Source organism: Vicugna pacos, chromosome 22, assembly GCF_048564905.1.
Source record: "Vicugna pacos chromosome 22, VicPac4, whole genome shotgun sequence".
Lineage (NCBI taxonomy): Eukaryota > Metazoa > Chordata > Mammalia > Artiodactyla > Camelidae > Vicugna > Vicugna pacos.
In genome coordinates this window covers 23,229,292-23,368,385 of record NC_133008.1, presented here as the reverse complement: position 1 = coordinate 23,368,385, position 139,094 = coordinate 23,229,292, and the positions used below count along the sequence as shown (strand labels likewise).

At 49.3% G+C, this 139,094-nt stretch overlaps 6 protein-coding genes across 24 annotated transcripts in view; 3 read left to right on the top strand and 3 right to left on the bottom strand.

Moving 5' to 3' along the window:
* The window catches only part of WIZ (WIZ zinc finger), a 25,947-nt gene extending 7,945 nt beyond the window's left edge, over positions 1–18,002 (bottom strand). For 2 of the 9 annotated variants that reach the window (XM_072947479.1, XM_072947481.1), the window contains exons 1-6: positions 17,844–17,997; positions 16,165–16,428; positions 11,056–11,128; positions 7,289–9,429; positions 5,833–6,156; positions 169–672 (exon numbers count right to left, since the gene is read on the bottom strand). In XM_072947479.1, coding sequence (XP_072803580.1) covers positions 169–672; positions 5,833–6,156; positions 7,289–9,429; positions 11,056–11,128; positions 16,165–16,369 — 3,247 coding nt within the window. In that variant the 5' untranslated portion in view covers positions 16,370–16,428; positions 17,844–17,997. Of the gene's footprint in view, positions 1–168; positions 673–1,572; positions 1,744–3,083; positions 3,385–5,832; positions 6,157–7,288; positions 9,430–11,055; positions 11,129–16,164; positions 16,429–17,417; positions 17,677–17,843 lie in introns of those variants that run through there. The other 7 variants (XM_072947484.1, XM_072947487.1, XM_072947478.1 and 4 more) reach the window with 6 other exon arrangements.
* A 1,481-nt stretch (positions 18,003–19,483) lies between these two features.
* On the bottom strand, positions 19,484–30,082 carry RASAL3 (RAS protein activator like 3). 2 transcript variants are annotated; one of them, XM_072947476.1, is made up of 18 exons: positions 30,027–30,082; positions 29,563–29,897; positions 27,677–27,807; positions 27,438–27,516; positions 27,265–27,326; positions 26,823–26,893; positions 26,084–26,210; positions 25,899–25,997; positions 24,945–25,487; positions 24,467–24,611; positions 24,074–24,218; positions 22,971–23,207; positions 22,678–22,879; positions 22,452–22,570; positions 21,141–21,531; positions 20,707–20,864; positions 20,136–20,199; positions 19,484–20,029 (listed from the first exon to the last, which is right to left on the bottom strand). In XM_072947476.1, the coding sequence occupies exons 2-18, from the start codon at positions 29,882–29,884 to the stop codon at positions 19,886–19,888; spliced, it is 3,039 nt and encodes a 1,012-aa protein (XP_072803577.1). In that variant the 5' UTR covers positions 29,885–29,897; positions 30,027–30,082; the 3' UTR covers positions 19,484–19,885. The 2 variants fall into 2 exon arrangements, with proteins under 2 accessions (XP_072803577.1, XP_072803578.1); XM_072947477.1 differs by lacking the exons at positions 19,484–20,029; positions 20,136–20,199; positions 20,707–20,864; positions 21,141–21,531; positions 22,452–22,570 and having other exon boundaries at positions 22,765–22,879; positions 23,000–23,207.
* Positions 30,083–32,411: 2,329 nt separating this feature from the next.
* PGLYRP2 (peptidoglycan recognition protein 2) lies at positions 32,412–37,842 on the bottom strand. 2 transcript variants are annotated; one of them, XM_031689487.2, is made up of 6 exons: positions 37,615–37,842; positions 36,819–36,942; positions 34,854–35,948; positions 34,325–34,535; positions 33,374–33,671; positions 32,412–32,620 (listed from the first exon to the last, which is right to left on the bottom strand). In XM_031689487.2, exons 2-6 carry the CDS (start codon positions 36,907–36,909, stop codon positions 32,549–32,551), a joined length of 1,767 nt encoding a protein of 588 aa, XP_031545347.2. In that variant the 5' UTR covers positions 36,910–36,942; positions 37,615–37,842; the 3' UTR covers positions 32,412–32,548. The 2 variants fall into 2 exon arrangements, with proteins under 2 accessions (XP_031545347.2, XP_006218399.3); XM_006218337.4 differs by lacking the exon at positions 37,615–37,842 and having other exon boundaries at positions 36,819–37,104.
* On the top strand, positions 37,416–87,276 carry CYP4F22 (cytochrome P450 family 4 subfamily F member 22). Of its 8 annotated transcripts, none has more exons than XM_072947474.1 (14): positions 37,416–37,540; positions 67,603–67,717; positions 68,727–68,949; positions 71,804–71,948; positions 77,054–77,107; positions 77,228–77,355; positions 77,551–77,672; positions 80,767–81,034; positions 82,200–82,266; positions 82,361–82,490; positions 83,972–84,105; positions 85,001–85,065; positions 85,925–86,007; positions 86,388–87,276. In XM_072947474.1, exons 3-14 carry the CDS (start codon positions 68,728–68,730, stop codon positions 86,563–86,565), a joined length of 1,596 nt encoding a protein of 531 aa, XP_072803575.1. In that variant the 5' UTR covers positions 37,416–37,540; positions 67,603–67,717; position 68,727; the 3' UTR covers positions 86,566–87,276. The 8 variants fall into 8 exon arrangements, with proteins under 8 accessions (XP_072803575.1, XP_072803573.1, XP_072803574.1 ...); XM_072947472.1 differs by having other exon boundaries at positions 37,417–37,540; positions 67,603–67,727; XM_072947473.1 differs by lacking the exon at positions 37,416–37,540 and adding an exon at positions 58,348–58,482.
* An 8,541-nt stretch (positions 87,277–95,817) lies between these two features.
* LOC102526777 (cytochrome P450 4F2-like) lies at positions 95,818–112,490 on the top strand. Of its 2 annotated transcripts, XM_072947469.1 has the most exons (14): positions 95,818–95,860; positions 96,277–96,478; positions 97,049–97,207; positions 101,478–101,622; positions 102,761–102,814; positions 102,906–103,033; positions 104,434–104,555; positions 105,260–105,530; positions 105,873–105,939; positions 106,126–106,255; positions 111,545–111,678; positions 111,759–111,823; positions 111,947–112,029; positions 112,232–112,490. In XM_072947469.1, exons 2-14 carry the CDS (start codon positions 96,278–96,280, stop codon positions 112,407–112,409), a joined length of 1,737 nt encoding a protein of 578 aa, XP_072803570.1. In that variant the 5' UTR covers positions 95,818–95,860; position 96,277; the 3' UTR covers positions 112,410–112,490. The 2 variants fall into 2 exon arrangements, with proteins under 2 accessions (XP_072803570.1, XP_006218380.2); XM_006218318.4 differs by lacking the exon at positions 97,049–97,207.
* An 18,119-nt stretch (positions 112,491–130,609) lies between these two features.
* Positions 130,610–139,094, top strand: part of LOC107034958 (cytochrome P450 4F3) — a 15,125-nt gene continuing 6,640 nt past the window's right edge. The window contains exons 1-7 of the mRNA XM_072947501.1: positions 130,610–130,668; positions 131,007–131,205; positions 134,900–135,044; positions 136,108–136,161; positions 136,255–136,382; positions 138,000–138,121; positions 138,870–139,094. The exon at positions 138,870–139,094 is cut by the window's right edge and continues 46 nt beyond it. Coding sequence (XP_072803602.1) covers positions 131,008–131,205; positions 134,900–135,044; positions 136,108–136,161; positions 136,255–136,382; positions 138,000–138,121; positions 138,870–139,094 — 872 coding nt within the window. The 5' untranslated portion in view covers positions 130,610–130,668; position 131,007. The remainder of the gene's footprint in view (positions 130,669–131,006; positions 131,206–134,899; positions 135,045–136,107; positions 136,162–136,254; positions 136,383–137,999; positions 138,122–138,869) is intronic.

Below are 139,094 nucleotides of genomic sequence, written 5' to 3'. Positions count from 1 at the left end.
TGGCCGGCCCAACGGAGATGCAGCACCTTGATCGACACTCTAACCCAGCTGACCCAGGACGCAGGCACTGCGGTCCCCACTGCCCCCACCCTGAGCCCCATAGCCCAAGCTGAATTCAAGCCCCTCCTGGCGCCAGGACCTCCCTCGGCTCCCAGGACCCACACTCACTGAGGTTCAGGGGCCCCTCGTCCTCAGACTGGGGCCACTGTGCCTTTGGGGAGGCCGGCCGGGGGCTCAGGGATAGCTGGGGGCTCTTGTCCTCAGGATTCTTGGGGGTAGGGGAGCCCGCCAGGGCCAGTGATGCCTTCTTGAGGAGTGGGGAGCTGGGCGGGTGGGCAAGGCCCTTGGTTGAGAAGCCAGGAGGAGACTTGATGGCCTTGTTGACAGCAGGGGCATCAAGGGGCTTGGCCAGGGCAAGCAGGCCAGGTCTCGGGGCCCCAGCGACCACTTCCTTCGGTGAGCTGGACTTCTTAGTCAGGCCTGGGGGCAGCCCAAGGGGTGTGTCGGGCAGGCCCTTCTGCTTCACAAGCTCGTAGAGGAGGTCGATGGGAGCGCCGCTGCTCTCCGACTCAGCCACCCCCAGCTGCCGCAGGTGGGAGCGCGCGTGGCTGGACAGGCCCTTGCGTGTCTCGAAGCAGGCACCGCAGACCTCACAGGTGGTCAGGCTCTGGGCTAGAGGGCGAGATGGAGGCCAGGAGAGCCAGCTGTGAGGCCAAGCAGGCTCTGCTCTCCCACTTCTCCTCCCCTGGGGCCCCACCCACTCAGGCTTTCTGCAAGTGTTTTGCTTCCATCAACCCCCTCCTACCCTTAAAATGACCCTAATGAAGGTCATTTTGCAAATAATGTCCAGTTTGCAAATAAGGAAACTGAGCCACAGAATGGGGAAGAGTTGTGCCAAGGGCACACAGCAGGAGGCAGAGCCCTTCTGTGGTCCAGCCAATAGAATGCCTTTCGGAACTCTAGTGTACAAGGGTGTCCTGGCAACAGGTTCACACAGATGCTGATCTGCCAGACACACACTTCAAAGAGCAAGGGCCTAGCCACCCTCTGCAGCTTAACTCATGCCCCAAATGCTAGGTTAGAGGTTCCAGCCAAGGTCTCTATGGAGCCCTGCCTGTGTGCTTCTCTGCCTCCCCACTCCCCAACTTCAATGACCCCAAGGACGTGGGCCAAGTCTGTTTCACATCTCTCACATCCCTAGGGTCCAGCACAGTGCCTGTCACCACTCAGTAATGACCTAAGAATCAATGCACAGACAAGGCAGTTGCATGCAAAAGATCACACAGCTATGGACAGTCAATGTCATCAAATGAACTGGGTCTGGGTGTGAGCTCTTGATGACCATGCCCACTGATTCTCTGGATGCCCCTCCCTTGACCAAGGCTCAAGGCAATGGCATGCCTGGGGCAGCAAAAGCTCAAGAGAGAAGACAGCTGGATGTCTCCTTGGTGCCTTGGGATGCCAAAGTGAAAGCTGTGGCCAATCTAGAGCCCCGTCATTAACCCCCCGGCCCAAGAGCTCCCTGAGTGTGTGGCCAGCCTGACCAGCATCCCTGCCACCTGCACCACTCACCCTTGAGGTCCGGCAGCTCCTGCTTACTGCTATGAGGAACCTCTGTAACCACTTTGCTGCTCAGCCGATTGGCCACCTGCTCCAGGGGCCCAGGGACAGGCAGGCTCTTCTTGGGGAGCGGGGGGGAGCCCAAGTCCATGGCCACCATTGCGTTTTCCTCAGAACCCAGGCCTGTGAGGTTGGGAAGACAGGCTCAGCCCAGGTAAGGTGTGGGCTGTCTACCTCTGCAAGGACTGAGGGCAGGGGCACAGTGGTGGTGGTGGGTGCCTTCTTCCTCATCCTTGGTGCCTGCTCTCACTTTGGGATGCAGCTCACCCCATGAAAGCTGAGGCTCCATCCATAACCCCGAGCACCAATGTGACGCAGGGATGTCGAGGCTGCCAACTGACAGCGGACACTAGGAACAGCTTCCACCTACCAGAACACAGACAGGTCAGGGGACGCAGTGCTAGTCTGAGCCAAGACTCCAATTTTAGCAGATCTCAGAGACAATATCTCTCTGGGCAGAATTTGTGGAAGAGAGCAACTGTCAGTCTTGAGGGGTGAGTAGGTGGCAGTCAGAAGGGGAATTCAGTAAGACAAGGCCAGGGTCAAAGGCCAGAGAGGCAATGCAGAGGCAGGGAGCCCAGGACAGGAAGGAGGCTCCATGGGACTTGTGGGGAATCTCTACCAGACAAGACAGCTGGCGCTGGGGCTGCAGGGATAAGTGGGGACCCCAGGGTGGTCTTATCACAAGCTGAGTCCCACGTTGGGTAATGTAAGAACTAGGAGCCTGGACCAGCAGGGACCTAACTGGAGACAGAAAGAATGGGAATCACAGAACTTTATAGGAAGTTTCTGACGCATCCATCAGATCAGGAAGCTTCTCTGGGTGAAGTGTATATGAAAACAGGGAATCAAAAGTGGGTTTTCATGGTCTAAGTCTTTAGAGAAAGGGGCCTGAGAGGCCTGTTGAGCCCGAGGTTTAGCGTTCGGAGCATGGAGAGAGCTCTGAGGATGAAGGAACTGTGTGTCAGAGGAGCTCAGTGTTATGAGTAGGGGGCCAGGCAGGTCCTTGGCTCAGTTTGAGTCCTACAGAGGCAAGAAGAAGGCAAGCTGAGGTGGGAAGGCACTGGGGCCTGGGACACCGAGGACTTTGGCAAACTATCCGGGTGGAGGGGGCGCGTCTGACAGATGGGGTAGGGACCGTGTCAGAGCTGAAGTGACTTGGAGTGGGTTTCCGCGCGGGAGGGACCGGGACTGTGGCAAGAGACAATCCAGGAGCTCCAAGAGGTTTAGGGGGCATCTGTCAGATGGGGTAAGGGTCTCGTGAGGCGGCGGCGGAGAGTGTTTCTGTTTCCCGGGACCCTGCAAGCCGCGACAGGAGGCCCAGGGTCCCCGCTACTGGAGGGCCTTGGGGGGAGGGGAAGTCCCGGAGACTGGACGGCGGGAGTCGGGGACGGCGGCGGCGGCAGGGGCAGGCGGGATGCCGACTTTGCCCTCCCCGAACCCTCCCCGGCGCGGGCTCTTACCCGGCGCGGGCGCGGGCCCGGGCCCCGGCTCCGGCTCGGCCTTGGGCCCGTCCCGCGGCGGCGGCGGCGGCGGCGGGGGTGGGGGCGGCGGCGGCGGCGCGGGGAGAGCCGCGGGGCCCGGGCTCGGGGGGCTGGGCTGGGGCGCCCCCGCGGGCGCGCGCTCCCGGGCGCCCCCCGCGCGCGGCCCCGCCGCCGCCTTGCTCTCCGCTTTTGTCACTCGGCACTGGGCGGTGGAGGCGGCCATCTTGGCTCCGGCGCACGCGGGGCGGCCGCCCCAGGCGGGAGCAGCCGAACGCCGAGCGCTACCGCCGCCGAGCCCGCTCAGCTCCGCCCCGCCCCTCGGGGCGCGCTCAGGGCGGCCGGCGGAGCGCCGAGCACCGCGAACGAAACCCTTGTCACGGCCCGGCGGGCGGGGAACTCGCGGACGCACACACGCATGCACTGCTCCAAGAAGTCGCCAACTACCGCCCCAGCCTGGGCCTCGGCAGGCAGGGACGCTCTCCCCTCCACCCCTGATATCCCTAAGACGATGATGGGAATCCTCCGGCCACACTCCTCCGCCTTAATAGCTCCTGGAGCCCGATGGGCGGAGCTAGGACCTGCCCCGGGACCCTGTTCAACTCCCTTCCTTGGAAGTCTCCCCTCCGCGTCGGGAATCCTGGAACACATTTGATCCCGAACCACGAGGATCCCCCAACATCATCCCGGTATTCAGCTGTTCCCCGACAGCGCTGTCCCGCAATACTACGGAATTCCCTACAAGGCCAGTACCACATTTCAAGCACAACATGCTTCTCCCTCCCCAACACTAAACCGACTGCCCTCAGCTGTTCCCTGACAGCTGGGTGGGGCCAACATCTGACCGTTGCAGCGCCTCTAACCTGGCACCCGTTCCCTACCGCCCACTTAGGGAGGTGTGGGAGAGGCTTCTAAGGATAGCCATTCAGGGTCGGTGCTGAGACAGCCCTGATCTTCGGCATCCTTCCTCAAGGCAAGGCTTCCAGGATTTTTTTAACCACTCCTTAACGCCCTTGTTCCAGAAGTGTTCACTGAAAAACTGATCATAGCTTCCCCACCAAGGGCAGGGCAAGTGCAGTACCAGGCTGACTCCTTATGCCCCAATGATTTGGCCAGCTCCCTCAGCACTAACTGGGAGCTGGCACACGGGTCTTCTAGTGGCAACAGCTAAGCCAGAGCTGAACCTGGCTGCTGGGTGCATGCTGCCATCCCTGGGTTGCCTGGCCCAGGTGCCAAGTAAAGGGTCTAAGCCTGACATTCAGGCCTCTGCTGGAGTGACACAGAAAGCAGGGGGCAGGGTTGGAGCTACAAACTGCTACCTGTGCCCCCAGCCATCTTCAGAGCAAGCGCCATCTCCTAGACACCAGTGGGGTACCACAAACCTAGCCAAGCGTGTGAGGTGAATGCCCAGGGGACAGCCTTCAGCAGAGGCAAGAAGCCTAAGGTCATGTCCCCCCTCTGCGTCTCCCCAAAGTGTGACTTCAACCAACCACTATCCTCCCTCTGTGCTTCAGTCTCCTCCTCTTCCCTTTGCATACCCTCAAGTGCCCTTCACCGGTAAGGAGGCTTGTGGATAGGTCCAGCAAAGCCCAGAGTACAGATCTAAGTAGGACGGTGCAAACTCTGGGTAGGAGAAACAGAGAAGGAAGCCTCAGCCCCAAGCATCCCTTGGACAATTCCCCCTGTTCAGGCAACTTCTCCATTCCTCAGAGTCCACCGTCTCCTCACTGCTTTGAGTTTTCTACTTTGAGGTTCTGTAAAGTCTCCCACAAAGTCAGGCTTTATAAGGCTGGGTCCTTCACCTTTCCCTCCACAGTGTCCAGCTCCTTCACCAAAATTTTATTTCTTGATTTCCCAAGCCATCCTCCCCTGTAGAGACCACCAAACATGGTGTTCAGAAGTCTAGCTCTGTTGCTCTGTGGCTGTGGCAAAGCAGATGACCCACAGTTTCCTTATCCGTAAAACAGGAACACAACAATCCTTAGCACCATGGAATTGTTTTGAGGTGTAAGTGAGATGAAACCTGAGTACACAGCAAGCACTAACTTATGGGCAGGGTTATCAATGTTGCTGGACAAATTGAAAATCTAGAATGTAGACTCTGGATCTGCACTATCCAATGGGATCACCACTAACCTTGTACTAGCTGTATTTCAAGTGCTCAACAGCCATACGTGGCCAGCGGTGACCCTGCAGGACTGTACTGTTATCTAAAGAACATTTCCATCATCTCAGAAAGTCCCCCCAGAAAGTGCTGCTCTAGATAAAACACATCATTAAGAGCAAGGATTCTGGAGCCTAACTTTCCTGAGCTTTCAAATCCCAACTCGACATGCTTCCGGCTGTATGACCTCAGACATGTTAAACTCTCTGTGCCTCAGTTTCCTAATCTGTAAAATGGGGATAATAACATTATTGTGAGGATGTAAATGAGTCTGTTGTTTGTAAAGTGCTCAGAACAGTATCTGGCTCCTAATAAAAGTTCAATAAGCCTATGTTAAAATCACCATCAGGCAGGGTGAGGAGGAACTAGATCTGAAAGGCACCTTGGCCCAGCCCCGAGTAAAACAGAAATGACCCCTAAGTGGCAGGACAGTTGTCAGCCTACTTTGTAAAGTGACTTGAAACACTTGCAGGAAAGCAGAGTGGTTGCCCGCCCCCCACTCCTCCATCCCTCTGGGCCCCTGGAAAGAGTCAGGGCTCCAGCCTGGCCTGCCCCTTCTCCCCTTACCATCTCCGTAGGCTGGCCCAGGGTCCTCAGCCCAGGTGGGTGGGAAGGGCACTGGAAGAGGTAAGCGGGGCCGGCGGGAGGTCAGGAAGCCACTGGGCGGCATCCCGGGCTCACGGCACAGGGGGCTGGGGGGCCGCTCAGTGGCTGAGGTGGCCAGCAGCTCTTGCAGGATGTTGATGGGTGAGACAGTGAGCTCCCAGTTGGTGATACCAAAATCCCGCAGGTGGGCCCGGGCATGGCTGGAGAGGCCGGCCCGAGTGTCAAAGCCAGCCCCGCAGAAGTCACAGCGCATCAGGCTGAAGGTGCCCGGGTCGAAGTTAGCCACTGTGGAGAGAGAGGACATGGACTGCCTGGGTGAGGGGTGACTCTCCAGCCCCAGCTCTCCCTGTTCCTGGGGCTGCTCACCCTCAGCACATCACACAGCCAGTGCTGTTCCTTACCTGGATGCCTCCCTTGCCCTTGGCCTGCGTCAGCTCACTCCAAGAAGCCTTCTCTGTCTGACCTTCCAGTTTTCTCCCCTCACACAGTTCAAAGCGTCAGGGACCCCATCCTCAGAAATACCTCTCCAGTGTGGATTTGCAATTATCTGGGTGACTGTTTGGTGAATACGTTTCTTTTGTCTAGAGCTCATGTCTATTTTTGCTCACGATCACCCCAGTGTTATAAATTAAATCTTTGCTGAATGAAGAAAAGGACAAACAGATGAGATGCCTTCCTCTGGGAGTCTGCTGAGACCACCCCCTCTTCCCCAGGCAGAGTCAGGGACCTTCTCTCGGCTTCCCCAGATCCCTGGTTCCCCGAGCTTTCCCCATCACAGCCCTGGTTACTTAACATTGTAATTCCCTCATTTTGTGGCTGTCTGCCCCTCTGCCCATTCCCCACAGTGTACACATACACACGCTCTCAACACCATACCAGCACTTCCCCAAGTGGGCTCCATGTCTGCTAGCCTCAGAACCACCCAGGGCACTTGTGTTGGAAACAGACCTCTGGAATCAGAACCTTGGTGCTGGGAATCTACATACCTCACAGGGGTTCTGAAGCTGGCCAGGGCCCCACCACCTCTGCTCCTGGGCTGTGTACCCCAGGAGAGTAGGAACGGCTGTTCTGCTCTCTGTTGTCTTCCCAAGTGCTCAGAACAGAGGGGACCTCGCTCAGTAAATATTTGTTGAAGGAAGGAATCAATGAAATTCCCTGCTTGGGGCTGACTCCTCTGCCCACACTCCTTCCTCCAGCTGTTGGAAGGGCCAGGGCATTGGGGTGTCCCCACACCTCCTCCGATGCAGTGGCTTTTGCCGCAGCTCCCAGACTTTCTGGGAGGAGAGGCCCTAATTTCACCCTGCTTGGCACTACAGGAAGATTCAGAGTGGGGGCTGGCTGGTTCAGAACTCAGCTGCCCAGCTGTGCATCTCCCGGGCCTCAGAGGGAGATGGGTGCCAGAGCGAAGCTGCCCTACCTTTTTTCTTCTTCTTCTGGAAGGAGAACCTGCGCTCGATGGCTTTCACCTCCTCGGCGGAGATGAAGTGCCGCACATTGTAGCTGACGCCCACGCGGTTCAGGTGGCCTCGCACATGGTTGGCCAAGCCGATGCCATTGTGGAAGCGATCGGGGCAGTAGGGGCATTTCCGCTCCTCATGCTTCAGTGCTACGGCTGGGTCCCCATCCAGGAATGGGTCCAGCCCCAGAGGGCCACCCAGCGGTGTGTCCAGGAGCAGGAAGTCCAGGGGGTGGGCACCCCCCAGCCCCAGCTCCTCGGGCTGCAGCCTTGGGGGGGCCCTGGCTGCCGCAGCCATGACCTGCGGGCTGAGCTTCGCCACCAGCACGACAGGCACCATCCCACAGAGCTGCTGCTGCTGCGCCCATGAGGCCTCAGCTGTCTGCAGGGCTTCTCGGAATGTCTGCTTCAACTCCAGGGCTGACTGTGGGATGAGGCCGGGGGTGGCTGGCAGTGGAAAGACCCGACTTTCGGGGGAAAAGTCCACTTCTGAGGCTAGAGGTATGTCCTCCTCCTCATCCTCTTCGCTCCAAGGGTGCCTCTGGTCCCCTGGTTGTGCTGGGAGCCCCTGCAGGTAGATGGCACTCTTGCTTCTCCTGGGCTGTAAGGAGTAGGGGGCAGATGCTAGTGGCGAGGGAAAGGCTGACCTCCCCAGGGGCCTCTGGCCTGAGCTGTGTGGGAGTGGCTTTGACAGTGGGAAATCCCTCATGCCCAGCTGCTGGCAGCCTGGGCCAAAGGCCAGGCTGGGGTCGTATCCAGCAGGATTCCCCCGCCACGTGGGGGCCAAGAGCGGCTCAGCTTTGCCAAAGTAGTCCTCGGTGGCATCAGGGAAGCGGGTGAAAGCATCCTGGCTGGTGCCCGGCCTGCTGGCAGGGTCCTCCTCGAAATCCTCACCATCCTCCTCCCAGTGGGGATGGGCATGCACGAGCCGCATGTGCTCCCTGAGCAGGCTCTCACTGGGTGCGGGGAAGCCACAGAAAACGCAGGCACTGAGGCCCGAGGAGTCTCTGTAGGGCTGATAGGTGAGGGAGGCAGCATTGGGGCCTGGGCTGCCAGCCCTGCTGCTGCCCCCAAAGGGCTCCTTGGCAGCCTGGCGCTGAGGCTCGCGCACGTGCAGCTTGGCATGCTGCACGAAGGCCTTGGAGGAACTGGTGCCAAAGATGCACTTGGGGCACTGCAGCCGTGCCTCCCGGCCCTCGTCGCCTGGGACCTGCTTCAGCTTCTGGATCTCCTCGATAATCTTCTCCCGGGAGGCCTGGTGTAGCTGCCGGTGCTGCTCAAGGGCACCAGGGTCAGCGAAGGCCCAGCCACACTCGCCACAGGCCAGCGGGGCCAAATCAGCTGGGGGCTCCTGGCCCGGGGCTCGGCGGTGCTGGCTCATATGCTCCAGAAGGTGCTCCTTCTGCTTGAAGTAGATGCTGCATTCAATGCATGGGAACACGGCTGGCTCCTCGTCCTCATCCTCGTCTGGGCTGGCCATCCCCTCAGCCACCTCCTCCAGCAGCTCACACAGATAGGGCCTTGTCCGGACAGGGGGCAGCAGTGGCTGCAGCCGCTCCACAGACGCCTCTGAGTTCACTGTCCAGGTCTGCGTGGCCACCTCTGAGGCCGACCTGGGCAGGCTCCACTCGGTAGGCTGGGCCAGCCCCTCCAGGTCTACCAGGTGCTCTCTGGTGCCCACCACTGGCACATCCAATGTCTTCGTGGTATCTTCCACTGGCATGAGCACCGTCCTGAAGGAGGTGAGGGGTGGCGGCTGGGGTGGCAGGTCCAGGTGCAGCCCTGCGTCCTGGAGTGGGGCCTGCTCGTCTGCGTCTTGGAGCCAGTCGAACCTGGGGCGGCCCCGGGGGACCTTCTCCAAGAGCTTCGATTCACCCTGGTGGTACAAGAACCTTCTAGAGCCCTCGAGCTCAGTGTGGGGCTTCACAGTTCTTATAATAACCGAGTCCTCGAACCTCTGCTCAGATGGGATGCCCTCCCTGGCCTCTTGAACCAGAGGGTGCTCCCAGGGCCCCCGGCCATCGGGGGGGCCAGGGAAGTGGCCCAGGAGATGGGGTGGTGAGGAGCCCGGCTGGAAGTCCAGGCTGCCTCCATCCCAGCAGCTGCAAGGAAGTGCCAATGGGGACAGGTTAGCCATGGCCTCAGTTTCCTTTCCTCGGGCAGGGGAGGGGGTCCCAGGCAGTCTGAGCCAGGCTCCAGAGACCCAGCCCAAGGGCACCACATTAGATGGACTGAGAGTGTGGGGATGTGGGTGGGAGGTCGGGGGAGTCCATGTGGGCCCTTCCAGAGTAATTGGGTCAAAAACTAGATTCAGCTCCCAGGATGCACCTGTGTGTGTAGTCTAGCCTTGCTGCATTGTGGGAGAGTGTGTAGAGACCACAGCAGGGGTCACAAGTAGCGTTCCCAAGTCTGGTGGCACAGTCAACTCTCATCTGTCCCCTGGGAGGGTCCAAGGCTCTGACCTGTGCTCCAGGCTGCTTTCCTGTCTTGGACCTCCCCAAATTGAGGTGATTTAGTTCACTTAGTTTCATCTTCCCAGCAAATCTGCTGAAACTGCCGCATAAACAACTCAAGGGAATGTACCTTTCTCCCAGCATCTCCCCACTAGGAAGGGCAGAGTCAGGAGAGGTGCAAAGTCCCTGTTCAGCCTGTGGCCCCAGTGACCCTGACCTGCTTTAGGGGTGAGGGGAGGCGAGGCAACCTCACTGAGCCTCAGTTTTTCAATCCTAAAAATGGGGATGAGTCCCAAGAACCAGGAGTTTTCGTGCCCTCCTGCGATGACTAAGGAGCTTCCTCATACCCATAATCAAAGACAAGTTAATACACTGCAGGTGCTTATTTAAATGATCGCAACCTCGACCCTTCAAACGGGGGCCTTGATCCAGTGAAGGGTAGGGTAAATATGACACAATTCAGTGCTGGGAAATGCTTCACTTGGCCTGATGCCTGGCTCCCAGTAAGCCCGTGACCAGTGTGGGTTCTTATTATGACTGTTCTTGATCAATCTCCCTCATTTTCAAGTTCTTGCCTCCATGAGGGGCGATGGATCATGCCCATGGAACAGATGTGGAAAGGGGTTCCACTGAGAGGCCAAGTGGAAATCACGGGGTTACCTCTCTTAGCTCCATCAGTGATGTGCAATACTAACAGACCATTCCCCCAGGGCTATGGCAAAGATTCAGTGGGGTAAACTTGTGCTGAGATTCTTGTTAATAGCAAGTGTTAAATAACTGAGAGCTGTTAATAATCCCAATATGGATGTTATTACATATTATCACCTGCCAAGCCATTTAATAAAAGGTTGCTGCCACCAGCACTGTTGTTGATTCCTGCTCCAGCTCAGCATCCCTTGAGTTCCTCAGGACAAGATTGTGAGATGCATCTTAGGAACTCCATTTTACAGATGAGGAAACTGAGACTCAGAGAGGCTGAACAGTATTCTAAGGGTCACCTGGCAGAGACAGGACTCCAAGGGTCCAACCTCTGGGTTCCTGGCCCCTGGCCCCGCTCCTGGCAGGGATAATGAGAGTTGACTGTCTGTGTTCATCCCAGTCCTCCCTCCACCCCCTGCAAACGCCCAGGGGCTTGCCTGCAGGGAGCCACCTCCTCCTGCCTGGCCTCCTGATTCCCACCTGTCCCCTTCTCACTCCTGGGGGCTTCTCTTGGGCCTAGGCATGTCCTGCTTGCCCCCCTGCCCTCCCTGAGGTCAGGGCCAGCGTGGCACTCACCAGCTGCTGATCCGATGGGTGGCGGAGGTGGCACGGGGGAGGGCTTCGCTGAGGCCGGGATGGGGTTGCCCATCTGCAACAGAGAGGGGAGACCCTGAGGGGCTGGGGCCCTTCACAGCACCCCAACTCTGGGAGCCCTACCGGGCTCCTTGGAAGGGCCCGGCTGGCTCCCCCCACCTCTCCCCTGAGAGGCCTTTGGCCTCTGTGCTCCTGAGCCCTGAAAGGGGTTTCTTTGGAGGAATCCCCTTTAGCTTTCTTAGGGGACTACCAGGGCTTTCTGCCTTCAACCCTCCTCTCTTTGCTCCCACCTGGCAGCCAGGATGATTTTTTAAAAAGTCACATCCTGGTAAAAACTCACCTGGCTTCTTATCATACCTACAATAAAAACCAGATTCCCAACCACCACCTACCAGGCCCTGCAAGGTCAAACCTCTGCAGGTCTTTCCAGCCTCACTTCCCTCTCCTCCTTGCCTCTCACTCACTCTGCCCAGACTCCTTGTGAAGTCTCAAGCCCACCTAACTCTTTCTGGCCTCAGGGCCTTTGCACTGGCTATTCCCACTGCCTGAGAACCCTTCCCTGGCTACCTGCTAAATTGAGCCCCTAGGATTTGGATTTTCTGTCTCATTACCCACTCCCTTCTTTCCTTCCTTCTTTCCTCTCTTTCTTTCTCTTTCTTCTTTTTCTTTCTTTCTTTCTTCTTTTTCTTTCTTTCCTTCCTTTCTTTTTTCCTTAACACTCTGAAATTGCCCATGTTCCCTGCCAGCACATAAGCCCTCTGGGGCCTCATTCACTGAAGCATCTCCTCGTCTGGCACATGGCAGGTGTTCAACCAATGCCTGCCAGATGAAGGGTGAGGGGCCCTTTAGCCTGAGCTGTGGAGGGCCCATCCCTGTCTTCCAGACCCCCTTCCAGGCCTCCAATCTAGAATAACATCCCCTCCTAGGAATCCTCACACAGATAGAGCCAACTCTCCATTATCCGCCTGTGGAGCCAACGCCTGGAGCGACCACAGGAATCCTGGCCTGCACCTCCTCTGCCTGCTGCACCCGCCTGACTCAGGCGAGCATGCCAATCGGGGCACAGGCCAATTGCCTGGGCCAAGGTTAACATACTGGGGGAACTTGTGCCCCATCCAGAGCCCAACAGATGCAATTGCTGGATTAGCTTCAATTTGAGGATGGTCCAGAAAGAGGGCTAGTGCTGGGGTGAGGTCTTTTTCAAATCCCTTAATGTCCAGTTGGCTCAGGAAATTAAGAGCTGACTGTCAGGGACCAAAGAACTCAGAGCTGGTGAGAATGGGGGGTGAGGGGGGTCCATAAAAATGTGATCACTGCCAAGGGTCTTTCTTCTGAGCCTGAGAGAAGGGTTGTGACTGTCGTGTGGCCTCTCGAATTGAGTGTGGTGATAGTGGGGGGACAGAAGTTTGCATCATTTAGAACAGTTTTTCAACCTTGGTGCTACTCACATTTGGGGCTGAATCATTCTCTACAGTGGGGGGCATCCAGTGCCTTGTAGGATGTTCAACAGCATCCCGGGCCTCCACCCACCAGATGCCAGTAGCTAACACCCTGCCCCACCCCGTCCGCTGTCCCTGCAATCATGACAACCAAAAATGTCTCCAGACATTGCCAAAGTGTCCATTGGGGCAGAATCATCTCCATTTGAGAAGTCTTAGGGTATACTGATGGGGAGGAATGCCAGGTCAGGTGTGTGCTTGGATGCAAGGGCCGGTGTCAGGGTGGGAGGATGGAGTGGACTGAGTATTGGACAGGGTGTGAGGGTTGGGAAAGCAAGGCCTGGACCAGGTAAGGGAGCGAGACTCCAAGAAATGGGTCTCTGGAGAACACAAGAATCACAGACGTGAGCTTCTTGGGAGAGGGCAGCCAGTTCACTGGCAACAAGCCCCAGCACAGCCTAGAGGCGCGAGTCTGAGGGTCTGGGTGTCCTGATTCTGAGATTCTGGGACCCCAAGCTCCTGAGATTCCGAGTGTCCCAGATTCGATGATTCTGCGATTGCTGTTGTCTAAGAATTCCGCGAGCCAGGGGGCCGTATTGGCCTCTTTGTTTGAGCGGCTCCAGCGAGGCTCCTATTTTTAGTGGCAGCGACTTTGGAGGAAGCAGGCCAAGCAGGGCCCTGCATCCGAGACACTTGGGGGCTGGGGGCTCTTCCAGGGGCCTCCTCAGCCTGTAGGGTCCAGAAGTTCCTATGCGTCAGACAAGGTGCCTTGGATGGAGCCCTTGGCAGTGGCTGTGCCAGGTGGCCCTCATTGACTCCTGCCATTTGGGGTCCACAGAAGGTTTGAAAATGAGAGACGGAAAATGAGAAGGGTGTCCATGAGCAGCTTGAACCCCAAGCCAGGTGGCTTGGCAGAGTAGCCAAGAACCTAGACACAGGAGCCAGAGAGATCCGAGTTCAAGGCCAAGCAGGAATCCAAAGGGCATGCCTTCCCCGCTCTAAGCCTGTCTCTTCCTCCGTATAATGGGAACAGCCACTGCCCCACGTTCGTGGGGCCAGCAACAGGTGCCAAGGAAGATCACACAGTAAATGCTCAATCCAGAGAGTCGGCGGTGGGGGGAAAGAAGGGAGGTGGGAGTGCCACCAGGGGTAGGGGGTGGGTAGGGGTTCAGGGCTGGCTCAGAGATGTCCCAGGCTGGAAGCTGGAGGCTTGACAGAGAACCTCAGGCCCACTCACTCCATGCTCTGATTTCCTTCTCAGCTTGGGGCCCCATGAGGGCAGAAATGATGCATTGTTCATCCCCTAGCCCTCTGGTCCCAATGCGAGGCATGCATCAGACTTTTCATCAATGCACGGGGACCGTCTCAGCCCCCAAGCTTTGAGTGCATACAGGAGGCCAACCAGAGAGGACAAACCCTTGGGCAGGGGGCTGCAGGGAGGCTGTGGGGACTCCAGGCCAACCGCTATGATGGAGGACAGAGGAGTCAGTGGATGCATCCAAGTCTAGATGGAGGAATTCGGAGGTAGCCCCTCCAGGGGTGCCCTTGGGGGGCCCCAAGGGCTAGGTGGGGATGAGAGAGGGCCCAGGCTTCGGGCGGAACAGCAGCCCCAGAGGCTGTGCCTATTTATAGGCATCACAAGACTCCTAGGGCAGGTGCCTGCTTCGGGGAAGGCGGGTGGAACAGGCCAAGAGGGCAGCGGGGGAGACACTGTGTCCAAAGCCCAGGCCCTCCTTCAACTTCCAGGCTGTGACCCTATGCCAAGTCAAGCCACTCTCACTCCATGCCCCCATTGCTCAGGGATGTCATTAAGGGTGGGTCTGGCCCCTCTTGGCAGCCATTCCCTTCCTCCCCAGACACATGTACTGGACCCTGGCTGATTCCCCAGGGGGAGTGAGGATATACCTACCCACCTACCTACCTTCTCCCTCTCTCCAGACCTGGGGCTTCTGCCAGGTAGAGTAGAGTGGCCAATGCCTCAGGACCAGATCCAGAGAGGGCCCCAGGACCCAGAGCCTGTTCCCCAGGGCTCCCACAAAGTCAAGGTCCTGGGCCTGTCCTGGCCAGCCACATGGCCTGGAACATGGTCCTGCCAATCTCTGGGCCTTGGTTACTAACAGTTTGGAGAAGAGGATTGCTAAGATTCTCTGAGCGCTGATATTCTGCCCTCAAGGGTCTCACCCTGCCATCCCCAAGCATGACACTTTCAGGTGCCACCAGTCACCTCCACATCATTGCATGTGCGGAGCCCCTGCCTAGATGCCCCCTGCCCTTTTTGCTTGACTCACTGTTCCTCATCCGGAACTCCTGTATGTCTCCTGGCCTGGGCTTCCCCCATGGAAGTTCCAGCAACCACCTAATGGGTGGTCTGTCTTTCTGACCCCAGATGGTGGGGTCCAGTGAGTGCGGGGATGGTATGCTTGGTCACTGGCAGCACACCAGTGCCCTGCCTGGAGGATGTGCTCTGTAAATATCTGAGCATCACCAGCATTGCTAAGGGTGAGCTGGGGCAGGTGAAGGATACTTTGACACAGGGTGGTGGTTAAGGACAATGGCTATCAAGCCAGGTTACTGCCTAGCTGTGGGCCCTTGGACAACTTACTTAACCCTTTTGGGTCTGAGTTTCCCCATCTCTAACCCAGGATAATAATAATCGGTTCTTTTGAGAATGACAAAGATGATCACATAAAAGGCTTGGTGTGTAGGAAACCCCTGACAAGGTGCTTGGAAGTTCCTGGAAACCAAGGCCTTTAGAGCAGTTTGGGTAGATAAAGGGAGCCATGTAGTACATCATCCTGTACTGCACCCACCACTCTCCAGGTAAGCCAGGTTCCTCCTCACCACAGGGCCTTTGCACCTGCTATTCCCGCCAGCGGGCTTGCCCTTCCCACCATTCATTCCACACTCCACTCAAATTCCACCCCCTCAGGGAGGATTTCCCGGGTCCCCCAGGCACAATCCTGGCACTCTGTTTAATACCTTCACAGCATTTGTCACTTCCTGCCCATAGGTTATTAATGTAGTTGCTTATTGTCTGTCTCCCCTACTAGAATGTCAGGTCCCTGAGGGCAAGGACTTTCACTGTTTTTGTTTACAGCTGAATCCCCAGCGCCTAGAATAGAGCGTGGCACACGGTAGTTACTGAGTAGTTTATAACAAATGTTAAGGTGGGGACAATGTGAAGGGCTGGCTGTCATCCCTGACTACCCAGCCACTAGAGGGCACAAGTGGTTCTGGCCCATGTCTCAGGAGCAGGACTCACCAAGACAGTGCAGCAAGAGGGAGCTGGGATAGTAGACTGATGGGAATGGGGCATGCCTGGGGAACAAGTGGGCTCAGGGAAGGGAGCTCGGGGTGCTAAGCTGGGCACCTGGACCCAATTAGGATGCTCAGAGAAGGAAGTCAGGTAGACCTGAGTCAAGTCCCAGTTCTTTGCCACCCACTGGGGGGCCTTGGTCAGCTCAATGTCCCCCTGAACCTGTCTTCACCACTGTAAAATGAGAAAGTAAGAGGAATGCAAAGACAAAACTCTGGGCCCAGACCAGAATCAGAATTCCAACTCAGCCCCTGCTGGGCTGGGTGGCTTGGCCCTCCCAGAGCCTCAGGGACCTAGCTGGATGCTCCCCCAGGGTCACAGGGCCCGCCTTCTTACCGGAAATGCCACCTCTGCCATCCAGAATGTCTTGAGGGCCCTCCTTGGTGACAGGCAGGTAATGGGTAGAACGGAAGATGCAACCTTCCCCCTCAGCAACCTCAGCCCCACCTTCAATGTCCTCCCTTGGTGCTGGACCAGGCAGTCTCTCGGGGCCTCGAGGACGATCTGGGGCGGCCAGGCCGCCGGCCAGGGGCCCATCCATAGATGCTCTCTGCTTGGCTCCACTCAGTTGCTGGCCTGGCTCAGCGAGGCATTATAAGTCTAGGGGCAGAGAGACAGGTGCTTAGGGGAGGTAGGAAAGGGGCTCTGCCTCAGTTTCTCCTTCGTTGAAGCCCCAGTCCTCACCCTTGTGGTTCAGTGCCTCAGTTTACCTCCCAGCCCAAGTGAGTAAGTATATGGTGCTAAGGCCCTATCCTCACACATTGTATCCCAACGGCCCCTAACTTCAGCATGCCTCAGTCTCCTCATCAGTAAATCCTCTCTTTACACAGATCCTGTGCTGCCTCAGTTTACCACATTTTACAAGCACACGCAGCCACCTTGTTTTCTTGCAGCATTGATTCTATCACTTCTCCTAGATGCCTCCATTCATCCATACACTGCTGCACTTTCCCCAGTTGTGCCCTCACTTCCATGCACATGCATATCCGGTGCGCATGCCTCAGCACGAATCCCGGCCACTACTACACTCTGATCCTATACTCGGTCTCAAGTCCCCCCATCATTACCCCTGCACTTTTCTCTCTTCAGTTGCCAATATCAGTTACCCCTGCACTTTTCTCACACTCCAACCCTCTCCCCACACACAACCTTAGGGTTCTCCAGCACTAATCCCTTCCCCCTCATACACAGCCTCAACTGACCCCAGCACATTAACCCCTCCGCTTCACCCCAACATTACCCCTCATGCATACTCAACCCATCCCACCCTCCCAAGATCTCTCTACTCTGCGGGCAAAAGGGAAGGATGGGGCTCCTGGTCCAGAAATGAGGACCCTGGGGAGGCTGTGGGGGTGGGGGCTGTCTTCTCCACCTATAAATACCTTCAAGGTAACGCAGAAAGTGAAGGGCAGGAATGAGGCGCCCTCCCCAGGGAGACGGTGGGGAGGCCGAGCCCAGGCAACCGGGGCGGGGCCGGGGCTCCAGGCCTGGCTGCAGGCGCTGCCCTCGGGGGCCTGGGGGCTCCCAGGGGGCCCTTCTGTGGACTGGCCGTTGTGGTGGGGGTCTCTGCCTAGGCCCCGAGGAAGCACCTGCATGTGTCCACCGGGTGGGCACTGCCCGCGGTGAACGGGCGGGACCGCAACTTCGGAGCACTTTGGCAGCGTGGGGAGGGGGGCTCCCTCCTAGACGCCCCCCGGGGGTCGCAGGGGTGGTAGCGGCGCCGCGCCAGGGCACCTCTTGGGGCGCCAGGGTCCAGAAGATGCGCCCTCAGCCCGTGCACCTCGGGGCGGGAGACCCCGCGGGACGCGCCGAGGCAGGGGGGACACCTGCCCCAAGACCCCCGCTCCTCCCCCACAACCTGTGCGGCCCCGCCCCCGACCAGGCCCCGCCCCTGCAGGCCCCGCCCCCGCCCCCCGCCCCGGGGGGTCCCGCCTGGCCCGGCCCGGCCCGGGCCTCCCCCTCCCCGCGCCGGCTCCGCCCCGCCCGCGAGCTCCCCAGGCCGGGCCGGGCCTCACCGGGGAGGCGGCGCCGCCGGCTGGGCGCCGGGGCTCGGAGCTCCTCTCTTTGGTGCGGCCGTCGCTACCGCTACTGCCCTTGCCGCTCCCGGTGCCGGTGCCGCGGCCTCCGCAGCCGCCGCCGCCTCCACCGCTCGGGGGACATTGTCCCTTTAAATCGCTCCCCCCGCCGCCCCGCCCCCCCGGCGCGCCGCCGTGACCTCAGCGCGACAGCCCCGCCGCGCCGCCATGATGGGGAGGTCCGGGGAGCCACCCCCCCCACCCCCCACCCCCCAGCGCCGCCCCAGTGGGGGGGCAGCAAGTAGGCGCGCCGCCATGTTGGAAGTGGCCTGGCAGGTCACCCTTAAAGGGCCCGCGCTGCCTGAGAGTCCCGGGAGAGGCTCTGTTACCATGACAACACTCTTGTCCTCCTGCCCCCAGTGACTCTTCATCACCTTACTGGTGTTTCCCATGCTAAACCCGCTGGTAGCACCAGAAAAGTGGGGAAGGGACAGAGAAGTTCCTCCAGGGTCATTTACAGGTCATTGTGAGGACTCCAGTCGGCCAGTCCTTAGCCTTCAGTCCCCTGCCCCGAGTCAGCTACTTTCCAACCACAAGCTCATTCCCTCCTTCCCTATCATCCACATTGGACTTTAGTACCTCTCTGCCCCTAGAGCTGCCCTAGGTCCCCAGTGCTAAGCCCCTCATCTCCACCCAAACCCCAGTATCAGTCTTCAGGACTACCCAATAATGCACACATTAATAGGCCTGCCACTTCTCCCACCCACCACCCATCCACATATCTAACCACCCATCCATCTCCCCACCCACTCCCCACCCATTCATTCCCTACACTCACTGGCTCCATCACTTATCTACCCATCCAGTCAACTAACCACCTATCCATCCATCCATCCATCCATCCATCCATCCAAATATCCACTCAAACCAACAGTCCACCTCCCATCTACCTACTTATCCATCCACTATCCAAGTAAATACCTACTTATCCATACAACCAAGCAAGCATCCACCCATCTCTACATATATCCTTTCACCCAGTCATGCAGACACCCATCTACCAATTGCATGTTTGTTTGTCTCCTCCGCTAGAGTGTAAGTTACATGAGGACAAGAGTCTCTGTCTGTCTAGTTCATTATTGTTTCCCCACTGCTCAGCTCAACAGACTCAGGAGACCTGAGTACAAATGTGCATACAGTTTGTATAACCGCTTACTCAATTAATTCAAACATTTATTTTCTATTACGATCCAGGCCTTTTCTAGGCAGACATGCCCATCCCAGCTAGCTACCTACTCAACTACTCACCTACCAGGACAAACATCTTGCAAATGCTAGCCTATTCACCTGCCTATTGTCCTATCCACCCAACCCCTCACTCATCAACCCACCCATGATTCAGATGTCCACTCATTTTCCCAATGAACACCCACAGAGCTCAACCATCTCCATACCTACCCACTCCTTCTTCATCTGCCTCCCAGACCTATGCCCTGGCTGCCATGAGGGAACTGATGTGGGATTTGGGGCCCTAGGAAGATGCTCTCATCTGGGATCTCGGAGTTAGTGGAGGTGGGATCCAGGCTTCATTGAGAAGCAGGTGCTGCCCCTAACAATGACAAATACCTTTTATCGAACACTTTAAATTATGGGTCTTCTATTGTGTAAGGAACTTTAGATTCATTTTACAAATAAGGAAATTGAAGTTCTGAGAGAGCGAGGGTTTAAGGTCACTTAACTGGTGAGGATCTCCTTACATCACTTCCCTCCATGAGACCTCCAATTAGAGGAGAGTTTGGGAGAGCTGAGTTGGAGAGGGGGGTTGCTTTCTGACTGGCAACACTTAGGGGTAAAAAAAAATCGTTTTTTTTTTTTTTTTTTACTGAAATCAAGATTTTACTGGGCAACCTCATGGTGCCAGACTGGTTGGAACGTACAGCTCCACTCCTTACTGCAGGCCACGTAGGGCTGAGGCAGGGGTTGGACAGGCCCCAAGACAGCTTTCTCTCTGCTCCCAGAGCACGTAGGGCGGAGTGGGTGTTTCAAGTGGTGTCTCCGTTGATGCAGGGTGCTTTGAGGGGCAGGGACTGGCTCCGGGAACCCGATGTCCTGGGAAGAAGCTGTCGGCTCTGGACAGTATCCCTCAGCTGGGCCTGAGTACTCTCTATCTCAGCCAGGCGGCACTCCTGGAGAGGCAGCAGCAGTGGGCTCGGAGTCAGGGGAGGGTTCCACCCCAACTCTTGTTTCCTCACCCAGCCCAGATCTGCCACTAGGCTCGGGCAGGGGTCTCACCAGACTTTTCAGCCTGTGGTCCTCAGTGCTTGAAGGGTCCCGCTCTGGATCCAACTTCAATGTCCTGTGGGGATCAGGAACAAGGGGGAAGAGTCAGAGGCTGAGAAACTCCACTCCAGCTCGGGGTGGGAGAGTCAGACACTTGGGGGCGGGGTTTGGGGTGGAGGAAGAGTTTTCCAGTTTGGGGGGCCCGGGCCTAGATACGCATGAAGAAGAAAGAGGCTACTGAATTAGAGCTTGGAATGGCTGGAATGAAAGGACCAACCAACCCTTGGAGGCGGGGCTTGGCCAGTCCTGGGTGGGGTCGCGCCCAGACTGAGAAATAGGCGGTTTGGCCCAACCTGTTTGGGAGGAGCTGATTAAGGGCCTGAAAGAGAGGACCTCCCAGGGACCTGGGGAGGGTGGAGCTTGGGGCAGGCCTTAGACAGGTGTGTTGGGGCGGGCCTTGCAGAGGGGATGTGATTGTGCCAGGCGTGGTTTCGGTAGGACTAACTAGGAGGCGGGGCCCTGAGCCAATCCCTTTATAGCGAGCTCATCTGAGGGCGGAGCTAATGGAAAGGGCGGGGTTCACCCTTCACGGAGCCTGGAATCCAGGTCCTGAAGCTGACTCCGAAGCTGCTCCTGCTGCTCACTCAAGGCCCGAATGTGGGTGCCAAGTGACTCCACGAGGCTGGACAGCGCCTTCTGATCCTCGCGCAGCGCGGCCACCTCGCACTGCAGCTCTGCCAGCTGTGTGGAGGGAGCAACTGTAACCTGTCCCGTCCTTTCTCCCCAAAGACCCTGACCTCCCTGTCCCTTGCGCTCTGCCTCCTAACTGCCCTGACTGTTGGCGAACAACGCTCTCGTTGTACGCAGGAGGAAACGGAGGCCCAGAGACGGTTGGACTAGGCCTGGGGGGTAACACAGCCCAGCGAGCTCGGTATTTGAACCAAGAGCTGCCCATCTTTCAGTCTTTTTCCTGTTCCTGTCTCCCCATTCTGTGCGCGGACCTGGGCTGTAGCTCACCTTGCCCACGGGTCGGTGGGTGCCTAGCGACTGGTCTCTGTCCCTCGGCTGATCCAGATGGCGCTGCCAGGGCACTGATGACTTCCGAGGCAGCGAGGCCGAGGTCCCAGTCCAGGGCCGGCCGCGGGGCGCGGGTACCGTGCGTAGGGAGCCTTTGGGTCGCGGCCGAGGCCCAGCAGACGGGCGGCGGCGAGCGGGGCGGCCAGCCGGAACGCTCTGCGTGCGCTGCACCGGCCGGGGCAGCCGCTGGGGCCGCTCCTCGTCTGGCCGCTGCCGGACCCAACTACCTGCGCCGTGAACGCTGCGCAGGGACTGGCTCTTGGAGATAAGAGGAGTATGCTTCGGGAGGTCCCGGGGGGCCAGGAAGCCAGGCTTCTCCCCTGCAGAGAAGCTGGGGGTGGAACGGTGGAGCTCAGACCTTCCACTGGCTCCTGAGCTGACCCCATCTCTACCTAATTCCAGAAATAACCTCACCTCTGATCTGTTACTTCTGTGACCCTGTCGCTGATAGGATCACATTTTGACCTCTGATCCTGGGCTTCTGACAATACTGTCCTCTGCTGATAGGATCACATTTTGACCTCTGATCCTGGGCTTCTGACAATACTGTCCTCTCTATGACCTTTGACATAACAGCAATCTAAGCTTTGCTTCCTCTCTAGTTTTGTCCTTGAAATCTGACACAGTGTGCCCCTTGACTTGGTCCTCTCTGTAACCTCTGCTTCCAATCTGCTTGAGCTTGACCTCTGCTCACAGTGGTACCCTCTTCCTTCCCAATCTGACTCCCTCTTGTCCCCAGTCTCTGACCTTAAACTGAGCCTGTCTCGGCCTCCTGAAAGATCATAGTCCCTGACTTCTGACCCCAAATATGACTCTGCCCATAACCCTGGACTCCATCTGACCCTGGGCTCAATCTTCTTACAGTATGAACCTGTCCCTGACCCTTGACGATGCATCTTAATAACTGATCCTGACCTGACCTCTGATTTGATCCTATCCACAACCTCTCACTGAAATCTGCCCCTCATCACTGACCAATGTCACTTTCTCTCTCTGGCCCCAGATGTGACCTTTTCCTGACTTCTGTCATGCATAATCCTCGCCTTGGATTCCAATATGACCTTGTACCTGCCCTCTGGCCACACTCCATTCAACACTTGTTTCTGACACTGACACCAACATGATGTTGTCTCTGACCTCTGATGTGATCCTGCCTTCACCTCTGACCCCAGTCTGACCCTGTGCCTTTGGCCCTTCCCCTGCTCCCTCCCAACCATCAGAATTGGACCAGACTTGAGGCAAGCAGGTTACCTGGAGTGGACCTGGGCTGGGGGTGGTGGGAGACGCATTGGCACAGACACAGGTACAGGTCGGCCCTCCTCAATGGCACGCAGGATGGTGGGCAGTGGTTCCAGGCTGTCACGGGTTGCCTGGTGAAGCATGCAGGAAAGATGCTGAGCAAGTACTCTAGGGCAAAGAGGCTCCCTGCTCTCTTGCCTCCCTGCCTCATGTTCTGGGCTCTAGGCTCAGGCCACACCTGGTCAAGTTCAGCAAAAACGGTACAGAGCTGGGCATGCAGGACTGCCAGCTGGAGGGCCAGGTCACTGCTGCCCTGGTAACCACTGGGTGCTGTGTCCACATCCACCATGGCCACTTGGTCCAGGAAACGTTGCATGGCAAGTCCATGATCCTCCAGGAAGCTATTCATGAAGCTCATGTAGGCCTCCTTCTCACCGAACCTGGGTTAGAGCCCAACTGGGTGGGTCAGGTCAGGCATTTGTCACCCCCATGGCCCCAGCATTCCCACCTCCCCAGCCTCCCAGCACCTACGGAGCACAGTTTGCAAGGTTCTGGATGACCTTGGCGATCAATGTGAGGGTGCGGGCCGGGCCAGGTGCCGGGTGTTCTGGTGCCAGGCCAAAGAGGCTGGGTGACAGAATGGCGGGACACAGGAGCCGCAGGAAGAGAGAGGCACACACTAGTCGGGGTCCCAGTGCCTCAGAGCCACGTGCCTTGCATGCTTCTCGCCAGCCTGAAAACACAGTGCCCAGCTCTGCTGGGAACCAGCTAGGGCAGAAGAAGCAATGGTCAGAGAGGGAGAATATGGGCATAAAGTTCGTGGATAATCAAAGTCCTAGGGTCATGGGTCAGGAGACACCTGTGTTCTGGGTTCCAGGATTGAAGACATTGGGGTTATAGGTCCAATTGGGGTCAACGTTTGTTTATGGAGTAGTTATTGTGGTGACTTCTGGAGTCAGTAATCTTAGATTTGGGGGTACAGGTTTGCATGAGGGCAGAGGTCGTGAGCTTGGGACATAGCTCTAACTGGATATAAAATCGAGGTGCTAGATAGAGCACATGATATGAAGTAGAATAGGACTGGGGTTACAGGGTCACCTAGGTTCAGAAACCATGGATTGATATCCTAGGTAGTATGGGATTAGGCATACAGGTTAACCTAGGGTCAGAGGTCAAGGAACTGGAATCACAGGCATTCCAGTTACATAGGATTGGGGGTACAGGGTCACTTAAGGTCAGCAGTTATGGGAATGAGCGTATGGCATTACTGGAGTCTGAGGTCTTAAGATTGAGGTTCTATGTTAATTGGGGTCAGGTGGCATGGAATTAGGATATGGGGTCATCTGTAATTTAGAAGACAAGGAATTGGGTCCCAGGTTACTTGGGGTTGGGTAGCATGACATTGGGAAAGGGTTACCAGATTTAGTAAATAAAACTTTAAGATAAACAGTTAAACTTAAATTTTAGATTCAAAAAAAGAATGCCTTTTTTTTAAAGTATAAGTATGTCCCAAATATGGTATCACACTTAACTGGGCATCCTGTGTTTTATATGCAAACCTTAATTTGGAGTCAGAGTTAGCACAGTGGCTGAGAGGCAGGGGCAGGCTCAGGTGCTGGGGCCCTGATTCTTACTCGTAGGAGTGGATGATGTTCTCAAAGACCTCCTTGCAGCTGTCTCGCAGTCTGGCCTGGTGCTGGGGCAGCTCTGAAGCCGGGCACTTGCTGGGGTCCACCTCACAGTCCTCAGTGGAGGCACAGAGACGCCGCACGACCTGCCCTGCAGCCCAACACAGCCAGAGACGGACCCAGCTATAACACTAGAACCCACAACACTCAGCCTTCAATTCTATCTCCAGCTTAGTCTGGAGGCACCTAATATCTTGGGGAACCCTCAATTCCCTCCAAGATCTCAGCACGCCCGTGGTACCACCCACTACCAGAATCCAGGTTACCCTGGTACTCTCAGATATCCTCTGTGGTGCCCTAGCCAGCCCAGCTGAGGCTCTGACTCCCGACCCTGCTCACCTAGCGTCTCTTGGAGGTAATCCTGTGCTACAAGCTTCATGTATTCATCGATGGCCTTGGTGGCCAATGTGTTTTCCCGGAACAGCAGCGCCTCACGGCCTCCGCTGCGTGCCAGCTCCGCGGTGCCCAGGTCTGTCACCAGTGCCTGCGCAGAGTGGGGTCACATTGCGTTGGGCGAAGACTGGGCCTGGGGAATCCCTGCTTGGGGGATCCCTCACACCTGGGACACAGGCCCCATCCTCATTGCTGCTGCCCAGACCCAGCCCTTGCTGCAGGAGCTCATAGCAGGCGGGAACCTCCATCCCTCAAAGCAGAAAGTTTGGCCTCTTAGCGCTGAGGCTCAGTTCAGGCTCCGCCCCTCGCAGCTGACGCTCAGGCCCAGCCCCCTCAAGCTGCCCCGCCCCTCGAAGATGCAGCTCGGGTGCTGTCCCCGCTAACTCCCCTGGTCACCCGGGTTCGTGCCGTCGCGGCGCCGCACCTGAGCCCGGCCGGTGGCCCGCAGCACGCGCACCATGGCAGCCGCCAGCTCCTCCTTGGCCTGCGCGGACAGCGTGAGCTCGAGCGCCCCGCAGAGGCGCGCGTAGTGGAAAGTGAGGAACTCCGCCAGCTCCTTGTAGCGCTCGGACGGCAGCACGCGCAGGCGCCGCGCCCGGATCCGTGCCCGCAGCGCCGCGCCCGCTGGCGCCCCGAGCAGTGGGAACCAGCGCTCCAGGCCCGCGGCGGGCTCGCGGGGGACGCCCACCTCTTCCAGCGCCAAGGCCACGCGGCCCAGCACCGCGTCTCCTGGGCCCGCACCGCGTAGCCGCAACGACAGGCGACGCGCGGGCGGCAGCGCCTCAAAGTGGAAGCGTTCGGCCCAGAAGAGCTGGCCAGGGCCAGTCCGCGGCGCTGTGCGCGCAAGCAGCGCGCCGTCCAGCCACAGCTCGGCGCGCACTCCCGGAGCCCCTGCTGCAGTCCGGGGAAGCCCCTTCACTTCGTGCACCCACACGCTCAGCCACGTCTCTTCCCGCTCCACGTTGTCCTGCGGACCGGAGCAGGGACCGGAGCGTGGCGTCGGTGCTCCACATTGGGCACCAGAGGTGAAGCGCGGAGCCCGTGCTCCCAGAGGGAAGACAGTGAGGCCACGGGGGTCCAAAAATGGCTATGCGGAAACCCTCTAGCTTTTCTGGGCTCTCCCGGAGAGATCGGAGCCCCAGGGTGTGGAGGGGTAGCCGCGGGGTGGGGACTTGGCGACTGCCTGCTAGGCGGAGCTTTGGGTGCAAATAGGGCTCGGATTGAGAAGAAAGGAGAGGGGCTGATGATAGATGGAAGCAGGGTCTCGGAGTGGTTGCGAAGGGCAGGGTTTCGGCGCTGGTGGTATTTATGTTGGGTGGAAGGGGCGGGGCGCAGGCTGTGGGAGGGGCCTCCGTATCCGACCTTCCGCGCTTCTGACCTGATTAGGCTGGAAGTGGCGACGAAGGTCCTCGATCCACCGGTCTCTCTCAGCAGCCGAGCGGCAGGAGAAGCAGCGGCTCCCGCCCACCCACGTTACCTGTTGAGGAGAGGGATCCAAGGGTGCGGTTGAGGCCAAGGGTAGAGACAAAGGGTCGGGTGAGGTGGCCCGTTGCCTGCACTTACCTGGAAGCAGTGAGGCTCCTCCAGGAGGCTGGAGTGCAGTGGCCAGACCTGCACGTCCCGCTCGGCGCCCAGGTCCAGCTCGGAGAGTGTGGCCAGCGATTCCCGAGAACCCAGAGCACTGGGGGGTCTGGGGAGGGCGCAGGTGAACAAGCTGTCATTCCTGCCCCTCCCCCGGCCCCCTACAGTCTGAAGGGTGGAAGGAGGCCAGGATGGAGTTGAATTTAAATTGGACTTGAATCCATCGCTTTAGGATGGACCCAGCTTCTCATGGTGGCCTGCATGAACTTGCATAGTACAGCCCTTTTCACCTTTTGATCTCATTTCCCTCCACTTAATTCATCACTTAATTCCAGTCACATTGGCCTTGTTTTTGTCATTTCCTCCGTCCTCTTAACTTTTGCACTTGCTGTTCCCACTGCCTGAAATGCTTTTCCTGCCCCTTTGGCCTAATTAACTTCCATCTATCCTTCAGATCCTAGCTCAAGGGTCCCTTCCCTGACACTTCCAGACTGGGATGTTGACTTGGCTGCTGTTTTAGAGTTATTGTGTCAGACTCTGCCCCCACCCTTCAACAGAGGTAGGGCTGGCCCCATGTTAAGGGTCTTTCAGTGGCCCCAGCACGGCCCAACATGGGGCAGGACACAGAAGGCCATATGGGGCTATTTGGTGAAGGTCAGAATTATAGGCAGGAGGAGGGGAAGGGAACACTGTTGAATCCCAGCATCTCAGAGACCCTTACCCATCCCGGGAAGCGCTGGCTCCCAGCTCCGACCTGGCCTTTTTCTTCTCTTTCAGCCGCTTGAGCAACCCCTGTGGGGAGGGAGATGTCAGCTCAGCAGACCCCCACACTCTCTCCTCAGCTCCTTTCCCCCCAGGGTGTCCTGGAAGATCTGCTCGTCTTGAGGGATCACAAACTCAGGCTATGTTAGCAGGAATATTAAAGGTAATCAACAGCTCCCATTTCTAACACGCCAGTTATATGCTTTCCTACATTCTCTGTGGACTTCTCATAAACAGCCCCCAAAAGAGCTTCTCTCGTTGGCTCCATTTGACAAATAGGGACACTGTGGCCCAGAGAGGGTCAGTGACCTGCCCAAGATCACCCAGGAAGAGTCCCCCTTCCTCTCTTAAGGTCTGGAAGTCTTTGCTCTCCTCTCCACCACCCCCACTGGATGCCTCACCCGAATGTTGTGGACCTGGTTGGGGCCAGCAGCTTCTGACTCAGTTTTTCCAGAGATCCGATCTGTGGGTGATCAGGGGTGTAAAGTTGAGGGGGAGGGTGGGATCATCTTGGATTCTGCCTCACCTTGACAGGTTCCCAAATGCCCCCGCCCTCCCCACCTCTCAAGCTTACCTGGATCCCTGAGGTTCCCCAAGGCCACCTGGATGCTGCCCTCAGAGCTAGCGCTCCCCATCCGGGGCCGGCGAGCACCCTGTTCCCCACAGGAGTGGGTGGTCAGAAAGGGGAGGCAGGCAGGCAGACCCAGGGAGAGGCAGACACCTTTCTGGTATCCTCCCTCTCATCCCCCTTCCCACTGTCTTTCCCTCTCCCTTCCTCTCCTTCCCTCCTCTTACCCGTGTGCCCCCTCTTACCTCCTCCTCACCCCCAAGCAGCACCAGCCTCCCATCAAGTAGGGCAAAGGCCCCAATGTTCCAGACAGGCACGTCGGGTGTGGGGGCCTCTGGGATCTGTGGGGCAGGGGGCTCCGGCTCTGGCTCCGGCTCTGGGTAGAGGAGGAGGTGCTGGGACCTGGTAATCCTTTCCTCTTCCTCAGAACAACCTCTCCACTCACCAAGGCTCACCTCCTCCCCTACCCCCGACCCCTCAGCAGCCATGTCAGGCTATTGTTTGGGTGAGCCTGCACCCCTCTCTGGGCCTTGTCCTCACCAGCAGTGGGTAGAGGACACAGCCCCACCAACCATGTGCCCTGTACTTTGTTTACCACTCCATATGCCTTCTCTCATTTAATCCTCCAAAAGTCATTCAAAGGGTTATTATAACCCCCATTTCCCAAGAAGAAAACTGAAAACCCACAGAGGTTGAGTGACTTGCCCAAGGTCACACAGCTTGTGAGTAGTTGAGCCGGGCTTCAGACACAAGCATTCTTCTCTTAGCCAAGACAGTGGGTAAGTCCAAAAGGTTAAAAAAAAGGACAGCAGCCTTGGTTCCTTACATAACAAACTAGTCTAAAGGGAAGAGTATTCAAAGTTTGAGTAAGGAACAGAAAAAGGGCAGGGTTAGGAGAGGTGTTGGTGCAGTGGGTCAGGGAAGGTTTTCCAGAGAGAGCAAGTGTACACTGGGTCTTGGACAGCAGATTGGATTTTGACAAACAGAGGTGGAGCATATGGAGGCAAGAGTAACTTGAGCAAAGTCTGGGAGATGGCACATGGCATGGCCCAGGGAAATAAAGGGAAATGTGGAAAGGGCTTGGAGGGCTTGGAGGCTGGAGGGAAGATATTAGTGCAGGGCCTTGGGTGTCAGAGGAGCTGGAGTTTTATCCTGGAGGTACTGGGTAGTCATGGGAGGTGTTTGAGCAGGGGAGGAGAAGGTCTGCTTATTAGAGAGCTCTCACCAGATCCTAAGGAGTGAGCAATACCTGATACCCTGGAGGTTGGCTGAAGGGATGCTTTTGCAAAATGAGAATACAAATGATGAGAATTAAATAAGCTTCCAGGAATAGAAGGGCTGAATCAACCCTCTCAAATTACCTGTCTGTTCTATCATTTCACCACCAGAGGAATCAATGAGAGATAATTCCCACTTGTTAACAGATCACATAAAATGTGCTGGGTCCTGAGGCCAGCGCTATCTTCATGATCTCCAATCATCATGATGTTTTTTTACTCTTCTAGATATCTCTATGTGTCTTTTTCTTGTTTACTTGTTTACTGTCACACCCACTACATTATGAGCACCATAGGGCAGGCAGTTTAATCTGTTTTATTCACTGCTGTGTCCCTCAGTGCCTAAATCAGGGCAGGTCTGGAACAGTAAATGCTCACAGATCTCTGACTGAATGAATGAGTGAATGAAATAAAATACCCTTCAAGGTGGGAATCACGATTCCCATTTAACTTATGGGGAAACTGAGGCTCAAAGAAGTGAAGAAACTAAGATGTGGCGGCTGGAGGGCAGGAGGCAGCAGAGATGGATATCCAGGCAGGAGATGATAAGCCTGGGCCATTGAATGTGAGGAGAGACCTATGGGGGCCAGGGGCCATTTGGCATCCAGACAGTGCTATCATCCGTCTATTCCCTGTTCCTTCCCCAGGCTGGACCACCAGCCCACAGGTCCCTGGCCACTCCCACCATACCCAGGCCCTGGGTGAGGGGGAAAGAGGGAAGAGGGCAGCCAGTTGGGCCCCAGTCACTTCCTGTTAGGTTTCTGAGCTCCCCACAATTTCCTGTGTCTGTAAGGCTGATGCTCCTGAGGCAGACAAAACCTGGGCCTCCCAACCTGGGTCGGGGGGCCACGTACCTGGGGCCTCTGGCTCTGGCTCTGATTCCAGCGGTGGGCTCTTATGCCTCCCCCAGAGGGTCTTGGATATTCGGAGGCGGCTTGTGCGGGACTCTTTTGGGGGCGCAGAGAGGACACGACGAAACAGCGAGCGAGGGGCCGGCTGGCTGCTGACTGAGGGCTCCTGGTGGCTCAGCGCCCTCCCCCAGCCTGCAAGGCGGCCCCAGCGGAACCCTCCAGCCCCCTTCTCACCACCACCCGCTGAGTGCCAGCGGTAGGAGGTTAGCGGGGTTGAGGCTGCAGGCTGGGTTTGGGAGGCCTGGCTCGGTGAGGGTGAGTCCATGGTGGGGATTCTCCTGGAGGATGAGAAGGTGAAAATTCTGCCTGGTGTCTGCCCACATGCTGTCTGCATTTTGGCCCCCTCCTCACTCTCAGCTCTACCACTAGGGAACCCCCTTGGGGGCCAAATTCCCTCCCTCTCTTACCTTGATTTCCTGACCAGCCCCAGAATCAGCAGCCGTCTGCACCCTGCCTGGCTTCCTCTGGCTAAATGCAACTCCACGTGACCCTGTCTGTCCCACCCCCGCCCCTCCACAGCCAGGCTGGGAGGACACAGTTGGGGCAGGATGCGAGAGGAGAGGAGGTGACAGAGCAGGACCCAGAATCTCTCGCTGCCCAGGAGGCAGCACATGCCCCTCTCTGAGCCTCAGGTGCCTTCTCTGTGAAATGTGTTCACACTGACCAAATGCTGGAACTCTCATCTGCTGCTGGTCAGAGTGTAGACCAATTCATCCAAGCTGGAAAACTGGCGTGATATATGACCATTGACTGTTCACCTCTCCTCTGACCCAGCAGTGCCACTGCTGGGTATGTACCCAATAGACATGCCCACCAGTGCTACTCACAGTAGCCCCCAAACTGGAAATAACCCAAGTGTACATCTGCTGTAGAATGGATAAATTGTGGTTTCTTCACACAGTAGAATATCATGCAGCAGTGAAAATGATTGAACTCAGATGAATCACAAACAATGCTGAGAAAAAAACCCACACAAACAATGAAGAGTAAAACAGTGCAGTTCCATTTATATGAAGTTCCAAAGCAGGCAAAACTGTGTATAACAAGTCCGGGTACTGGTTTTCTTTGGAGGGGCTAGGGCTTGGGGACAGAGTGGGAGAGCCTGAGGGAGGCTTCTGAGAGCTGATCATGGTGTTTTCAATTGAGGGGAAATTCACACAATATAAATTTTAACATCTTTTTTTTTCTTAAGCTGGGTGCTGGTTACATGGGTGTGTTCTGCTGTGAAAATTCATTGAGCTGTACATTTTGGTGCCCTTTCCTGTCTCTCTGTTATGCTTCAGAAAGTACTTACTTGAAAAAAGAGGTGGCCCAATGCTGTTTTGAGGAATAAGTGAGTTAACACGAGAGTCAGTAGAATGAACTCTGGCCCACTGGTCCAAGGGTGGGTTTGAGTGCCAGCTGCTGCTCCCTCACTAGGTGACCTCAGGCAACTCACTTCCTCTCTTTGAGCCTCGGTTTCCTTATTTGTACAAGATGATAATATCGGTTTCAGAATGTTCATAATGGGAGCCTTTGTTCAAAATGTTTCCTGAATGCCTACTGTGTGCTAGGTGCTAGAGAAGCCACGGGGAACTAAACAAACTTGGTTCCTGCCCTCCTGGAGTTCACAGTCCAGCGAAGGAGACAAATCCTGAATATGAGTGCAGGATATTTTTAGCTGGTGAGGAGTACTTGGAAGAGAAGAGACAGGTTGGAATAGAGGCTGCATTTTGAGCTGAAAAAATCCAGGAGAGCCTCCCTGAGGAGGTGGAATTTGTGACCTAAAGCATGAGAAGGAGCTGGTCATGGGACAAGTGTGCCAGGTAGAAGGAATAGTTGATGCAAAGGCAAGGGTGACCAGAAGCCATGGGGTGGGGTGGGTAGGACTGCCTTCATGGGCATGTGACCTTTGTGGTCACGCAGGACCCCATGCTCAGAAGGGCTCTGCACTGCACTTGATTTAATGCTCTGCTGTTGCTGTCTTGAATTTCTTGTTTTTTGGACAAGGGGCCCTGAATTTTCGTTTTGCACTGGGCCTCGAACATTCTATAACCTGTCCTGATGAAGCGAGCCTTCAGTAAGGGAGAAAAACCCTTCTCCTGGAGCTGGCTGTGTTCACACAGGTGCACACACCTTGGATATGCCCAGTCATTCATACCACACTCAGTCCACTCAGTGCACACACAGGTAGTCTCCCTGTGTGCTGCCATATCTTGGAGCCTTTACCACCTCACTGCATACTGGCCCCACTCCCAACTCCCTGCATTTTTTGCTGAAGGACTTGCTGAAATAGATGGGGTCCGCACTGCCCCTGCAACAAACAGCCCCAAAGTGCCAGCAAAATAACACCTCCCCGAAAGCAGCCCTCAGCCAATGAGTATGGAAGTTGGAGGATCAATATTCCAGCTCCCTTGCCCTTCGGGTGGGATGACTCTGAGGTGCATGCCTGATTCTATCCCCAAGAAGTCCTCAGTGGGATTGAGCGCCACGTGCCTCCCATAGCAACATGCCTGATAAAGCACCCTTTCTCAGCTGCCTTCTGTTCCCTGTGTCGTTTCCTTGTTCCCCAGCTGAGACGTTCTGGGATCACCACCCAAACTACTTGCACTGGGATTCTTGCCCCATGGGCTGCTTCTGGGCCAAGCTAAGATAGAAAGTGTGAATGCAGAAGATGCATGGACACAGATGTTCTTCCCATGGTCTCTCTTACTCTCTTTTACAATTAAAGTATAGTCAGTTACAATGTGTCAATTTCTGGTGTACAGAATAATGTTTCAGTCGTACATATACATATATATTCCTTTTCATATTCTTTTTTATTATAGGTTACTACAAGATATTGAATATAGTTCCCTCATTATACAGAAGAAATTTGTTTTTTATTTATTTTACATATAGTAGTTAATATTTCCAAATCTCCCATGGTCTCTTCATTGGAAGTCTGTGACTAGAGGGTCATTGGAGGTGGCTTCCTCTTGGATCTCCTGGAGGCCGTCCGGGTAGTTCTTGGTTTCACATTCTAAAAAAAGACAAGGGAGTGTGAGGTTTGGTGGGAGGTAGTGGGGCTGGGTCTGCCTTCTTCGTTATGGGACCCTGGGTGGATAAGAGGACAGGGGCCCAAAGTGAGGGAGTGGGTACATCTCCAACTGCAGGTCAGCTTAATGAAACAGAGAGGCAGTGGGAAGGTAGCACCACCAGATTGTACAGGGGTGCTTATAGAGGTGTTTTGATGATCAAGGTCAGGGGTTGGGTGGGGTCGTCAGGCTGAGATTGTGTTGACTGGGCCTAGATTGCTCCAGCATAAGAGTTGTCATCAGGAGTCAGGGAGGCTGGGACTGAGCAAACATCCTCAGGGCTGAGATGGTCTGGGCAGAGGACTATAACACAGGGTTAGTGGCTGGACAGAGGTTGAGCAGGCAAAGGGGTTTTCTGTAGAGGGTCACAGGCTGGGTCGTGTTGTGTGTACAGGGAGCCTTTGGGTAGCAGACAGGGGTGAGGGCAGGGTTGGGTGTCTGGGATGAGGTTGTGCAGGCAGAAGGGCAGAGTGGGTAGGCTATGTTTCGAGCAGAATGACTGAAGTCTGGGACTCGACTGCCTGAGTAGACGGGCTGCAAAGGAGTTCAGGGGCCTGGCCGAGGCTGTGGGCACAGGGTTACAGGAATGCATCAGGGTCTTGCCAAGGTTAGGCGGGCAGTCAGGGGTCAGGGGCCGCCCTGAGGCTTGTGTGGACAGATGAGCCGCAGGTCGAGGTAGTACAGGCATGGAGGCTCACCGTGTTGAAGTGTGGCCATGTACGCAGCAGGTTGAAAAGCGCTTCTCCAGGGCAGTCTGTGTGCACGAGCTGGCGGTGGCCGAGCATCATGTAGTCTGGCCGCAGGAGGCCAGCGCGCACAGCGCAGCGCGGGAGCTCGTCACGCACCACGCGCAGCGCGGAATCGGCCGGCAGCTCCGCGGTGTAGTTGCCTATTAAGGCCACGCCGAAGCCGCGGGAGTTGTAGCCGCGGGTGTGTGCACCCACCCAGTACCAGCCGCGGCCCTCATACACGTAGCCGTCTGAGCCCACCACGAAACTGCGGAGGCGAGAGGGAAGCTGGCGTCACTCCTGAGGGAGTGAGTGACGCGCTTGGCTCGCTCCGTGAGGGAGGCCCGGCTCCTCATTCGGCCTTCTACTCCAGTTTCCACACCTGTGCCAAGGGCGCCACCCCAAGTTCCGCGAGGTCGCACTGACTACCCCGTCCAGCCTTGTTCCACTCACTCTGCCACCAAATGCCACCCCAGAAACCGTCCCATTTCTCTGGATCTGCCCCTCAACATTGGCTATGTCCCTTTCTGTCCAGTCCTCTTCTCATTGTCTCAAGTTCAGCTCCTAACCAATTCAGAGCCCTTTTCCGTTTTAGTCATATTCCATCACTGCTCCGTCCCAGACCCAGCCCCTACCAAACTCCTGCTCCTCTCACAAGCCAGACTCCTTCCCAAGTTCCCACCCCGGGCTCAAGAGTCCCACTGTTCAGCTATTTCTGATCCCTTTGAAGGCCCCAGTTGTAGTCGAGGACACGCCCCCTCACCACCTTGGCTCCACCCAGCCCAAACCTCTCCCCCTTTTTGCCAGCTTTGCTCCTGCCCAAACCCGGCCCTCTGCGTCAGGCTCCGCCCACCAGGGCTCTACCCGCGCACCAACACATCTTCCCCGCTGCGAGCGCCCTGGAGGCGGGTTCCCACCTACCTGTAGCCGATATCGTCCCAGCCGCGCGTATCCTGGTGGAAGAGCTGCATAGAGCGCATGTTGGCGGCACAGCGCAGGAAGTCCGTGCAAGGTGGCGCGGGCACGTATGTGTGATGTACATACAAGAACGCGAGCGGCAGATGCAGCGGCGTCGGGCGGCCCCGATATGGCGCCGCGCCCCAGCGGCAACGCGGGAGGATGGCCGGGCACCCTGCGGGGAAGGAAGTCCAGGGCGTGGGTCAGCAAGCGTTTCTCTGCCTGCCTCCTGCTTCCGCAGTAGAGCGCACATAAGGACCATCCCTCCAGCTTCCTCCCAGATTTGGGGACAGTTCAATCTCAGGACGACACTGGCCCCCACTGGGATCTAACTTAACTGTATCCAACAGCATCCTAGTCCTGATGGCCTCCTAGCCAAAGCCCTTACTGCCGGCTCTGGAATCCACCAGTCCTAGATCCCCCTGACCTATCTGCACTAAGAACGTCGGTATCCGTGAGAAGGAGCATCACAGCGGGTGGGGACCCTTCTCACCTAGGAAGGCCTCAGTGAACTCCTTGGTAGCATGGGTGGCCACCTGCGCCAGCTGTTCTTGGTTCATTCCCTGCAGCTGAGGGTGTACTGGCTCCAGCCTCTGTAGCAGGATGAGGGCCCCCCATACCTGCTGGATCAGAGCAGGGGCCAAAGTCAGAGCAGCTCCGTTCTGCCGTCGGAAGTTGCTGCGAAGTCCTGGGTCTCCAGCTACCCCGGCTCCATAGTACTGGCTCAGCAGGTGACTGAGGGGTGGCCGGGGCTCTGGGGCCTGGCTCAAGTAGTCTCCGAGGAGGGCCCCATCCAGGGCACCATTGAGGAAGGCGGTGGTGAGGGGTGATGCCTCAGGGTCCAGGAGCGTGAAGGTCCGGGGAACAGAGAGCTGGTCCCAGCAGCCCTCAGTTCCCAATTCTGAATGGCTCTGAGTGTGGGGGCCCTGGAGGAAGTTCAGGCCCAAGTCTCTGGCCAGGGTGACCACAAGGAGGCTGTCTACGGTGGTCGGGGGGTTGGCTTTAGTATCTGGCGAGGAGGCTTGGTCAGGTCTAATATCGGGTGAGATATCTCCTACATCTAGATCTGCGGCTCTATCATTTGGAGACATGGCTCCAACATCTGCAAAAGTGGCATCGGGAGAGACACCCCTGAGTCCTGGGGAGGTGGCTCTTACATCAGGAACCATGGCTCCAATGTCTGGAAAGGTGGTTTCAGCATCTGGAGGGGTGGCTGTGCTGTCCAAGGGCAGGTTTACAACCCTGGGCCCCTGTAGCCCTGCCTCCAGCCCTGCCAGAAGGGGCTCCACAGCCACCGTTGAGCCATCGGGTGCCAGCACCACCCCGTATTCCTTCCCATTTTGCACACTGTGTCTGGCCACCTCCTCAATCAGGCCCTGAAGCTCTGGGCTCAGTGAAGGCAGATCCAGCTTGATGGTCTTGAGGGTCTGCCCCTCCAGCAGGAAGCGACGGAGGGGATTGTGGGAGCCTGAGTCCTGGGCTGACAACAGCCATGAAGAGGCAGTGTAGCTGGCCTCTGTGGCTGGTGCCTTCTGCTCGAGCTCAGCCAGGGCCTGGATGACGGAGTCCATGAGCAGGGGCATGGTTGCTGCAGGAGGAGGGATGGCGTTAGCCCAGCAGCCCAGCACCACCTGTTTCTGAGCACCCCCCCCCCCGCTGCTCCTACATCTGCTCAATGCCACCAGCCTCCACTGGACAACCTTGTGATGTTCTACCCCGTCCCCGTATAGGTGAGGAAACTGAGGCACAGACAATGGGTTAAGGAGTGTAGACTATCAGTGAGCACTGGGGAACCATGGCAGGTTCATGAGCAGGGGAGAGAGAAAGAGACATGGCCACGTTGGCATTGTAAGATTGCCTTGTGGAGAACATAGAACCTAGGATTGCTGGGCTTAGAGCTGGGTGTGTTGTTGAATAATAATTGACATTTATTAAACATTTACTATGTGCCAGGCACTATTCTAGGTGCCTTATATAACTGAATCTATTTAATCTTCACAAGGACCCTATGAGCATGAAGAGGTAAAATTACTCACCTAAGATCACACAGCTAGGAAGTGACAGAGGCACGATTTGAACACAGAAAGACTTAATCCTCACACTCTGCTGTCTTCTAGAATCCAGGTTCCTCTCCAGACAGCTCACACAGTAATCCCGCTGTAACTATTTTCTTCTCTTTGCCTAAAATGTCCCTTCCTGCTTCACCATCAAGTAAAATTCTTCTTCCTCCTGTCCTATGTCCCCTCTGGTTTTCATTCTTCTGTCCCCAGTTTCTTCCCCCCAACTCGTGCCCTCATCCTATGGGGCTGGGAGCATCCGTGTCCCCAGACTGAAGATTCATTGAGACTGAGTCCCCCTGGATCCAGTCTCACCCTGTACAGGGCTGGACGAAAAGGGACAGCAGTATACTTTTGCTGAAATGAGAGTCCTGGCCCCAGGCCTCTGCCTTCTAACCCACCTGTCCCTGGCTCCGGCTGCAGCAGCACTCCGTACAGGATCCAGAGGATACCCTGGACCACCATTGTGGACTTCCAGTGTCCAGGGGACATATCCAGTTGACCTCAGCGGAGACCTCGGCAGAGCTTGAAGGAGACAGGCATGGAGAACTGAGTAGTGCCTTTGGCTACTGTCAAAGTCCAGCAGTGAGTGACACGGCTGCCCCTTGGCCGGCTTGTGGACAGGAAGCAGTGGGGGTGTGGGTACAGAGTGCCCTGGCTCAATGTCATCTGGGTCTCAGGGGCTCCCCCATCCTATCCCGTCCCTCCCAGGCTGAGGTCAAGGGTCAGTAAGCCAAGCCCATTCTAAGGGTGGCCTGAAAACCAGGTAGTTCAGACTCTAGCAAACTCTGTCTACTCCCCAAGAGAAGTAGACTGAGGCCAATCCGGCAAGTCCTACCCCTTCCCTACAGTGATAGTTGTGCAGCTGCTGCTGGCCACCAGGGGGGACTCTCAGTTGCCTGCCCAACTGGTAAGACTAGCTGTGTTGGGAGTGGAAAGAGGAGAGGCCTGAAGTCGGCTCTGCCTCCTGCCTTCTTTGCTGCCAGCACGTCAGCCTCAGGGAGGGGAAAGTTGCAGAGACCAAGACCAAGAGTTGTTTTTGCTGAAGTCTGCTCTGAGCATAGGGGGACCTGGAAGTGTCACCTCTCATCCCGTTCCAGCTCCGGATCCCCAGCCACCAGAGGTAGCTGAGAGCAGGGATTGGGCCGGGGCATTCGGGACGTGGGCTTTGCCCCCAGCACTGACTTCTAGGCTCACCTGGCTTGGCAGTGGCGGGGGGGGGGTCCTCCCTCTTCCTCTGGTGTCCGTGGCCAAGTCTTGCTGAAGAGAGCCCTCCTCCCCTTTATCCAGTGTCAGGTGGGATGGGCTCAACGTGGCTGGTGTTGCCGTGTAAATGGCTTCGCTGTGGGCCTCCCATCTCGAAACTCGCCCGGGGAGTTTCCAGGAGACCCACCAGATGGGGCATTCAACACAGGGCGGGCCCTGGGAGGGCCTGGGAATGCCCAGGCTGAGCCAGGCCTGGGATTCCCCAGGGACCCTGCTCAGTTATTGATTGTTTTCTTTCTGGGCACCCAGCATAGCCCAGCAAAGATCTGGGCACACCTGGGGGCTCAGGGGGTCGGGTGCTGAGGGAGGGAGCGAATAGAGGCTACTCCCCAGGAGATTCCGAGGAAATCTCCAGTTTCTGAGGATATGGGGACGGGAGCTCTGCCTGGAAGAACCACGTGGAGGATGTGGGCTGTGCGTTCTGCTCACCCGGGGAAGGAATGAAGTGAGGAAAGTGAGGGCATAAAATTTAAGGCAGTGCTGAAAATCTCAGTCATCAAGATAAATCATATTTTAATGCAATGTTTTAAAGACTAAAACACATACAAAAAATATGTGCTTGTTAAAAAGTGCTAACCCTCAAAAAATAGAAAAAAATTCAGGTTGAACAAAATTTTAGCATTTTAGTAAAGATAGGATCAGCGACAGTGCTTGCTGAGACACTTTGGAGCCAGAGGTAGAAGGAAAAATCAGGAATTCTGATCCTATCTTTGTGCCTCACTTGCTTGATCTTTGTCCAGGCCTGGCATCCACCAGAGGGGAGCCCCCAGGATAGGGTGGGGTGACTGTCACGTGAGATCCCCCGTCTAATGTCCACTTGATCTGGGAATGACCTTGATATAGCATCATGGACCCTGGATTTTTCCCTCAGATTCTCCCACTGATTGTGGATGTGGGGGACCCTTGCAGTTTTATTTAATAACCCATTTATGCCCATTCTATGCTGCAGGAGGGTGAGCTCAGAGAGGTTAAGTAACTTGCTTAAGATCATATAGCTAGAATCTGGAGAGGGCTGCCAGCCCAGTGCATGTTTTCACCCTCCTGTCACTAGGTCAGTGTCAGAGTAATTATGACCCTTCACATTGGGGAAAAGTTTGTGGACCGACTACAAAGCAGCTACACACCCAGTAATTCTTGGGCCAGCCAGATGCCTTGATAGCCTTTTAAAGCTTGAATTTGGTGGTAGGAGGTGGGTTGTGTTGGAGCCAAAGACATGTTAGGGCCAGTCAGCATTTCCCGTAAAGTCTATCTGGGATTTGGGGTCTTCTGGGGTAGGACCTTTCCTCCAGGAAGCCTCCCTGATTACCCCCATGGCTCCCCACTTTCCCTATCCTGGCTCCCTAGCTCGGGATTCCTCCCTTTGACCCAGATCTATCTATATAAGGCCTCCATTTTCTCTGGTTCCATCTCCCCCAGAGTAAGAGATACTGAATTCCCTTGGGGTGCCCAGAAATGCCCCCCATAGTCCAGGGACTAGGTGGGTAGCAGGGAGGGACTGCTGAGTGCACAAAAGATCTGATTAAGAATGTGGGGTCAGCTTGAGGTCAGGCTCTGAAACACACACATGCAGGTACCCACACATCAAGGCACCTGGTCTGGGCTGGGCCTGGGAGAGGCAGCACAGAGGCTAGGATTGCCATGATGAGTCATCCACCACTCCTGCTTCCTTCCCACCTCATGAGGCCCACCTGCCAGGGTTGGTCAAGGTCTCTCCAGGCTGCAGACAGATCAGGGGTCTTATGAGAGTACCCAGGGCCTGGGAACATCTCTAATGGAGGTAGTATGGACACAGACAGTCAAAGCCCTAGGCTCTGGATCAGAAGTGAGGCTGGGATCAAAGCCAGAGGCCAGAGGAAAAGGAACTTGGGGCAGGCCTGGACTGGGGGCCCAGATCAGAGTTAATAACATTCACTTTGGTAACAGTAATGATAATAATGAGGACCCTGATAATAATAATAAAAACTTTTGTGGGCGGGGTTCTGAGATAAGATTATATATGTTCATATTTTTTTTTTATTCAGCTCTGGGTTTACTTAAGAGATATTCTAAAGCAGGAGTTGGGGGGGGGGATATAGCTCAGCAGTAGAGCACAAGCTTAGCGTGCACAAGGTCCTAGGTTCAATCCCCAGTATCTCGGTTAAAAAAATAAAAGTTAATAAATAAATAAAGCTAATTACCTCCCTCCCCCACAAACTAAACCACAGTGCCCCTGTTTCTGTAAACAATGTTTAAAAAATTTTTTTCCAAGGTGAAATTCATCTAATATAAAATGACCCATTTAAAAGTGCATGATTCTGTGGCATTTAGTATATTTACGATGTCGTACAACTGTCACCTATATCTAATCTAGTTCCAAAATTTTCATCACCCCAATATAAAACCCTGTACCCATTTAGCAGTCACTTCCCATCATCTAATAGCCCTTGACAGTCGCCAATCTGTCTTTGTGGATTTACCTATTCTGGATATTTCATATAAATGGAATCATACAATATGTGACTTTTTGTGTTCAGCTTTTGTTTCTCATTGAGCATAGTGTTTTTAAGGTTCACCCACGTTGTAACATGAGTCAGGTACTTTTAAAAAAATTTTTAAAAATTGTTTTTGTAGGAGGAGGTAATTAGATTTATTTGTTTTCATTTGATTTATTTATTTAATGGAGGTACTGGGGATTGAACCTAGGACCTCGTACATGCTAAGCACGCACTCTGCCACTGAGCTCTACCCACTCCTTGCCGGGTCAGTTGCTTTTTATTATGAACCATTCCTTTTTATGGCTAAATACTATTCCATTGGATGGTTGTAGCACAATTTGTCTATGTAAAATGAAGGTTTATTGGAATACATCTTCTCTCACTTGTTACATATTGTCTGAGTGTTTTCATTCTATAATGGCAGAGTTGAGTCATTGTGGTGGAGACCATCTGTGCTGCAATGTTGAAAATATTTACTGTGTGGTCCTCCACCCCCAGGTTTATGGAGATATAATTGACTTACCACATTGTGTAAGTTTAAAGTGTGTCATGTGATGATTTGATACATGTATATGTTGCAAAATGATTACCACAGTAAGGTTAGTTAACACATCCATCACTTCACCTCACATAGTTACCTTTTCTTGTGAGTGATAAGAACTCTTAAGATCTCTCAGCAACTTTCAAGTATACAGAACTGCTGACTACAGTCACCATGCTGCACAGCAGATTCTTAGAACTTACTTATCTTATAACTAGAAGTCTGTACCCTTTGACAAGTATCTACCCATTTCCCCCACCTCTAGCCTTTGGCAACTACCATTCTACTCTCTGTTTCTATGAATTCATTTTTTTCTTTTTAGATGCCACATATCAGCGAGACATTACAGTATTTGTCTTTCTCTCTCTGACCTACTTTACTTAGCATAATGCCCTCAACTTCCATTCATGTTGTTGCAAATGGCAAGACTTCCTTATTTTTTATGACCGAATTGTGTATATATATTTATATATGTTTATTGTGCATATGTACACATATTTGATATATATATTATATACACATATATAATATATGCACATATATTGTATATACATGTATTATATATGTATTGTATAATATATATAGTATGTGTATTGTATATGTATATATATTTCACATGTTCTTTATCCATTGAGCGGTACTTAGGTTGTTTCCCTGTCTTGGCTAGTGTAATTAATGCTGCAATAAACATGGGGTGTGGATAAATTTTGGGGTATTGATTTCCTTTCATTTGGATTCATGTGGCCTTTTAATAGAGTTTGCTGACCCCTGCTGAACCAGCCCACCTGGATTCATATTCTTACTCTGTTGCTTACTAACTAGATAAAGTGGCTTAATCTCTAGCCCTCATTTTGCACATCTCTAAAATGGGAGAATAGTAACAACCTCATTATTATGAGTTAAACAAGGAGATACGTACAGAGTGCTTAGGACCAGGCCAGCATGTGGAGAGCATTCAGTGAGCAGAGAGATTTCTGCTGATCTGCACACCTTACCCAGCTTTGCCAGCAGAGGTTCAGCCCACAGGATAATCCATAATGGACAGACTGCCACATCCTGGATGAGTCCAGACTCACAGTCATGTATTATTTTTGTATCTGGGGCACTCCTCCAAGCTAAGGCTTCCCTATTGGCCCCGGCCCCTCAGCAATCAGGGGGGCCTTAGGGCTGGGCTTCAAGACAGTCTGAAATCACAGCCAAATCATTAAATCTGGAATAGGCCAGCCCCCAAAATTGGTTGGACCTCTTTCGCCAAAGGGAAAGTCAACTCCTGGTGTGAGCAATCGACCTCACAGCCTCCAGCTGGTGCTATTTCTACCCTCCTCAGCAGGCAGAAGTTGACTTCAGTTGCAACTTGCTGAGAGAAGAGAGGTGAGATTTAATTTCGCAACACCTGGAACTGGAGAGGAGGGAGTTTTGTAACTGAGGACACTGGATATTGTAGTGAAATTGCGAGCTCAGCCCTCGGTGGTATGCTAGAGGCCAAGAATGAGTGGGAGGTAAATGAGACCAGATGTTGGCACTTCCTGGGAAATATTTACAGAGCGCTGTGGGCTCCTAGCTCTCAGTACCCTGCTTTGAGAGAATGACACAGGGAAAAGGGCTCTTAACATTCTTTTTTTCTAAATAGAAAATTTCAAACAGTAAAAGTAGAGGGCATTGTATAATGAACCCCCATGAATATCTATCATCCAGTTGACACATGTCAACTCATGAGCCATCTTAATTCTTTTATAACTTCCACCCACATGTTATCTGCCTTTGATGATCATTGCCTAGATCCATTAATTCATTAGCAGCTACAACAGAGTGATATTGATATGATTCCTTCTTCATTTATTAGCCAGGATACTGTTGGAAAGAAAAACATCCTCTTATCTACCATTTGGTTATCCAGTGGTACCATCCACATGAAAAAGGCAAAATAAATGCTGGATTCTTTGCCTTTCTTAGTTTTCAAAATAATTACTAGGCTCCTCCCATCCTCCAAAGGTAAATAATGAGATTTTCCCTGTATATTTATGAACCTACGGATTTAAATTATTGAAATGTGTCAAATATGGTTGCATATACTGTAGTTTTTATTATTAATGATAATCAAATTATTATTCCTTCTTTGGCCAGTGGGAGCCTCTTTGACTCCTGAGATTTTTTTTAAACTTTATTACATTTTTTGGGGGAAGGTAACTAGGTTTCCTTATTTACTTATTTAAACAATTTTAGAACATTTATTTTATTTTTTGGGAGGGTAATTAGTTTTGTTTATTTGTTGTTTGTTTGTTTAATGGAGGTACTGGGGATTGAACCCAGGATCTCGTGCATGCTAAGCAGTCGCTGTATCGCTCCCTAACCCCTGAGTTTTTTTTTTTTTTTTTTTGACTGGGCTCTTAGGTAGCTTTCTTGCTTTACTGTGTAACAAGATAGTCCCAGGGACATCTTGTGCATTTCCTTGCGCAAGCCTGGGGCCATTTCTCCAAGTGGCCCTTGTTCCTTTTGATCGAAAAGTGGTCCTTAACAGACCACAATCAAGGGTGATCATGGCTAGTGGGTTAATTGTTATCTCTAGGTCTTTTCATTGGATAGAAATAGGAAATCCCCACTATTTTGTTTTAAAGTAAAATACATCATGGATTTATACTGATACTTCCAATTCATATTTGGGATTACATGACTTTTACTTAGCCTGATAAATCTTATACCTATAAATCTTTTCCCCAGCAAGGAAAATTCAAATTCTCAGTGACACTGACATTTCCTTTGTTCCACAATACGCACACGTCAGTCTCAGAAAAAACATAAAACAGTATTTTAAACAATATGATTACTGAAAAAAGTTTAAGTTTTTTTGGTTTTTTTTTTCTTTTGTCCTTTGGGTATATCCCATTGGGAATGTGTCATCAAATTACTGTCCCAAAATGTCGCTTGAGATAATTTCACTTTGTACAGTTATATCCCTAACCTGGAGCATTTGATTTTTAGGGAATTTTGGGGGGGGTGATGGAAAGTTGATTTTCTTTTTAAAAGCAACAACACCTTGTGGTAAGATTATTCATTTTAATCGTGCAATGAGAAACAATATGTGATTAGAAAACATCTCAAATAACTGGGTTTATATTTTTGTAATTATTATTATTAACCTGTTACTATTATTGCCATTATTATTGCAAAATTGGCCTCATTTTTCCACCCCCCCACTTAAAAATATCTCTGAAATCTTGTATTATGATAAATGCAACTTAAGCTAACTGGGTCATTCCAATGAGTACCATTGTCCAGTTCAGTGGCGTTAAGCACATCCGCATTCCGGTACAACCATCACCACCATCCATCTCTAGAACTTTTTCATCTTCCTCAACTGAAATTCTGTCCTGAATAAACACTAACTCTCCACCCACCACCCCCAGCCCCCGACAACCACCATTGCATTTCCTTTCTCTATGAATTTGACTACTGTAGGGACCTCATGTAAGTGGGATCATATAAGATTTGTCTTTTGTAACCAGCTTATTTCACTTAGCACATGTCTGAGGTTTATCCCTCTTGTAACATAAACCACAGTTTCCTTCTTTTTCAGGGCTGAATGACAATCCATTGTATGACTATATCACATTCTGCTTATCCACTCATCTGCTGATGGACATTTGGGATGTTTTCACTCACGACGATTATGAATTGTTCTGCTATGAACATGTGTGTACAAACATCTATTTAAGTTCCTGCTTTTACTTCTTTTGGGAATATATCCAGAAATAGAATTACAGAATCATGTGGTAATCGTGGGTGTATTTTTCTGAGGAGCCTCCATACTGTTTTCTACAGTGGCTGCACCATTTTACATTCCCACCAACAGTGCACAGGGCTCCAAGTTCTCCACATCCTCATTAACACTTAGTATTTTCTTTTTTAATGATAGCTATCCTAATGCCTGTGAAGTGAGGGAATTATTTTTTCAATTTAATATCACTTTAGAATTACGTAAGATACTTAAATGGTTCCAAAATCAAATCTATAAAATAAGGTATAAATAGAGACATCTAGCTTCTATTCCTGTACCTCCATCATGCTTTTTTTCCTTCCACCTCAAATAAGAACGTACATTTTTATGGTGTATTTTACATGAATATAAATATAAATATAAATATATATATATATATATATATATATATATATATTCCATTTAACACTGCTTCCTGGAGATCTTTCCATCCTGGTACACAGAATTCTTTCCCATTCCTTTTTACAGCTACATAGTACTCCATCATGTAGTGGTGCCACGGTTTGTTCAACCATTCCCTACTGATGGACAAATGGGTTATGTCCAATCTCTTGACATTTTAAATGGTGCTGCTATGAAAAGCCTTGTTCATTCATCTTTTCTTATTTTTGCAAAAAAACCATTGGGATATATCCCCTCTAAGTGGATAAATGCATATATTTTGCCAGGTATTACTAATTTCTCCTCCTCAGGGCTCCTATCACTTTGCATTCCCACCACTAAAGTATATGAGCATGTAAAATACAAGCTTTTTCATTTAACCCGATGGACTCCTATACATACGTCAAAACCCATCCTCCAAATCCAGGAAGATTTCATTTCTACTCAAGCTTTCTCCTCTTGCCTTTCTCAGCTCCAACCTGACACCGAGAGGTTGGAAGTGTCTGTGTCAAACTCCATACTCTTCCGATTGGGAGCTTCTGGGAGTGCTGGCTCCAGGGCTGAGTCTTCTTGGGGCATTCAGTACAGGATTGGGCACAGAGAGGTGACAATAACAGAAGGTTTTCTGCCTGAACAAAGGAAAGCCCCTTAGCTCTGAGCCTCCCTGGCTGGGTTCTCTTTGGCCAGAGGAAAAGAACCAGGTCAAGCTGGCCACTCTCCTGGGTTCTTGTCTGCCCTCCTGTTGAGCCACCTGTGCTCCAAAGGTGGTGACGTCACTGTGGGTGTCCATCACCTGCATGGCTCCCAGGCAGAGGCTTGAAATCTGCTTGAGGTCAGAGAACCCCAGGTCCAATTCAAGCTTTCCCCTCCCTGGGTAGAACATCTCTTCTCTCTGTGCTTTGATTAAAAAATTCTTTTTAATTGACATATAGTTGGTTTATAATGTTGTTTAATTTCTGGTGCACAGCATAGTGATTCAGTTATATATATATATATATATATATATATATATATATATATATATATATATATATATATTCCTTTTCACATTCTTTTTCATTATAGGCTATTACAAGGTATTGAAAAAAAATAGTCCCCTGTGCTGTATAGTGGGACTTTGCTGTGTATCTAGTTTATATATAGTAATTAGTATCTGCAAATCCCAAACTCCCAAATTATCCCTCCACCCCCACTTCCCCCCCTGGTAACCACAAGTTTGTCTTCTATATCTGTGAGTCTGTTTCTGTTTTTTAAATAAGTTCATTTGTCTCATTTTTTTAGATTCCACATGTAAATGATATCATATGGTAATTTTCTTCCTCTTTATGGTTTACTTCACTTAGTATGACAATCTCCAGGTCCATCCATGTTGCTGCAAATGCTGTGCCTTGATTTTTCCATCTCTAAAATGGGAATAATCATGTTATCTATCTCATGACTGTGTCAAAGGAATGGGTGATATGAAATCACATCAACTTGCTTCCCACCACTTATTTATTTGTTATGTATTTATGATTGAGGTAAAAATCATGTACCGTAAAATCATTTTAAAGCAAACAATTTGGTAGCATTTAGTACATTCATGGTATTGTGCAACCGTCACCTCTATCTAGTTCCAAAACATTTTCATCACCCAAGATGGAAACCTCATATCAATTAAGTAATCACTCTGTGTTTTCTCTGCCCCTACCAGCTTCTGGCAACCACCAATCTGCTTCCTGTCTCTAAGAATTACCTATTATGGACATTTCATATAAATTGAATCATACATCATGTGACCTTCTGTGTCTGGCTCCTTTCACTCAGCATATTGTTTTTGCGGTTCATCCACGCTGTAGCGTGTGTCAGGGCTTCATTCCTTTTAATGGGTGAATAATATTCCATTCTGTAGATATTTGACATTCTGTTTATCCAATCATCATTTGATGGGCATTTGGGTTACTGTGAATAGTGCTGTCATGAACACACATGTACATGTATTGGCTTGAGTACAATTTTCAATTCTTTTGGGTCTATGTCTAGGAGTGGAATTGCTGGGTCACGAGGTTAACTCTATGTTTAACTTTTTGAGGAACTGCCAAACCCTACAATTTATTTTCACACACTGTATGTCTCTGATGCCTCCCAAAGCCAGTGAAGAGAGAATTCTAAGTCCCCATTTTGCAGCCAAGGAAACTGAGATTGGGAGAGCTGGTGCCACACCATCCTGAGGCTAATGACCATTAGAATAACTCCTATCTGCTTAGTGACCACTGAGTGCCAGACATTTGCTAAGGAGGGTCTTAGGATGGGGCACCCATAGCCTCAGCACCCCTGGAATCTGACAGATCTAGGTTTAAATCCCATTGGGCAAGTTATACTTGGAAGCTCCATCTCTCTATAATCTGAGTCCCTGCTTTAATGTGGAGAATGAATGTGGTAATGTAGGCAGAGGACAGAGCCTGTATTAAGACTTTGATTTACAGATGCATCAAACCAAAAAGTAGTCCATCCAGGTGCAAAGGGATGAAGTAACTTACCAAAAGTCACATAGCAATGGGTGGCTAGATCCACGCTATAAGCATTTTTGTTTCCTGAAGCTTAACCCCTCTGGAAGCTAGGAAGGTGAGATCCCTAAGGCAGGTGCTCTGGTGGTGGTGGGGGGAGGGGTTTGCTGCTGTATGGCTTTGTTCTTTGGGGAACTGACCTTTGACAACACAGAATCTTGCTGAATCAGCCTGAGGTGGCCTGTGGCATGGACAACAACTAGTTCCCTGGCGGAGGTCACCTTTGCCCCAAACTGCTCACTCCCTCTTTCTGTTCTACAGTTAATATCAGCACAGCAGGAGGCAGGGTGACTTCCGGTGCCCCAAACAGGGGTGGGCCAGGCACTTCCTTGCCTCTCAGCATTGGCCCCTGCTGGTCCCTCTGCCCTGAGGCACCCATCCACCTTCCCTCTCATTTCTGCCTTGCACACACTAGAATCTTAACAATTGGCTTCTTCCCCCAACTCTGATCTCCTCTCCTACTGGGTTCCCCACTCCAGCCCACTGGCCTCTTGCTCCTTGAGGATGCCACCCTCATTCAGCCCCAGAGCCTTTGCACTTGCTGTTCACTTTGCCTGGAATGTTTTTTTTCTCGTCTTCCTATCATACAGGGATCACTCAAACATCACTTCCTCCCAGAGGCCTAGATCTGACCACCTTCCCTAAATTAGGTTCCCAGCCCTTCCCTGTGAGCTCATCCTATTTACTAAGGTCCTTACCAGACATTGTCTTATTCGTTTGTTTATTTACTGCTGCCTCTTTGACTGGATGGAAACTCCAGGAGGGCAGGGACTTGTCCTTCTCAGTGCTGCATCCCCAGGACTGAGACCAGTGCTTGGCACGCAGCATTCAAATGTTCAATGAATATTTGTCAACTGAATGGCTACTGGGCTTCTTATTATAAATATGAATTTTCTTTCCTCCTAGATTGGATCATGAAGATGAAGGCTTTTTTCATGCCTGGCATCCAAGTCCCAGAAATCCTCTCAGATGGGCCATAGAAATTAAAATTCTGGCTCTGTTTCCACCACCAGGCTGTGTGATCTTGGGCAAGTCACTGGCCCTCTGTGGGCTTCCAATTTGTTAAACAAAGTCCTTCACCTCCTTCCCCCACCTCCTTTTCCCCCCCAAAATCTGGTGGAATCTGTAGCTCCCATTCTCCCTTGAAAAAGTGAACTAATAATTTGGCACATGCTTTTAAGGGATTTAATGATTCCCCCAAAGTCCAATTCTGGACTCCTTCTCCAGATAATCAGCATTAAAACTGATTTGTTCACAGACTCAGTTGGTCAGCAGCTATTCAAATGGCACCAATAGTCTGTGCCCACCTCAGGTTGGGAGACTCTGAGGCCCCCAAAAGAAGTTCCCAGCTCTGGGTTCTGTTGTCCCCACACGGGGCAATTGCAACCAGATACTCTCAGCGCCATATGGTCATGACTGGGCCACTAGGAGAGCCTAGATTGGGAACTTGGGTAAAGCATGGGAAAGGATCATAGAAAAACTTCTGGAGGAGGGGCTGCTGCAGCTGGGCTTTGAAGGATGAATAGGAGTTGGTCTGGCAGGAAAGTGTGGTCTGCCTCCAGCAGAGGCAATGGCTTTAGGGGATTTGAGGGAGGGAGGAGAAATAATAATAACACACATTTATGCAACATATTCCTGAAGAGAGTCCACTTTCCAATTGGAGCCTTGGGACCACACTAAGAGGGGAGGAGGATAACTGCCCTCCTTTTACAGTTCGGAAGAATGAGGCAGAGAGATGCTAAGAAGAGCACTCCAGGCCACTAAGCTGGTAATTGGCAGAACCAGGTCTACTAGGGGCTTTTCCTAAAAGGGGCATTCTTATTGACTTAGAGATAAGAAGGTTGTTTCTGATAGGCTGAGGTGGGGAGGGGGGCCAAGCCTGATTAGCTGAGGGACTGGAAGGTGGAAGTAATTGGTTAGGTGCAAAGACAGAACAAGTCTGATTGGCTGGGAAGTAGGAGATGGGAGTCTGATTGGCTGAGGATTCCATGAGTAGTTTAGCTAAGGAACAGGAGGGTGGAGTCTAGTCTGAGAAGCAGGAAAGTGTCAGATTGGCTGAAGGGGGGAGGGCAGAGTCTGATTGGCTGCGGGTTAGGAGTGACCAAGGGGGAAGAGAGCAGAGTCTAATTGGATAAGACACGGGATTGGAGGTTCATGGGCTGAGGGATAGGAGTGCATTTAATTGGCTGAGGTATAGGAAGATAGAGTCTGATTGGCTTACACGAGAACAGAATGAAATATCCTTGATGTCAGCAGTGTCATTCACCATGTACTTCACAAATCCTGTGTCCCTGGGCCCTAGTACAGGGAGGTGGAGATTAATCCTCCCCGCACTATGGGGAAATGGAGATGGGTGCGTGTGGAGGATGCGAGGGGGCTGAGTCACTCTAGGCAGAGGTGAGAAAGATCATCTTGTTCCCTACCACTCATTGCACCTTCTCCAGGGTGACTGGATTACTAGGATTCTGCCTAGGCGGGAGAGGAGTCACCGCACTGCCTCCAGAGGGTGAGGTCCTTGCACCTTGGTCCTCTGAACTCCCCACACTCCCCAGCAGCGCCCCCATTTCTAGGGTAACACGGTCTCCACCTCTCTAGTTTCTGAGGACCAGGGCCTCTCCTCCCTCCACCTACGCCAAAGCATCTCCACCTGGGTCTTTATCGCTATGGTCTTCCTCCTCCCTGGGAAGTGCTCTCCCTTTCATCCACCCCTCTCTGTCTGAAACATACAGCCTGCTAACACTGAGTCGAGAAGCAACAGACAAGTTGAGACAATCACTAGAAGTGAAATTGAATTTGCAATAAAAAATTCCCAGCAAACAAAAGTCTAAGACCAGACGGCTTCACAGGGGACTTCCACCAAACATATAAAGAACGAATACCTGTCATTCTCAAACTATTCCAAACAATTGCAGCAGAGGGAACAGTCCCAAACTCCTTCTATGCGGCCACCATCGTCCTGATACCAAAACCAGACAAAGACACTGCAAAAAAGAAAATTATAGGCCAATATTTTTTATGATATAGATGCAAAAATCTGCAACAAAATATTAACAAACTGAATTCAATAATACATAAAAATGATCATACATCATGATCAAGTTGGATTTACTCTAGGGTCACAAAGATGGTTCAGCCTGTGTAAATCAATCAGTGTGGTGCACCACGTTAACAAAAGGAAAGATAAACATCACATGATCATCTCAGTAGATGCAGAAAAAGCATTTGACTAAATTCAACATGTATTCATGATAAAAACATCAAAGTGGGCATAGAGGGAACATATCTCTACATAATAAAGGCTGTTTACGACAAACCCACAGCTAACATAACACTTAATGATGGAAGCGGAAAGCCTTCACGTTAAATTCGGGAAGAAGACAAGAATGCCCTCTCTCACTGCTTCTATTTAACATAGTATTGGAAGTCCTAGCCATGGCAATCAGACAAGAAAAAGAAATAAAATGTATCCAAATTGAAAGGCAAGAGGTAAAATCGTCACTATTTACAGATATGATACTTCATAGAGAGAACCCTAAAGTCTCCACCCCCCAAATTTTAGAACTAATGAATCAATTCAGTAGGTTACAGGGTTCAAGACTAATATACAGAAATCTAGTGTGTTTCCATACACTAATAATAAAATATCAGAAAGAGAAAGTGAAAAAGAATCCTATTTAAAATTGCATCAGAAAAGCCCCCAAAACCTAGGAATAAACTTAACCAAGGAGGGGAAAGACCTATGCTGTGAAAACTATAAAACATTGATGAAGGAAACTGAATTTTTCATGATTCATAGAAATGGAAGATTATCCCATACTCTTGGATTGGAAGGATTAGTATTGCTAAAATGGCCATACTACCCAAAGTAATCTACAGATTTAATGCGATCCTTACCAAGTTACCCAGAACATTTTTCACAGAACTAGAACAAATCACCCTAAAATATATATGGAACCACAAAAGACCCAGAATTGCCAAAGCCATCCTGAGCAAAAAGAACAAAGCTGGAGATATAACCCTCCCAGACTTCAGCCTCTATTACAAAGCTACAGTAATCAAACTGTGGTATTGGCACAAAAACAGACACTGAGATCAACGAATCAACTGAACAGAATAGAGAGCCTAGAAATAGACTACACACCTGTGGTCAATTAATCTAGGATGAAGGAGGCCAGAATAGACACTGGAGAAAAGACCGTCTCTTCAACCAGTGGTGCTGGGAATGCTGGTCAGTCTTATGTAAAACAATGGGATTAGAACATTCCCTTACACCATACACCAAAACAAACAAACACCAACCCAAAACAACAAAAAAACACCTCAAAGTGCTGTAAAGACCTAAATGTAAGACCTGAAACCATAGAAACCTTTTTTCTTATTCTCCATTGAAAATTCCAGAATGTGGCCCAGGCCAAAACCTTTGATGACACTGGTGACTTCTCTCCTTCTCTCACATCATATCTGATCTGTCAGCATATCCTGCCAGCTGCCCCTTTAGTTGACCATTAAAACTGCAGCCAGAAGCCAGTTAAAAGGTAAGTCAGGCCTCATCCTCCTCTGCTCAGAACCCCCCATGGCTTCTACCTTTCTCAGGGTAAAAACCTAAGTTCTTCCAGCGACCCATCAGGACTTGCACAATCTACACTGTAACCTCCCAGCGCTCTTTTCCTCCAGTTCTCCCTCTCACTCACTCTGCTCCAGCCTCCCTGGTCTCTTGGCTGTTCCGCAAGGTGCAGTCCAGTCTCAGGCCCTTTCCCTCTGCCTGGAACACGCTTCCTTCACATTATCTACCTCTCTCTCTTCTGCTCTCTTCTCAAATGTCACCTCTTCAGAGAAGCCTTCCTCATTTCCTTAACTTGCTAGATTTTTTCTCCTAGGAAACATGTATCACATAGCATAGTCTCTTAAATTATGTTTCTAGTCACATGCTTTATATAGTATCCAGAGAGCAGGAATGTGTTCTGTTTTGTTCACTGTAGAGCAACCCTTGGTACTCTTTGGCAACTTGATGTCTGTTGAATGAACACGTGCTCTCTGCCAGCTGGGGCAGGGGAAAAGGCAGGGAATGAAAAAAGACCTTATTTACCTTCCCACATGGAGCTCACATCCCTGTCCAGGGGGAGACAGTGGCTCAACAAATCATTCCAAGAGTAATTTTGCTGTGACTGAGGACACCCAGGGACTGTGGCTGCCTTGAGTATGGTCTTAAACTGAGGTCAGAAGCTGGGGAAGCCCTCTGAGAAAATGGCCTCTGAACTGAGGCCTGAAGGTTAAGTAGGAGTTAATTGAGACAGCGAGGGGGAACAGAATTTTAGGCAGGAGGAACAGTATGTGCAAAGGCTTTGAGGTGGGAGAGATGGCCTTGGTGGGTTTGGCAAAAATGGCTGGTTTGTAGACTGTGAGCAAGAAGAGTGGTGAGTGATGAGTTGGAAAGGGCCGTTTGCCCCTCCATCCACCCCACACTCCTGAACTACTCTCATCTTTGCTTCAAATCTCAATTGGTCTCTTTTCTACCCTTCTACCCACTATTTTGTCTCCTGGGAGGCTGACTTGTATGGACCACTCAATAGGCCTTTTGCTTTGTGGCTTGCAGTTGGGTTCAACCAATAGGGAGCCACAGCAGGTATAGGAGGGAGGGAGGAGAGAGAGGTAAGTGTATTAATACCTCATCTCCTTTCCTGTGTGGTCCATACAGGCTGGCTGTGTCTCTCGACCAAGTGTTCACAGCTCCTGCCAGACAGTCCTCTCCACATAGTCCTATCTGGTCCAAGTTCTGATAACTGCTTATCCCCTTTGCCGTAGGTCCCAGCTCCTGGGGTGGTAATAGTTCCTGGCTGTCACTAGGTCCTGGGGTGCTGCACTATCCCTTTGAAAACAATGCTTTTATTAACCTCTTTTCAAATTACCCCATTTGAGTGCTCTGTTTCCTGCCAGAACTGTTTTTTTTAATTGAGGTTAAATTTACATGATATAAAATTAACCATTGTAAAGTGTACAATGCAGTGGCATCTAGTATATTCACAAATGTTGTGCAACCATCACTTCGACCTAGTTCCAAAGTTTTTTTCATCACACCAAAAGGAGGTCCATATCTATTCCCCCTGCATATAGACTTCACTCCTTATTGCCCCTCCCCCAGCTTCTAGTGACCACCAGTCTGCCTTCCGTCTCTGTGGATTTACCTCTTCTGGATTCTTCATATGTGGAATCATAAATGTGTGATCTTTTGTGTCCAGCTTCTTTCATTCAGCATAATGGTTTCAAGGTTCATCCCACTGGAGACGAATCAGTACTTCATTCTTCTTTATAGCTGAGTGATATTTCATTGCATGAATACACCACATTTGTTTATCCATTCACCCATTGATGAACACTTGGGCTGTTTCTGCCTTCTGACTACTGTGAATAATGCGGCTGTGAACATGTGTGTTCATGTACTTGTTTGAGTCTCTGTTTTCAGTTCTTTAGGAGTGGACTGGCTGGTTCGTATGGTAATTCTGTTCTTCAGAAAGGAATCACTTAACTGTTCTTCCCTTGTGGCTGCACCATTTTACATCCCAGCCAACAGCGTATGAGGACATCTCTCTTCTTTTAATCTCTGCCCCTTCAAGTCTGCTGGGGGCTTCTGGAGCCCTTAGGAAAAGCCCTTCCCCACACTCCTGCCACACTCCACATTTACCCACATCCAGATGTCTTTCTGGTACCATCTCCCTAGTCTGGCCACCGCTGAGGACTCTGGTGACCTGGTAACCGCTCAGCCCCATCTCTTCCTAGGGCTTGGGCTCCCTGACCTCTGGTACAGGTGATGGTACTTATTATCACTCTTCCTCAACCTCCTAGATGTGACCCATTTCCATCTCCATGCCTCTGCCTGTCCTCTTTCTAAATGTAGCTGTGATCAATGCTTCTGCCTCTCCATCCTCTTCTCTGTCCATCTTCTGGACTGACATCACTGACTCACTTTCCTGGCATCCACTGTCGTCCCAATATACATGACTTGCAGACACCTTTCTCATGATGGGCCTACCTGCCTCCTGGGTGTCTCCCTGAACAGCCCATGAGCCTTTTAGACTCAAGGTAACCCAGGGTTTCTCAGCCTTGGCACTGTCGACGTTTGGGACCTGATCATTCTCTGTTGGGAGGGCCGTCCTGTGCACTGTAGGATGTTGGACAGCATCCCTGGCCCCCACCCACTAGATGCCTATAGCACATCCCCTCCACAGTGTGACAACCAAAAGTATCTTCAGACATTGCCAAATGTCCCTGTGGGGACAATCTGCTCCAGCTGAAAGAACTGCCGGGATTGCCCAAATCAAACCATAAACTCAAGTGCTGGTGCTTGTCCAGTGCACACTCTGTGCCAAGAACAGGGCTGAACATCCTGCAAACAGCATCTCATCTATTGGTCATCTCCTCCACTTTATCTCTCTGCGGATGGAGGCTTACAGGGGTCACATGACTTGCCCAAGGTCGTGTGGCCGGGAAGCCTACTCTCAGTGATTCCCCATCTTCAGGCCCCTCAACTTGCTCCTCCTTCCTTGTCTCCATCTCTCTAAGGGCAGAGAGCTGGGCTGATACCCTCTCCTCTCCTTCTCTGTTCCCTGGAAAGCCGCATCCAGCTAGTCACCATTGCGGACATCCTCCACATTCCTAAAAAAATAAATAAGCTCCAATGTTTTTCCTTTCTTTGTTTTTTTTAACCACTTAACTTTTTTTTTTTTAAATCAAAGTATAGTCAGTTTACAATGTTGTGTCAGTTTCTGGTATACAGCATAATGTTTCAGTTATACATATACATACATATATCAGTTTTCATATTCTTTTTCATTCTAGGTTACTACAAGATATTGAATTTAGTTCCCCGTGCTATACAGAAATTTGTTTTTTTAAAATCTATTTTATATACAGTAGTTAATATCTGCAAATCTTGAACTCCTAATTTATCCCTTCCCACCCCCTTTCCCTCTGGTAACCATAAGTTTGTTTACTATGTCTGTAAGTCTGTTTCTGTTTGCTCAAATGTACTTTAAAACAAACCAACCAACAGGGGGCTGGGGCAGGGCTTCTCCCCTGCTCAAGCATGGGCCATGGCTCCCCATTGCTCACCAGATCAACCCTCAGCCACTTGGACTGGCCTTCAAGGCCCTGCATCCTTCTAGCCTCCTTGTCTCTCACACCCCAAGGCCAGGGAAAGCCACCTGACCAGCCACACCCTCCGGTTTCTCTGTGCCCGAGCCCCACGTCCTGCACCTGTTGAAATCCAACCTCTCCCTGAAGTCCCGGCTCAGATGTCACATCCCTCACGTGGCCTTGACCTCCCTTCTGCCTCCTCCAGCAGAGCAGCAGAGCTTCAATAATTTGCATTGCCTCTTCTTCACCTTGAAACACCGCCCCCTACCACCCTTGCCACCTCGTGAGAACTTCATGGAAATGAAGAAGGATCAAGAAATCATTCAAGTTTACCACCTGCTGGGGAAAATGAGACATCTTATGCTTGTTTTAGAATCCCATCCTTCAAGCTTTGAGCCTTCTGCTTCTTGTTTTCTGGAATTTGGGAAAGATTAGTGCCCTAATATTTTCAAAACTCAAATTTAGAGATCTTCAGTCTCCTCCTCTGTCTTCGTCTTAATCCAGATAGATGGTTTTTGATCTTGAAATTTCAGCCATTGAAAATTATCTGTCACCATTTTTGCCTTAATTAACTAATACTTAAGAGTTTTCACTCAGTGCTCTTCCTTTTAAGCCTCATTTACTTTAAGCAAAATTTATATTGCTATTACTACATCCACGAGATTGCAGATTTGATGTTCAGGCCAAATATATATTTTTTCATCTACACAACAAAACAAATCTCTCAGTAGCGGGAGGGTATAGCTCAGTGGTAGAGTACTTGCTTAGCAGGCACGGGGTCCTGGGGATTCAATCCCCATGGGGGTTGAAAATAAATAAATAAAAACCTAATTACCTTCCCCCTAAAATTAAAAAAAATGAAAAAAAATCTCTCATTTAACATAAACACATAGAATAGAAAATGTTCCTCCAAGTGCGCATCTAAAATTACGGAGCTTAACAGCTAAGGGTAGTTGTATCACAATTTGAGAACCAGCCAGAGAAGTTTCTGTGAGGTTCAGACTTGTAAAAATTCATTCATTCATTCGAAATTTATTCTTCTTTCCAGCTTCACTTAGGTGTAATTGACAAACTAAAGTTGTGTATATTCGAGATGCACAACGTGATTCAACATTTATTCTTGTTGTTCGTGTTTCAGCCGGGGGCCTGATATCCAGCCTCACATTGTAGCATCCCCTGTTCCCCATCGCAAAACCCTGCGTTACAACCCTGCACTGGTGGAAATGTCTGTGTCTGTTTCCCCACTTGAATCTCAGTTCCATGAGGACAGGGATTTGGTCTGTTTTTATCCTCTGCCATATTCTCAGCATCTGAAACAATGGTTGGAACACAGTGGGCCCTCCACTCTTGCATGGACTAATTCTGAGCCAATCGCTGCCCAGTCCAGTGCCAGGTGATCCTGGGGCCCACCCCCAAGGAGACCCCAGTCTCAGGGAGAGACAGAGTCAGGATTTGCCTGACTGGAGATTGCGCGTGGACTGGGTTGGGAAGTTGCTGCTTTCTCTGAACTAGGACATGGAGTTAGCAATCAGGATTTGCTGGTGAGGGAGAAGGCTGGACGCTCCCCAGTGGTTAATGACAGCATTCAGCGGGAGGCATATAGCTCAGCGCTAGAGTGTATGTTTAGCGTGCATGAGGTCCTGGGTTCAATCCCCAGTACCTCCATCAAATAAATGATTAAATAAATAGACCTAATTTCCTTCCCCCTGAAAAACAAAAGTAAATAAATAAACCTAGTTACCTCCATAGCAGCAGTCAGCAATTACCTAGCGCTTACTGTGCTAAAAACAAAAGTGCTCCCCACACCTTGAAACAGGGTGTTGACTTTCTCCTGTGAGACGCTCACCTGTGTGTGTGTGTGTGTATGTGTGCACTGTAGAGTATTTGGCTCTGGTGTGTTTGGCAGCATCCCTGACCTCTACCCACGAGATGTCAGTAGCACCACAGCCCCTGGGGGTGATGACCAAATATGTCTCCAGACATTGCCAAACATTGCCAAATGTCTCCTGTGGGGGGTGGGTTGCAAAATTGCCTTGCGTCAGAACGAATGCCTTAAAGCACTGTGACAACCTTCTAAGGTGGGCACGTAGTAAGTAAGAGATGATGCCACTTGAACTCTCTGCCTCCATACTCTAACCATGATGCTCCACGGCTTTGCATTTGGCCTTGGTCCCTGGCTCTGTCCCCTGAGTGTCCAACACCACTCTGGGCCTGCTCCATCTCTTGGCCCTTCCACCAGGCTAACCAGACCTCTTGCCTGATTGGCCTCCAGAGTCAGGCCCTACCAGGCACTAAGTCTGTAACTGTAACTGTATCAAGAATTTATTTTTGAGAAATTTAAAGGCTTTGGAGTGATCATCCTGAGGAAAAAAATCTGAACTTCTTTGCCCCCTTTTCAGCTTGTTTATGGTTTACTGTAGTTTTAACTCTGGAACTCATTGAGAGAGGGGCATCATAGCTTCAGGCTTCCCACTGTCTGACCCGGCCCCTGCCTGAACCCGACAGTCACGTCTCTCCTTGAGCCTGTGCCTCAGTTTCCCTAGATGGGCCTGCATGGTCTGGGCCTTTGCTCTCTAGTCTTCAGTGGCTCCCCTCCCCTCACCCTTCGACAACTATTTTTGGGTGTCTGGTCTGTGCAAGGTCATTTGCTTGGCCCTGGGGACACAGTGAGGAGCTAGAGGTTAGCTGTGAGTCCTCCCACCTGTCTGCCCACTTGCCCAGGTCAGCCACCTGCCCATTCACCAGGGGAGTGGTATATCCAGAAGTGGGGCTGACTCTGGGCACATCTGGAGCAGATGGGCTGGCCAAGGCCAACATGCTAGTTGGAGGGGTCAAGGTGACTGACAGTGGGTGGCTGGAGTGGGAGGAGCAAAAACAGAGTCTGTGCTGCCTGTTGAGGCTGGAGGTGCTCCTGGAGGGAGAGGCTGCTGCTGGTTGCAGAGCCCCAGGCAGGTAGGTTGGACCCAGGATCCAGAGGGAGTAGAAGGGCTGGCTCCCAAGGGCTAGTGGAGTCTAAGGATTTCTGGGGGGGTCCCAGAAGAGGCTCCTGGAAGATGGTGGGGCACCAGGGGTGCTGGCTTAGGGACCCCTGTCCCAACTTGGGAGCAGACCCTGGATTGGAGGCCATCAGGGGTGTTGATATGGGAGGAGATATTAGTGGTCTAGCAGGGGAACTGGGCGCTAATGGGAACCAAGCAGGGACAGGGTGGCAGGAAGCCTGATGGTTTGGGGCCTCTGGGTGTCTTAAGTGTTTGTGTCTTGGCACGTCTCTTTCTCTGTCTCTGTGTCTTTCTCTCCATCTCTCCAGCTGTCACTCTCTCCAACTCAGTCTTCCTTTTTCGTCTCCACGTTTCTGCATCTCTGTCTCTCCTTTTCTCCATCTCTGGGGGCCGCGCCTCTGTCCCCACCCAGAGGCTGGCGAGATCTGGGGAGTGCCAGGGGCGGGCCTCTCGCAGCCGCAGGCCGGGCGGGGTTAAAGGGCCGGGTGGCCAGACGGAGCCGTCAGAGCCGAGGTTGCTGCTCCGGCTCCGGCGGATCCAGATCGAAGGCCAGAGGCAGAGATCCGCAGAGTGAGTGCCCCCGGGGTCGGGGGTGGGAGGGTGCTGTAACCTGAGCGTGGCCGCAGCCCTGCGGGGTAACCTGAGGCGCAGGAGCTCAGGTGCCGGTAGCGCGGGAGCGAAGGTCTGCGAGGCGGGGGCACAGGTGGCCCCAGGGATCCCCAGGACCCCAGGACCGGACTGCCGGTGCTGGGCTCTCGTGTGTGTGTGTGTGTGTGTGTGTGTGTGTGTGTGTGTGTGTGTGTGTGTGTGTGTGAGAGAGAGAGAGAGAGAGAGAGAGAGAGAGAGAGAATGTGGGTGTGTCCCCGACCGTCGCTGCATTTGTGAGAGGTTTCCTCTGTGTGCGCCTCCGAGTCCTAGGTGTAGCCTTCTCTCCGGGTGTCCGTGGTGGGAAGGGCCTCAAGAAGACATCCCCTCCCCATCAGGACATCTTAGATGGATTCAAGCCCAGCCTTGTGATACCTCCTTAAGGCTGACTGGGTCACTGGGACTCCATCACTCCTCACTGTCCTAAAGGAGAGGGTAAGCGTCCCACGGATGGACTTGAGGCTTGTGGTCCCACGGTCTCCACAGTCCCTCTACACATCCACGGCAGGCACAGAGCCTCCAAGTGCTCCTCTATGAGAAGAGGATGCCCTCCTGGGCCCCCAGAATGGGCTGTGAGGGTTGCGTGAGGTTCTGCAGTCGGTCCCAGCAGGTGCTTGTTAGATGCTGGAGAAATAATGCCCCTTGGTGTCCCAGGGGCCTGGCCCTCGGCCCTTGAACCAGGGGCTGGCTAGACAGCCCAACCAGGCATGTAAAGCAGCTGAGGTCCACCAGCCGCTGAGCCTCAGGCTGGAGGTGGGAGGGAGACAGGGAGACAGTGGGGGAGCTGGGATTTGAACAAACCAGCTCTGGCTGACCCCCAAATCCTGGGCACTTTCCGATGGCCCAGCCTCTCTCATAGCCCAGCTTGGGTTTCTGAGTAGTAACATTAGCTCTGGCTGTGACCTGGGTTGGTAGCCACAGAAGGGCTTGGATGACTCTGGAGACATTCAGAGAAGGGGAGCCCATCTCTCCTCCCTGCCAAGACTTTGGCCTGATTCTCCAAATCCCAGATGTTTGGGTAATAATAATGAATGTGATGGCCGTTGAGAGGTACCTTTGATCGTGGACTTACTGTCCCCGATCAAGCACTGAGCTGAGCATGTGAAAAATGCCGCGCGGTCATCTTAGCCCCTTGAGGTGGGTAATATGGCTCCTGTCTTATGGATGAGGAGACTGAGGCTCCAAAAGCTGCAGACACTCACCTGAGATCACACAGCTGAGAGGCAGAGCTCTTCCACCTCCTTTCCGAGGCCCACGTCCACGCGTGGCCACACTTGATGAGGATGGTAAGCGAAGACAATTGCAGCCCTGGAATGATCTAGATTACCAGTAGTTTTTTTGTTTCTTTCTCTGCCAGGATCTCCTTTGGGCCAAAGAATCTGTTGCAAAAGCTTATAATATGCCCAAAGCCGCAGTGAGACTTCCTGCTTCCCATCCTGGTCTTGACAACTTGGCCTGGCCCTCATTACTGCCCCTGAAGTGCTTTCTCAGAACCCCAGAAGTTTGGGGTAGGCCCCTCATGGCTCAGACCTCCTGGGGCCTGGCACTTTGGAAGGATATAAGTCTTGGGTGGGGAGCCCTTTGGCATAGAGGAAGTCAAAGGGGTACCATGAACCAGGATGGGGGCAGGCTGTTTTGATGAGACAGAGGAGAGCAGAGCTGGGATGTAGGGAGGTGGGGCCAGTATGGGGTGCTTGGCTGAGGCTGTCATGGAGGGAAATATGTACAGTACCTGAAGTTCAAGGAGAGGCAGAGATGTGGTTTCTGGTGGGCCAGGGTCCACATTACTGCATTTCTTCTCATGAGCCCACACACCTAGTATGACAAGTCCCTGATTGGCGGCCAGGCTAACCTGACAAACCAGTGCTTCCTGGGCGTGGGTCTGCCTCGGAGCCAGGTGCTGGCACTTCCATCTTTAGATAATGCCTGTCCCAGCAGGGCAGGCAGGGCCACCTCTGCCAGGGCGGGGCTGCTGAGGACATTGCCTGGCGTCTGGGATGAGACTTGGGGCTGGTACAGAAAGAAGTGGGCGTGCCAGCCTCCCAAAGCATCCTGAGAGTGTCAGCTTTGAATTTCTTTCACTTTTACAAAATCGTAATAGAAAGAGGAATGATGGCTGAAATTTTGCATCTTATGTGCCAAGCCTCATCTTATGGAAGTATTCCAACCAACTTTGGGAGGTAGGTCCTGTTATTATCAACCTATTTCGCAGACTGGAAAATGGAAACTGAGGATGGGGACCTCACTCACTCCAGGCTGCTTACTTGGGGAGGGACAGAGCTGTGATTTGAATCCAAAAGACATTTGAAAGGGTCACACAATCCCCAAACGACTTTTCATTTTATTTTTAATTTTTTCAGTTGAAGTGTAATAATAGGTATAGGAAGGTGCACATTCTAGAACTGGAGTTTTTGCAAACTGAACACACACATGTCACCATAACCCAGATCAAGAAAGGGAATAACTGTCTGTGCCCCAAAATATGCCTCCCACCAATGGAAGCATCTTAATTAATTTCTCATCAATTTCAACTAATTTTTAATAAACTTTATTTTTTAAAACAATGTTAGGTTTACAGAAAAATTACCCAAAAAGTATAGAGTTCCAACATACCCCTTCAGCATCTTGCATTAGTGTGATGTATTTGTTGTGATTTATGAGCCAATATAGACATTATTGGCTATATAAACCATTATGAGACAATATAAACAATATAGACAACACTGTTATTAACTAAAGTCCACAGTTTACATTAGAGCTCATTCTTTGGGTTGTGCAATCAACTAATGAATTTTAAAACATTTGGGGGGGAGGTAATTAGGTTTAATTAATTAACTAATTTTAATGGAGGTACTGGGGCTTGAACCTAGGACCTCATGCCTGCTAAGCACATACTCTACCACTGAGCTACACCCTCCCCCCTCAACTAATTAATTTTAATAGTAAATTAAAACACTTCAATGGGCAATATGTGCTCACGGTATAGAAAATTGAAAACCCCCCAAAGATGGAGAAGGGGAATTAAGTCTCCCTTCCAGTCCTGCCCTCAATTCTTCTAGGCCCCTTTCTGAGGCAGCTACCATGATAAATTTCTCAAGGGTCCTCAAAACTTTTTTTTTGCACTTAAAAAAAATTGAGGCAAAATTCATCTAATAGAAAACAGCTGTTTTAAAGTGAACACTTCAGTGGCTTTTAGCACATTCACAATGTTGTGCAATCACCACCTGTTAATCATTCCAAAACATTTTCATCAGCCAGAAAGGAGACCCTGTCCCCATTAGCAGTCACTCCCCATTTTCCCTCCCTCCAGCCCCTGGCCACCACTAATCTGCTTTTTGCCCCTGTGATTTACCTATCTGGGATATTTCATATAAACTGGATTACACAGCACACGGACTTTTGTGTCTGGCTTCTTTAACTCGGTGTGATGTTTTTGAGGTTCATCCATGTTGTTCCATATAGCAGTACTTCCTTTTCATTGCTGAATAATATTTCATCATATAGATACACCTCATGATATCCATTCATCAGTTGATGGGCATTTGGGTTGTTTCCATCTTTTGGTGATTGTAAATAGTGCTGCTATGAATATTTGTTTGCAAATATCAGTTTGAGTGCTTGTTTTTCACTCCATGGGTATACACCTAAAAGTGGAATTTCCGGCTCATGGGATAATTCTATATTTAACTTTTTGAGGGACCACCAAACTGTTTCCCACAGTGGCTGCACCACCTCAAAACTTTTTGGAGCACCTTCTTTTGGGGGGTTGGACAAAAGTCCTCCTGTCTTGGGGGAGGAGGATCCCAGCTGTGGAAAGTAGAGGATTTCCCCAATGCACCCATTTATTGAGATCCTCCCATGAGCATCAGGTGGACCTCTTTCAACTATTCCCAATTTGTAGATGAGAAGACTGAGGCTCCAGTGGTGAGATCCAGTTGGGGACCACAGTGTGTGTTCTTTCTGCCAGGAGCAGAGCTGGTGTCTGTCCCAGGAAAGACTGCAGCCCATGCCTGGCATGGAGGGGGTGGAGAGGTGGGCACAGGTCTTCTCTGGCTCTCCCCAGGCACCCACCCTCCCAGAGCAGTGACCTCTTCTCCAGGGCTGGTGCTTTATCTTGTTTCAATTCCTTCCCATTTCAATCCTTCAGGAAGACATTTTCTTGGTTGGGATATCAGCTGGAATTCTCCTAGATGGGCATGGGGGTATTTGCTGTGGCTCCTCTAGAAAGTCCTCCAGCTCCCTCTGAGGGCTACTGGAAAGCTGAAAGTTATGACTCTGAAAGCCACGGCATATAGCGGCGCTCAATAGTTCCTTTGAGAGCAAAGGAAGGGAGGTGGCTGGTTCCAATGAAAAACAGGCTGTAGAGGCAGAGCTGGTCCTGGAGGATGAGGGGGAACTGGCATGAGGAGAGCTGGGGGAAAGGCATGTCAGGAGGAGGGAACAGCATGTGCAGAGGCTGTGAGGTGGGAATGAACTTTATCTGTGGCTGGAGTGGCCGGAGTTGAGTGAGTGAAGCGGAGAGTGGTGGGAGACAGGGGTCAGGAGACAGACCACTCAGGGCACTGGGGTCCATGGAAAGAAACCTGAATTGTGTTCAGAATGTAGTGGAGTGGAGATCACAGGAGGATTTTTAGCAGGAGATGGTCATGTCTGATTTATTCCTAGGAAGATCTTTCTGGCTGCTGTGTGGAGAATGGAGTGGTGGGGGCCAAGGATGGAACTCAGGGGACCAGTGGGAGGAGGCTACCACAGTGGTGACCTGACACATGTAGGATCATGGGGATGGGGAATAATGAATGGATGTGAAAGACGTTAGGATGGATGACTGGCAGGAGCCAGCAATAGATCAGATGTAGGAAGGAGGAAGGAGGTGAGATGACTCTGAGGGCCTGGGGGTCACCCCTGGGGGAATATCCAGAAGGTGGCTGGACCTATGGGGGTGTCACTGAGACATGGGAGTCACCACAGCTTGGCTCATGGAAGGGGTGAGATCCTCAGGAGATGTGCACAGAGACAGAGGAGACCGTCCAGAACCAAGCTCTAAGGAATGTCAACAGTTACAATTTGGTAAAGAAAGAGGGGTCCAAAAGAGGCTGAGAAAGGGGATCTTTGTGTTTGAGGTGGAGGATGGGGCTTTGGATGCCAGGCTGGGGCAGTAGGGAGCCATGGAGGAAGTTAGAGCTGGGGAAAATGACAGGCTTTTAGAAAGGTGTCTGGTGGGTGGACTGGGAGCCAGACTTTAGCCAGGTTGCCCAGGGGTTAGATGTGACCCATGTGGCCCCCTGTTGGCTGAATATGCTGACTCCACCCCCCACCCCCCAGGAGTCTTGGGCCTGCCAAGATGGTGACCCGTGACCCCAACTCTCCTTTCTGGACCACACACAGGAAAGGTCACATCATGGTGGACCTGGAGATCATCTCTTACAGCCACCCACAATTTCAGATGGGAAAATGGGAGGCACATGTAAAAGAGAAGGAGTCAGGATTAGAACCCAGCTGCTTATGGAGAGTGTGTGTGTGTGCATAATTAATAAGAAAGCCCCCTTCATTTAATTACTCACTTCACTCAAGCCTTTGCCCAGGTATCCCTCCCCAGAGAAGCCTCCCTGGACCACCTCATCTGAAAAAATCGAAGAGTTGCTCACCATCCTCTTACCCAACGTGTTAGTGTCCTGTGGCTGCCATTAGCAAATGACCATGAACTGGGTGACGCAAAACAACACAGATTTATTACCTCACAGACTTGGAGGCCAGAAGTCTGAAAGCCAGGGCCACACTCCCTCCCTCTGGAGGCTCTTGGGGAGGAAGCTTCTTTGCCTCTTCCAGCTTCTGGGGGCTCCAGGCATTCCTTGGCTTCTGGCTGCATACCCCTCCCTAATCCTGCCTCTGTCTTCACGAGGCCTTCTAATCCTGCCTCTATGATCACAAGGCCTTCTCTCTTTTTTTTTTTCTTCTTTTCTACTTCTTCTTTTAAAAATTGAGGTACTGGAGATTGAACCCAGGACTTCTTGCATGCTAAGCGTGCACTCTAGCACTGAGCTATATACCCTCCTCCCTGGTCTTCTGTGTGTCAAATCTCCCTCTGTCTCTCTGTTACAGGGACACTTGTGATTCCAGCTAGGACCCACCTGGACAATCCAGGATAATCTCCTGGTCTCTAGATCTTTTATAATTTATTTATTTATTTATTTTGTTGAGGGAGGTAATTAGGTTTATTTATTTATTTTAATGGAGGTACTGGAGATTGAACCCAGGACCTCATGCATGCTAAACATGTGCTCTACCACTGAACTGTACCCTCCCCCACCATCTCTAGATCTTTAATTTAATCCCACCTTCAATGATTTTTCCATATAAAGTCACATTCCCAGGTTCCAGGGCTTAGGATGGGTTATTGATGGGAGGGGGCAATATTTAGCTGCTCCCCCATGCCACTTTACCTTCTTTAGATGGTGTCCTAGCACATCTGTTGGTGGTCACCTCCCCTAAGGCCTGGGGTCATGTCTGTCCTGCCATCCTTACGTCCCCATGTTCAGAGAAGAGCCATACACATAGCAGGGGCTCAGAAATGAATTACTAACTGAATGCTGAACAAATGCATGTTGAACCCTTGGTGGAAGGCCTGGCCTGTGGAAGCTAGAGGAAGGTCACAGTTCTTAGTAGTTTCTGCTAGCTAGCTTCCCCGGTACGGCTGGGGAGAATCATTAGCCATCATTAAATTGATATAGAAATAAATACCCACAGCTATTTCCTGTGGAGCATTTCACCTGGAGCTGCCCGTAGGAGAGGCAGCCCGACTGCACATCACCGGTCCTAGTTCAGAGCATCTGCCCAGGACTTGTGACTTGGAGCTCTCTGTGCTTCATTTGGGAAGGTTGCTTGCTCCCCACCCCATCCCTACCCCTACCTGGACCTTCCAGTGGGTGTATTCCTACATCAGGCTGTCTGTATTTCAAAAAATATTTTTAATTGTAGTAAAATACACATAACCTAACATTTATCATCTTAACCATTTTACGTGTATAGTTCAGTGGTATTAAGTGCATTCACATTGTCATGCAACCATCACCACCATCCGTCTCCTGAACTTTTTCATCTTCCCTGGCTAAAACCTTCTATCTATTAAACACTAACTGCCTATCCCCTCCTCCTTCAGGCCCTGGCAACCACCATCCTACTTTATGTGTCTATGAATTTGATCACTCCAGGGACCTCATATAAGTGGAATCATACAGTGTTTATCCTTTTGTGTTTGGCTTATTTCACTTAGTATAATGTCATTTAGGTTCATTGATGTTGTAGCATGCATTAACGATTTCCTTCTTTAAAAAATTTTTTTTTAAATGGAGGTACTGGGGATTGAACCCAGGACCTCGTGCATGTTCTACCACTGAGCTATACCCTACACCCAACAATTACCTTCCTTTTTAAGGCTGAATAATATTCCACTGTATGAATAGACCACATTTTGTATATCCATTCTTTCATCAATGGATGCTCGGGTTGCTTCCACCTTTAGGCTGTTGTAAATACTTCTGTCATGAACATGTGTGTGCAAATATCCATTTAAGTTCCTGCTTTCACTTCTTTTGAAGATCTACCAAAAGTGGGATTGCTAGAACAAATGGTAATTCTATGCTTAATTTTTTGAGGAACCACCATACCATTCTCTACAGCATGGCTGCGCCATTTTACGTTCCCTCCAGCCATACATGGGGTTCCAATTTCTCCACATCCTTGCCAACACTTGTTATTTTTTGGTCTTTCTTTCTTTAATAGTAGCTATCCTAATGAGTGGTCATGTCATCTCTCTTGTAAGTCAGACCATTTCTTTGGGTCCTTCCACATTTGGAGATAACCCACCCAGCTGCTTTCTCAGGATGAGGCAACCAATAGAAATTTCACTTCCACATGAGTGATGAGGTTGGGCACTGGCTGACGGAAGAGTCAGTGAGTTGGAGCCCGTAGTCGGGGGCCCCACTGGCAGGGGTGGGTGAGGATTGAGGACTCAGCTGAGAATCTGTGCTGCAGGGTTCCTTTAGCTGTGTCACCCAAGAAGGTAGGGGCACAGAGGGAACTCTTGGCTGGTAGGACTGAGTGGAAAAGATTGATGAGGGTAGGACCTGAGCATTTTCAGGAGTCTCTTTGGTGTTGTCTGAGATCCGTGGGTCCTCAAAGTGATTGAGGTTAGCCTTGGTGGAGATTCAGGGGCTTCTGTTAGCTCCCATCTGCCTTGAGTTGAAGGCACTGAGTCTGAATTGTCTTGAAAATACAGAGGATGACGGAACCTCCCTCCAAGGACTGCTTTAAGATTCCATAAAATGAGGCATGCACATTCCTGATAGTGGTGCATGGCAGGTAGTCAGTGCTCCATACCTGGTCACTGTGTTATACATTGCTACCCGTCGCTTTGTTTTGGTTCCTTCAGGAGCCGATCCCAGGGCAAGGATTTGAATGCAAATAGTTTCTTTGGGAAGTGATCACAGAAAAGACCAGTGAGGAAGAAGAAAGTGAACCTAAAAGAATTGAAAACAAGGACTCAGGTAAATACAGGTACGTGCATTTTCATAACAGCACATTTCACAGTAGCCAGAAGGCGGAAACAGTCCAAACGCCCATCAACAAATGAATGGATAAGCAAATTGTGACACATCCCTACAATGGAATATTACTCAGTGGGGCAGGAAATGAAGCACTGATATGTGCTACAAGGTGGATGAACCTTGCAAACAACATGCTGGGTGGAAGAAGCCACAAAAGCCACAAAAGTCCACATATTATATGATTCCATGTATAGGAAATGTCCAGAATGGGCAAATCCACAGAGACAGAAAGATTAGTGGTTGCCAGGGGCTGGGAGTGGGAGGAATGAGGGGGTGATCGTTCATAGGGAAGAGGTCTCCTTTTGGGGGATGATGGAAATGTTTTGGAACTAGATAAAGGTGGTGGTTGCACAGTATTGTGAATGTAAATTGTAAAGCTCACTTTAAAATGGCTCATTTTATATTGTGTGACTCTCACCTCAATTAAAAAAAGGAAGAGAAGAAGGAGAAGGGGGAAGTAAGACAGGGGAAGGGAGGCGGCTAATAGAGAAAGTTTCTATTGTGGGCAGCTGGAGTGTAATCCTGCTGGGAAGCCCTCGTAGCGCGTGTAGAACCCACATCTAGGGGTCAATGCACTGGAACCGAGAAGGAGCTGGAGTATTTATCCAGCAATGTTCGTCAGTCATTGGTTGAGAGCTGCTTTTGGCAGGGAGGAGGGGAGGGAGGTTGTTTTAATTTTCCAGCACTCTGGCCAGCTGTGTGTGGGCGGAGAAGTCAGGAGGAATGCCCTGCAAAGTCAAGGCTGAGGGAGAAAGGGTGGGGCTAGCTGGCTGGAGGTCACTGCAGGGGGGAAGCAGTATCCTTGGCATCTGGGACCTGCATATGTTGAATGCCTGCTGCGCGCCAGGCACCCCCTGCTTGATTCCACAGGTCATCACGTGTATGGCATCATTTGTGACCGGAGGGTGGCTCCCATCTGCACTGACCCCTACCCCGTGTGTCCCCCCAGGATGCTGCCCATCACAGAGCACATGCTGCACCTCCTGGGATTGGAGAAGACGGCGTTCCGCTTGTATGCCGTGACTGGGCTCCTTCTCGCCTTGCTCTTCTTCCTCTTCCGTCTTCTGGTGCAGTTCCTGGGACTCTGCTGGCGCTTCTACATCACCTGCCGCCGGCTGCGCTGCTTTCCCCAGCCGCCCCGGCGCAACTGGCTACTGGGCCACCTGGGCATGGTGTGTGTGGCTGGGCAGGTGGGCGGGGCAGGGCAGGACTAGGGAGGTCCTAGGTGTTTAGTCAGGATGACAGATCTGCTGGCTTGCTTCATTCCCCCAAGAATCTGGAGTCATGAACAGACTCATTTTATAGGTTCTGAGTGGAACTGAGGTTCAGAGAGGGCAAGCAGTTTACCCAAGATCACAGAGCTGGGATGAGGCAGAACTGACTCCAAAGTTCTCTCTGTAATTCCAGGCTATTGTTGTAGCAATAGGTACCAGCGCTTGTGAAATGCATCAGGTTCTGGGGCACTCCCGTAAATTTTGTTGCTCCGTCTGCCTCGCAGTTTGACTTCACACTCTCTCATTCTCTTTAAAGCTGAGGTCCCAACCCTTTCCTTTCATTTCTTGGTTCACGTGTATATGCCAAGAATTGTTTCAGATGCTTTATAAATATTAACTCAATTGGTCCTCTTGACAGTCCTAGAAGGTGGGTCCTGTGACTGTCTCCTTTGCTCTCTAGAGAATACTGTGGCACAGAGAGGTTAAGCAGCTGGCCCTAGGTCACAGAGCTTTGAATCAAATCTGGATTCAAATCTAGATTTTTCTAAAAGGGCTTCATAGGTCAAAAGAGATGTGGACTTGCCTGTCTCTCCTGTCTACTGCCTGTGTGACCCTGAGCAAGCTACGTCACCTCCTGGTCCCTCAGTTTCCCCATCTGCAATATGGGAACGATAATCATTCCTAATAACCTCATGGGATTGTTTCAACAATTCCTGAAGTCATGTTAGGGGCAGGCTTGGTCACGTTGCTGAGCTGGCTGCACGGTGGTGGATGTGTGTGCTCAACTCCTGGGTCTTGCAGAGACTAGAAGCATCCAGTGATTCCAGAAATATTTTAGCTACTGCTTGGAAGGAAGCAGGAGACACAATTCCACTCAATAGCGCAAAGAATATTCATTTTATTTAGTTTTTGGAATTATCCTCCTGGAGGCAGGACTTACTAAGATTTTCCCTGTTTGTGCCTGAATCTCCTCCCTCTCTTCCATTCTCCACCGTCTGCTCAGGACTCATCTTCTCCTGATGGGACTATGGTCCATCCTCCTCACTGGGCTCCTGCCTCCAGTCTCTCCCCTCTAGTCCGTCCCCTATCCTGGCCCCAGAAGGATTCTTGAATCCAACCATGTCCCTCCCCTGCTCACACACCCTCTATGGCTCTCCACTGCTGTCCCAAGAATGTCCCAGCTCCTAAGCTGGAGTTCAAGTCCCTTTAGACTTCAACGTTCTCCCTCCTCACCTGTTCTACCATCTCTCTCTCTAATCCCATAGAGTGACTTCCTGCTTCTGTAACAAGGCTCTGACTTTCCACCTCCATGGCCTTTGCTGAAATTGTGCCCTCTGCCCAGACTAGTCAAACTTCTACTCATTTTTTATGCCCCATATCCAGTGTCCATCATTCCAGGAAGCCCTCTGGCTTGGATGGTGGTCCTGGAGGTAGTGGCCAGGCTCTGGTGCCCTGGGCTGTTGACCCAGGCCAGTTCTGAAGTCCAGCCTTGACTTTGTGTGCCCAGCCTGCCTCCCAGAGCCATGAGACCTGGAAGAGGCTGTGACCTGTCTTGTGTGTGGACAGGCTTAGGGTTGAGCCTGATCGAGGACACATAAGAGCCAGAGAGGAACCATTCCTTTGTTCGTTTGCTTATTCACTCATTCATTCTACAACGGCTGGGCCCTACCACTGGCCAGGCACTGGGTTAGGCCCTTTTATGTCTGAGCTCTCCCAATTCTCATAGCCAGTGAAATAAGAATGACTCTGCCCTATATTATGGATTTACCCTTTGGGACTCAGAGAGGTTAAGTGACTTGCCTAAGATCATGCAGCCACTGAAGATGGATTTGAGCCCCTGGCTTTGCCACTGGGTCAGATAATGCCAGTGCTTGCTGAAATCTTCTCAGCCCATTTCTGGGAGCAATGGGCTGACTTCTGGCTGCCAGCGCCTGTGTTCTAGGGCTTTCTCTAGTACCTGAAGCCCACCCGGCCTGGGTGTTCTGTGAGTTTGAAAGTTAATGCCCCAGGAGGGGCCCTCAGCCAGTAACTATGGGACTAGATGAATTGGTGTATAAATACCTTGGCTACCTCACCCTCCTGTAGGTTTACTCTGAGATAGGTGTTCCCCGGAGATTCCCAGTAGGACTGAGCCCCAGTTGCCCATAAGGGTAAATCTCTTGACAACCCTTTACTGGCTGCTTTCCCTTCCTATCTCACTTCCTCTCACCCCATCCATGTTTTTGGGGATCATCCCCCCAAATAAACTGTCTCAGGTCCTGCTTCTAGGGGAGCCCAAACCAGTACAATCACTTACCTGTAACTTCAGACAAGTCATTTGACGTCTCTGAGTAAAGTAAAATGGGGAAAATGGTAACAACTATGTCATAGGGTTCTTTTGTGTGTTGAAGTATGACTCTGTGAAAAATGCCCACAGCAGCGCCCAATACTGCAAGCACATGTATGTGTTAGATAGAATACTAGTAATATTATATTCCTAACAGAAATACTCCATAAATGCCAGCTGTTATCATTATTGTGTTTACTGTTACTGTTTGTATTTCTTGAACCCCAGCCATGTGTCAGGCTCCATGCTGGGACTCTTTCATTTTGCTATTTCATGAATGCTCTCAACTACCCTCTGAAGGGGAGTTGATTTTCCCCCCCTTGTTTTCAGATGAGGGAATGCAGACTCAGTGAGGTGCAGCTGATTTCTTGCAATCATACAGCTCTTCCCAGCTTGTTTTGAGGACATGGGAGTTGGTGGGAGTGAAGGGCTGGGGGAAGCCGGGGCTGGTTAACTTCTCACTACCCTTCCCTTCACCCCTTGCAGTATCTCCCAAATGAGTCGGGTCTCCAGGATGAGAATAAGGTGCTGGAAAGCATGCACTACGTGATCCTGGTGTGGCTGGGACCTGTCCTGCCACTGTTGGTTTTAATGCACCCTGACTACATCAAGCCCCTGCTGGGCGCTTCAGGTAGGTGTGCTGGGCCTCTGAGTAATGAGTAAACCCTCAGCTCCCAGAGCCAACCTGCGTTTCTAGGCTGGTGGGTTATGCAGAGGAAGGGCCATTTGAGTTGGGCCTTGAAGGATGAATAGGAGTTCACCACAGCCAAAATGGCAATATAAATAGTGGGAACAGCATGGGAAAAGGTGAGACAATATCTAAGAATCCCAGGAAATTTGAGAGGATGTCCACCTCTCAAAGTCAGAGCCAAACATGCTTGGATAGGCAATTGTTTGCCCAAGCTTTTGTTAAATGGTTGTTGCTCAATTTTAAGCCACGGCACTCCCATCCTTTGGGTTCTCACACTCCCTCTGTGGTTATCCCAGCCTGCAGTCTGCTTTCATCACTTGAGCTGACCCTGATTGGCAGAGAGGGAGAGGTTGAAGGATTGCTTTTCCCTTCTGCAGTCCGCACCTACCCCAAGGTGTAGGACTCCCAAGTGTGCTTGGAAAGCTTTTACTCAGCCTTCAACATGCAGCTCTAATGACCCCCTCCTCCAGGAAGCCTCCCCTGACCATGCAGACAGATCATAACTCTCTACTCTGGACTGTCTCATTCTCAGTCTTAACCATTTACAGCTAAATGTATCTGTGTTCAGCACTATCTTCCTTATAAGCAGGGCTCTGGACCCTCAGGTGGACTTGCATATCTGTGAACATCTCCAGAGGTATCAGGGGACATTTGAGAGAGAAGGAATGGGAAATAAAGAGCTCCAGGAATTCTAGAATCTCTGGCCTCAGCTTTGACCTTCTCAAACACATGTCTGGAGACCACCTTCAAGGCTGCCTCCCTGAAGCCATGAAAGAGAAAGGGGCTGCCACCCTTCTCTTTACCAGCCATACCCTCCTCATGCCTCAGTGTTCCCCCATTATTGCATATATAAGGGAATAACCATCCCCATTTTTTAACATTTTTTATTGAGTAATAGTCATTTTACAATGTTGTGTCAAATTCCAATGTAGAGCACAATTTTTCAGTTATACATGAACAAACATATATTCATTGTCACATTTTTTTTCGCTGTGAGCTACCACAAGATCTTGTATATATTTCCCTGTGCTATACAGTATAATCTTTTTTTTTTCTTGTAAAGGGGTTTTCCCTCTTTATTGTTCAGATCAAGTACACCCAATTTATCCCCATTGAACAAAGAGGGAAACCTAGACCCTGGGAGGGGTGACTTTTCCAAGGGATGGGTACCACATTGTCACAAGAGGCCTGGACCAGGACTTGGCTGGTCTGGGTTTGAATCCAGGCTGAAGCACATACTTGCTGTGTGACCCAGCAATTCATCTAGCTTCTCAGAGCCTCAGTTTCTGATCTGTAAAATGGGATGATTTGAAGCCTCAGTCATAGAGTGTGGGCAGGTACTAATAAGGGTTTCTTCTCTTCTGCCTTTTTGATATCTTTTTTTCCCCTTTCTTTCCCTCTCTCCTTCTCCCCCTACCACCTCAGAGCATCTGTTTTCTGAGTGTCATCCTGCATGGCTGTGAGATCCCAACTAGATCAGGGAACAGATCCCCCACTTGCTAAGCTTAGCACTCTGACGTGCAGGTCTCCCTCTCTCCCCTCCCCTCCCCTCTCTCAAGACAGGCAGGATATCCACTGCCTTCCTCCCTGGAGGAGCCGGATGGGGGACTCCAAGTTGGGGAGGGTGGGGCTGTGAATCAGGGGAGGCAGCCTGAAGTCAGCTTCCCTGCCCCTCTGTGCCTGCCCGCCTGAGATTGGACAGGCCTGGCCCCAAGTCTTTTGTACCATCCCTGACTGGGGCCTCCTTGGGGCCACATCTGGAGGAGTTTGCTCCTCTGTGCTTAAAACTGCAGAGCTGCTGGGCCCTGAGAACAGTACAGCACCTTTTGGAACCGCTGTTTCTTCCTCTTCTAAAGGGTACTTGTGATAGAGAGTACTCATAGGAGAAAGTAGGTGAAAATGCTTTATAGAAGACAAAGCATGATATATAGGCATATAATTATAGCTTATTTTTGTATATTCTCTTTTTATTGAGATGAAATCACACACCATGTAATTAATGATCTTAAAGTATAAGGTATTTCGTGAGTTCACATTGCTGTGCAATCTTCTGCTCTCTCTAGTTTCAGAATTTTTTCATCACTTCATAAAATACTCTGCACCCATTAAGTAATCCCTTCCCACTTCTCCCCATCTCTTCATCTGCTGGTAAATGCTAATCTACTTTCTGTCTCTATGGATTTTCCTTTTCTGTCTATATCATTGGAAAGGAATGATACAAAATGTGTTCTTTTGCAAGTGACTTCTTATACTCAGAATAATGTTTTTGAGGTTCACCCACATTGCAGCAATGATCAGGACTTCATTCTTTTTGAAGGCTGAGTAATATTTCATTGCATGGATATATGAATTTACCACATTTGTTTTGTTGTTTGGGGGGGATAATTAGTTTTAATTAATTAATTAATTAGTTTATTTTTAATGGAGGTGCTGGGGATTGAACTCAGGACCTCATGCATGCTAAGCATGTGTTCTACCACTGAGCTACACCCTCCCCCTCTTCATTTGTTTATCCATTCATCTGTTGACAAACATTTGGGTTATTTCTACCTTTTGGCTGTTATGAATTATGGTGACATGAACATGTATGTATAAGTTTTGAACATGTATTTCCATTTCTCTTGGGTAGCTACCTAGTTGTGGAATTGTGGGATCATATGGGAACATACATCTGACTTTTCAAGGAAACACTGAACTGTTTTCCATGGTGTCTGTGCACTCATTTTTCCTTACTAGGGTTCTGCTGTGAGCTGGGGATCCAGATATTCATCTCACAAGTTCTTGGCACCAGTGAGCAATAATTATAGTCATATCAGTAAAAATGGCCAACAGTTAATTTATGTGCACAAATTCATTTATGTGCACAAATATTTAATGAGTACCTACTGTGTGCCGGAAGCACATTAGTTCATTGAGTTTTTGCTGGGATGCCATGAGTCAGGCAGGATTGTTCTGTTTCCCCTTTGGCAGATGAGGAGGTGGAGGGGTGGAGTGGTAACATGCCCAAATTTACACATCGAATTCTTGGTAGGGATGAGATTTGAACCTGGACCTAGCCAGCCCAGAGGCCAAGCTCTCAACCACAGTAATATGCAGCTTCTTGCTCAGCACCTTGTAGGAGCTTTTCTTATATTACCTATTTTGAGGTAGACGTTACCATCTCCTTGTTCATGAAGGGGAAACTGATGGGAGAGACAGCCCAGACACAGCCTCTCCTGGCACCGAGTGGTCAAGATTGCATTAAGAAGGGACCTGAGGATGGTAGAGAAAGTGCCCAGGGAGAAGGTTTGGAGAAAGCTTCCTGGAGGAGGTATCAGTGAAGCTGGACCTTGAAGGATGCATAGGAGTTTGCCAGATGATAGATCCCAGGTGGAGGGCCCAAAGTGCAAAGGTGCAGATATGTTAAAGTGCCAAGGGAATTCAGGTGACTTGCAGTGAAGATGATGCATGGGGAGAAGTTGGAAATGAGACAGGAGCAGGGTCAGAGCTCTTGTGCAAAAAGTGAAGGAGCTTGTGTTTTACGCTGAGGGTGGAGCCATGGGAGATGTTTGAGCATGACAGCCATTGTGTGTCAGAAAGACCCTAGAAGAGCCTAGTCTGGGGTCCAGAGCTCAGAGAGGAGAGAAGTACCTAGGCTCCCACCACCTCCTCCAATGCTGCCTCTTCGTGGAAGTCTCCCTTGACTTCCAACAGCCCTTTCATTGTGCCTCCCTCTGCTCCTGGCATACATTCTACCTTCTTGCTAATTGCATGACGTGCCTCTGCTTCCGTTTCCCACTCCACCCAGAGCTCCTCCAGGCAGGGTGTGGAGCTGCGCCCTCTCTGGGCCCGCAACATCACCCAGCATGGGTTGGGCACAGAAAGGTGGTGGAACAGGTGTGCTGAATGGGAGAATGAGTAGACAGATGACTGTGCATATAATTGGCCAATTCTTGGGGAGTGTGTGTAGATGGCTGAGTCATATCTCAAGTAAAAGTGACATCACTTGAATTTCGGGTGCTTTCTTCCTGGGTCCTGCTCATTCTGTCCCCAGTCTATTCAGCACATAGAAAGGAAATTCACTTATTTATCCATCCAACCAACCATCCATCCATCCACTCACTGATTTTTTTATTCATTCATCCTTTGATTGGTTAATTTGTTCATACAATAAAAATTTGTTTAACTCCTATATATTAGTGATTAACAAGGTCTCTTCCCTCAAGGGGCTTGTAACTGGATGGATACAATACAGAGTGACTTTTGGAAGAGGAGATGGCATCCAAGCAGAGACTGAAAGAATGAGGGGAGAGTCTTTGAGGCAGTGAGGGCACCTGGTGGAAGGACTCAGAGCAGAGAGAGAACACGGCTTTTCAAGGAGCTGAGAAAAGTTCTGTGATGTTAGGAAGCTGAGCATGTTGGGAGAAGGGGTGGTGATGGTGGAGGGTAGAAGTGTTTTGAGAGAGGTCTGGACTGGGTAGATCATTCACAGCAGCTGTGCTTGAGGCAAATGGTTGTGTGGCCAGGAAAAGACATGGTCAGATCTGGGGTCAGATAAGATCCCCCCTGGGTCCAGGGTGCGGGACAGACTGGACAGGGCAAGGCTGGCGGCTGGGAGCACAGGAGGTGTAATTCACAAGGCCTGAGTTGGCAGAAAAGAGGGGATGGATTCGGGGAAGAAGTAAATGAAGACCATTCTGGATAAAGAGTAGGGCCTGGGCAAAGGTTTGGAAGTGAGGGACAGCATGTGGAGTTATCTGGTGTATACTGAAGAATGAGGTGGAAGAGGCACATGGTGGCAAGATGCAGCAGGGTCTTCAGTGCTAGCCTGAGCTTGAACTTTTATACAAGGGCAATAGGGAGACATAGGAGGTGTTTGAGCAGGGGAGGCTCATGTTCAGATCAGATCTTATTTTACAAGAATCTTTCCAGGCAGGCATGGAGGATTGGACTGGAGGGGTGAGGTGGGAGGTCAGAGCCTAGAGTGGAGGCCTACGGAGGTCATAAGCAGAGGTCAAGAGTCAGAACTCTGTTTTGAAGCATCATTTCCACTTTTTTCTCCACAGCTGCTGTTGCTCCCAAGGATGAACTTTTCTATGGCTTCCTGAGACCTTGGCTGGGTGAGCACGGGACTGGGTAGGCTGGCGCTGGGGTTTCAGGGAAGAGGGGGCAGGTGTGGGGTTTCTTACAGTGTTGCAGAGTAATAGGAGAGGTCCCTAATCTCGGTCTACTGGGCCCAGGAGATGGGCTGCTGCTCAGCAAAGGTGACAAGTGGAGCCGACACCGCCGCCTGCTGACACCTGCCTTCCACTTCGACATCCTGAAGCCCTACATGAAGATCTTCAACCAGTGCACCAATATCATGCATGTGAGTCCCCAGGATTCTTGGGAAGAGGGTATCCTGGGAGTGAGACTGGTCCAGACTCCAACTCATGGGCAAGCCAGGTGATGTCAGGAAGCCTCACTTCCTTTATCTATAAAGTGGGCTTGGGCTGGGTCATCGTCATTCTGGCTTAAAGCCTGTGGTCTCCGTGCCCACTTGCCATGTGTCTCGCTCTTCCAGGCTAAATGGCGGCGCCTGGTGGAGGGCTCGGATGTCTCCCTCGACATGTTTGAGCACATCAGCCTCATGACCCTAGATACTCTTCAGAAATGTGTCTTCAGCTACAACAGCGACTACCAGGAGTGAGTGTGGCCTCCCCGGGGAACAGAGCCAGCTGCTTCAGAGGGGTGAGGTGATGGGAGGGAGGAGAAAGGAAACTCTTAGGTGGCAGGCACTCTTGGGCTGCTGATGCTCGGTCACTGGCAGGCTGTGTGGTTCTGGAAAACTGACATCACCTCTCTGAGCCTGTTTCCTTATCCCCAAGATGGAAATCCTTGTTCTGTCCCCACAGTCACTGTATGAGAATTAAGTGAGATAATGTGAGTCAATGGCACACAGTAGGCGCTTGGTAAATGCTTATTTCCTCCACAAAGAGGATGTGGTCGTTAGAAAGTGTCCTCCACCCTCCGACACTTTCTGAGCCTCAGTTTCTTTGCTTATAAAATAAGGATGACAATTCCTGACCCTCTGAGAGTTGCTTTAAGGGTAAAATGATGAAGCACAGCCCTGACACTCAGTAGATGCTGAGTGAATATTTGTTGAATGAATAAGTAAAATGACTACTGTCTTGGTTCATTCATTCACTCATCAAGTATTTGTTGTGTACCTACTATGTGCCTGGCACTACGCTAGCTACTGGGGATAGGCAATAGGGGTGGGCAACAGACTAAGTTCCAGTTCCTTGGAGCTTATAGTCTAAGTGGGGATATAAGGAATAAGGGACAAAATAACTGTCAGGTTTGTAGCACATAGTAGGTCCTCAACAACAAGCTACTAACATTGTTACTCCTGTAGGGGTATTGTTCCAGTTGGGTAAGGTGGAGGTGGCCTTGGTAATTAATTCATTAATCAGTCAAAGAAATGTTTATTGAGTGTGTACTATGCAGAGCCCCAGACTAGAATTCAGTGGTCAACAAAGCAGACAAGGTCTTGCTCTTCTGAAACTTGCATTTTGGTAGGAAGGCAGGCAGAAACCATGAACAAATAAATAAACAAGAAAATGGCAGACTGATAAGTGCATGGAAGCAACAAGCACTTCAGAACTAAGGACAGCTCTTGTAACCTTGCCTCTTGTGATTTATTTTTTTTTCTTTTTAAAAAAAAGTTTACTGAGGTGTAACCCACATAGAATACAATTCACCCATTTACAGTAGACAACCAGTGGTTTCTAGTGTATTCACAGTGTTATGCAACCATCACCATAACCAAGTTTAGAGTATTTTCAGCAAGGAAACCCTGTACATTTTAGTGCCCATTCCCCACTTCCAACTTCTCCTTTAGGTCTAGGCAATGACTAATCTTCCTTCTGTCTCTATAGATTTGTCTATTATGGAAATTTCATATAGATGGAATTATATACACTTCTGTGTCTTTTTTTCAACCAACATATTGTTTTCAGATTCACTCATGTTGTAGCAGGTATCAATAATTCATTTTCAAAACTGCTGAATAATAATTCCATTTACCACTTAATACAACATTTTGTTTATCCAGTCATCTGCTGATAAAGATTTGGGTTGTTTCTACTTTTTGGCTATTATGAGCAGTTCTGCTATAAACATTAATGTACAAGTTTTTGTATAAACATGTGTTTTTAATTCTCTTGGGTATATACCTGTTGTGAAATTCCTGGGCCATCTGATAATTCTACATTTAATCTCTTTTGGTACTGCCAGACATTTCCTGAAAGTGGTTGCACCATTTCACATTCCCACCAGCAGTACGTGAGGGCTCCAATTTCTCCACAGCCTCATCAACACTTTTTATCATCTGTCTTTTTGATTATAGCCATCTTAGTTGGGATAAAGTGGTATCTCATGGTGGTTTTGATTTGCATTTCCCTAATGGCTAATGCTGTTAAGTTCCTTTTCATGTGCATATTGGCCATTTGTATGTCTTCTTTGGAGAATTTTGTCTCTTCATATTCTTTGCACATTTTAAAATTGGGTTGTCTGTCTTCTTCATTATTGAGCTTTAAGTGTCCTTTATATATTTTAGATACAAGCTCCTCATCAGATATATGATTTTTAAATATTTTCTTCCACTCTGTGGATAGTAGCCGTTTAATTTTTTTAAACATTTTTTATTGATTTATAATCATTTTACAATGTTGTGTCAAATTCCAGTGTAGAGCACAATTTTTCAATTATACATGAACACATATATATTCATTGTCACATTTTTTTTTCTCTGTGAGCTGCCATAGGATCTTGTACATATTTCCCTGTGCTATACAGTATAATCTTGTTTATCTATTCTACAATTTTGAAATCCCAGTCTATCTCTTCCCACCCCCCGCCCCCTTGGCAACCACACATTTGTATTCTAAGTAGCCATTTAATTTTATGATGTTACATTTACTTGAAAGTCCTCATCCTTCTTTGGGCCTTTTTTTTTAAATGGAGGTACTAGGGATTGAACCCAGGACCTCGTGCATGCTAAGCATGCACTCTACCACTGAGCTGTACCCCCTTACCCCCCAGCCTGTTTTAAAATATACCCAGAATTTGGTTTGATTCTGGTATAGTGAGGCCAACAGATTAGGAGACTGTTGCCATTGAAAAGATAGCTTGTTACTTACAGTTCCCAAGATGAGGGGGCATGCCACACCACACAGGGAGGGCCACATAGGGAAACACCAGGAAAAAGCATGGCAAAAACTTTTTGGGGGAACTTCTACAGGAAGGAATGGCAAAGGTATGTTATGCAGGTTTAGGATTGGCTAGTTTGAGTAATTTCAACAGGCGCTGGGGCATAGGGCTTCCCCTAAGTGTCCTGGCCCTGGTGTGATTAGGGCAGGGGGATAGTGGCTCAGCCCAATAATGTATGGAGTATGAACTCTGGATTGGTTGGTTTGCAAAAGAAAGGCATGCTCCTGGGTGAGTCCTTTGCTAGCTCTTAGAAATGGTTAGTCCCGGGAGAGGAGGTGTCTCTCCCATCAGTGAGGCCCCAAATGGCAGAGCATCAAGAATATAAGAAAATAGGAGAATATAGGGGGAAGGGTATAGCTCAGTGGTAGAGTGCATGCTTAGCATGCACAAGGTCCTGGGTTCAGTCTCCAGTACCTCTATTAAAAAAATAAATAAGCTCACCAAATAGTTAATTTCGGGCCTCTCTGGGGAGGAAGCTTGTCTTAGGTTGCGGGCCTATGCTCATGGCCCTTCCTCTCCCTGGCAGGAAGATGAGCGATTACATCTCGGCCATCATTGAGCTAAGTGCCCTGGTGGTCCGGCGCCAGTATCGCCTCCACCACCACCTCGACTTCATCTACTACCGCACAGCAGACGGGCGACGTTTCCGGCAGGCCTGTGACACTGTGCACCACTTCACCACGGAGGTCATCCAGGAGCGGCGGCGGGTGCTCCGCCAACAGGGCATGGAAGCCTGGCTTAAGGCCAAGCAGGGCAAGACCTTGGACTTCATCGATGTGCTGCTCCTGGCCAGGGTGAGGCTGGATCCTGGAGGGTGGAGCCCTGTCCATGAGTTGCAGCAACTGTAAGATGGTAAACACCCAAACTAACGTGGATTAGAATGCAGGCAGATGCAGAACACGTGAGACAGTATTCATTTGCTAGCATTGCCCTAACACAGTGATGTGCATGCTGGGTGGTTTAAAACAACAGAAGTCAATTTTCTCAGTCTCAGCCTGGAGGTTAGATCTCTGAGATCAAGGTGTTGGCAGGGTTGGTTTCTTTTCTTTTCTTCAATTTTAAAAAACTTTAGCGGGGGAGGTAATTAGGCTTATTTACTTATTTATTTTAATGGAGGTACTGGGGATTGACCCAGGACCCCATGAATGCTAAGCAAGTGCTCTACCACTGAGCTATACCTTTCCCTGCCAAGGGTTACCTGCCAAGGCTTGTAGCTGGCTCTCCTCTCCCTATGTCTTCACATGGTCGTCCCTCTGTGCACATCTGTGTCCTCCTTTCCTCTTCTTAGGAGAACATCAGTCATACTGGCTTAGGGACCACTCTAATGACCTCATTGTAATTTAAGTACTTCTGGAAAAGCCTTATCTCCATATAAGGTCACATTCTGAGGTGCTGGGGGGTTAGGATTTCACTATATGAATTCTAGGGTGGGGGTGGGGAGGGGAAAAATTCAGGCCACAACACTTAACAAAGATGAAATACAAGACCTTGAAGAAATGTGACACTGGCAGAGATAGGCAGTCACCAATTAGTGGTGCTTCTGTGGGATTTCTGAGCAGCATCTGGGTTCTGGATTCAGCCAGTTCTGAATTCCATTTCTAGCTTTACCGCCTCATGGATGGTTGACCTTGGTCATCTGACTCTTCCCTTGGAGCCTCAGTTTCCTCATTTACAGCATGAGGATCGTAAGATCTGATCACAAGATTGCTGTCAGGCATCTGGCAGGATGCTTTGGGCTAGGAACTGCTGAAGAAATATGAAACCCCTTCTTCCTTTCATCTTTGGCTCTCCTTCCCACTTTCCATCTTTCTTAGACAAGTTGCACAGCTCCACCTGCCTGGAATCCTTTCCCCTGTAGCTTGGCTTAAGGGAAAGAGGAGGGTAGCTTGACATTGGAAGAACTCCTAGGACTTGGAGGGTGGGACAAAGTGGGCTGAGCAGAATCTACTGCCATTCCAGGATGAAGATGGGAAGGAAATGTCAGATGAGGACATCCGAGCTGAAGCTGACACCTTCATGTTTGAGGGTGAGGATATGGGCGAGAAGGGGCTCCATTATCAGAAGACAGCATCTCCACTATCTGCAGGCAGCCTCCACTGAAGCCCCTTATCTGCCTGCAGGTCATGACACAACATCCAGTGGGCTCTCATGGGTGTTCTTCAACTTGGCCAAGTATCCGGAGTACCAGGAGAAGTGCCGGGAAGAGATCCAGGAAGTCATGAAAAATCGAGAGCTAGAGGAGCTGGAGTGGTCAGTCTGGAGTCATGGGGATGGTGGGGGCAGGCTGAGTTTAGAGCTTTGGGTTTGAATCTCTCTGCTGTACCACTTACTGATTATCTAACCTCAGACAAATCACTTAAGCTTCTTGAATTTCAATTTCTTCAACTGTAAAATGGGGATGACATTCATGCATATGCCTACTTCATAAAGTAGGAGTTCTTCATTAGGAACGTCTTAGTCAACAACAGTTGCAACAACGCTGTGTAACAAACAGTCCCTAAACTCAGTGGTTTGCAGCAAGCATTTATTTCTTGCTCTTGTCTGCACATAACTCTTGTTACAGCTGGGGCTGCACTGAGTGGTGTTGCTTTCAAACTGAGGTTTGGGTTCAGGTCTGTACCACGTGTCTCCTCATTCTTCTTGGACCAGCAGCCACCCTGGGCATGTTTTCTCAAGGCAGATTTCAGAAGCATAAAGAGCCACACAATTAAAAATCTCTGCTTGCCTTGTAACATTCCATTAGCTAAAGCAGATCACATGGCCAAACCCAACATGAATGGGGTGGGACATATACTCCATTCACTCAAGAGCAGACTCACATGGCAAAGGGCTTGGTGATTCCAATGTTGGGGGAAAGGAAGAATAATAATCCTGTTTACTTCAGATGTGTGCTGTGTAGAGCTGATCTTGGGTGAGGCAAAGAAAACACAGCATGAAATAGCACTGAACAGTGAGAAAGTTCCTTTTGATTCAATGTCAACCTTTCAGATTATGACTTTAGGGTGACCCTTTCAGTTGGCACCATCATGTCTTCAGCACCTTGCTAATCCTTGTTAACCTGCCTTTTTAACAAAGGGAGAAGATGACTCTTATTCTGAGAATTGGGCAGCAGGTGGTATCTAGCCAGAGTTTAATTACCCTCTTCTGTTTCCCAGTGGTGTTTGTGTTTATGGCTACCTTTATATCAGGCATGCCATTTGCCCTTTATGGTAGGAATAGAAAGTTTCTTCGAAAGAGAATCTGCTGATGTAAAGAAAACAATCTAGATAATGAATTGAGAGTTATAATCAATCCAATTTTGGGACCCAAAGTCCAAAGGAAAAAAATTAAGTAAATAACAGTATAAGGAGAGGATGTATGAGTCTATAAGTGCTGAAATTGATTTATACAGGCTGGTAAAGCACTGATACCCCAGGGTCCCCTGGCTATCCTAGCACCTCCCAGGGTGCCCCCTGACCTCCACAAAATTCATCAGTTAAAGGGTTAAGGCTAGGCTTGCATCTGTCTGGCTAGCGCTGCTCTGATTGGTTGGGAGTCAGATATTTTACACGCTGAGGATTAGAGGTGTGTGCAGGCACCACTGGAAATGCCTGAAGTTGGGGCAAGTCTGAGATCCTAGACTGGTTTCCTGCAGTTGCTCCTAATTGCCTGTGTGCACATGTGTGTGCATTTGGGGGAGGGGGTGGCATCATGGCCTGGCCCCTAGTCACCCACTGGTCCATATTCCCCAGGGAGGACCTGACCCAGCTGCCCTTCACCACAATGTGCATCAAGGAGAGCCTCCGGAAGTTCCCACCCGTAACCATGATCTCTCGTCAATGCACGGAAGACGTCAAGCTCCCAGATGGGCGTATCATCCCCAAAGGTGCCCACTGTCTGCTCCCTGCTGCCTGACTGCTCTATTGCCCACAGGGGTCTGCCTATGCCTGCCCCAGGTGCACCGTCCTTGTAGATGAGCCAGCACTTTATAGCCTGTTGCCTCTGGGGTTATGGGGGAGACCCAGCTGTGTGCATGGGGGTACTGAGAGATCGGTGAATCCAAGTGGAAAGGAAGGAGCGGGTGTGGCAGGGTGGTCCCTGTGAGGGTGCAGGTAGGGAAGGGCTGGTTTCATTTAGTTGACAGATATTCCCTAGAGACCAGGTCCTGTCCTGGATGATGCTGACATCTAGAGAAACCTCATCCCCAGGCTCAGGCTTTGCGTACCACCCACTCTGGGGGAGGTACAGCAGGGCACAGACATTCCCAGCCATGTGGGGTGAGGAGTGGGCTAAAGGAGGGAGAGAGGCTGGAGCAGCTCCAAATGAACGATGTTTGGAGCTTGGGTGTAATACAGGGAGGACTGCCTGGAAGAGGGAACGTGAGAGGTGAGCCTTGGAGGTTAGAAATGAAAGAGAGCATGTTTATGGAGGAGAGCCTCAGGGTGCAGAGACTAAAAGGCCTTAAATGCCAGGTTAAGGTGCTTGACCTTGATCCTCAGGGCAGTAGGGAGCCATGGGAGGTATTTGAACTATGGAGGAGCAATGTCAGATATGTGAGGGAGGAAGATCACTGTGTGGCCAGCATGGCAGCTAGATGGGGACCTCTTAGGGAGAGGTCGAGAAAGTGGATGGAGCAACAGGACTTTTTAGGGAAGGAAAGGCAGGAAAGGATGGCAGATGGCTCATGGGAATGGCATACTCAAGGGAGAGCCACGGAGGGGTAGGTCTCCAGAGGAGGCCCGGGTTTCCCTCAGCTCCACTGACCCCACTCCTCCCCACAGGAATCATCTGCCTGGTCAGTGTCTACGGGACCCACTATAACCCTACAGTGTGGCCTGACGCCAAGGTGAGCTCCTGCCCCGACCCTTCCTTCTCTCAGCTTCTCCTTCCTCAGAAAGGGCAGTCCTTGGGCAGCAAGGGCTCCCCTCCTCTGCTCCCTAGGGAGCCAGACGGCAGGGCTGATGGCAGGGCTTAAATGGCCCTTCTCCCATTTTTAAAAACTTTTTTTTGGGGGGGGAGGTAATTAAATTAGGTTTATTCATTCATTTTTAAAACATTTTAAAAATTAATTTTTAATTTATTATTTTATTTTGGGGGGAGGTAACTGAGTTTTTATTTATTTACTTATTTTTGATGGAGGTGCTGGGGATCGGACCCAGGACTTTGTGCATGCTAAGCATGTGCTCTACTACTGAGCTATACCATCATTTACTGTTACTTCATTACATCAACAAATCTTTATTGAGAATCTGCTGTGTGTCAGACCCAGAGCTGGGCACTGAGAACAGAGGAAGATACTCTCTTTGCCCTCACAGAGCTCACAGTGAAGTCTGGAGGAAGAAAAGAAGCAAAAAAAAAAAATCATTTTGGGTATTGATAAATACATAAAAGAAATAAAAACTAGAGGGAGGGAGCACTTTAGCTCATATTGTGAGGAAGGACATTACCAAGCAAGAGATGTTTGAGCTGAAACTGAAAATATTCACACTCAAAAGTGTGAAAGAGCAGGGAAAAGTGTGTTCCAGGTAGAGAAACGGCGAATGCAAAGGCCCTGTGGTGGGAATGAGTCTGTCATGCCTGAAGGAGACAGGTGTGGCTGGATTGTAGTCAGGCTCTCTCCGTCCTTCTGGGCTGGTTCCCCGAGGCTGAGGGAGGGGGAGGCAGGCTGGGATGGCTGAGCTCACCCCCAGGCTGCCCCTGCCTAGGTGTACAACCCCTATCGCTTTGACCCGGACAACACAGAGCAGCGCTCCCCGCTGGCTTACATGCCCTTCTCTGCAGGACCCAGGTAACTTCTGTTTCCCCCATTCCAAGCCAAGTCTAGGAGGAACATGGAAGCCAGTGGAAGGTCAGGGGTGTGCCTATCAGGAGCAGAAACTGCGTCCCACTCAGGTGTCCTTTCCACCAACCCAGTATCTTTTTCCTGCCCTCAGTGCACCAGGAAGCCCCCTCAAATCAGGTTCTGCGATATCATCCATGGGTACAGAGCGTCTACTGTATGCTTGGCCCTGAGTCCTGGTCTCATATACTCCTGACGGCTCTGTGATGCCTTTGTTCCCCTTCTACACATGAGAGAGTTGAGGCTTAGAGGGGGAGGTCATTTACTCAGTCCCAAGGATCCTGCTCACTCAGTGGCTAGGGCTAAGCCCCCTGTCCCCCGTCCTCCAGGAACTGCATCGGACAGAGCTTCGCCATGGCTGAGATGCGCGTGGCCGTGGCGCTGACTCTGCTGCGTTTCCGCCTGAGCGTGGACCGAACGCGCAAGGTGCGAAGGAAGCCCGAGCTCATTCTGCGCACGGAGGATGGTATCTGGCTCAAGGTAGAGCCACTGCCTCCGCGGGCCTGAGTGAGGCCCGGCCCGCCCCCGCGGATCCCGGGGGCCCAAGCCCCGCCCAGAGAGGCTCAGGTTCTGCCCCTGAGGGCCCAGGCCCCGCCCTCAAGATCCTGAGGGCATTGACCACGCCCCTCGAAGTCTGGGCTCCGCTCCTGGGGTGAACAGGCTCCTCCATTAAGCAGACTGACGGCGCAGGTCACACCCCTCAAAGCAAGGCTCCGCCTCCTGAGGGTCTGATCCCGCCCCTTGAGGTCCAGGTCCCGCCCCCTGAGGGCCGGTTCCTGCTCTCTTGTTTGAGGGATCAGGATTGGTCAGGCCCCTCGGGCTCAGGCCCCGCCCCCAACGTCATTCGGATTCAGGTCTTCAGGCCTAGCCTAATGAGCCTTCGGAGGACCTAAGACTGGACATCCAAGGCCTCTAGGATACAAGTCCGGTCTCCCTCGGATCCCGACTGGCTTTTAAATTGAGGACTTGGGAAATGGAGCCCGAGATCAGAGCCTTGAACCTGAACATCACCTTCTCGAGGCCCTCAGCTCAAATGGGTGAACTCCTCAGGAATCAGGCTGCATCCTAGGGCCCAGGCTGTCTGTTCTTGATTTGTAAACTCACACCCTCCCTCTCAAGCCCCTTCCTTCCTCCCTTCCTCAAAGGCCCTTTGCTGAGTGTCCTGATGTTTGTAAAATAAAAGCAAGGGATGCAGACATCCCCCATCATCCATCCTCAGCTAGGCCAGATCCTTACTCCCAGCTCCCAGCAAGAAAATGAAGGGTCCTGGACAGTTGGGAAGCTGTGGGCTAGGAGGCTAGGAAGCCATTTGTCCTCAGACATAAACAGACTTTTGGGGACAGTTTGTGCATTCATTTATTTCATCAGCTTACTGCATCCTAAGTGTCTGCTGGTACTGGACCAGGAACACAACCCCAGGAAAATTCCTGTCTTTGGAAGGACGGGGGCATACGTTGAACAATTAATTCCACGTGAAAATGTATTTGCAATCTGTAACAAGTGCTCCAAAAGAGAGGCCTTGGTGCTGGGCAAGCAGAACAGGGGGTGGAGGTTGGCTCAGGGAAAGCTGCTCTGATGCTGAAGCAGAAGCAGAAGTTGAGTAGTGGCAAGGGAGAGAGAGCACTCCAGGTAGCGGGATAGCAGCTGCAAATGTCCTGAGGTGAGGGTGAGCACAGTGTGCTCATGGAAAACTCACAAGGAGCCAGGGTGGCTAGATCTCGGGAGTAGGGGCAGGATGGAGGAAGGGTGGACAGGGCCACATCACAGTTCAGGCTTTATGCAGAGGGCAATAGGGAGCCATAGTGTATGTGTGAGCAGGGGCTGGGGAGGTTATGGTTAGATCTGGGCTGAAAGGGAGGTGGCTTGGAAATGTTGTACTAGAGGCTGGAAACTCAGGGAAGAGGGAGGCTGAGGTCCAGGTGGGACAGGAGGGGTGCCTAGCTAGCTGTGAGGGCTGAGGGGATGGAGGAGATAAGGGTGATTGCCAAGTATTTGGCTGGGGGAGTAGTCCCCGATATGATGATATAGAAGGTAGGGCAATGACCATGACTACAATAATAATATTAATTCATCACATTTTTATTGATCATCTGCTGTAAGCCAGGCAGTATTTGAGTCCTTGCGTAATTGACATGCTAGAAGTGGGAAACAGATGACAGATGATAAAGAACCAAATAAATTAGTAAATTCACACAGCCTCGGAAGCCACTGAAAGAATTTTGACTTTTATTGTGACAAATGGTGAGCCATGGAGGGTTCTTGCAGAGGAAGGACAAGATTTATCTTACAGTCTTGAGTTGCTCTGTTGAATAGAGACTGTGGCAAGGCTGGGACTAGGGAGACCAGATGGTGACTCGACCCAAGATGGGCACTGTAGAGGTAAAAAGGGGCAATTGGATTCTGATGAGAAATAGTTCTTTCATGAAGGTAGTGCTGTCAGGTTTGCAGACAGATGGAATGTGGGGATTAGGAGAAGGGGAGGACCCCACGTTTGAATCTGAGCACCTGGAAAGATGGAAAAGTATCATCAACTGAGTTGCAGAATCCTGAATGAGTAAGTTGGGTTTTTGGGGGGTGGGGGGTCGGGGTGAGATCAGCATGTCATTTTGGGCCAGGAGGAGTTGGAGGTGTCAAGCTGGCAGTTGAATAGATGGGTCTTGAATTTGGGAGACAGTTTAGGGCTGGTGATGTACATTTGGGAGGCTCAGTGTTAGCTATTGTCTAAAAAGACTGGGTGAGATCCCCCGGTGTGTGTGTGGTGTGTGTACTTGTGAGCATACGGAGGAGGGGTAAAAAGGACCAAACCCTGGGAGTCTCCAGAGTTAAGATAACCATAATGAGATTTAAAGTTGGTTGAGTGCTTCCTGTATGCCCTTCCCAGATATTCTCATTTAATTATCACAGGTAATATTTTTATGAAATGGGTACTGTTACTATTTCATATAACGGAGGTGGAAATTGAGTTCCCCAGTGAAATGACGCAACCAAGGTCCTACAACGATATTCTTGGGATCTCAAAGGGGGCCCCGAGTCCTTTCCTACCCCATCACTCAGGCTTCTAGTCCTGGTCTGGGTCTCTAGCCTCTCTGCGCAGAAGCGGGTTCTACAGGAATGGGGTAGGGTTGGGGGAAGTGGAGATGAAACCACGCTGGGCGGCCGATCCTGGGGCGCCCCTAGGTGGCCTATGATGGGATCGTCGGCCGGAATCGCCTGTGCCGGCTACTCGCAGGCTGAGAGGGAAACATGAGGTCACGCGCCTTACAGGAACCACATGGCTCTTGTTGATGCTGCCTCTTTCACACTCCTGTCCAGACTCGGGGTCTCCAAGTGCACATCATTCCCTAAACATTGCACCAACCTCCCCCGCTTTCCCCGCGCTTTTCCCGTGCAACCTCTTCATCCACCAGCAAAAATAACTTGGACTTGAGAAGAGACACATTCGGGTTTAAACCCCGGTTCTGCCTCTTCCTAGCGGCACATGACTGCCCCTCTCTGCACCTCCATTCTCCCTTGTCTTGTGGATTTCACAGGATCTTCATACTTGAAATGTAGATTGACTTTCTGCTAAGAGCCGTGACGGTGAATGAAAGAGAGAGGGGAGGAGGGGAGACATGGGACTCGTAGGCCCCTGGGACCCCGCTGCACCTGCAAGTGTGACTCTCAAGGCACACCCAGGCCTGGCGCTGATGCTGGCTCTTTCCTCTCCTGAGTATGTCGGAGGCTCCCTCTGCTGGAAAATTTGGGAAGACGGCTGAGGCATCTGGTCTCCCTTAGTACAGCGTGTGTGAGCTTGTGTGCACGGGCAGTCGTGTGTGACTGTGTGCGCGTGTATGTGTGACTGTATGCTTGGGTGCATTGAGGTGAGCACGTGTGTGAGTATATGCAAGTATGTGAGTGTCAAAGTGTGCCTGTGTGTGATTGTATGTGTGTGCCTGCACCTGTGTGTGTGCATGTGTGTTTGTAAGTGTGAGTTCATGTGTGTGTGACTGAGTGTGGATAGATGTATTGGGAAGAGAGGACGGGAGAATCTCACTCACCGAATGACTGTAACTGTCCACATCAGGCTGTGTTCATCACAGGAGACGCTGTCCAAATCTCCCTTCTGTTTGCACCAGGCAGGACATTTGGGAGAAATAACACTCTTGGATGCAGCCTTGACTAAGGACGGGTGGGTGCATATTCTCTGCTGTCTCCCAGAGGGACTGAGCCCCAGGTGCCCAAAGTGGGAACTTCCTTGCCTCCCTACCCTACTGGTGTTTCCTGGAATCATCTTCCAAAGAAACAGCTTACAGTTGAATGCTGTTCTCAAAGTCACCTCCAAATAAAGGACTTTCACTCGAATCTTTGCATTGCAGTTTACTTCTGAGGAACCCAAACTAAGTAAGACACACACATGGATACACTCCTCTAATTCCCATAGACCTATTACTATGCCCTTTTTGCCAAGAAGGACATGAGGCTCAGAGAGGGCAAGTCACTTGCCCAAGGTCACACAGCAGGAGAGTGGCAAAGGTGGGTTTTGACCATGGGAGGTCTGACCCCAAGCCCAGTGCTTTCTCACCTCCCGGGAAACTTCTCCTTGCTAAGGGCTGAAGGACTGAACGGGATGGGGGTTGTAAACCAGTAAGGTCCTGATGTGTGCACCAGAGGGACCCAAAACTCATGGTTGGTGTTCGTGTCCTCATCTGGTCATACAATAAGAGAAATAATGCAAACACATGCTTGGTGCTGACTGTGTGCCAGGGAGTGTTGTTGTAAGCACTTCATTAATCTCTTCTCTCTCTCTCCAAAATATTATGTGGGAAAAATTTCCACTCTGCTCCTTGCTCCCCACCCCCTAGCCCAGCAGTTTGCTGTGATTTCTTTTTAGTTTTACAAAATTGCATAGATGAGCTTTTTCATTGTATACATAAACATTTATGCACATTTAACTAATTTTTTTTTGAGAACTCCAAACATGGGAAATAGATCTGTTCTGGTTAACTTTTATTGTATAATGGACATCCAGGAAGTGTAGTAGCTTAAGATGACAACATTTAGGTTGCTCACAGACTTACAATCTGGGTAGGGCCCAGCTGGACCAGCTGAAGATCTGCTTTCAAAGTGGCTCATTCTTGTGGTGGGCAATTTGGTGCCGGCTGTTGGCTGGGGTCCTCTCAAGATAGGGCCTCTCCATTGGGGTCGGTTGGGCTTCCTCTTAACGTGGCAGTTGGATCTAAGAGAGTGTATTCCAAAGGGACTGGGAGGAAGCTGCAAGGCTTCTTGTAACCTAGATTCCCAAGTCCCCAGAGTCACTGAGGACAGCCCAGGTTCAAGGAGATTTTACCTCTGTAGTATCAGTCAGAGTTCTCCAGAGAAACAATGAATAGTATCTATCTGTCTATCTATCTAATCTATTGATCTATTTTCATCTATCTATCTACAGGACAAACTGTCTATCCCTCATCTATCTATATATATATATATTTGTATTAAGATTTATTTTTTATTGAAGTATAGTCAATTACAATATGTCAATTTCTGGTGTACAGCATCATGTTTCAGTCATACATATACACACATATATTTGGTTTCATATTCTTTTTCACTATAGGTTACTACTATCTTAAGATTTATGTATGATGTGAATCTGAGATACAAATTTATATCTTGAGATTTATATGTTTATTTTAAGGTATGGATAGTAAAGGTAGTTATTTTAAGGAATTAGCTCATGCAATTGTGGAGGGCGCCTGTCAAGTCTGAAATCTGTAGGGTGGCTGGAAACTCAGGCGAGGGTTGAGGCTGCAGTCTTGGGGCAGAATTTTGTTTTTGGGAAACCTCAGTTTTTTGCTCTTGAGGACTTTCAATGGATTGCTTAAGGCCCATTCACATTGAAGTAAAGGAGTGTAATTTACCCTTTTATCTTAAGTTGACTGAGTGTAGATATCAACTTTTTTTTGGTGGGGGGAGGTAATTAGGTTTATTTATTTATTTTTAGAGGAGGTACTGGGGATTGAACCCAGGAGCTATTGTATGGTAAGCATGCACCCTACCACTTGAGCTATGCCCTTCCCCCGATATTAGCTCTTATTTACGAAACATCTTCTCAGCAACACCTGGGTAAGTGTTTAAGTAAATAACTTGGTACTACAGCTTAGCCTAGTTGACACACACACGAAATCATCATAACCTCTTAAGGGGATGGGGTAGCAAGGATTTTGCTGCTATCTTTTTTTTTTTTTTAGTAGAGGTGCTGGGGATTGAAGTCAAGGACTTCATGCATGCTAAGCACATGCTCTACCACTGAGCTATACCATACCCTCCTTGCTACGATCTTTAATCCACCTCTTGGGGAGGAAAGGGGGACAAGTGGTCTCTTTCTATAACACTACACTTCCCAAGGGTCCTTTCTTCAAGTCTCCGTTCTGTAGCTTGGGGTGGTCCTTGGTGGTCAGGTTAGTTTTTGTGAACAATCATCACACAATAAATGGAGGGAGGCGGCGGAGGAGGAGGAGGAGGTGGAAGTGGAGGCGGAGGAGGAGAAGGGAGACTTAATGACTACGATGGCCACAATGATACACCCCAGTGTATCACTGGGTAGAGCTCAGCTGGACCTTGCCCTTTCACCTTTCATTCTTTAAAAAAAATTCTTCTTTTTTATTGAAGTATAGTTAATTTCAGGTGAACAGCAAAGTGATTCAGTTATACATATACATACATATATGTTTTTTCAGATTCTTTTCCATTATGTTATTATAAGAAATTGAATATAGTTCCCTGTGCTGTTCAGTAGGTCCTTGCTGTTTATTTTATATATAGTTATGAGTATCAATTAATCCCAAACTCCTAACTTATCCCTCCCTGCCCTTTCCCCTTTCATTCTTGATCATGTATTAGCTCGTCGTCCATCTGCCCCTTAGAGGAGCCTCTTAAAAGCACAGATGACGTCTGCTGTGCTTCCTGCTGCCTCCTGGCATCTAGAATAGTGCCTGGGACACAGGGGGTGCTCAGTAAACACACAGCCCTGGCAAAAACAGACTTTTCTCCTCATTTGAAAAAACAAACAAACAAACAAACTGAAGGACAGACAGGGTAAGGCTTCCTGAGATACCCTGCAGAGCCTGACTCAGGTCTCTTTGAGCAGTGACTCTCAAACTTGAGCAAGCACTAGAATCCCTGGGATCTGGTTAAAAGATAAATTCTGATTCAGTAGATGTAATCACGCGCTGATGATCTGTTACTCTGTGATGAACAGCCCCCTCAAAAACTTAGTGGCTTAAAACAGTGATCATTTTATTTTCTCTTAAAATTCTGCATGTCAGCTGGGCTCTGCTGGATGGTTCTGTGGTACCACATGAGGTCACCCAGAGCTGTGGTAACCTGGAGGAAGCACTGGGCTGGACCGGCTCGATGGCTCCCTCTTGTGGCTGGCATTTGACTCTAGCTGTTGGCTGGGAAATCCGCTGGGGCTGTTGATTTACAGGAATAAGGCTTTTCCTTCAGGCTTGGGCTTCCTTATAGTGTGGCAACTGGGTTTTGAGGGCATCTGTTTCAAAAGCAAATGTAAATTTAATCTGCCAGCCCTCTTCAAGGCCCATACTAGCACAGCACTTGCTGACCCCAGGCCAGTCCAGATTTAAGAAGAGAAATTAAGTCCTCCTCTTTCTGGGGACAAGAGCAGAATACCTGCAGCCATCACCTTTGTGAGTCTGGGTTAGAGCCCCAGATTCGACATTTCCTAGGTGCTGCTGCTAATGCCCATGTGGCTGGTCTGAGGAACACAGTTTTGTGTGGCCACTTCTTTGAAGCTCACAGCAATAAAAGTCCCTTTCTTCCCTAAATTGTTAATGAATATCCATGATGTGCCAGGAAGCACAGCAGACGTCATCTATGCTGCCAAGAGGCTCCTCTAAAGGGCAGATGGGCGATGATCAGTTAAACAGTCAAGAATGTTCCATTGATCTATATGTTTTTGTGCCATGGAAACAACGTAAATGTCCATTGACAGAAAGAAGCTGCACTATGTTTATACAATGGAATACTACTCAGCCATAAAAAAGAATAAAAATGCCATTTGCAGCAACAAGGATGGACCTGGAGATCATCATTCTAAGCGAAGAAAGCCAGAAAGAGAAAGAAAAATACCATATGATATCACTTATATGTGGAATCTAAAAAAAAGAAAAGAAAAACGAAGACACTAATGAACTCATCTACAACATAGACACAAACTCACAGATGTAGCAAACAATCTTATGGTTACCAGGTGGTGGGGAAAGGAGGTGGGAAGGGATAAAGGAGTTTGAGATTTTCAAATATTAACTAGTATATATAAAATAGATAAACAACAAATTTCTTCTGTATAGCACAGGGAACTATATTCAATATCTTGTAGTAACCTATAATGAAAAAGAATATGAAAAGGAATATATGTATGTGTGTGTATGACTGAAACATTATGCTGTACACCAGAAATTGGCACATTGTAAACTGACTATACGTCAATTAAAAAAAAATGTACCAGACCATAATAGAGATGTGAGGGCTTCCAGGAGGAGGTAACCTTTGAGCCAGGATTTCCTTTCACTCATGTTGTCTTGTTGAATTACTTCTCTCTGGGGCTGGAGTGAGTTACTGCACCTCTCTGGACCTCTGTTTCCTCTTCTTTCCTCCTGCTTCTCTGCTCCCCCATCTGGCTAGTCCTGCTGCTTCTCATCTATCCTAGGCCTGCCCTGACTCACCTCTGGATGCACCTGTCAGCAGGTGGATCCACCTCAGCAGAGGAAGAAAAGAATCTAGGGCAGAAAATCCAGACTTGCTCAGGGCTCCAGGACCGGCCACTTGAAGCTGGATCAGGTAGGCCTGGAAGGAATGCGGGTGGGGGAGGGGGGTGGAGGAAATTTAGGGCATTTCCTCCAACATTCTATTCGTTGCAGGAGGAATGATTGTCCAAACCCTTTCACTCAGCCGCCTCATCCTTCAAACTCACTCTCATCTTGGAGCCTGACCATGAGGAGACTTCAGGGGGTGCTGAGACCACTTTGGGACAGGATCTGGATCTGGTGTGCCCCCTTTAAGGCTGACATCCCATTTCCTAGATGGGAAGACTGAGCCCAGAGAGGGTCAGCACAGCCAACAGTCAGAGTGAGGGCGGGGTAGAACTCCACTCAGGATCTCCCAGCTCTGCCCTCCCCTATCTGGACCCTGTTCTCTCCTGGACCCTCACAGCCTTACCCCTTACCCCTCCAGGTGCCCTGTTCAGATGGGGCCATTTTATCCCCTGAAACTGATGCGAGTAATCCCCAGCCAGCTGGTTTCTCTGTTCCTGCCCCGGGCAGGCATGTCTCAACCCAGGCCCTGGGCTGCTTGGAGGCAGGACTTGGACTCCTACCAGGCTGTGTGCCCCAGAGGCCAGAGGCTTTGTGTCACTGAGGTTCCTGATTCTGTGTCAAGAAATGGTATGTGACACCTTCCTGGCCCACGTGTGGAGATGTTTGCCCTGCTCACCTGGTACCTGAGCAGCAGTCACCTTTGCCCGCCCCCCACTCCCCACAAGCCCCTCACCCCGTGTGGGAGGGGCTGATCCTCAGAACTCAGCGTCTGCACCATGTGACTCGGAGCTGGTTCCTCTCCAGAGTCAGCTGCCTCCGGTTTTAAGTCTTGGGCAGACGCCAGGCAGGGAGGAGGCAGCCCGGCGTGCTGGGATTGGCTGACTCAGCCAAACCCAGCCTCTCCCCAGTTGAGAGGTCAAGCCAGGGATAAAGACCTCCCAGGAGGAGGGCAGAGGAAGTTGTGTGGGACTAGTTGCTCCAGACAGAAGGTGCCAGGCTGGGCGGCCAGAGAGGATTTGGTCTGGGGCTGGGAGGGACACTGCCCAAGGCTGGGTGGCTCCAGGGAGAGAGCTGGCCCGGGGTGGTTGAGGGGACGGTGGTTTCCTTGTAACCGGAGCCCCTGGCAACCTCCTGCTGATTCAGCTGGGGCTGAATTCGTCTCCTTTTCATTCGTCTCCTTTTCCTTCTTTATCTCTCTGTCTCTGTCTCTCTCCCTTGTCCTCTGGATTTCCCTGGGTGTCCCTCCCCTCTCTGGGTCCCTGTCTGCCCTTCTCTAAGCTCTTCTTGTCCCATCCTCGCCCTCCCTGCCTCTGCCCCTCACTCTCTCCTTCCTCTCCTGCTATCTGTCTCTGCCTCACCCTCCCCACCCGCCCCTGTCCTCACCACCATCCTGTCTGCCCCGCAGAATGCTGCAGATGAGCCTGTCCTGGCTGGGTCTCGGGCCGGTGGCAGCCTCCCTGTGGCTGCTGCTGCTGCTGCTGGCCGTGGTCTCCTGGCTCCTGGCCCGCGTCCTGTCCTGGACCTATGTCTTCTATGACAATGCTCGCCGCCTCCGGTGTTTCCCGCAGCCCCCAAAACGGAACTGGTTTTGGGGTCACCTGGATCTGGTGAGTGTGTGCCACAGGACAGGTCTCAGGGCTCAGGTGGATGGATTTCCGGAGGAGCTGGAAATCGGAGCTGGGGGTCTGGGGTTGGGCTGGGGTCTAGGGCAGCAGAGAAGCAAGGGAGACCTCCTGCCTCACTCCCCAGGCAGGTCCAACCCTCTCCTCTTGGTCCGCTCCACGCCCCAGCGCCTTGCTGTTCTTGCCCTTCCTTACCCCGAGACTGTTTTGGATCATGTTTCTGCCTATCTCCCCACATTAGTGCACATCTGAGGGGCTCTTGGGTGGGCCTCTGGGGGTCCCCTGATGCCCCCGTGTTCTTTACTGCCAGTCTTGAGGCCTCCTCAGGGCCACTGTCTGAGGTCCGTTCCCTGCCTGGTTCATTTCTGTTGACCTCAGGCCAGTGTTTGCTCCTCTTTGGTTTTTCCACTTCCCCCCCGAGGAACTGACCATGACCTCCACCCTGTCTTACCTTGATGGGGCACAGCTGGGCTGGAGAAGACATGTGGGCAGTCCCTCCTCCTCCTCCTCTTTCTCAGGTACCTTCTTTTTCTTATTTTGTCTTCCACCCTCAAGGTACATCAGTGGGCTACAGTGTCCAACTTGGATAAAAGTGGACCGCTCCCCGTTTCAGAAGGAATCACTCTGGCCTCTGCCCTAATGGCCAAACCTCCTGGGAGGGGGCTCCTGGCCCACCTTCCTAGCCTCATTCCAGAGGCCCTTCCTCTGTGCTGTGTCAGTTCCCTATTGCCACAATCACACTTTGGACTTTGTCATCACCTGTAAAGTCACCACCTCCAAAGCCATTGATCTGGAGGTTGCATTCTTTGACCACAACCCTACTTCCTTCCAGTTTCTTTTTCCCATCTTCTCCCATCCTAGACCCTGCCAAGATGTCTAGTTAACCTCTACACCCAAGTCCAACAGCTTCCTTTTGCTCTTACTTCTTTGGACACAAATAGCTTAGATTCTCATCCTTTGTCCATGGGCTGAAGTCTCTTGGCAACTGGGCTTTCCTTCATGGCTCTTTGGAAAACCTTTGCCTTGTGTGAGCTCAACCCACCACATCCTCTGATCTCTTTTCCATGATGATGCTAGAGAAGGTCACAAAACAAGACAGAGGGGTGACATGTAAATCCCCAACTGCCCATTTCCAATGGGCCTCATTCTGCACAAAACCTCCAGTCTGCTCGCTCTGCCATCTCCTTGTGCACAGAGTTGTTTGCATTCTTTGCCTCCATTTCTCTGCTTGCTCTAACCTGCTCCAGTCTGGTCTCCACCTCCATCATGCTCCTGCCATATGGCTGTGACCTCTAGGTCTCTAAATCCCACCGACTCCCTCTGGCCCCATCTTGTCCACCTCCCAGCAGTTCTCTGAGCTTGTGGACCACCCTGTCCTCCTGGAACCTCCTTTTCCTCTTGATTCCAAGACACCACCCTCCCCTGGTCTCCCCTCTACCTCCCCATGGTCCCTCTGTCTCCACTTGGCTCCTTCTTCACCCATGTGGGGCACCACCAGCATCCTAACCCCTTCTCCTTCTCTTTCTCCTGAGGCCACCTTCTTACCCAGGGCTCTAACTCGTAAGTGGACCATGAGTTCACATCTCTCCTGAGCCCAAGGTCATGTGTCCAGCTCCTTCCTTCTCTCCTCATATAACAGTCTCATAAACACCTCATTCCTTGGTCAGAATCTGAACTCGTGGCTCCCTCCCCAATTCTGTCCCCACCCTTAGTCTAGTCTATCCTTCTGGTTGCCCACATCCCATAGTCTGGGGTCTCCAAACCTGCCTCTTTCACCTGTGCATCTGGCCCTAATGCACTGCCTCCACAATCTCTCCTCCATCTGTCCCCTCTCTGCATCTCCTGCCACCCCTGGCCCCATCCAGGAAGCCTCTCCCAGCCTGCTCTCTGGTCTCATCATTGCTACCATTGTCCTCTCTCATCCACTCTCTCTTTAGCCATGGAGATATTTGTTTGAAGTTTAGATCATACCACTTCTGGGCTGAAAACTCTTCAATACCTGCCTATTGCTCTGAAGATAAAGACTAAATGTTTCCTGGCCAGGCCCTGTGGTCCTCCTCAGCCCTGTGCATGTCACGGACACTCTGAGTTCCTGCTTTATCTCCTCAAAGAGCAAGCCCTTCCCACCGCAGGGCTTTTGCTTGTGCTGCTCTTTGGCGTGGAAGCACTTCTCTTCCTGCAGTTACCCAATGAATTGCTCCTTATCCTCCCACTTTCAGCTCAAATGTAACGACCTTCTACAGGCCTCCCTTGACCCCCACAGACCTTGACCTCTGACTTGGCCTTGCTCATATTTACCTAGTGAATTGTCCAATTATTTGTGTATTTTCCATCTCTCCCACTAGATGGTAGATCTGGAGGGCAGACATAATACCTACAGTGGCCCAGACCAGAAGCTAACATACAGCAGGCCCTTAATAAATGTTTGATGATATTGTGCTGGAAGCCTGGGTAACTTGCCATCACCTCCCTTTTTACCCAAGGCCAAAGGCGTAAGCATCCAGCTTCTGTCCTCTTCCCCCCCAGATCAGCTCATTACAGAACAGGATGTCCCAAGGTCATCGTGGAGGTTGCCTGAGATTATGGGTCTTGGAATGTTCTCAGCAAGCCCTGGAGGCAGCAGGAATGTTATAAAGTTCCTGCATTTCTGACTCCCCCTCCATAGGCTCAGCCATGGAGGCTGGACTTGCTCACTCGTCTCTCCTTGAGTCTCTCTTCCTGTGTGACCTTGGTTGAGTCACTCTCCCTCTCTGGACCAGTCTTTTCAAGTACCTCATGGTCCTCAGGGAGCAGGGAGCAGGTCATAATGGTGAAAATGACTTATATTTACCTGCCTGGAGTACCTGGTGGTATTTGTCAGGCTTGGATGGGGCATCCCGAGGGGTTGGGGAAGATGCCTCACTAGTCGGTGACCCACCTGCCTTCCCCTTTTAGAGGATGTGGCCTCTGTTTCTTCATTTGTAAATGGCATGATTGATGGGAGTGTCTACAGGTTCAGGAGCAATAGATAGATAGCTAGGATGTATGGTGAGGAATAGATGGAGAGGATGTCCTAGATAGACGGATAGACAGACAGACAGATAGGATGCACTATGCACAGAGCCTGGCCAGCAGAAGGGGTTCATAGGTGGGAGCTGCTGTCCTGATTGGCAGGCAGAGTTCACATCTGTCCTTTGGGGTCTACCAGGGCTGGAAAGTCCGAGGATTGCAGACCCTATACTATGCAAGGAACTGGAGGCCTTGTGGACCAGCCAGAACATGAAAGGATGTGGGACCAAAACCCAAGGACAAGTCCTGAGGGCACCCTACTACCCACAAACCTTCCCCATGGGGATCTCCTTCTGTGGTCGCCCCTTAGACTGGACCCACTCCCAGGATGAAAAATTTCTGTCTTCTTGAGCCAAGGTCAGCCTCCCTGTGGGCAGAGAGCATCTCTTCTTCCTGCAGTGGCTGCAGGGGGACCTGCTGTGGCTGCTTTTGGGGAGTGATGGTCCTTGCAGGGCTTGAGGGACTTAATTCAACATGGCTACCTGCCCCCAGGGACTTATGATCTGGCTGGGACCCATCGTCTTCCTCACCATTTTCTACCACCCTGGTCTTGCCTGGTCTGTCACCAACACCACAGGTTCCCACATGTGCATGTGGCGGTGGGTGCCATTGCAGCATCCAAGGGTCGTGAGCCCCTCAACTGCCAAGCTTTGGTGCAGCCCCTGTAGGTCCAAAGGCCCCTCCTGCTCTTGGGCACCCTTGGTCATCTTTTTCTTTCTTTCATTTATTTGTCAACCCCTTTCTAGTGTTCTGGACACTGCCTGGGGGTCCTTGGGGAGACTCAGCCCAGGCTCTTCCCTGGAGGAAGTCCCACTCTTGGGCACACAGAATTAGAGACACTCCTAATCCTGTGTGGTCAGGGTGGGTCTGACAGAGAGACAGGGTCCAGGGGAGCCCAGAGAGGAGGCAAGTCTTCTACTGTTGGGAAGGCCGGAGGCTTCTTGGAGGAAGAGTTGTTGGGAGAGAGTCTGGGATCATTAGTAAGCATTTTTTAAGCAAAGCAAAGAAAGTGTATTCTGTGGAGAGGATACTCACATTCAAAGCCTGGAGGTGAGAAGTGAGCACCTGGCTTTGAACCACAGGAAGGAGCTCAGTGCTGCTAGAGTGCTGCAGGGGAAGATAAGGCAGAGAGGAGTAGGGTGAGCAGGACTTCGAGACCAGGTAAAGGCAGGGGATTGATTCTGAGAATGATGGAGCGCCATGGGAGGTGTGGAGGTGAGAACAGAGACGGGGAGTTGGAGAGACAGAAATAGGGGCAGAGAAAGAGAGACATACAGAGAAAGAGTGAAGGAGACAGAAAGGACACATAGAGACATCAATGGAGCAAAAGAGACATATATATATACACACACACACACATATATATATATGTGTATATATACACATAGATACAAACACATCTATCTGTTTATCTGTTTATCTACCTACCTATCTATCCGTTTCCATCCATCCACTCATCATCTATCTACACATCATCTAATCATTTCTCCATCCATCCATCCGTCCATTCTCTCTATCTCTATTTCTATCCATTTCCATCCATCTATCATCTCCCCACCCATCATCTAATCATTTCTCCATCCATCCACCCATTATCTACCCATCTTTCTATCTAACCATTTTCCATCCACCCATCATTTATCTGTCCACTTATCATCTATCTACATCTATCATGTCTATCCATCCATCCACCTATCATCTACCTTTTTATTCACCCATTATCTATCTATCTATCTATATAGAGAGATGAAGAGAGTGAGGGGAAGGGAGAAGCACACAGATAGACATGGAAAAGTTGGCGAGAAGTACAGATCTTTGATAACCCAGGCAGGAGGGGAGATGGGGGATAGTGAGTGTGGTGGGTATGGGATGCAGTGGGCAGTTGTAGTTCCTGAGGCCCCCTGCCAGGCCTGGTCTCATCCTGACCCATCTCCAGGCAAAGAGCAATGAGGAGGGCTTGCGACTGATTGAAGATCTGGGCCACTACTTCCGCGACATCCACCTCTGGTGGATGGGGCCCTTCTGTCCCATCCTGCGACTTGTCCACCCTAACTTTGTTGCTGCTCTGCTCCAGGCCCCAGGTATCTCTCCCAGGAGCCCCAAACCCCAGCTTCTCTCCTTCCCCTGCTCCCAGCCCTTCCCACTCCTGAACAGACCAGGTTGAGCAGGGGAATGGGCAGCATTGACAGAGACCTGCTGGATGATCCTGGGCAGGCCTCTGGTTCTCTCTTGTTGCCAAAGTCTCTTTAAGTTTTGAGTAGTGGAAACTCACACTGTTTAGAAAGGGAATCTATTGATTGAAAAGCTCAGGGAGGGTTGTCTTCAGGCATGGCTGGATCCAGGTTTTAATAATGGTGTCTCAAGGCCATGTAGCATACTAAAGCTTCCCTCTTAGCTCTGTATGTTCTCTAGCTGCCTCTAGCTGCCTCTGATGGGAGGGACCCTAAGCTAGAAGGTGATTTTGGGGAGGGATGTGGCCAGAGTATTGTGGGAGAATACCACCAGACCCCAGGTTTCTAACTGTATCTAGTTGGGTGGAGCTCAGCATCTTAGGGGTACAGCATCCTCTGGTCTCTTTAAGGACAGAGGAGTCTGTTGAGCCCCAACACCTAATGCCAAGTGTAGGGTGGAGGAGGGTACTGAGGCTGTCTATGTCACACCTGGGCCATCTCTGGGACATTAATGGAACTGCATTGAAGTCCTGTCTGGGGCCCATCTGAGGGACATGTGGGACATGCTGAGGTGTCTCAGGCCCATGTCAGAGCTGTGCCATGTCAGGGCATGTCATGCATGTTGCTTCATGTTACATTTTAACATATGTTGGGGCTGTGTCAGATATTCCTGGAGATGTCAGAGAGTGCTGGGGCAAAGTGTCCTAGGTTCCTGTTAGGCATTTTGTAGAGTGCTGGGCTGTGCTCAGGTATTTAGAACATACTGGACCATGTGGGAGACATGTCAAGGCATGCTGGGACATGTTGTGCCATGTTAGGGTGCATCTGAGCATGTAGGGATGTGTCTATGGGTTCTGCCTTTGCTCTACTCTGTGCTGCAGCCTGGTCTGGTCCCCCCTCCTTCCTGTTTCCTCTGCCCTTGGCCCCATTTCTGCTATGCTGGGCTTGGAAAGGAAATGCAGACTCCTGGCTGGGAGCCCCCATCCTCCCCCGAAAGTCCCTCCCCTCCCTCTCTCCATGGCCCCTGATGTTCTGTCTCTCATGTCAGCCACCGTCGTACCCAAGGATATGTTTTTCTACAGCTTCCTGAAGCCCTGGCTGGGTGAGTAACTGTGAGTGAAGGGGGCTGGGGACACCTCTGGGCCCAGGGGAAGAGGCTGCCCTTTCTCACTCCCCGTGGCTGCCTCTGCTAGGGGATGGGCTCCTGCTAAGTGCCGGTGACAAGTGGAGCCACCATCGCCGCCTGCTGACACCTGCCTTCCACTTTGACATCTTGAAGCCGTATATGAAGATTTTCAACAAGAGTGCAGACATCATGCATGTGAGTTTCTTGAGCCCCTCTGGAGCCCTGGGAAAGGAGGAGTGGCCTCGGACACATATGGTCTAGAATCTTGGCTCTGCTGGAGGGCTTTGGGGGTCACTGATTTTCCTCTCCAAGCCTCAGTTTCCTCATCTGTAAAACCAGGATAATAATCCGTTCTTAAAGGATGATCAAGATGATGTAATGGAGTCATATTCTTGGCACACAGTAGATGCTCAGAAGGCTTTAGTTTCTAGTATACCTCATGAAACTCTAAATTCAAAACAGTAAGCTTGAAGATTGCATAGTGGTTTTTTCTGCATTATATACCACTTTAAAACTCATGGACTTGAATTAGCGTTTATTACTGTTCATGAGATGATGAGTCAGTTGAATTGTTCCTGCATCTTGGCTGGAATCACTCACATGTCCATGGTCATGGATGGGTTTGGTAGACAGCTCTGCTGCACCAGCTTCAGCTCTGACACACGTTTGGGGCTTGGCCAGCTGTCAGTTGGTCTAGGATGGCTTTGGTGGGACAATGGACTCCTGTATTTGTCCCTCATCCTCCAGTAGGCTCGCCTGGGCTCAAATGAATGGTGAAGACTGGGCTCCAAGACAGCGGGCAGAAATGCGCAGTACCTCTTGCAGACTAGTTTCAGATCTAGCACCCTGTGGATATACCTTCTGTTGACTGAAGCAAGTCTCATGCTCAGCTCAGATTCAAGAGGTGGAGACAGAGGTTCCACCTCCTGATGAAAGAGCTGCAAAATCTCATTGCAAAGAGTGAGGGTATAGGGAGGGACGAAGGAACGAGGACATGTTTGCTGTTGTCTACCACTGTGATACTGATGAAGAGGATGATGGCAGCTAACAATTACTTAGCACTTACTGCATATCAGAAACAGTGTGCCACTTCCATGGCATATGCTGTCTAACTTAATTTTCACAGCCCTATGTGTAAGAGTGGATTATAGTTGCCATATTATAGATGATGGAGTGAAAGATCAGACAGGTTAGAGAGCTTGCCCAAGATCACACATTAGTAAGTGAGCTATGTGTGATGGAGCAGGAATTTTAATTTGGTTTGCCCAACATCAATGCAGGTCATCTTAACTGTTACTGAAAATTTGACAGTGGAAAAGCCCAGTGGAAAGCAATGAGATGACCGAAGGCACACAGAGCATAGGAGGCAGATCTGGACCTTCAACCCAGGTCTCCTGACTCCCAGCTGTAGGCTCTTCCTGTCTTGATAGTAACAGCTTCCAGTCCCACTCAAGCCTGGTCTTCCCTGGGGATGGGTGTCTAGGGTAAGAGGACCAAGATTTGGGGGCTAAGGGAGTCCATCTAGGTGGTTGAGGTTGGGGAGAGACTCAGAGGAGGGAGGTCTCAGCCCCAGCTCTGCTCTCTTCTCTGTCTAGGCCAAATGGCAGCGCCTGGCCTCAGAGGGCAACACTCGTCTGGACATGTTTGAACACATCAGCCTCATGACCCTGGACAGTCTGCAGAAATGTGTCTTCAGCTTCGACAGCAATTGCCAAGAGTGAGTGTCAGCCCAGGGCCTGGGAACATAAGCCATAGACCCAAGGGAGTAGATGGGGGAGGGAGGACTGACCAGGGCAATCAGAAGGGCCTTCCTGGAGGAGGTGGGTCAGAGCTGGACATAGAAGGACAGAGAAGGGAAAGAGAAGGAGCGATCCTTTCCAGTAGGCAGAAATGTTTGATAAAGGCCAGGGGGCTAGGATGAGCAAGGTGTGTGCAACAGTGTGGAGACGCCTTGGATGTGAAGTTGGAGGAGTGCCAAAGAGGACATGAACTTTATCCTGAGGTTTCCAGGGAGCCATGGAAGGTGTTTGAGCAGATGAGGGTCATGGTCAAAGCTGAACTTGGTCATGTGACTTGAGAGAAGACTGGCTGGTGTGTAGACACAGGAGGCAAGGAGACCACAGAGAGGAGGAATCTTGAGCTTGGTGGAGAAAATGGGGCAGGTTTGGGAGAAACTGAGGAAGAATGGCAGGGCTAGATATTGTGTAGGAGAGAGGAAAGATGAGCATGATTCCCAAGCTCTGCCCTGTGGTCTAGGACATGTGGCAGCTCACAGAGATGGGAGGCAGAGAGAGAAGCATGATTGGAGGACACTCTTTTCTGGATGGCATGTGGTCCTGGTTACTGGCTGGCAGGTGCTCCCAAGGTTCCCTGTGTGTTAAGAGGTTGCTTCCTAAGGCTCTCTCTGGTTGGACCCTGTAGGAAACCCAGCGAATATATTGCCGCCATCTTGGAGCTCAGTGCCCTTGTGACAAAAAGGACCCACCAGATCTTCCTGCACATGGACTTCCTGTACTACCTCACCCCTGACGGGCAGCGCTTCCGGAGGGCCTGCAACCTAGTGCACGACTTCACAGATGCCGTCATCCAGGAGCGGCGCCGCACCCTCACTAGTCAGGGTTCCCATGACTTGCTTCAGGCCAAGGCTAAGACCAAGACTTTGGACTTCATTGATGTGCTCCTGCTGGCCAAGGTCAGCTTCTCTGGGATCTAAATTCAAGAAGTAGACTGGGCCTTGAATTCCAATTTTAGATCAAAGAACTTGGACTTGATCCAGAGAGTGCTAGGGAGTCATAGAGGGTGCTTGAGGAAGGGAGGGGACAGGTCAGAGATAAGTTTTTGACAGGACTGTGCAGAAGGCTGCCTGGAAGGAGTAAACAGGAAGAAGGAGACCAGGGAGGGGGCCTGTGAGCTGGGCTCTGGAGATGAAGAGGGAAGGATCCTGCTTGGATGATGGAGCTTCAGGGACAATTTCAGGCTAGACTCAGGTGTCCTTAGAGCTGGTGTGATTTTGGGGATCTTGCTTCCTGTCCAGGATGAAGATGGGAAGGAACTGTCAGATGAGGACATCCGAGCCGAGGCTGACACCTTCATGTTTGAGGGTGAGTGTCCCAATGTGGGATTACAGAAGAGGCCAGGGTCTCTTCATCCCAGGGACTTGGTGCGTGGGCCCTGGATCATCCCATCTCGCCCAACCCTTCCCATTTCCTTGTGGGAGGGCCTTAATGGAGGGTGCTGTCCATCCTCTGATGCTAAAGTAGACCCACGCCTGTCTGTCTGCTCCTCAGGCCATGACACCACAGCCAGCGGCCTCTCCTGGATCCTCTACAACCTTGCAAAGCACCCTGAATACCAGGAGCGCTGCCGGCAGGAGGTGCAAGAACTCCTGAGGGACCGTGAGCCTAAAGAGATTGAATGGTGAGTGCAAGTCCTCATGGCCTTTTTCTGAGCCCCTCTCATGGGCTCTGCTCCCTGGCTGGGGAAGTAGAAAGATCTCTTTGTTGATTCTGTCATTATTGCTTAGTAGGAATAGGAGCAGAGCCCAGAGGCAGGGGCTGGTACCTAGTCTGAATAGCTGGGGAAAGTTTGCAGGCTTCTGGGATAGAAAGATCTAAGTGTCCGCATGAATGCTGCACTGACTTGCTATGTGACTTTAATAAAAACCAATTCCCTTTTCTGAATACCGCTTTTCTCTTCTATGGGGGTTGGGTGGGGTGAGGATCTCTCCCTTACAGTGCCACTTGGAGAACTGTGACAATGTGTGTAGAGCAGATGCCATCTAGTACATGTTCAGTATATAAACTTCTTCTCACCTCCCTTGCTTTTCTCCCTGAAGTTGCATTTTCTCCAGCAAAGACCCTTATTTCTCTTAATTTTTGCTCTTTTCTCTAGTTCTTACCTAAGAGTCTACTCCAGGGATTCACAAGAGATCTTTGGGGGTAAAAAATTCTATCCATCTTTTTGTTGAGTAAACATGTCTATACTGCTCCTTTCCCAACTCACGGTCTAGTTCCATTCAAGTCCTACATGGACAAGGCTGGGCCAGAGAGGAAAGGAGGTGAGGACTGATAGTGAAGCACTGAACATGAATTCACCACCCTGAATGTGGGTAGTGGACAGTGGCCAGGCCAAGGGGGCAGCTTGTGCAAAGGCCAGGATGGAAGCATGCAGGAGTGAGCCTGAAATGTCTGGGATGGGGTAAAGGTGGCTGGATCCTTGTGAAATATACAGTGTGAGGATCAGAGAGGCCCCCAGTAAAGCTGGAGCTGTTAATGGAAGCCCTTCTTGGAGTGCTTTGGAAACCACGTTAAAAGTTTTCAAAGGTGTCAGTTCAAGTCCTTTGGGGAGCCAATACTGAATAAAAGATAGACGTGGCAGGGATGCTGCCATGAGGAGTGTGTAACACTGGACAGAAATGGTCAGGCAGAAGAGGCCCACTGTGTTCAGTCTTTGACTACGGGCTGCCCAGGAAAGTGTGGCCTTGGCTTGAAGTCTGTGGCAGAACCCAGAGGCCCTATAGCTGGAGGTGGTCAGCTAATGGCACTCCTTGCAGCTATATGGCAAGTTCTTTCTTGAAGGGAGATCTATGACTAACATTGGAGGGCAATGGGGAGCCATGGGAGATGTTTGAGTAGGGGAGAGGCAGGGCAGATATGAATGTTAGAAATATCTCCTTGCAGCTACAGGGGCAAACTGGAGGGGGTGAGCTGCAGTCTGAGGGTCCAGAGGGGAAGGTTCTGGGCCAAGGACTGAAGGATGGAGAGGAAGTGTTGGACTGGACAAACATTTTAGAGATAGTGCCCTCAACTTCAAGGCTTTGCTCGGCACAGCAGTCCTGTGAGGTAGAAAAATTTTTTTTGATTCTCCCAACTTCAAAAAATTATGCACTCGGTAAAAATCCAAATAGTACAATGGACTTTACAACGAAGCCTCCTCCCACGCCCAGATTTATTGAGAAATAATTGACATATAACATTATGTAAGTTTAAGGTGTACAACATGATGATTTGATATATGTATATATTGTAAAATGATCACGATAAACTTAGTTAATACATCCATCACCTCACATAAGCCTCTGTCATGCCAGTATCCTAAACCCATTCCCTTCCTTCAATGGTTTCCTCTGTCCTTCCAGACCTTGTTCAGTCTATACCTACATTTATCGGTTCAGTCTCTCTCACCTTATTCATTCTGTCTTGTCTCTCTACAACTGAGAGTATATGCAGAGCATTCATGCATGCATGTTGACAAGATAACTTCAAGTTCCTTTCTTAAGTTTCAGAAAATTAAATTTGAATTGCAAAGTCAATAATGAGAATGGTTTTTTTCTTTTGACACAACATGAAACATCCTGCATCACATTAGGTTATTACAGTTTAATATAAATACAGACACATTTGGTCACTTGTTCTTTTCACTCAATAATCTGTCTCAGCAGTCCTTCTCACTGAGGGTAAATAGCATTGCTTTATTTACCTAGGATGCTTCTGTTGGGGACATTTATGTAAACATTTTCAATTATAACAGATATTGCCAAATTGCCTTTTAGCATCTCTGTATTGATTTACCCTGCAGGGTGTGATGGACTAGTTGATCTCTATATTTCCCTTTTTGATAGCTGTATAGTGTTCCATCATATGGATAGACCATAATTTCTCTAAATATTCCCCTATCAATGGACATTTGTATAGTTTCCAGCCTTTTGCTATAATAAACATGATGTAGTGAAAATCTATTTAGCTTATATGTATGAATGTCTCTCTAGGACACATTCCTAGAAGTGGTGTTATGGATCAAAGACCATTTGAGTTTTACAATTTAATAGCTCTTGGAAAATCTGCTCCTACAAACAGATTTTGAGAGTGTCAATTTCTTTGTATCTTCACTGATAGCATGCATTATAAAACATAAAAATTTGCCATTCTGCTAGGTGAAATATAATACTTTGTTACTTTAGTAAACAGTACTTTAAGTATGAGTAAAGTTGATTACCATTTTCACATTTTAAACAACCATGCATGTTTCTTTTTCTGTGGAGTTTCAGTTCGCTAAATTTGTCTTTTTTACTTTGAGGTTTTTTTCTAGTTTTTTTTTCCTTACTGACTCATTTAAGTATAAAGAAATTATATTTCTTTAAATATAAAGAAAATTAGTTCTTTTCTGTTATGCAAGAATTAGTCCCCAGATTGTCTTTTGACTTTATTTTCATTTTGGTTCATTTATTTGTAGTCAAATTTATTAATTTTTGTCTTTTACAGTTTCTGTGTCTTTTTAAAAATCATTCTTGGAAAAGCCTTTCATACTGTGAGATTAAAATGTAAAACTCTTGTTTGTTTTCCTCTAATGGATATATTTATTTAAAAAAGATTTTATAAAAAATTTAATTTTATTTATTTAATTTTTTATTGTTTTAAAATATTTAATCCTTTGTTCCATATGAAATCTATACTGATATAAGTACTGAAGTAGGCATCTATTTTTTTTCTCCAAATAGCTACCTAATCGTCCCAGCAGAATTTAAGTGAATATTTTGTATTTGTCTTAGGATTCTAAATAATAGCTTCACAATAAACTACATTTATTTATATGTTTGGGTCTATTTCTGAACTCTATTCTGTTCTATTTAGTTATATATTAATACATAAGCACCAAGCAGTCTTCATTTACCATACTTTAAAAAACATTTTCATATGTGACAAAGTTGGTCAGTCCTACCTCACTGCACAGCTTTTACAATTTTTCTCTTGCATCCTTGTTTTTCCATTTGAATCCTCAGGATCAGTTTGGGTAGTTCAAAATATATTCTTGAAATTTTTAATTAATTAGGATTTTGGACCTCAGTTGTCAAGGATGGAGTTGATTGTGCTCCTCGACACATGATTAATTGTCATCATTTTCCCATTCAAAACTTATTCATTTCCAGTCATCCCAAATCTTCACGTCCAGTCCTCCAACGATGTGATTCTAGAGAGCCCAGTCCTTTTGTTTGTATAATTTGTTGTTCTGAGTGGATGCATTTTAAAATTCACAATTATGTATTACATCACAGATTTCATGATGGTTCTTACCCTTTTCAGAAATGTAGCGCTATGATTTTATTAGACATCCATGGTTCCACGTCCATTTAGATAATTACTTTGAAGCATCATAAACTTTCCTCTCCAATCCCTTAGTGCTGGATATCCAGGCTGCTTCCATCTCATCACTGCAATGAATGTCTTTGTGTATGTGACTTTATTCACCTGTCTGAGAATCTCTCTGGGATAGAAACCCAGGAGCCAGTTTGCTGGACTGTAAATCACACATTGCCTTTCCTTGACCACGCTGATGTCCTCCCGTGTGGTGGTCCCTGTCCACACCTCCACATATCAGTGCATATCACTCTACCCCACACCCCAGCCACTCCTTACCAGTACCCACCTTGTTAATTCTCACCCCGAATAGATGTGAAGTAACATCTCACTGCTATCAAATTTCCATTTCTCTGAAAATCAGTGACTTTGAGCATCTCTTCATGTTTGAAATCTCCATTTGAAATTCCATGAATTCCTAGATGGTGTCCTCTGCCTACTTTTCGCTTAGAGACCTGTCCTCTCTCTTGTTGATTTGCAGAAACTCCTTGTATATTCAAGATAATTGTTCTAATATCTGAACATTTATTGCAGATATCTCATCTGAATGTTAATTTGGTCCATGGTGTCTTTTATTAAAAAGAAATCCTTACTTCTGTGCATATTTATTCATTTCTTTTTGTCTTCCAGCTTGTGCTTTTGGGGTTTTAAGGATTCTTTCCTACTCCTAAATCACGGAGATGCTTCCTACATTATCTTTTTTTTTTACTTCATGGTTTTACCTGTCACATGTAAGAGGGGACACTACTTTGTATATGGAGTAGATGAGGATTTGGGGTTTTTTTATTTCTACATCACCAGTTATCTGCATACCTTCTACCAAACTATCCATCTGCTGCCCAGGGTTTTCTAGGGCTTCTTTGCCAGATGATGTTCTTACATATTCATGTACCATCTTCGAGCTCTCTCTCTCTCCATGGGTCTGTTTTCCTGTTCTTGCAACAATACCACGCTGGTTTTTTTTTTTTTTCATTACTACACTTTTGTAGTAGGTCTTACTATCTGGTAGATTGGATTCTTCTTTGATCTTGTATTTTCAGATTGACCTAGTTCTTGATGAACTTTAATTCAAATTGAGTAAGATTACTAAGTTCCCCCTGCCCACCCAAAGAAACCAAACTAAAATTTTTATTGGATTACATTGAATATGTTGATTAATTTAGAAAGAACTGACACCTTAATAATATTAGGTCATCTCACCCTAGATTGTGGAGTAGATCTTACTCATTCCAATAACCTTATAAGTCCATGACAGAGATTCTTTTTTTCATTTTAAGCTATTTATATAATTCAAAAAGCTTTTAAATGCAAATATATTAACACTTCAAAGGATACCCTCTGAAATGTTGTGTTTTGCTCAGAAATGCTTCTAAAAATACCAGGCTGTTTTCTTCTAGTAACTTCTGTGGTTTTGATATTCTAATGCCTAAATCTTTGATCCATCTGGAATTGATTTTGTTATAGGAGTGAGGGACAGAGGGAGGCAGAGAGAGGGTCTCACAGGGCAGCAGAAGGGCTTGGTGGGGGGAGTCTCTGTTTTTGCCCCTGGATAATTGTCATGGGGGTTCCTTAGGGATGACCTGACCCAGTTGCCTTTCCTGACCATGTGCATCAAGGAGAGTCTGCGGTTGCATCCTCCAGTCACAGTCATCTCCCGCTGCTGTACCCAGGACATTGTGCTACCAGATGGCCGGGTCATCCCCAAAGGTACCCAAAATGACAAGGGGAGGAAGGTGATGGCCCTATCAGCTGAGACCTTGTCCTGACTGTCCTCTCCTCCCCAATAGGGAACATCTGTGTCATCAGCATCTTTGGGATTCATCACAACCCGTCAGTCTGGCCGGACCCTGAAGTGCGTCCACCACAGGGGAAATCAGACATTCCCCCCTCCACTCTATCCACATCTGTCTTTTTTAGGGGTGTCTGGGTATCCTGAGAAAGCCCACCCAGCAGCCCAGCCTCTCTCTGCCTCCAGGTATACAATCCCTTTCGCTTTGATCCAGAAACCCCCCTGAAGAGATCACCTCTGGCTTTTATTCCCTTTTCAGCGGGGCCCAGGTAAGGCCAGCGCGTGTGTGAGGCGGGGTTGGGGTGAGGATGGTAGTGGGTCTCAGGGAACATGGAAGCCCACCTAGGGGTCTCAGGCACGGTTAGACTCCTTCTCTAACCCTGCAGAAGGGGATGGGTGTCCCAGATGGTTTCTGGGCATGACGAGACCTGATAGGGGTCCCAGGTGCAGTCATCCCCCATCATGCCACAGGAACTGCATTGGGCAGACGTTTGCCATGACTGAGATGAAGGTGGTCCTAGCGCTCACGCTGCTGCGCTTCCGCGTCCTGCCGGATAAGGAGGAGCCGCGCAGGTTGCCGGAGCTGATCCTGCGCGCAGAGGGCGGACTTTGGCTGCGGGTGGAGCCACTGAGCGCAGGACAGCAATGATCCACTACCTCCTGGCCTGGGATCCACGCTGACATGAAACACCTCACTTTGCAGATTCCTAGGAATAAAACTGTGCTGTCACCCCTGCCTGAGCCTCATCTAGAACCAGCAGGGGGCCCTTGGGGCCTGTGAGGATCCAGGGTGGTGGCGTGGCCTGTGAGGATCCAGGGAGTGAACCTGGGGGACGGGGTAGTGGGGGATTGATGTGGAGCTGAAGCTCCATCTTGTCCTTGTCCACGAGGACAAGACTACTTTTTAGGGAAGATGAAACAGAGAGCTAGATGCAGTCAGGGTCAGATGACCCTGGATCCACCATTCCCTGCAGTTATACCACCAAGGTCACCATCCCAGTCTGCCATCTACTAGCTGTTCGGCTTAGGGGAAATCGTTTACCTCTCTAAGCCTCAGTTCCTTTATCACATAATAGTAGCCACCTTATTGTGCTGTTGTGGAGTTGAATAAGCAAGCATGCGCAAAATGACTGATTCTGTATCTGGTAAGCATCAGTACTCAATAAGAGTTAATTTCCTCCCTACTTTTTGCACCACTTTCTCAAATTTAAAATGTTTTAAAGTCACAAAAGTTATATTTAAGTTTCGGGAAGTGTAGGAACTTACTGTTGAAGAAAACTATCATTAGAAGATTCAGTAAATTCAAAATCTCCACAGTTACATCTGTTAATAGTTGCAAGGGGGTTTGATGTGAAGATAGCCTGAAAAAAACATTTTTCCCCCTCAGAGAGGCAGGACTTCATTTTCACCTAGATGTTCTAGGAAGTGGAGGTCAAGAGGGTACACAATAGTGAGAGGAAGGTGGAGGAGGGTGGTGGGAGATGGGGAGGCAGGTTGGGGGCCCTTCAGCACCAGGGACAGCGGTTGCCCTAGGACTCTCCCCGTTCAGGCCGTTGGGGGTCCTGGGATAGAGTCCTAGCCTCAGAGCTTTTCAGGAGCCTAGAGGTTAGGGGCCAGAAGACTTACTGGCTGCAAAATAAGAAAGAAACCCTGTAACATGCAATGAATAAATATTTAATATATTCTAAGATGAAAACCCCATTTGTTTTTCTTTGCCTTCAGAGTTCTTATTTAAAATGTTTTTCTTTTCCTTCAAATGATACCTCATCATAGAAGAAAATGCAAATAATAAAAAGTAAAAAATACAACCATATCCATAATCCAAACACGTCAAACTAATCACCGTCCATATTCTCTCCCATATAATGCCAAATTTTAAATTTATATGTAATCCTTATACAAGTAAAATTTTGAATTTACATCTAAATGTATTACACTTACATGTAATCTCCTTTTTTAAAAATGCTATTTTACTGACTAACAAGCACATGGAAAGATGCTCAACATCATTAGTCCTTAGGGAAATGCAGATTAATGCCACAGTGTGATACCACTTCACATCTACTAGGATGGCAAGAATACAAAAAATGGAAAATAACAAGTGTTGGTGAGGACATGGGGTAATTGGAATTCTCACACATTGCTGTTGGAAATGTAAAATGGTGTGACCACTGTGGAAAACAGCCTGGTGTTTCCTCAATAAATTAAACCTAGAATTACCCTGTGACCCAGCAATCCCACACCGAGGTATGTACCCAAAAGAATTGAAAACAGGTGTTCAAACAAAAACTTGTACACTTGTAAATATCCATTAACAGATGAATGGGTAAATAGGATGTGGTATATCTTAACAAGGACGATAACTGAGTCATAAAAAAGAATGAAGAATGGAGACATGTAACATGGATGAACTTTGAAAGCATTATGTTAAGTAAAAAGAGTCAGACACAGAAAGTCACATATTATATGATTTTATTTACATGAAATGTGCAGAACAGGCAAATCCATAGAGATAGTTCCAAGAGCTGGAGGGTGGGGAGGGAAATAGAGAATGACTGCTAATGGGTATGATGTTTCCTTTTCAGGTGATGCAAATATCTTGGAACTAGATAGAGGTGATGGTTGCATATACTGTGAATGTATTAGATGCAAGGAATCAAACAGTTTATAATAGTCAAAGTGGTGAATTTTATGTTATGTGAATTTTACCTCAATCAAAGAAATGCTATTTTATCATACACTTTTCTTGTTTATCTGGGTTTTTCATATAATAATATATCGTGAACCTCCTTCCACAACATAAAATCATCATCTTGGGTTTTTTTTAAACCTTTATGTGTTAAGTATCCAAGCCACTCTTTATTTTTTTTAAATGACATTATGTTAGAAAATAATTTAGTTTGTCTCACTTTGCAAGAATTATCTTTATTCACCTTGATGGCTTGAGATATCACTGCCAATGATAAATTGAGTTACTTTAAATCAAATAACTTTTGGTGTAGAAAATTCATTTTTAAAATTATTTATTTTTTTAATCTGGGGGTCAATTAGGTTTATTTATTTAATCTTTTTTTTTTTTTTAGTGGAGATACTGACAATTGAACCCAGGACCTCTTGCATGCTAAGCGCACACTCTACCACTGAGCTATACCCACCCCCTAGAAATTTCATTTTTATAACAATAGATACACATACACTCATGTAAGATGTGAGTGTGCTTAAACACTTTCCATTCAACACTTAAGTCCTGATGACTCCATAGACATTGATGTTTTTAGTCCTATTAACAGAAGTAGACCATTGGAAAGGAGAAGGTGATGACACTTCAGGTCCCCCAGGTAAACAATGATTTCATCCTCACACCAGTATTATGCATTGGAGAGATTTACTTAACCAAGGTCGCTCAGCTGATGAGTGGTGGGGTAGAGGTAAGTTTGGTCAGCTTGTTTTCAGAGGTCATGCCTTACCTTCCAGAGAAATGATCTTCAAGGTGTGTTTCAGCCCGAGGTACATCAGATCACCTGGAGAACACCTGCGGGCTTACCAGATGAGACTCTTTGGTGGGTGGTGCCTAAATTTTTATATGGAATACTTTTGACAGGAAATACATTCACTCATGTAAAAAATAAAATGCACAGTGAAAAATAGTCATCTTCCATAGGTCCTTCATTTTCCCAGTTTTCTCATCTTTAGGTAAGCACTTTGTGCATATCATTTCATAGTGTATTTATCCAGATAATATATGTGCTTAGTTACCCTCTGCCTCATCTTAAAACTCTGTGTACATTTAGAAAATTTTCAAAAAAGTAAGGTTTTCTGTATTTGGTGTAGACGTTCTGAGTTTTGGCAAATGCCTAGAGTTGTGTAACCACCACTAAAATTGTCACCCTTGGTAGTCAAAAGCCTTTCAGCCTAACTACTGCCAAACACTGATCCATTCTCCACCCCTATAGTCTGGCTTCTTTCACTTAACAATGCATTTATGATTCATCCATGTTGTCTGCATTAATACTTTGTTTCTTTTTATTGTTAAGTAACATTCCATAGTATGGATGGGCCATGTTTTCTTCATCATTTGGAGGATGTGTGGATTGTTTTCAGTTTTGTGCTGTACTGAACAAAGCTACTATGAATATTTGTGTACAGATGTTCATTGCTATAATCACCATATTGTACATTAGATTCCCAAACTTGTTAATCTTATAAATGAACACTTTGACCAATATCTCCCCATGTCTCCCACTCCCCCAAACCCTGGTAACCACCACTCTACTCTTTGTTTCTTTGAATTTGTCTTTTTTAGGTTCCACATGTAAGTGATATCATACAGTACACTTCTCCCTCGGTATCTGCGGGGGTGGTAGGAGATTGGTTCCAGGACTCCCCGTGGATACTAAAATCCAGGGATGCTCAAGTCCCTCATATAAAATGGTGTGGTATTTGCATTTAACTTATGCATTTTCTCCTGTATGATTTAAATAATCTCTAGATTACTCATAATACCTAGTTAAAGGTATATGTTATGTAAATAGTAGCTGGTGTGCAGAAAATCCAAGTTTTGCTTTTTGAAGTTTCCCTCCTTGTATATTCTTAATCCACAGTTGGTTGAATCTGCGGATGCAGAACCCACAGACATGGAGGGCTGCCTGTGTTTGTCTTTCTCTAGCTTGTTGCACTTAGCATAATGTCCTCAAGGTCCATCCACATTGTCACAAACGAGCGGGTTTTCTTTCTTTCTCATGGCTGAATAACAGTCCATTGTACATGTTTACCACATCTTCACCCACTGAAGGACACTTAGGTTGTTTCCATATCTTGGCTGTTATGAATAATGTTTCAGTGAACATGGGAGTGCAGATATCTCTATGAGATCCTGGTTTCAGTTTTCCTGGATTATATGGTTATATGTTGTCTTATTTTTAATTTTTTGAGAGATCTCCATACTGTTTTCTGAAGGTGTCTGTGTCTTTTGAAATTTCTGTCATTAATGTATGAGAGTTCTAGTTGATCCACATACTAACTGGCAGTGTCAGTTTTCCCCCAGCCGTTCTTACTGGTGTGCAATGATATATGACCGTGATTTTAGTTTGCATTTCCTAATGACTACGATGTTGAACATTTTTTCTTGTGCCTTTTTGCCATTCATATATTTTCTTTGGTAAAGTACCTGGTCATATCTTTCCCCCATTAATTTTCTTTGGATTATTTACCTTCTGATTGTTGAATTTTAAGAGTTCTTTATATATTTTGCATACAAGTCCTTTGTGATTTGCAAGCCTTTTTTCCTAGTGTGTGGCAGATCTTTACCTTATCTTAAATTTATTTCACAGAGCAAAATTTTAAAATTTTTGTAAAGTGCAATTTATCAAGTTTTCACGATCATGCTTATGGTGTTGTATATAAGAATTCTTTGTCTAACCTAAGGCCACAAAGATTCTCTTCCTTTTTTCTTCTAAAAGTTTTACATTTTTGCATCATTTAGTTCTATGATCCATATTAAGTAAAATTTTGTATATGGTGAGGTATGGGTTTGGCTTTTTGTTGTTGTTGTTGCATATAGATATCCAATTTTTCCAGTACCATTTATTGAAAAGACTATCCTTGTGCATTGACCTGCCCTGCATGTTTTGTTTTGTTTTGTTTTTTAATACAGAATCTCTTCTGTTCCATTGATTTCTGTGTCTAGTCTTTGGCCAATACCACACTATTATGATTCCTATTGTTTTATAGCATGTCTTGAAAGGGGTATTGTAAATCCTTCAGCTACATTTTTCCTTTTCAGAAAAATTTTGACTATTCTAAGTCCTTTGCATTTTCATGTAAATTTTATAATCAGCTTATCTACTTCTACAAAAAGTCCTCCTCTGATTGTGATTTCTTAGAATCTGTAGATCAGTTTGAGGAGACTTAACATCTTAACAATATTGAGTCTTTTTGGGGGGATGCAGTAATTAGGTTTATTTTATTTTTATTTTTATTAATTTATTTTTAAAATGGAGGTACTTGGGATTGAGCCCAGAATCTCATGCATGCTAAGCATGTGCTCTACCACTGAGCTATACCCTCCCCTCCTTGAGTCTTCCACTCCATGAACATTGTATACCTCTACATTAATTTGGGTCTTCTTGGATTTCTTTCACTGGTGTCCTGAAGTTCCATCATAGAAATCATGCACGTATTTTGTTAAGCCTATATCTGAGTATTTCACTTTTTGTGGTGTATGATACTTGAAAAATGATATTTGAAAACATCTTCCAATTGTTTGTTGCTAGTGTACAGCAGGGTTGGCAGACTTTTTCTGTAAAGACCTATATAGTAAATATTTTAGGCCTTGCATACCATGTTCAGAATCTCTTCCTCCTCTTCTTCCCACTCCTTTATAATCCTTTAAAAATATAAAACAATTCTTTGTTTATGTATCTTACAAAGACAGGCAAGAGGCCATATCTAGTACATAGCCCAAATAGTTCACTGACCCCTGGAATATAGAAATAAAATTAATTTTTTTATATTGACCATGTATCCTGAAGCCTATTGGATCACTCTCACTGGAATACAAATAATGCTGTATTATTTCAATTAAAAAAAAAACCTACCCTTGTCCCCACTTTCCCCCCAGTTAATGCATCATTTCTTTCCCCCACCATGAAGAAAGTCCCTTCAAGAGTTATCTATACTTGGGGTGTCAAATGTCTCCTCTCCCACTACACACAGGCTTTGACTTTCCACTAAGGGCTGTGATGGTGAATGAATGAGAGACAGGGAGGAGAAGAGGCGTGGGTCCAGTGGTTCCTGTGTTTAATTCTCAAGACATAACTCAGGTCTAGTCCAGTCACTAGATGCTGTGGGATGCTCTTTCCTCTCCTGAGTATGTGTTGGAGGCTCCCTCTGCTGGAAGATTCTGAGACAACAAGCTCTAAGTCATCTGGTCTCCATTAGTTCAATGTGTGTGTGTGTATGTGGCTGTGTGACTCCATGTGCGACTGTGTGTAAGTGTGCAACAGTGTGCACACATGCATGATAGTGTGTGTATGTGAGTTATGCATGTAATTGTGTGCACGGGGAAATGCATGTGTGTATGTGTGCACGTGCATGTGTGTGTTTGCATGCACGTGTGTGTGTATGTAATTGAGGGCACACATGGGTGTATGTAAGTGTGTTTGTGTGACTGTGTGCACACAGTGTGTATGTGTATGTGATTGTGTATGCAGTTGTGTGCATGTGTGGATGTATGTGTGTGGATGTATGTAGGGGTGTGAGTGTCTGTGTTTTGAAGTCACTGAACCACTGTAACTGTCTGCACCAGGCTGTGTTCCTCACAACAATTGCTGTGGGAGGCCCCCTGCCCCTGTCCCCAGACCTCAGCCTTGCAGTGCAGGAGGACATTCTGGAGAAATAACACTCTTGGATAAAGTCCTGACTAAGGACTGGTGAGTGCATGCTCTCTGCTGTCTCCCAGAGGGACTGAGCCCATGGTGCCCACAGTGTAAGCTTTCTTGCTAAAGCACACTTTACCTGTTGCCTTCCCTTCCCCATCTCACTGCCCCACTGCCCTACTGGCATTTCCTGGAATCACTTCTCCAGCAAACAGCTTGCAGTTGAATTCTTGCCTTCAAATAAATTATTTGCACTTGAATTCTTGCATTAGAGTCTACTTCCAGAGAACCCAAACTTAGACACCCACATAGGCTTGCTACTCCAATCCCCAAGAGCCTGTTATTTTCCCCTTTTTACTGAGGAGAAATGTGAAGCTCAGAGAGGGCAAGCCTCTTGTCCAAGATCACACAGCTGAAGAGTGGCAAAGCCCAGCTTTGACCATGAACCATCTGATCCCAAGTCTGGTGTTTGCTCTTTTCCTGGGAGCCTCTTTCCTGCTAAGAGCAGAGAGAATGAACAGGGAATGTTCTTAGCCTACAACATCACTGATGTGTGTGCCAGTGGGACCTATGGCTCATGGCTGGTGTTCATGTCCTCATTCCACCATAAAATAAGAGAAATAATGACAATTACTTATGCTTGGTGATGAGCCAGGGAGGGTTGTAAGCACTTAACTCATGTCAATTCATTTGATTTTCACAATCACTTTGTCCTTATCCTCAATTTTCAGGCAAGAAAACTGAGGCACAGAGAGGTAGAGAGATCTGCCCAAATTCACACAACTGGTCCTGATTTGAACCCCGGCACCTGGAGTCCTTGTTCTTAACTACAATGCCCTCTGGCTTCTCACAGGTGTCCAGGCATGACACTAAACGTGCACTAAGCATTTTTCCTTTTAAAAATATAATTTATAATTACATAGATTAGTAATTATAATTAAAAATGCTTTGCAGGCTTCGTATAAGAAAAGGAAACAGTTGGTTAAATGGATACATTTAACAGAACAATTCCTTCTACTCTGCCCTCCCATTCCAGGTGTTGGTTGTAATTTTTCAGATATTTCTGTGCCTACGTAAATGTTGACACTCACACAACTGGTTTGCTGAGGTATCCAGTCCCTTTGGGGAATGCAACAACAGTGGGGTCCTGGCAAGGGCTTCTGGCTAAATAAGGGTGGATTTAACTAGGGGACATTTACAAATTACAGGCAGTGTAAAATAAGGAATGTTGTCTACCATCTGGTTCTACAAGGATTAAGTCATTCGCCACTACAGTGGCTAATTCAGTACAAAGAATAGAATGAGGCACACTGTATATTGGGAAAACAGGCAGAACAAGACTTCAGATAGCTATATTTCAGAAAAAAATTTTATGAACCCAAATTCTAAGATTATTAACTGAGAAATCTGCTCCTTATGACTAGCAGTAATCTTCCACCAGATGTATATTGAATTGTAAGTACCCTTTAGCCAAAATCACATGTATTCTGACCCCATACTGGATCTATTCCTTTAGTTCTAACCTTTGTGCTCTGGTGCCTGAGCTTAGTCATGCTGGCTCTACATCTTTGTAAAAGAATGTTGCCTATAGTCTGAAATAGATAAGATAACCCATTCTCAAGGCTCTGCCTCCCAGGATTGAACTTTAAATCCAAAACTATTTTCATTCATATAGCAATACAAAGTTGAAGAACAGAGAATAACATTTGTCTTGTTGGAGGTTTACAGAAACATCATGACCAGACCTGAGTGGACAGCTGAAAGAACAAAGGATTATCACTTCTCCTCCAGGGTCTGGCCAGCACCAAGAAACCTGCAACAAGTAGCCACCTTCCTCCTCTTTTAGTATAAATGAAGCCTGAATTCTAACTTGGGTAAGATGATTCTTTGGGACACTAGTCTGCCATCTTCTCAGTCTGCTGGCTTTCCAAATAAAGTCACTATTCCTTGCCCCAACACCTCACCTCTTGATTTATTGGCCTGTAGAAGGGGAAGCAGTACAAGCTTGGACTCAGTAACACTGTTGCAGCACAATGTCTCAATGTGCGTCAGTGTTAGCTCCACATGTCTCTGCGGACAGGCAATATGTCTCCTCTGTACCTGGGCAACCCCTTTGCCCACTGACTAAGCAGACACCTGAAGGCAGAGCAAAATTCTTTCTCTCCCCCTGCAGATTCCTTCCACTTCTTTTGAGTGATGGTCTTGGAGCCTCCCTCCATTGGTTTTTGGATGAGAAACACCCTTTCCTTTTCCACAGGGATGTTCTCTGTTGACCTCTCTGTCCTGAGTTCCCCAGTTCTGGCTGGTGGTCAGGCTACTTTTTATAACTGGCATCACCCAATAAATCCCATCCGGGGCAAGTTGATGCCAACTATTGTGGGTTTTCTAGGCTTTCCTGAAGTTTTCTTTGTGCCTTATTGTTCCCCAAACCAGCTAATTTTTTCACCTGGTACCTCTGTTAGAGCAGTCAGATAGCTAGATATGAGCAGGGAAAGGGGGACATGGGCCAAATGGCAGGAATTGGGCAAATAAAGGAGAGGGGCACGGTGCCAAATGCAGGAAACCATACATCATGTAAACAACAGGGGTCCCTGGGCAGAGAAAGAAAAGCAGGAACCTCTGGGCTGATAAGAATTCACACATTTTGGGGGTGACAAGTGGCCTGGAGGCCTACAAAGGTGGGAAAAGACAGGAGTCTCCAGTGTCCTAATATAACGTTTTGCTCATTATGCCCTCATTACAATAAAATTAGCCTTGCCGATTAAAGTACCCATCATGTGTTGATGCCATGACACTTCCGGTTCAGACAGTAAGAACAAAAATCCCTCCTCTCCTCAGGAAGGTGGAGCTGGGATGAAAGTCAGGGAATATGACCCCCAACTCTTCCCTTCCCAATGAATATTCTGCCCATTCATTTTTACAACCTATGTAACCAGCTTACCAAAGGAACTCAGGGCAGCTGCTCACCTGAGCCTGCCCGCTAACCCATAGGGAGTGTACTATCCACCCCTTAATAAATCCTCACTTTGCTTTCTTAATCTCCACATCTCATTTCTGAATTCTTCCTGCAATGAGAAACCTAATCACTAACAACATCTCTGCCAAGAATTTGGCAGCCCCAGCTTACAGATCTGGCCTGGCTCAATGTGACTTCAGGGGTTGGTCAGATTTCCTGATCTTTACTACAGTAAGTGAAATGCAGCAACCACTTTCTACTTGAGTGTCTGGCCAGATTGTATCATCAGTGTTGGTCTTCAGCACGGCTAGTTCCTGCTTCCCTCACTAGTTTCTGCTTTCCTCACGTGCAGACTTCAAGTAAAATTGCCTCACTTTCTCTGTTTTTCTCAGCACCTTCGAGGAAGGAAGTAAGAATGACAACACATTTTTAGACCACATGATTGCCCCACCTTGTGCTGGGTCTTTAGGTTTGGGGGTTGGGGGTGATCTTTTTTTTTTAATTGAAGTATAGTTGATTTACAATGCTGTGTTAATTTCTGGTGTACAGCATAGTGATTCATATATATATATGAATGTATTATATATAAATACTATATATATATATATATATATATATAAAGTCTTTTTCATATGCTTTTTCTTTATAGGCCATTACAAGGTATTGAATATAGTTCCCTGTTCTGTATCATAGGACCTTGTTTTTTAATCTAGGGGTGATCTTTATTGACTACCTACTTCTCCATATCATTCAGGTTTCTGCTCAAAGGTTGTAACAGAGAAGAAAAAACCTGACTCCATATTGGATTTATTCCTATAATTGTAACCTTTGTGCTCTGTTTTCTGTTCTTAGTCATGCTAGCTCTGCACCTTTGTAAAAGAATGCTGCCTATAGCCTGACATAGACAGGATATCCCATTCTTAAGGCTCTGCCTCCCAGAGTTGACTTTTAAAGGTATAACACTTCCCCATTCATACAGAGTTAAAAAATTGTGGAACAGAGAATAACACTTGTATTGTTGGAGGTTTATAGGAACGTCGTGACCTGACCTGTGTGGACAGCTGCAAGAACAAAGGATTCTGGCACTGAGAAGCTTGCAACAACCAGCAACTCAGCCTCCCTTTTTAGTACAAAAGAAGCCTGAATTCTAACTCAGGTTAGGACACTAGTCCACCATCTTCCTGGTCTGCTGGCTTTCCGAGTAAAGTCGCTATTCCTTGCCCCAATACCTCATCTCTCTGTTGTACAAGCTTGGACTCAGTAACAAGGTCACCTCCTCAGGTAGACCCTCCCTGATTGCCCTGTCCAGAACAGCCCCCTCAGTCACTTTCTAGTATGTCTTACTCTGTGAATTTCCTTAATTACTGCCACCATTTGACTTGAGCTTCTTCCATCAGACATGAGCACCACGATCCAGACACCTTATCTGTCTTGCTTATGCCGTGTCCTGGGTTCTAGCACTGTGCCTCATACAGAGTAGGTGGTCAAGTACAGTTTGTTATTGAGAAATGAACTACCTTGGAGGTATCAACCCATCTCTCCACTTACAAAGGAGGACATGTGGCTCAGAGAGGGCAATTGACTTTCCCAAGGTCACACAGCCAGTGAGTGGCAGAGCTGGGATTTGAACTCAGTTCTGTTGAATCCAGAACTTGATCCTTCCCAAGAGCTGAGTGAGGAGAGGAAAGGTGACACTCCAACCATCAGGCAGCCAGCATGCTTGTTTTAGAGAGACCCCAGGCTGATTCCTGGGAGATGTATCTTTATGGTGAGACAAATAAGAACTGCTCATCTGTTTTGTGTGCTAGCTAAGTGCCCCTCACTGTGCTAAATCTTTCTTTTTACAATTGTGCTTTAGTGATAGAAGTCGTAGCAGCTCCGTGCATGTGAAAAATGCATTAGAGACTCCAATTCTACTTCCTTCAATTCCGCTGTGATGCGTGGACTCTTCTAGGTTTTTTTTCAATGCATAATACAGACATGCACACATACACATTCACGTTTTGTCTACAGATGGAACTCTTTACTCAGATATCATTTTGAAATGTGTTTTCCCCTACTCTCTGCCTGTGTCTGCTAGATCGCTTGCAACTCTCCATGAGGTTTTATCGGGCCCATTTTACAGATGTGAAGACTGAACCTCAGAGAGGTGACGGGCCATGCCTGAGGCTGGTGACTCACAGAGTGACCACCATGGCTGGTCTGGCACAGGCTTGCCAGCTGCCTGGCTCTGGGTGGGGGAGAAAGGACCCCGGAGAAGGAGGAGACTCTATGTTTCCATGAGTGGCTCCCCTCCCTCCAACACTGGCAGGTGGACATTGCACGAGCCAGGCTTGTGTGACTTGGCAAGTGAGACATTCCTTGTTTGATGAGATACCATTGGAGAGGCTTCAGCTTCCACAGGCTGTGAACAGATCTCTCCTGAGACTTCCTGCTTCTCACACTGGATCCCTTTCTTCTTCTACCACCTGACCCAGGAATCAGGGGAACCAGGCTGATGGACCCTGCCCTTGTGATGGCTGCAGAGACCTGCTGGGGTTTGAATATTTGGTCACGGCTAGTGAAACCTTGACACCTGCTTATAGTTTCCATACGGAGCCAGAATTTGCTGCCCACATCGGCCTTCCCAAGGATCAATTGCATTATCTCGCATGTTAGCCCAAGTGTCAAAGGAAAAGAACCCACTCGCTTTTTTCGTGCGGCCTCAGTGTTCCATGCAGTTCCTGCTCTTGGAGATGCTCCCTCTTCATTCAGGTCTCTGTCCGCTCCTGCCTAAGGTAGGCTCCCTCCCCAGCACATCACTTAGCACTGTCTGACACGTGGTTGATCATTCATTCGATCTTTGCCCATCTCCACACAAGATGTGAGCCCCTTGACAGCAGGGACGATGTCTGCAGTGCTCACTGCTGCATCCTCAGTGCCTAAAATAGAGTCCAGCATGTAAGATGATCAGTAATCATATGTTGTAGGAGGAATTCTGGGAGGTATAGATTTTTGTCCTTATTTTATAATTTGAAAAAAAACCCACTCAGAACCAGAGGGGTGAAGGCACTGTGCTCCTTGCATCCCTTGCAGAATCCAGACTCCAGAGTCTTAAAGCCACACTTCCTAAAACTTGAAGGAGTGTACACAGTTTCCCTGCGGATCTATTTAGCTGCAATTCTAAGTCAGTATTTCTGGGTGGCGGGGTGTGAGATTCTGCATTTCCTGCACACTCTCAGGTGATAGAGATGGTGGGATGGTGGAAGTTCGAGGGCCAGACTTTTAGCAGCTGAGCCTTAGAACTCGCTGCTGCAAACAGTTCTCTCTTCCCCAATATTTAATGAGCAGCTAGTGTGTGTGCCAGGCTTTGATGTCACTTGTACTTTCATATTTACCTAATTTGCTAGAGGGCTGGAGCAAGTTGCTTCACTTCTCTGAATCTCCGCTCCTCTTCTGTAAAAAACAGGCCCTTGAATTTGGTTTTCCGGGGCTGTTGGATGATGACACGAGGAGCAGCAACAGCAATAACAGTGACTTGCATTTACTGAGACCTTCCTTTGTGCTATGTGTTTTACAACAAGCATTGTCTCTTTTAATGATTCCCACCATCATGGGAGGTGATGCTGGTGAAATGACTGTTTATAGGTATGGAAGGAGCAGAGCCTAGTGGTTCATGGTACTCGGTGTGAAGCCTGGGACACAGCCTGGCTCCATCAACTGCATGACTTTGGGTGGGTCACTCACATAGTTCTCAGTCTCAGTTTCCTCTTCTGGAAAATGAGGAATAATGGTTAATGTACTTAAAAGACTTAAAACAGCTTAGTGGTTTATGTTGGCAAATGCTGATGTGGTGGCTGCTGCTCCTGCTCTAGGCTGCCTGCCTATTCCCGGCCCACAGTAGGTCTGCAAGGAGCTGAACCCCTCTGGGCACGGGGGGCTCTTTCTCCTGAGTGTGCCAGGTCTCTGCCTGGTTTATCGTATTCTGACCTTGCCCCACTGAACCTGATGTGGGTGGAGCTGCTAGGAGGCAAAGTCTACTCCTGTGGAAGGGGAGGAGATTTTGAGGGGAGGATTCAAGCCACCCCACTGAGGCCTTTAGGATTCTCCACCTGAGAATCCTGCCTCCACCTGCCCCCACTGATTGGGGGCAATCAGTGTTATGAGGAGGGAGGCTTGGGTTCTCCCTAGCGTCCTGCCAGTGTCAGGAGGACTGTCTCTCCCCCACTCTCCTGCTCAGTAGTTCTGCCAGGAGCCCATCGTTCAAGTTCTCTGTCACCTGAGACCACTCCCCAGGGAAATTCTGGACAGGATCAAGAGAGGGCCAGGAGAGGGGCTCTAGACCCGCTGGGTGGTGCATTCTGCATGTGGGAGGATGGTCCATGTGGTGACACAAAGGCCTCCAGATATCTGCCCACTGGCATCACCATATTGCTAAGATTCCACCATTATAAATGTCCCTGGATTAATAGGACATTGTCCCCTATGAGTGGGGGAGGAGGAGCATGGCAGAGGGAAAGGATTCAGCTTGGTGGCATGGCAGACCTGGGTGCCTTCTGATACAGGAAAAATGGGGCGCTAGAGGATGGCCATGTCCCAGGTGTCAGGCACGTCCCTGGGACACACCGTGCCAAGTGAGGGTCCTTGGCTCTGTGCAGGAAAGAATTCAAAAGCGAGCCATAGTTGAGTGAAGGTAGATTTATTCAGAAAAATACATTCTCCATAGACAGAGCGTGGGCCATTTCAGAAGGGAAGAGAGAGAGACCAAGCCCTAGAAGACACACATTCCGTAGGCAGAATGCAGGCCACCTTGAGAGGGAGAGGTGGCCCCAGAGCTCGCGGTGTCGTTCAGGAAGGTGAGATCGGCCACAAGGAGTGGGGTTGTCAGCTTTTATGGGCTCATAATGTAACAAGTGGGAGGATTATTCCAACTTTGGGGAAGGGGCCAGCATTCCCAGGAACTGGGCCATCACCCACCTTTTCACCTTTATGCTCAGCATTGAAACTATCACGGCGTCTGTGAGAGTGTCATTCTTGTATTACAATGAGCGCACAGCGAAGCGCAGGGCCTGCTGGGAGTTGACTCTTCTGCCATCTTGGTGCTAGTGGCTGTGTCATTCTTTTAATGGTTGTGCCCTGCCCCCTTTCCTCCTGTCTCACGTCCAGCTCTTGCCCTCTTTGAGCCTCCGTTTGCTCTCCTGTTACCTAGGTGTCTTCCCTCCTGCCATCACTTGGTTCTTTCTGCCTGATCCCAGGGTGCTGGCCCAGAGCACTGAGGGGAGGGTACTGTATTATCTTACTGGCAGAACATGTGGCACACAGTGGGTTTACTTTACGTAGAGCACCTGACACACAGAAAGAGTATTTTATGTACAGTACCTGGCATATGGTAGACATGCTTCATGTAGAGGGGCCAGCACATAGTAGACACTCTGTGTAGTATGCCTGGCACTTAGTAGGCATGCTTTATTTAGAACACCTGGATACAGTACACAGGATTTGTGTAGGGTACCCAGTGTGTAATAGGTACAATTTCATATACGGTCCCTGTCACATAGTAGGAATGCTTTATATAAAGTTCTTTGCACAGATTAGGTTCATTTTGTGTAGAGCACCTGACACATAGTAGGTGTGCTTTAGGTAGAGCACCTGGCACTTAGTGGGCATGCCTTCTGGAGAGTACCCAGTACATAGTAGGCATGCTTTATGTAGAATACCAGGCATGCGGTAGACAAGATTTATACAGAGTACTTGGCACATAGTAGGTGCACTTTATGTAGAGTTCCTGACACAACGAGGGATGCGTTTTGAGGTACCTAGCATACAATAGGCACTCTTTACATACAGTTCTCTACACAGAGTAGATTTACTTCATTGAAGTATGGGCACACAGTCGGATGAGTACAAGTTGCCAGCCTCTGTCCTTCCCTCCACCTTTTTTAGGGGCTCCTGATCCTTCCCATTTCCTGTGGAACCCTCCTTTGTCCCCCTCTAAGGCTCTCATCCAAAATCCCATTTCCCAGGGAAGACTGAGCCCAGAGAGGTTTGGCACAGCCCACAGTCAGAGTGAGGGTGGAGCAGAACTGCACTCAGGATCTCCCAACTTTGTCCTCCCCTGTCTGGACCCTGTTCTCTCATGGCCCCTCACAGCCTTGCCCATTACCCTTCCAGGTGCCCTGTTCTGCCTGGGCCCTTTATCCCCTGAATCTGATGCGAGTAATCCCCAGCCAGCTGGTTTCTCTGTTCCTGCTTCTGGCAGTCATGTCTCAACCCAGGCCCTGGGCTACTTGGAGGCAGGACTTGGACTCCTACCAGGCTGTGTGCCCCAGAGGCCAGAGTCTTCTTGTCTCTGAACTTCCTGATTCTGTGTCAAGAAATGGTGCATGACGCCAAGGCACAAAGACATCAGATTGACAAAAATTAAGGATGTGGAGAAAATATTAAAATTATCAAGAGAAAAGCAACAAATAACATACAAGGGAACTCCCATAAGGTTATCAGCTGATTTTCCAGCAGAAACTCTACAGGTTAGAAGGGAGTGGCACAGTATATTTAAAGTGATGAAAGGGAAAAACTTACAATGAAGAATACTCTATCCCGCAAGGTGCTTGGTCATATTTGATGGAGAAATCAAATCTTCACAGATAAACAGAAGCTAGAAGAATTCAGCACCACCAAACCAACTTTACAACAAATGTTAAAGGAACTTCTCTAGTCATCAAACCAAAAGAAAAGAGGATAAAAAGAAGAAAGAAAAAAAACACCTACAAAAGATTGCTTTGGCATTTCAGGGTCTTTTATGGTTCCATATAAATTTTGGAATTTTTTGTTCTAGTTCTGTGAAAACTGTCTTGAGTATTTGGATAGAAGTTGCATTGGATCTGTAGATTGCTTTGGGTAGTATGGCCATTTTGATAATGTTGATTCTTCCAATCCAAGAGCACAAGAATCCTGCATTTCTTTGTATCATCTTCAATTTCCTTCATCAGTGTTTTATAGTTTTCAGGGTATATATAGGTAGCCCCCTTGTCTAAGTTTATTTCTAGGTATTTTGTTGTTTTTGGTGCAATGGAAATGTTTATGCCAATTATAAAATTCTGGGTTTTGAAGTGAAAAAAAAAAGTGAACGAAAGGCTGCAAATGGCAAAATATCTTTCTTTTTTATGGGTGAATTGTATTCCATTGTGTATATATGCTACATCTTCTTTATCCATTCATTTATTGATGTGCACTTAGGATGCTTCCATATCTTGGCAATTATAAATAATGTTGCTGTTAACAGTGGGGTGTATGTATCTTTTTGAATTAATGTTTTTGTTTTTCTTGGATACATGCCCAGGAGTGAAATTGCTGGACCATATGGTGGTTCTCATTTTAGGTTTTTGAAAAATTTCCATATTGTTTTCCATAGTGGCTTTACCAATTTACATTCCCACAAACAGTGTACAAAGGTTCCCTTTTCTCCATATCCTTGTCAACATTTGTTATTTGGGTTCTTTTTGATGATGGCCATGTTGACAGGTGTGAGATGGTGTCTCGTGATTTTGATTTGCGTTTCCCTGATATTAGTGATGTTGAGCAACTTTTTATGTTCCTGTTGGCCATCTACATTTCCTCTTTTGGAAAAATGTCTGTTCAGTTCTTTTGCCCATATTTTAAAGGGGTTGATTGGTTGGTTGTTTGCTTTTTAATTGAAGTACAGGCGATTTAAAATGTTGTGTTAGTTTCTGGCGTACAGCATGGATGGACTTGGAGGGCATTATGCTAAGTGAAATAAGTCAGACAGAGAAAGACAAATACTGTAAGATATCACTTACATGTGGAACCTAAAAAAATATAACAAACTAGTGAATGTAACAGAAAAGAAACAGACTCACACACATAGAGAAGGAACTAGTGGTTACCAATGGGGAGACGGAAAGAGGAAGGGCAAGATGGAGGTGGAGGATTAAGAGGCACAAACTATCAGGTATAAAATAAGCTACAAGGATGTATATACAACATGGGGAATGTAGCCAATATTTAATAATAATTATAAATGGAGTATATAATAACTTTTAAAATTTTGTGAATCACTGTATAGTATACCTATAAAGTATCATATTGTATATCAACTATACTTAAATTAAAATATGATATTGTAAAATAAATACATTAAAAACAAAGAAATGGTGCATGACACCTTCCTGGCCCACGTGTGGAGAGGAGCCCCGGAGATGTTTGCCTGCTCACCTGGCACCTCAACATTCCCACTTTCACCTGCTGCACCTTGGCCTTGGAAGTGCAGGGCCAGGTCTAAACCTGGTGACCCAGAGTCACATTTGCCCCAACTTGCCCCTGGCTGAGCCCTGAGGATCCCCCTGCCACACTACGTGACCCTGGGCTGGTTCACAGGCCTCTCTCAGTAACACTGCCCCCATCCCCGCCCCACCCATGGATTTGGGCAGCTGCCAGGTGGGGAGGAGGTAAGGAGGCTGCTGGGATTGGCTGGCTTAGTCCGGCCCCTGGCAGCTTCCCCTAGATCAGGGGCCAGGGGCAAGGACATCCCAGGAGGAGGGGAGAGGAAGTTGTGCAGGAAGAGCTGCTCCTGACAGAAGGTACCAGGCTGGGGGGCAAGGGGCTGGGGGTCCTGGCCTGGGGTGAGAATGCTGCCCAAGGCAGGGTGGCTCCAGGGAATGAGCTGGCCTGGGAGATGACTAGATCCCAGTGGGTAACTAACACTCTCTGTCTCTGTCTCTCTCCCTCGTCCTCTGGATTTCCCTGGGCCTCCCTCTGCTCTCTGGGTCCCTGTCTGCCCATCTCTGAGCTCTTCTTGTCCCATCCCCAGCACTCACCATCCCTGCCCCTCACTCTCTCCTTCCCCTCCTGCTATCTGTCTCTGCCTCACCCTCCCCACCCACCCCTGTCCTCACCCCCAATCCTGTCCACCCCACAGAATGCTGCAGCTGAGCCTGTCCTGGCTGGGTCTCGGGCCGGTGGCAGCCTCCCCATGGCTGCTGCTGCTGCTGGCTGCAGTCTCCTGGCTCCTGGCCCGCGTCCTGGCCTGGACCTATGCCTGCTATGACAATGCTCGCCGCCTCCGGTGTTTCCCGCAGCCCCCGAAACGGAACTGGTTCTTGGGTCACCTGGGCCTGGTGAGTGTGGGCAGCAGAGTAGGTCTGGGGATCAGGGAGAGGTCAGGAATGGGGCTCAGGGGTTGGGCTGGGATCTAGGAGAGCAGAGAAGCAAGGGAGGCCAAGGGGAGCCCCCTCTTTCCTCACTCATTCATTCCTTTCTCACCTCCTGTCTTTCCACCTCTAGCTGCTTTGGGATCCATTTCCTGCCTCTCTTCCACACAGCAGTGCACCTCTGAGGTCGGGCTGCACAGAGGCCGGTCCCCTGGCCTTCCCAGTCTCCGTGCCGGCTCTGGGGCCTCTTCAAGGGCTCTGTCCAGGGTCTGCTCTGCATGTGGCCCATTTCCTTGTGTCTTCTCCTTCTGGGCTACAGCTTCTCCAGAGGAATCAGCTATTACCTCTCCATACCCACTTACAGGGTCACAGCTTCTCATCCCCTCCCTTTCCCAGGGCATCTTCCTCTTATCTCCCCCAAAGATGTCCTAATGGGTCAGTTGCCCAATCTGGATAAAGTTGGCCACTCATTTCCCCTTTCAGAAGCCTTCTTAGACCCCCTCCCCCACCCACCCCAAGCCACATGCCATAGACCTTGACCTTTGACTTGGCCCTGCTCATGGTTAATTAAACAGTTAATTGTCCAATTACTTATTACCCATCATTATAATTTGATGGAAGCTCTGGGGTAGAGATACTACAGTGCCCAGTCCAGGGCTGGTGTACAGGAGACACGCAAAATAAACGTTTGAGGACCGAGGTGATGAACTTGCCATCACCGCTCTCAGGGAAGGTCACAGGGATGGGCATTCAGCTCCATCCATCTTTCAGACCAGCTGAGAGATGAGCACAGCTTTCCTATTCTGCCTGAGATGAGAACTGCAACTTGGGGGAGGACTACTGCAATTTTAATGTTTATTATGGCAAAGTTCAGAATGGGGGTGTTCTGAAGCATGTTGAGAGGATTTTCTGAGATTCCAGGTCTTGAAATGGCCTCAGTCAGCCCTGGGGGCTGCAGGAAAGTTACACAGTTACTGCAGTTCTGCCTTCCCCTTCAAGAGCTCAGCCATGGGGGCTGGTCTTGGTCAATATTCCTTCCTCCAGCCCGTCTTGCTGTGTGACCTCGGCTGAGTCACTTTCCCTCTCTGGACCAGTCTCATCAAGTGCTTTGAATCCTCACCTCAGGGGCCTCGGGGAGAGGGGAGCAAGTCACAGAGGTGAAAAGTGACTTATGTTCACCTGCTGAGAGCACCTGGGGGTATTTGGCAAGCTTGGACAGGGCATCCTGAGGGACTGGAGAGAATGCTTCCCCAAGAGGTAACCCGCCCTCCTTCCCCTATGAGGGGACCTGGCCTCAGTTCCTTCATCTGTAAATGGCACAGTTAAGGGGCATGTCCACAGGACGCAGAGAAATAGACAGGATGCCCTGTGCAGAGAGCATGGCCAGCCGAGGGGGTTGGTAGGTCAGAGCTGCTCTCTCTGATGGATGCGCAGAGTTCCCGTCTGTCCCTGGGAGTCTGTCAGGGTTGGAAGGTCCCAGGACTGGAGACCCTTTACTATGCAAGGAACTGGAGACCATGTGGACCAGCCAGAACATGAAAGAATATGCGACCAAAACCCAGGGACAAGTCCTGAGGCCACCCCGCTACCCACGGCCCTCCCCATAGAGATCTCCTGTGGCCGCCCCTAGGGCTGGAACCACTCCCACGATGAGAAAATTCTGATTTTCTTGAGCCAAGTTCAGCCTCCCTGTGGGCAGAGTGCATGTCTTCTCCCAGCACCCTGGGACACACCCTTGGGAGTCGGAGAGGCCTCCAGGACCCTTCCATTCCCAGAGGGAAGGAGCACAAGGAAGCAGAGATTCCCTCCGTCTGTGCAGAATCTGACGCACCGTTCACCGCGGTGGCTGCAGGGGTACCTGCTGTGGCTTCTTCTGGGAAGTGATGGCTCTTGACTTGCTTGCAGGTACAACCCACAGAGGAAGGCTTAAGGGTCTTAACTCAGCTGGTGGTCAACAACCCCCAGGGATATATGATCTGGATGGGCCCCATCATCCCCCTGGTCATTTTCTGCCACCCTGACTTGGTTCGGAGTATCACCAATGCCTCAGGTACCCATGCACAGCTTGTGGTGGTGGGTGCGGGGGCACATCTGAGAGCTTCCAGCCCCTCTCTGCCAAATTCTATGTGGCCCTACAGGACCCCAGCCCCTCCTCCCTTTTTCTCTCAGCCACCTTCCTCTTTCCTTCACCAACCCCCTCCCACTACCTCCTCCCTCCTCCCACCCTGGTGTTTTGGGTGAAGGATGCCCCCAGTCTTGAGGAGACACATCTGGACAGAGAAGTCCCTGACCTGGTGTAGTCAGGAATTGAGCAGAGGGAGACGGGCTGTGGCAACCCAGAGGAGAAGCAAGTTTCTCTGCTAGGGTGTGCTGGAAGGCTTCCTGGAGGAGGAGTTGCTGGAACTGGATTTGGAACGATGAACAGAATTCTTTTAAAGAAGAGAGTAGAGTGATGCAGTAGGTATCGATAGCCTCTCAGGTCCCCTGCCTGCCTGCCCCAGTCCCACTCGTCCCCAGATGATGAGTAATGAAGGCTTGTGGCTGCTGGAGGATCTGGGCTGTTATTTCCATGACATCCACCTGTGGTGGGTTGGTTTCCTTCACCCTGTCCCATGGTTCAACCGGTTCTAGTTCAGTGTTTCCTTCTGCAGTCCCCAGGAGTCTCCCTGAGGACGCTGCACCCAACCCTGACTCCCTTTCCTTGCCCTCTGCCCCTCCCACCCCCAGACAGACCAGGCAACAGGGAAACAGGCAGCATCTACAGAGACTTTGGCTCCAACACCAAAATGCTGGGTGCCTCTGGGAAGGTCCCTGGCTCTCTCTGGCTGCTGAAATCTCTTTCAGCTGTTAGTGGTGGAAATCTAACCCTGTGTGGTCTAAGCAAAGAAAGGGAATAAATTGACTGCAAAATCCAAGGAGGGTTGTCTTCAGGCACAGCTGGATCCAGGTCTCAAACAATGTCATCAGAAATCTGTCTTTACCTTTTTGTTCTGTGTTCATCTGTGATGGCTTCACTCTCATCCTGGTAATGATGAAACCCCAAAACTCAACCTTCATGGAAAAGTGACCTCATTCCAACAGTTCCAGGAAAAGCTGCAGGATCTCCTTTAACGTTTCCTCACTTGAGTCATAGAACTGATTCCTGAGTTGCTGAGACTCTGGGTGCCCAGTCTTGGCAGGCATAGGGTCCTCAGAGCTATTATTCTGGGGCTCAGAGTAGTTCGATGGTTAAGAACTTGGGCCCTGGATTCAGACAGAGCAGGGCTCATGTCTCAGGCGTGGATGAGGAGGGCTGGGGCTGCCCGGGTGGGGAGCAAGGCAGCCGAGGACAACTACCTGTAGCCTGTGCCACCGCCCATGCGGGCAAGTGACTTCATCACTTAGAGCCTCAGTGTCCTTATCTGGAATAGGGGATGGAAGAGAGGTCAGGCGAACATGGTGTTTCGGATCCAAACAGGGAAAGACCTTTTCTATCCCTGTAACCGAAGGACCCCAGTGGTTTTGTATGGAGGGTGTGTGGAGGGAGCCCAGGAGGAGGCTGAGGACAGAAGACCAGCTGCTGGAGGGGACTCGGGGGCTCAGGTCTGGATCACTGCCCTGCAAGTCCTGCCCTCTGGCAGCCTTGAAGAGTATGAACTGAGTCCTTTCTGTTCCTCTCCAGATTCAGAGCTCGGAGGAAGGTCTCCTGTACATACAGGGCCTGGCCAGCACCTATGGGGATGTGTGCTGCTGGTGGGTGGGGCCCTGGCACGCGGTCATCCGCATCTTCCACCCCACCTGCGTCAAGCCTGTGCTCTTTGCTCCAGGTAGACACCCCCAGCCACAGCTTGCCCGCTGCCTGGTCCCTGTGCTGCCTGCAGCTGGGCGGGAGACCAGGGTGCAGACAGAGGGGCTGTGGCGGAGATGCCACCGCCTCTCTCTCACCTGGACTCCCACCTGCCCGACCTCTGGCCATGTCCGTGTGACGTCTGCTGTATGGCCATGTCTGGCCACGTCTACGTTTCTACCTGGATTCTGGTTACAGCGGGCATGTTGTATCTGGTTAGACCTGGGCTCAAACAGAGATGGTCTCAGTCACATCTGGGGTTCGGCTGTGGCCAAAGACATTTGAGGCATGTCGGGGTCTGTCTGGTTCTTGTGTGAGATGCCACCAGAGTTTGTCTGGTTCTGCCGCTTGTCATGTTTGGGCCACATTTGGGGTTTGTCTGAGGTCTGGGACTCAAGGTCTCTTTGACAAATGCCTGAGACTTTATGTGAGTCTTGTCCGATGCAGGTCTTAGGCTGTCTTGGTTATGCCTGGCTCATGTCTGTGACATTAGTGGACTGTATTTAAGTCCTGTCTGGGTCCTGGCTGACGTTTTTCTGGGTGACATCACACTGTCTTCAGGTCCATGCCAGAGCGTGTTGTATCATGTGAGGTTGTGTCATGTGTGTTGGGACCTTGTCAGCATGTGTTGACCCTTGGAGTCTTGTCTGATGTCTCAGAGGTGTCAGAGAGCTGGGGCAGAGGTGATGTCCTGGGTCCCATAAAGGTGTTGGTAGAGCGCTGGGCTATGCTTGGGTGATTAGAACATGTTGGGCCATGTAGGAGCCATGTCAAGGCACACTGGGGCAGGTTGTGTCATGTTGGGGGTGTCTAGCACACAGGGTTGTGTCTATGGCTCCGCATTTGCTCTGCTCTGTGTTGCAACCTGGCCTGTCCCCTGTCCTTCGCCGCCTCCTCCCGGCTTCCTATGCTCATGTCCACATTCCTGCTATGCTGGGCTTGGAGTGGGAATGCAGACTCCTGGCCGGGAGCCTCTACCCTCTTCCTTCAAAGTCCCTCTCCTCCCCCTCTCCATGGTCCCTGATGGTCCTCATTCATGTCAGCTGCTGTCGCACCCAAGGACTCATTCTTCTACGAGTTTCTGAAGCCCTGGCTGGGTGAGTAACTGTGAGTCAAATGGGTTGAGGACAACCTCAGGGGCCCAGGGGAAGGGGCTGCCCTTGCTCACTCCCCGTGGCTGTCTATGCTAGGGGATGGGCTCCTGCTGAGTGCCGGTGACAAGTGGAGTAGACACCGTCGCATGCTGACACCTGCCTTCCACTTCAACATCCTGAAGTCCTATGTGAAGATTTTCAACGACAGCGCGAAGGTCATGCACGTGAGTCTCTTGAACTCAGTCCTGGCTGGAGCCTCGGTGGTGACAAGGACTGAGACATCAATGCAGGAATTCTGGCCCTTCTTGGTGGCTTTGAGGACATCTAGCTTCCCTTCTGAGCCTCAGTTTCCTTGGCTGTAAATGGATAATGTGATCCCCGCCTTGCAGGATGGTTAAGATGATGTAATGGAGTAATGACCCTGGCACACAGTGCTTGGTGTTAGTTTGTATGTTTCCGTCCCAGAAGCCTTCCAGTCTTGAGACACGGATCATGAGGATGATGGATATTGTGTATCAGTTATTCCGGAGTAACAGGTCATTTCAAAACAACAACGGTTTAGTATTGACAAGAAGTCTGTGAGTCAGGTGGCTGGTTCTTCTGGATGTGGGTGGGGTCACTCACATATCTGTTATCAGCTGTGGGTCTGATTGGAAGCTTAGCTGATCTGGGCTGAGTCCTCTCACATGTTTGGGGCTTGGCTGGCTGCAGGCTGATCTGGGATGGCCTCACCTGGGGCAACTGGACCTCCTTTCATGTGATTGTCTCCCTTTAGAAGGCATCTCAGTCTTGCTCACATGGCAGAGGCAGGTTTCCAAGAGGCTGAGATGAAGCTGCAATGCTCCTTGAGGTCTAGCTTTGGGATAATCACCCCTTTATTTTCACCACAGTCTACTGGCCAAAGCAAGTCCAAGGCCAGCTTGGAAACAAAGGATAGTGTAATAGACTCCACTTCCTATATGAAGTTGCTGAAAAATCACATTGCAAAGGGTTTGGATATATACATAGCAAAGTGAAGAATTGGAGGTAAGGATTTTGTGAAGTGCCTGGGACTTTTCCATAGTTGCAAACTGACAAGAGAGCTTGTTACTCCATTGTTAATTCTACTGGAAACATTAGTCTCCTGGGTCAAAGACAAATGACAGTTTATTACTCTTGGCATAGCAAAGGGCACATGCTTTGTGTTGGTTTGCATTCTTTTTCCAAGTCAGTAAGTTCCATGAGGATGACACAGGCAGGCTTTGATAGGTGCCTGCTCATGTAGTATACTGTATTACGGGATGGGGCGGGGGGCCTACCAGGTTTAGGGACTCTATGTATTTTATAGTGATTTGGGGCAAGCCTGATATTTGTCCAGGGGGAGACATAACCTTACTCCTCAAGGTTGTTTGCTGCAAACACTCTGAGCTCTGAGAAGCGGTTCAGGTAAAGAGCATCAGGGCCTCGCAATGGTTGGGCATACCCAGCAAGAAAGGGCAGGGCACTCAGGGCCCGTGGTAGACTACCTCTCTCAGCATAGGGGACCTTTTCCTAATCAATTTATAACAATGATGGTGCTGAAAGCTAACATTTGTTGCATACTTACTTTGTGCAGTAAGTTGACAAAGGGTACACAGTGCAGGAGGCAGAGCCAGAATTAAACCCAGATCTCCTGACTCCCAGGCATGGAGACTTGATGTCCTGATGATAGCAGCCTTGACTCCCACCTAAGCCTGGACTTCCCTGGGGATAGGTGCCTAGGGCCAGGAGGCAGGGTCTCGGGTGCCCATCTTGGTGGTTGGGGTTGGGGAGGCTCAAGGGAGGTAGTTCCCAGCCCCAGCTCTGTCCTGTTTTCTGTCCAGGCCAAGTGGCAGCGCCTGGTCACAGAGGGCCACACCCGTCTGGACATGTTTGAACACATCAGTCTCATGACCCTAGACAATCTTCAGAAATGCGTCTTCAGCTTCGACAGCAATTGCCAAGAGTGAGTCTTGACCCAGGGTCCGGGAAAATGAGCCATTGACCCAAGGGAGTAGATGGGGTAGGGAGGACTAACCAGGGTAATCAGAAGGGCCTTCCTGGAGGAGGTGGGTCAGAGCTGGACATAGAGAGACAGGGAGAGGAAAGACAAGGAGCGATCCTTTCAGGTACATAGAAATGTTTGATAAAGGCCAGGAGGCTAGGATGAGCAATGTGTGTGCAACAGTGAGGAGACAACTTGGATGTGAGGTTTGAGGAGTTCCAGACAAAGAGGACATGAACTTTATCCTGAAGTTTCCAGGGAGCCATGGATGGTGTTGTGCAGATGAACATTGTGGTCAAATGTGAGCTCTGACTCGAGAGAAGACCAACTATCATGTAGACACTGGATGGTATTGACAATGGATGTAAGGAGACTAGGAGAGGGGCTAGGCCCATTGGCCAGTTGGAAGAGGATAAGGTCTGAGCTGTGCTGACACTTCTGGGAAGGAGGGGGCACAGATAGTGGATAAGAGAGTGAGGAGAGAAGCGTGGTATCTAAGCTGTGCTCTGGGTGCCTGGGGCAGGCAGGCAGCTCACAGAGATGGGATGTAGGGAGACGAGAGTCTGGAGAGTCACATCCCCTGACTCCTCCCCACTCTATCTATGCACCATCTGTTATTGGAGACTCGGTGTCCTGATGGAGATAACGCCTGACTCCCGGGCTTCAGGTGTTTTAAGTTGTTGCCTCCCTTCGTGCTCTCATCCTGCAGGAAGCCCAGTGGATATATTGCTGCCATCCTGGAGCTCAGTGCCCTTGTGGCAAAACGGCACCAGCAGCTCTTCCAGTACACGGACTTCGTGTACTACCTCACCCACGATGGGCAGCGCTTCCGCAGGGCCTGCCGCCAGGTACACGACTTCACAGATGCAGTCATCCGGGAGCGGCGCCGCACCCTCCCCGATCAGGGTGCTGATGACTTCCTCAAGGCGAAGGC

Bases quoted from the DNA above. Each gene is read 5' to 3' on its own strand.
- RASAL3 (XM_072947476.1), bottom strand. From the start codon at position 29,884: ATGGACTCACCCTCACCGAGCCAGGCCTCCCAAACCCAGCCTGCAGCC. The intron at 26,211-26,822 runs GTAAGGGTCTCT...CGCCCTCCCCAG, and splicing joins GCCAGCGCTTCCCGGGATGG to ACCCCCCAGTGCTCTGGGTT. The intron at 20,200-20,706 runs GTGAACCCCGCC...TGATCCCCACAG, and splicing joins GATTCCAGGCTCCGTGAAGG to GACATTGAAGTTGGATCCAG.
- PGLYRP2 (XM_031689487.2), bottom strand. From the start codon at position 36,909: ATGTCCCCTGGACACTGGAAGTCCACAATGGTGGTCCAGGGTATCCTC. The intron at 34,536-34,853 runs GTGAGAAGGGTC...CCTTCCCCGCAG, and splicing joins GTTCACTGAGGCCTTCCTAG to GGTGCCCGGCCATCCTCCCG. The intron at 32,621-33,373 runs GTGAGCCTCCAT...GTCTTTTTTTAG, and splicing joins CATGGCCACACTTCAACACG to AATGTGAAACCAAGAACTAC.
- CYP4F22 (XM_031689481.2), top strand. From the start codon at position 58,714: ATGGGAACCAAGCAGGGACAGGGTGGCAGGAAGCCTGATGGTTTGGGG. The intron at 68,950-71,803 runs GTGTGTGTGGCT...CACCCCTTGCAG, and splicing joins TACTGGGCCACCTGGGCATG to TATCTCCCAAATGAGTCGGG. The intron at 82,491-83,971 runs GTCAGTCTGGAG...CATATTCCCCAG, and splicing joins GAGCTAGAGGAGCTGGAGTG to GGAGGACCTGACCCAGCTGC.
- LOC102526777 (XM_072947469.1), top strand. From the start codon at position 96,278: ATGCTGCAGATGAGCCTGTCCTGGCTGGGTCTCGGGCCGGTGGCAGCC. The intron at 105,531-105,872 runs GTCAGCTTCTCT...CTTCCTGTCCAG, and splicing joins ATGTGCTCCTGCTGGCCAAG to GATGAAGATGGGAAGGAACT. The intron at 106,256-111,544 runs GTGAGTGCAAGT...GGGGTTCCTTAG, and splicing joins GAGCCTAAAGAGATTGAATG to GGATGACCTGACCCAGTTGC.